This window comes from Canis lupus, chromosome 5 (assembly GCF_048164855.1).
Source record: "Canis lupus baileyi chromosome 5, mCanLup2.hap1, whole genome shotgun sequence".
NCBI lineage: Eukaryota > Metazoa > Chordata > Mammalia > Carnivora > Canidae > Canis > Canis lupus.
Genome location: NC_132842.1, coordinates 76,470,757 through 76,593,842, shown reverse-complemented (window position 1 = coordinate 76,593,842; position 123,086 = coordinate 76,470,757). Strand labels below are relative to the sequence as shown.

Below are 123,086 nucleotides of genomic sequence, written 5' to 3'. Positions count from 1 at the left end.
TCCTTGCTTTGGTGGATGACACCACCACTGCAGAGACTTGAAGAGGCCCCAGAACAGCAAACCTGCAGGGGGCTCAAAGTAGGAAATAAAACCCCCACATTTGGGAATCAGCCCTGATTAAATCATGATTCTGTCCCTGACTTCTATCTCACTTGAGTGACTTATTTTGCCTGTCCAAGTCCCAGTTTACTCATCTGGAAAGTGGGGTCAGACCTGCTTTATAAAATTACTGGGAGAGGGGCACTTGGGTGGCTCAGTGGTTGAGTGGCTGCCTTTGGCTCAGGGCGTGATCCCAGAACCCTGGGATCTAGTCCTTCGTCGGGCTCCCCTCAGAGCACCTGCTTCTCCTGTGTCTCTGCCTCTCTCTGTGTGTTTCTCATTAATAAATAAAATATTTTTTTAAATAAATAAAATAAAATTACCAGGAGAAAGTACCTAGCACAGAGCCTGGTATCAAAAAGGTACTCAGAGGGGGTACCTGGCTGGCTCAGTCAGTACGGCATGTGACTCTTTTATTTTTTAAAGATTTATTTATTTGAGAGAGCGAGAGCAAGAGAGAGAGAATCCCAAGCAGACTCCCTCCTGAGTGCAGAGCCCAACAGACACAGGATGTAACTTTTGATCTCAGGGTCGTGAGTTCAAACCCCATGTTGGGTATAGAGTTTATTTTTCTTTAATAAAAATAAATAATATCTTTAAAGAAAAAAGAAGAAAGTATTCAGAGAGCACCTGAGCTCACACAGGCTCCTGGCATGTCTTGGGTCCTAAGACTGGCTCTGTGGTCTTAACCAAAGCCCTTCCTCTCTCTTGGACTTAGCTGTCTCATCTGTGACCTGGGGACTTTGGAAGGCTTATAAAGGATGAAGTGAGATGATGAAGAAAATGCTTAAGGAAATAGAAATCAAACCCCTAACACACAACTCTGCCTTCTAGGACTTAAATCTACTTGGAACATGCAACACGTGCTCATAGGGGGCATGTGGTATTTGGTTGAGTTGAATCTTCAGCACTATGGCAGATAAGGGAGATTTTCTCAGAATCAGGAAATTATTCCCGAAAGGTCTGCCACCCTGTGCCAAAAAGAAACAAAAGCCCAGAGGGGTGAAGGGACTCAGCTACCTGCTGCTGGGTTTCCTCATCTTGCCCTGTTACCATCTTCCCCAAGGGAAGGGTACATGTAGGTGGGGAGGAGAGAAGAGGGAGAGAAAGCTGTCATTTGTGGGACACTTGTATATGAGGCAAGTTGCTTATAAACCCATCTCATAGATAAGGGAACTAAAGATTACTATTCTTGTTATTTAACTGGATTGGCCAATCCATGTATAAGACCCAGGACTGAGATTAATTTATCTGCAGTATGGAAGACAGCAGTTGCCCATGTGAAAGTAAAACAATTCCTTCATCTTTAAATAATCAGCAGAGGGGGGCCCCTGGGTGGCTCAGTAGGTTAAGGACCTACTAAGGACCCTTGATGGCCGCTCAGGTCATGATCTCAAGGTGGTGAGATGGAGCCCCACGTTGGGCTAGACGCCGGCATGGAGCCTGCTTAAGATTCTCTCCCTCTCCCTCTGCTTCTCCCCTCCTCTCTAAAATAAATAAACTAGCAGAGGGAAGCAAAAACCTCTAAATGTCTATCTCTCTTCCCTCCCTTACAATGTACTTAGTCCAGAGCCCTGCACATAGTGGGTGTTCAAGAAATCAAAGTTCTTATCACCATCACTGTTATTATTAAATGTATTACTACACATTCAATGCTGGGGATGCAAAGGTAAACAAAACTCACTCCTGTCTTTGAGGAATTCATCCTAGTGAGAGGGAAGGACGAGTGCAAAAAAGTACTCTCTTCCACTTGTTTGACTTTGCAAAGCACTTTTACATACAGCATCTCATTGAATTCTCAAAACAAGCTCATGAGGAAGGCATTTTTCCCTTTTTAGAGATAAGGAAATGGAGCCTCAGTGGGCTTCAGTGATTTGTCCAGACTTTGTAAAATATGAATAAAATAGGAAATAAAATGTTTGCAGGAAAATACCTTTATTGGATTAACACATGTGTTTAAAAGGAATAAAATATATTATGTGAGGCATACAAACAGTGGCCCCATTTTATTAAAGAATATGTAAAAGGTAGCTTTTTCTGAATTAAAAAAAGGGGGGGCAGCCCTGGTGGCTCAGCGGTTTAGCGCTGCCTTCAGCCCAGGGCCTGATCCTGGAGACCCCCTGCTTCTCCCTCTGCCTGTGTCTCTGCCTCTGTGTGTGTGTGTGTGTCTCTCATGAATAAATAAAAAAAATCTTAAAAAAAAAAAAACAAAACAGCCAAGCTCTCATTTATGGAACCACTCACCATTATGTGCCAGGCACTTTCTATGCATTTCTTTAATCCCACAATAATCCTGAAAAGGAGAAGTGGTCAGCCCCCTTCACAGAGGAGAAGCCAAGTCTCAGAGAGGTGAAGCTATGTGCACAGCAATAAGGGGATTCCAGCCAGGACTGGAACCAAGGCTCTAACCCTCTGGTTAAGAGCTGGAGACCAAAAAAGAAAAAAAAAAAAAAAGAGCTGGAGACCAGACTGGCTCCCAAGTCAGTTTTGCCAAAGAATATGCTCCCGCTGAGAGGTGATCACTCTTTCTTGTCTCACTCCACAGAGCATGATGAGTGGGAGGGAGAGTGTAGGCAGTTCTCCAAGGTAAGAGCGCTGGTTGCAGCCCATTTGGGAAGCAGCACAGCGTAGAGCGGCTTTCTCAAAGTGTGTGTGTCTATGTACCTCGGTGTGCGCACATGTGTGACCGTGTATGAAGCTGGCTGGGTGCCGGGTCTCACGAAGCCATGTGATCCAAATCTGTACATCTTCCCGAGATGTCGATTTTACTTGAAAAATTGAGACATGATGAAGTTTATATTAAAGCACAGATGGCTATAGAATGTATGAGAACATAAACTTCACGTGATATTTTAAGATAACAAAAGACAGCTAGTATTGGGAGGCTCTTTTTAGGTACCAAGCATTAGTCTGAGAGTTTTGTATGTGAACTAGATTAATTCTTGCAGCTGTCTGTGGAGGGGCTGTTATCACCCCCCCACACACACACATTTTATAGATGCAGAAACAGAGGATGAAAAGAAGTAACTTGTCCAAGTTCATACAGCCAGGAAGTGGAGGAGGGTGGGCACACATAAGCATTTCAATAGCCAAATATTAGAAAATCTGTATTATCCATTGTTAGTTCAATTGAACGTTTACAAGACGTGCAGATGAGGATGAGGATGATAAAGAAGCAGTTGGCTCCTGCTTGATTTCCCTGATAAAATTATGAGGACTGCCAACCGCAGGCAGCTCACCTGTGCCAGGTACTCTACCTCTGTTGTCTTAATTCCTATGATCCTTTGAAAGAGGTGTCACTGGGAATTTTTACAGATGAAAAACTGAGGCTCAGAGAGGTAGTGTCCTTTGGCTGGTCACACGGCTAAGAAGTGGCAGAGACAGGATTTGAACGGTGGGGCGCGGGGTGGGGGGTTCCCTGTATGACCACAAAGCTGCTGCTCGCACCCGTGACTATGTCACCTCTGACTTCCAGGTCCTCTGGCCTCTAGGTCATGTTCTTCCTACTCCCACCCCTAACTCCCGTACTCTTCTAGAGAGAGGTACTTCTATGAGTGAGCTGGTTCTGGATCAGGCTGAAAATGGACAGGCTCACAGACTCTAAATCTCCATCTCTCCACCAGCTAAAAACACACACCCATCATGAAATAATTACAAATCCCAATAATGAGAAAGTAGTAGCTGGGCACTAACTGGGAGTGTAAAGATCTGGCCTTTAAGCCTTAGCTCTGTGAGGAGACCTTTCCCCATGACATTGGATGAGTCACTTCCCTGCTCTGGGACTCAGTTTCCCTTCCAGTGAACTAGGAACAGTAAAGCTAGCTGTGACTTATCGAGTATCTGCCATGTGCCGGTGAATTTCCAGATACTTTACCAAATCGTCCCCACAAATCTGTGGACAGGGTGCAGGATCCTGGCAGGATTACAGGGAGGAAACTGAGGCTCGGAGAGGTGAGGGAGCTTGTCCAACGTGCCACAGCCTGCAAGTGGAGGCACCGAGCTGGAGTCCTACTTTTAGTCCCTGCTCTACTCCTGAGGCATCTGGCCGTCCTGCTGATCAGATGCTCTGGGTGTGTGTGAAAGGGCTCTGAAGGGCACATGCGGAGGGCAGGCAGGCAGTGCTGAGATGCTGTGCTTGGTTTATGTCAACAACACTGCCACGCTGGAAAGATGAGCAAGGAAATTATGTTAGGAATGTGACAACCATGCCTAGCAAGCTCTTTGGTTGGGGTTACCCAGTGCCAGGCACTTCACATATGGCATCTAATTTAATCATCAAAGCAATCATCTGAGGTTCTGAAAGGATAAATAACTTACCTGTAAAGGGACAGCTGATACACAGCAAAGTCAGGATTCAGCCAGCATCTATCTGATTCCCGGACTCACAGGGAGAAAGTGCGGGAGGGCCAGGGTGGCCGTCTGAGGCCAATTCTGTATGACCCATTGGTTTGTACCGGGTTCTAAAAGAGCTGCTGACATCAACAGCACTGGATGTGGAGGCTGTTTTAGAGACCTGGGCTCTGATGTGTACTCCAGGGTGACCTCCGGCAGGTCCCCTAATATCTGTGAGTCTCATAGAAGGGAAATGGAGGGAGCCCCCCCCCCAAGCCTCTTGCTACCTTGTAGACTAACATGCCAAGTGCTAGCGAGTGGCGTCTTTTGAAGACACCTTCTTGCTGCTCTCTTTGAATACGGAGTCAAGTCTACAGCGAACAATGTGATTGACAAGATGTGAGACCGACATTTAGGCTCCTGGGGACCCACCTGAATCTTCGATGGAAGCTGGAATCAACCCTTTGTACATCTGGACCCACTGCAAGACCTATCAGGGGGCCTGATGGGGGAGAGATGAGTGTGAGCCAGGGTGTGTGTGTGATGGGGGTGTCATCTGTCTTGATGGTCTCTGCGTCATCTCCTTGCATGACTGGTAGTGGCCTAATACCCTGGTGTATCTTGAAACCCTTATTTTTAAACGTGTGTGTGTGTGTGTGTGTGTGTACACGCACACGCTAGAAAATGGCATAAGGTGGAAACCAAACCAAGTTCTGGAAGAACCTGGATCAGTGAGCGGGAGGGGTATGCTAGAGAATGTGTCATGCCTTGGGTACCCTTATTGCCATACGACGCACACTTTTAGCCCCAAACCAACCAACTGCCAGCTGGCCGGCGACCACCTCGACTTAGGGTAATGAGTTCCATATGTTTCCATAAGAACCAGGCTAAGCTTTTCCCCAGCAGTTCTTAAAAGTGTTCTCTCCCCTCCCCAGCTTCCAGCTCATGCTTGGCCACCCTTGTTTCATTTGCTCCTAATGAGGGCAGAAGGGAGGCGGCTGGGTGGCAATGACAAGGAGGCAATGCTTTAGGGAATCACCATCCCTGACTTCATATTTACAGATCTTCAGGGTGCATGGAAGGTGGGAAGGTAGGGGGGAGAGGGGGCTGGCAGTCCCTCTACTGGAGCTGTGTGAGGCCCTAAGCCTCTCAGAGTCTCAGCTGCCCCATCCCTAAAGTGGGAATAATAATCCCTGCTCAGGGCAAGCGGGTATCACAGAAAGAACCCTAGGTAGGAAGGTAGAGGCTTGGGTTCGTGTCCTGTCTTGACTATGAACTTTCTGTATACCCCCCTGAGCAGGCTCCTTACCCTCTCTGGGCCGCATTTGTGACCTATAAGGGCCCTTCCGTCCCTGGCAAGCTTTAGATTTTTTTTTTTAAGATTTTATTTATTTATTCATGAGAGAGAGAGAGAGAGGCAGAGACAGACAGAGGGAGAAGCAGGCTCCATGCAGGGAGCCCATTGCGGAACTCGATCCCGGGTCTCCAGGATCACGCCCTGGGCCGAAGGTGGCACTAAACCGCTGAGCCTCCCAGGCTGCCCAAGCTTTAGATTTATGAACAAACAGCAAAAGGTACAGAGAAGCACATCAACTTAGCTGTCAAACATGGGTGGCCTCAGGGTGGGGCTCGAAGGAAGCCCAAGACCTCCCAGCTGTGGTCCCCGAGTTACTGTCCACCTGGGCTCCCTGTGACCGTGGTCTGGCCCAATCAGAGTTCTGCCTTCCACATCTGGCACAAAGTGGGAATAGGGTGGTGGTGTTGAGGAAGAGAGGGAGTGTCCCCGGATGGAAGGTCAGTCCAACAGCTTGGGTGGTGAAGAGGGGAGGCCACAGTCAGCCCCCCAGCCATGCAGTCAAAGGAGTCTGAGTTCAGAGGGCTACAGCCAGCCCCCGCCCTTTATCTGGCTTGTCAAAGATAAGGCCAAATCCTTGTCATGGAGAACCTACTAGCCCGATCTGGTCTGCCCACTGATCCGACCAAGGACTGACTCACTAACCTCCAGCACTGACGCTCCTCAGACTGACCCTGGCACCGTGTCTGTTAACCCAGGCCACAGGCTGACTGACTGCTGCCCACTCCTATCCAGACTTGCCCCAAACCCTGCCACAGTCTGGCTGAACCCCAGCTCTGGCCACACTCTGCCCCCTCACCCTCCTTTCAGACTGACCTCTGATTTGGGTCACAAGGAGACCCCTTGACCTTGCCACCGACTGACCCTTAACAGGAGGAGAAATAACCAGAGAACCATGAAACGCTAAATTGTGAGTGAAATAGGACGCGGGAGAGGAGAGCGGGGCGGGGTGGGGAGGGAGACTGGGGCGGAGGGCGAGGCTTCCCGGAGCACCCCAGCGGGCCCGGGGCCACCCTCGGAAGGTCGGATGGGCCTTGTGCGGGGCACGTCGCAGGCGCTCGAGGAATGCGAGTTGCCTGAAAGAATGAAGGAAGGAAGGAACGGGGGTGCGATCCAGGGCGGCCGCCGGGCCAGGGCAAAGCCTGCCCAGGCAGGAAGCGGGGTGGGGGCGCGCTGAGGCTGCAGCGGCCCGAGCGCAGCTGGGGGCAGCGGGAGAGCCGTGGGGTCAGCGACTCCGCTGGGTGGGGGGGCCCGGCCGGGAGGCTGGGAACTGGGAGGCCGCGCTGCTGGCAGAGCGGCGGGGGCGCCGCGAGGCTCCGGATGGGCTGGGAGCCCCGCCCGCAGGCTGCGGAGGGAGCCGGAGCCAGAGCGGAGCCAGAGCTCAGACATCCGGGCGCCAGCGAACACCTGCGAGCGGCCCCCAGGGCCCGCGGGGGGGCAGCGCGGGTCGCCGGGCGGGGGGCGGGGCGGGCGCGCCTCCGCCCCGCCGGGCTCGGGCCACGTGGGGGCCCAGGCTCCGCCCCCGCCCGGGCTGCGAGCGGCGGCCGCAGGAGCTGCGGCGAGAGGCGCCGGCGGAGGGCGCGGGGCGGCCGCGGGGCGGGCAGGAGCGAGCGCCCGCAGGCCCGAGCGCGGAGCCCGGGGCGACGCAGGCGAGCGCTGGCCGGGAGCGGAGACGAGGCCGGGAACGCGCACAATGGAAGGTTGTTGGGCGCATCCCCAGCTGGGGACGCCTGTAACCGGCCTCCTCTCAAGGGCACCGTCCCCGGTGTCACGGGCATGGATCTGAATCCCTGCTTTGTTGCTTAGGAGCCGTGTGGCCACGGGCAAGTTCCTTCCTCCGTTCTGAGCCTGCCTGTCCTGTTTTATTTACAAAGTAAAAAATCTCTTCCAAAGGTGCCTATTTCAGAGTCGACGCGATCACGAAGCAAGACAGTTAATAGTGAATCTTGTGTTTCGGGGAACCTGGTAGATGCTTCCTTTGCGCGCGTTACCTCTAATCCGCGTCACAAACCTGCAACAGAAGTACCATCAATCACCCCAATCACAAATGAGGGAGAGGGACCCCGCGATGGCCCTGGGTCTTTCATTCAGCAAGCACCCACTGGGGACTGCACAGGTACCAGGTGCAGGGAATGGCCAGGGAGGAGACCTGTCCTGGAGTAGACACGAGAATAGGTTTTGAAGCTACGTGGAGTTGGGTTTACTCATTCCTGCTGTGCCACTTCTTTGCGGTGTGACCTGCATCGAGTTATTCAGCCTCTCTGAATCAGTTTCTTACGTAAAATGGGAATAAAGATACCAGCTTTGCTGAGTTGTGGTGAGGATTAGAAAAAAATTAAGATAAAACAGAGCCTGACACCTGGCAGGCACCCGGTAGGTGATTATGACAGACGACACTATCCTCATTCTGAGAGTTTTCCGACCCGCGGCCAAATTGCTTTCACTCTCTAATGACTAATGAATTGGCATCCTGGTTTCAGCTTTTGTCCCAGCCACCTGAAGAGCTCAGTCTCTGCAGACCTGACAGGCAATTTCCTTGGAATTAGCTTAATAATACCTTGTAGGTGTGTGATGCATTTCAAAGACCTTTCCCACCATTATCTTCTGTCCAGGGAGAAGGCTGTAAGAGAACTGCCAGCTGTCGGGCAAAGGAAGGAGAGAGGCTTGGAGAGGTAAAGTGGCTTGCTCAAGGTCACATGGCAGATGAGCCATTTGGCTCTTTTCTAGCCGTCCCCAGTCCCACAGCTTCTGAGTGAGCAGGAAGCAGCATGCTGTGGCAGTAAGGGTGGATGAAGAGTTCAGTGCCTGGCTCTCCTGCAATTAATGGTCTCGTGTAGGGCCAGGTGCCTCAGAGTAGATGGCTCAGGATCAGCAATCTTACATAGATGTGGAAACCAAGGGTCAAGGGAGGCAGTCTCTAGCCTGCATTGTACAGCTAGGATGTGATAAAGCAAGAATTTGCACCCTTGCATGGCTGCCACCAGAGCCAGCACAGCACACCTAACAAAACAAACCAAGGTAGACCCAGGTTGGGAGGCAGGTTGGTTTTGAGGCAGGAGTTATTCACATGGGGGCTGAGGACTTCCTAGGGGATTAGAGGTCTGCTAACACTCTGCAAAGGTATGTGTATATATTTTCTGGAGTGCGCATACCTTCCACTAGAACATCAGAGGAAGCCAGGAAAACAGGTTAGGGATCGCTGGTCAGCTGATTGGCAAAGACAGATTGCCTCCCCACCACATGCCCCTGTTCACCCCTGAAAGCTCACCAGGGTTAAAGCATGAAGGGTGATGACATGACCTGTTTGTTATGAAATATTGAAGTAACTCATGCCAGGGGCCAACACAGATGAGCTCATATCATAAACAGGAATCTGGTGAGGCCAGGAGCCTGGTGGAGCCCACCTGGGGAGCTGCCTGGTGGGGGGCAAGGAGGGATGGTGTGGTTTGGAGGTCTTGCCCTCTGCCCCACTCTTGGACCTGGCACCGTGGGATGACCAGTCTTAGGCTCTCCACTACATTTGTAGTCACTGTCATTGGGTTAAAATCCCATCTTTCTCTCAAGGGGTTGTAAGAAGCTGGCCCAGACCCATTATCCACTGAGCCTCAGTTTCTCCATTTCTGAAATAAAGATGTACACAGAGTAGACTCCCAATGGAGGTGCTATAGGAAGGAAATATCAGAAGGAATGAGGGGTGTGGGGCTGCTGCTTCAAATTCCCACTTTAGGCTCAGTCTTCCAATTACCTGGTGGTAGAAGAGGGATTGGTACACTAGTGCTCCCCAAACAGCATCCAAGTCATTCTGATCAGAGTGGCTGGGGATTTGAGGGATGAGAAAAACCCATCTCCCGTTTTTTCTTTTTCCAAATTTGGAAGCCCAAGAGGAAGCCAAACCAGAGAGCATGAGGAGGGAAATGAAACCAGGCCCTGATCTGCTTATTCATCTCTGAAATGGGTCTATCAACCACCACCCCTGTCTGGGCACCAGGTGAGACGCCACTCTTCCACATCCCCTGCTAGAAAGACATGAATAATTAACGACATTGAAGAGGACAGCCATCGGGTAATGTAGCAAAACGGCTAAGGGACCTAAGAAACTGGGACTCAGGAGACCCAATTTCTATCCCGAGCCCCCAAATTGCCGGGTGAGATTGTGCTAGTCACTTCCCCTCATCCACAAAATGAGGGGACAGGGCCAGGATCTTCTCTGCACCCACCCTTAATGGATATGAGGCTCCCAAGCAGGAGCTCTTTCCACTGCCCCCGCCCCCAGTCTTAGTTGACATTTTTCCATCTCCCTTTAATAAGCAAGTTTGCTTTTCCCAAGGTCCAAGAAGGACATCTATATTTCCCCTACATTCAGCCTTATGAGAGCATTAGCATTTAAGGAAACAAATTACATACTCATATACTCAAGTGTTTAAAAACCGTTTATTATGCAAAATGTTAACTTTTATAAAAAGTTTAATAATATACATTGCATGGTTACAGAAAGTCACCTTCCTGCAAAAAAGGTACAAAAGCTATATACTCTATTATAGAGTTCATAATCAGGGCAACAGAGCCTTTCTCCAAGGAGACCAGAAGACCAGCTCTACTGCTGCCTTGGCAGACTTTGGAGAGCAGCCACTCCCCCCCCCAACTCCACACTGTGAAAGACAGTCTTTAAAACTTGGGGGTGGGGTGGGGGCTGGGAGATGTTGCCCAGCTGGTGCCCAGAGCTAGCTCTGGCTCTTTAGGCCACCCAAGTTCACAGTCCTCCGCTCCCGGGCGCCAGGTCCAGCCTCGAGGCGGGGGTTTGGGGAAGTCAAGTGGGCAGGGCGAGGTTGGGGCCCATCCATGCCCTCGGGCTTCCGGCCGTAGAGGGTCCCGGGGTCCCAGGCGGAACGGGCGCCAGCACCTGCGTTCTGGGCGGGGGAGGAAAGAAGACCAGGGAGCCATCAGTTTCCGCCGAGCGCGCCGAGGCGGGGGCCGTCCGCAGACTGCCCGGCGCCAGGGAGGAAACTTGGTCTCTACCTCCAGCTGATAACTCCGAGCCCTAAGCTGCCCCCACCCAGTTGGCGCCAAAGGACCACAGGCGGAGCTTGCAACCACCCCGCCCTCTTGGAATTGACACTAGTTGGGAGAAGCCTACACTCCCAACTACGGACAGAACGGCTCTTTTATTTACCTGCGCCTACTTTTCCCCCTGTCTTTGGCCACTGGGGGAGGGCAGGGGCAAAGCGCGCGGAAGGTGGAAACGCACATTGGATGGGAATTGGTTCTGTCATTCATTTGATGAAACCGAGGTTAAGCCACTCTCGCCCCACCCTCGCCCCGTTTTCCCCAAACTGAGATGGCAATAATCGCTTAAAAGGCCAACCAGTTCCAAGATCTGTCGCTTTAAGCACCGCCCCACCCCCACCCCCTGGGCGACGGCGGGGAGACTCACCTGGAGGCGCCAGGGCTGCCAGGTCAGTGGCAGAAGCTCCTCTTGTCGTTGGAGATCACGAGTTCCGGAGCGAGCTCGGCTGTCTGAGACGAGGAGAAAGAGGATAAAGTGATGCCCGGCGTTTGGGAGTTTCAGGAGTCCAAGCAGCATCCCGGCTCCGGAGCTCGAGCCCGCCCCACCTCCCGCGCACGCCCCCACGCACCTGGATGGGAAGATGCGGGCCGTCGGGGGGTCCAGGGGCGGGCTCGGCCAGGACCACCTGCAGGTCGAGGATGTAGTCGATGACGCGCTGCAGGATTTCCACCTGGCTAAGCTGAGTGCCTCGCGGGACTCCGGGTACGAGTTCCCGCAAGCGCGAGTAGCAGTGGTTCATGTCGTCCAACAGGCTCAGCGGCTCCTCGGCCGCCGGGCCCTTGCCGCGCCCGCGCGCGATGGCCAGGCTGCGTTCGGACAGGCAGCACACCGCCTCGTAGCAGCCGCGCACCGGGCTCAGCGCCTTCATATTGCAGAGTGAGGCCAGGCCGGAGGTGCCGAGAGGAGCAGGAGAGCCAGGGAGCCCCGACAGCAGCTGGCAACGCGCGCACGCCGGCCGCGGCCCCACTTATAGAGCCCGGTCGGGGCCACGCCCCTTTATGCAAAACGCGCGCCTCGGCCCCGCCCCCGCCAGCCCTGGGCGTTCACAACCCGGTTAAATTGCAAACAGGCTTCCTCCGGCTGGTCTGACGCCGAATACCGCGGAGCCGCGGATTCAAAGAATGAGGAAGCGCTGATACTGGGGAGAGGCAGGCCTCTTTGCCAGCGAGGATTTTAAAAAATCACTTAAAACCATTAACTTTAAGAATTTGCCTTTTCCTGGCAGCGCCCCAGATCTTTGAGCTCCCCTGCCCCCTGCCAGTCCACCCACAGCCCAACACTAGTTCGAACCCACAGCTCCTCTGAGGTCATAAATCCCTGAACAGCAAAGAAGCTTTTTTTTTTTTTTTTAAAGCAAAGGATTTTTCAAGGGAAACTTGTAAGGAATTAGTGCCGCCTTGTTCCCCAATTTGCTGTTCGTCTGACCTCCAGACTCACTGGCGTCAGGAATTATCTTGTGACCAGAGGGGAAAAAAAATTAATTGCGGTGAAGCTGAGTTTACAATGAAGAAAACAGATTTGGGCTAGGGCTGAGATTGCAGAAGGAGGAGGGGAAGGGGGTTTGAGCAAAGAACACTATTTGAGCAACAGGGGAAAAGGAAAAAAAAAAAAAAAAGAAGAAGAAGAAAGCAGGCCGAATCCGTGATTTTTGCATGGGGAGAGAAAGGAGCTCCCACCCTCTGGCCCCATGCGCTCCATAAGGAGCCAAATATTTGCCAGTTGTGTTTTGGAAGTGAGTTCGATTAAAATCTTGGACCGAGTTTTAAATATGGGGCGACAGACAAGATGATTTCTGTATCAATCTTTCAAGGGGTCCCCCGTGGGGGGGGGTCAATCTCTTAACTCTTGCTTTGCCATCCCCCCACCCCCCACACTTTCCACACACCTCTATGCAGAAAACAATAGTTTGGTAATTTCATCACTCTATTGTCTGTCCCTTTCTGCTATGGAAGGGTAGGGCCACCTGGACTTGATTATTCTTAGCCTCACTGAAATAGCTCCAGCTCTATCTGAGAGCCCAGGAAAGGGATCAGAGAACAGGGAAGCTAAGCCCTGTATTGCAACAGGACATTGCACTCAGTATTCTTGTCTTCTTGTCACTTCCCAGAACTTTTGGGAATTTGCAGCCTCAAAATGCTGGTTTTCATCTTGGAACTGACCAGGTGGGATTCCCCCAATGGTTGCTTCCTAAATCAATCAGTTGGTAAATATTTATGGAGTCATCTTACACAGAACAGTGGCTCCTGCTCTCAAGAATCTCACAATTTGGGGAGACAAGATTAACACAGGAAACAATTAAGATTTCTATAGTATGTGGCACTAATTAAAAGGACAATGGGAGCTCAGAGCTAGGAGAATCTCAAAATAATAATCGTAGAGAGGACGCTGGACTGGAAATCCACATAGCCATGCGATCTTGAACAAGCCCATTTACCCTGGCCTTTGTTGCCTTGTGACTAATATGGGGAGATGGTGCTAAGTGATTATTTTAAATCCTTCCCAATACTAGAAATCTAAGGCTTTATGAAATTTGGACAGGCAGGTGTGGGGTAGTAAAGGGCTCAGAGAGGGGCTATAAAAACATGTCCAGTGTCACACCACAGCTAATGGTAGACTCAGCCCTGAAGTCCTATTGTTTGCCATCATACCACACAAGGTTCTGTGTCCCAAGAAAGGGGTCTTCTAAAGATTTCTCCCTAGAATGTTAATGTTTCCAAGTTTCTTATACTTTTTAGCATGAGGAAGAAGAAAATAACCTGTAAGTGCACAAGTCAGTCTATAAATGCTACAGACGTCAGAAGAAGAGAATGCCAGCTATTTGGTCATGGGAAAGGAAAATGGTGGCTCCGCAGACTCCTGAGTGACCAAATAGAAAACCCTTTCCTTTTCTATCACGCAGACTTCCGTGGTTTGTGCAAAATGGTCAAGCCTGGGTTGGGGGGGAGGGTGTTCTGGAAAAATCATGGCCTTTGGAGCCAGGCAGATTTATGTTCAAATCCCGGTTCTTCTCTTTTACTAATGATGTTGAACTAAGTCAACTCTCCATGCCTCAAGTTCCCAATTTATAAAAACGAAGGCTAATTAGATCTAGCTCATTTATTCAACAAATAATTACTGCATGCCTCTGCTCTGCAAGGCACTTGACATATGCTCTTTCCACCAGATCTGGTAGTCTCCTTAGTGCCTGGGGACACAGCATGGGGCCAGGTGTGTGTTAGGTGTTCAGTCCACAGGTCCCTACAGGTTCTCTTCTTGCCTTTTCCCCTCCTCTGTTGCTACCACTGATGCCTCAGGCTCGCGTACCTGTTTGCAAAGCATCTTCACATTTACTATTTCCCAAGATGCTTTCAGGCTGAAATGCCCATGGGCTGTGTGACACAAGGCAGTAGAAGGATGCAGTGGGATTAGCAAGCAGATTCTCTCTTGGCCATGCCAATAACTTGCAATGTGGCCTTGGACGAGTTTCCTTCCTTCCTGGGCAGAATTTTCTGCAAAACTGGGGGACCGGGCGGGGAGGGGGAGGGAGAGGGGTGCAAAAGACCTCTAGGGGTCCTCTCCAACCTAAGAGTCTAATTCTGAAAGAAGCAGGGGACGGTTGGGGACACTGAATAAAGTTTGAACCCTAGAGACTTCTTTTTCCAACAGCAGACTGGAGGGGCTAGCTCGGGCCTTCTGCAACTAGTTTAGTGGTGGCGGGGCCTCAGCCTCTTATTCCAAATGCCTCTGAACTTTCTGTTCCCAGTTCTGCTCCTTTTACCAGCTTTTTCCCCCCTCTTGCATTTTTTATTTTTATGAAAGGATGTCATTAAGGCTTTTGTCTGCGCTGTTTTTGTTTCAGAACTTTTCTCACAATCCTATTTTTTGTTGAGGAATCCGCTCCTTTGCCCAGCTGTGGGTCCCGGTCCCACAGCTGTGTTGATCTAAGACTCAGCCCCAGACAGCCTGGCGCCAGGGTGGGACGTCATGCGTTCACACAGGGATGCGTGTCCCAGGCAACCTTTCCTCGGGCAGTCACCGGTCGGCGACTGCCGCCCCCACCAATGGGCGCCCGACACCCGAGAAAGGGGCGGGGTCTGCGCCTCCCCGACCCGAGAGCGGCTGGTGAATTGCAGATGCTGGGAACTTGATAACGTTCCTTGAATTGGGGCCCTTCAAAGTCTTTTTTCCCTCCCTCTTTTGGTTCTTTCTTTTCTTCCTTTTGTTTTTTTTTTTTTTCTTTCCTTCCACCTTCTTCCTTGATCTCTATATGTATGTAGTTTTTCTTTGCCATCTCCTTCTTCCTTTTTAAACTATCTCCTCCCAGTGTCAGGAATCATTTTGTAAGCATTTCCAGGAACTGAATCTTCCTTTGCCAAAATTGAAAGAAAAAAAAAAGAAGAAGAAGAAGAAGACGAAGAGAAAAAAAAATTCAGTGTTGTGTTCTCTGATTTTTTTGAAGTGTTGGCAGAACCATTAAGTGATACTGTTTTGTCTTTAAAATTTTAAAAAGTGGTGGGGGGGTCTCTGAGCTGTCGTTTTCAAAGCCAAAGTAATGATGATGAGAACTGCAGATGTCTTTTTGCCTAAACTGAGTTTCTATCTATTTATCTACCTATCTATTTTTTCCCCACTTATGTTGTAAAGTTGGAATCAAGGAAACCTCAGAAACTTGCCCAAGGTTACTTGGGATGTCAGCTGTGGGGGGGGGGGCAGAACCCTGACCTCCCCTAACTTGGCTCCCTGTCCACGCTGTTCCCTAGCCCTCATTAGCATTACAGTGGCCTGCTGTGGTCTCAGAAGACCCCCAGATGCTGCATTTCCTAATAGGTAACTGTTTGCTCTCAAAGTACCCGTAACTGTGTGCTGAGCACTTTCTAGCCATTCACATAAGAACGGACTTCTAAAAAAAAAAATAAAGGAAAAAAAAAAAAGAACGGCTCCTTCTCCCCTCAGCGAGGCTAGACCTCAAAGTGCTGCTTGAGACTCATGTGATACAAGGAAACCCCAGGGAATTCAGAGTCAAGACCAGCCTCCAAATTCCTGTATGGACTACTTCCCCTCACTCGGCCTCAGTTGTGTCTTCTGTAGAATGGGGAGGAAAATGATAGCCACTTACCTCAGCTGGGAGGACCGAAGGGGAGGAGGATTGGAAAGTGCTGTGGGAACCAATTAGTTATTTTTCTGTGCTACGGTGTGATGCACCCCTGGTGAGTAGAATAGGTGATGCCAGGTGAGTTTAATGGTTCCTGCTGAGACTGTTCTCAGGAATGTGGGTAATACCCTGAAGGGGACTGTAGGAAGCATGGAGATGCAAGGCTTGAGTCCTTATGGGGGTGGGTATTTCAGCAGTCTCCAAGATAGGCTACTCTATAGTTAAGAAGTACTTGGTGCTATCATCATCATCATCCTCACCCTCATCCTCATCCTCATCTTTCATTGAATCATAACTGTTCATCTTCGCATACATTATCCCATTATGGATTTTGCAGACAAGGAAACTGAGGCTTAGAAAGGTTAATATGCTTGTCCAAGATCACATAGCCAGTAAGCGGCAGATCCAAGATTTGTACCCATGTCTGCCTGTCTCAAAGCTTGTGTCCTTCTTCCGTGCCTATGCTTTTCCATCTGTGCCTTCAAGGGACTTCTTGGGAAGGTAGCTCAGTCCTGAAAGTGTTTTATTCTACTGGATAGAGAAAAGCTTGTGTGTGTGTGCGCGCGCATTTGATAGGAAGACAGACACTGGTATTGGGGACATTACGGGAAAAACCTTTGTTTTCTAAGCAGAGAGATTCAGAGAGCATTGGAAATTTCAAGTTTTTCCCCTCAAAAGCCCTCTCCTGTCCATGCTTTAAAGGACATTTATTCCTAAAGTGCAGAATGACTACTTCTGTTCTTAAGGGTCAGTTTGGAATTGAGTTTCCTCCCTCTCTCCTTCTTCTAACCCAAATCCAGCCTAGTTTGGTCCAGCCAGACCACCCTGAAATTCACTAGCCTCTTGCTCCAACAGGTAGGCAGTGGCCATGGGATGTCCAGGAGCTCACTTGGCATCTGGGGTGAGGGGTAGACACCCACAGAGAAGCAGGTAAGGAGTTTATCTTCTGAGAACCTATCCTAAGTTGGGTCTTTTATAAACTCTATCTTACATAATCTGCTCTAGAGGCTTTTGGGGTAAGTATTATTAGGACAAAGATCCTGAAGTTCAAAGAGATTTGTCACACAGCTGGCTGAAAATAAAACCCCACCAATCAAGATTTGAATCCAGGTCTATTGGCTCAAATTCTCCAAGGATGGAGACACATATTCAAACCACACACAGTGTGCAGACATGAAGGACTGGTTCTCTCACCCTAGCATTTCTTGGCCCATGAGTATGGCCAGCAACAACTTGTCAAGCAGGGACAATTTGGAACTTCTAGCATTTGGAGAGCATCAGCAGGTAATGTGGGAGTTTAACTGTAACTTTAAAAAACAACAAAAAGGAAATGAATATATTGCAGAGGTTTTCTATTTCCATAGCACTTTCATTCAGGATTTCTCTGAACACTCCCAACCACCATACAGGGCATATATCTCACCTGCTTTGCAGCCAGGTGGTATTTATCTCTCTGATTTCAGTATACCTCCTAGTGCCTGGCACTTAGTAAAGTGCTGAATTAAGTTCCACCTCAGTCATCACTTTTAGGAGACCACTTGGGGATGGAGGGATTTAAAAGTCAAATTCACGTTATACTGGATGACTCTGATTCTGTGACTCTCAGGCATAATGTCTTTGGTGCAGATGCCAACAATTGGATTTGGGCTCCTACTAACAGGGGTCAGAAAAGGCTTTAGAGGGCAGCCCTGGTGGCGCAGCGGTTTGGCGCCGCCTGCAGCCTGGGGTGTGATCCTGGAGACCTGGGATCGAGTCCCACGTCGGGCTTCCTGCATGGAGCCTGCTTCTTCCTCTGCCTGTGTCTCTGCCTCTCTTTCTCTCTCTCTCTCTCTCTCTGAATAAATAAATAAATCTTTAAAAATAAAAAAAGAAAAGAAAAGAAAAGGCTTTAGAAAGATGAAGTCCAGGGATGCCTGGGTGGCTCAGCAGTTGAGTGTCTGCCTTTGGCTCAGGGTGTGATCCTGGAGTCCCACATGGGGCTCCCTGCATGGAGCTTGTTTCTCCCTCTGCCTATGTCTCGCCTCTCTCTCTCTCTCTATTCATGTGTCTCTCATGAATAAATAAATAAAATCTTAAAAAAAAAAAAAAGATGAAGTCCAAAGGAAGAAAAAAAAAAAAAGCGACCTCCCCCCCACCCCCACCAGCCCGCCAAGGCCTTGCCCAGATATTGTCTTATGTTGGCCTAGGTCCCAGCTGCAGTTCAAAGGCTTCAAGGGTAGGTACTGAGGCCAAGAGGGGGAATCTGACCTGGGACACAGGTGTCCGTGCCAGAGAGGAAAGGGCTCCCTTACCCCCAACCGGCCCAGCCCTGCAGCAAGCTGGAAACGCAGGGGTGTCTGAAAGCACAAGCAGAGACTGCAACTCAGAGAGAGCCTCCTGCCAGCTAAAGGGGCTCCTGAGTGTAATCATTACAGTGGCTCAAGCATCAGCAGGTTAATAAAGGGCAACTTTTGCTGGGTGCCAACAGTGAGCCAGGCATCTTACATGTATTTTCTCTCTCTCCATCCTCATATCAGTGGAAGCTCGCAGGGATGAGGTGACTTGCCCAAGGTCACACAGCTGTTGGGAGGCAGAGCAGGGCTGCCTGAGTCCAAAGCTTGTGCGTGAACCAGGTTACCAACTAGAGGGAAGCAAATGCTGGAGAATGGGGGGTGGGGGGTTGTATTAAGGAGGAATTGAGGATGGAAGGAGAAGGAAATCCAACATTTGAAATCCATTTTGCTCAACAGACCCTCACGGCATCAGGCAGTGGATGCGTGTATGTCTCTGAGAAGTGGGTTCTTCTCTGAATGCCTGTGTTCCTTCCTGAGCGTGTGCCCTTCACCCGCCTCTGGGTTTGGGGATCCTCCTGTTGAGGGTGGCTGCCTGGGCCCTGGTGAGAGTGTGGGTCTCCGCAGCGATGCGGCCTATCTGGATGCGTGGTGAGTCTCCCGGGGCGCCCCGCTCCGTGGGCCCCGCCCGGTACGCGCCTGCCTGGGTGTGCAGCCTTCTCCCTCACGGCCCGCCTCGTATGTGTCCATCGGGCCAGGTGCAAACGGGGCCAAGGGGACAATGCGCTTGCACGCCCGGGTGGCCTTTCCGCCACGCCTCCCTCCGCGCGACCCCCTCCGCCTTCACCCCGCGCCCTGGCTGCCGCCCCATCCTGGCCCGCTCCGACCTTGGCCCTCCCGGCCTGCGCCAGGGCGCCCCGCGTCGCCCCGCCTGACCCTCCGCGCCGCCCCCCGCGCCCCCGGCCCCCCCCCCCGCCCTCCCGCCCGCGCCCCGCGCCCCCACCCCCGGCGGCCCCAGGCGCGCAGCTGCGAGACACACAATCGCCCGCGCCCCCTCCCGCCCCCCGCGCAGCCCCTCGCCCAACAAAAGCCGCTTTCTTTCCCCACAACAGATTAAAGACCAGGAGGGGGTGAAAAATAGGCTTCTCCAGCCCTGGCGGGGGAGGGGCGCGGGCAAAGCTGGGCTTTGGGGACTCTTTGATGGCGAGCGTGTGGGAAACCCGGAGGAATGCGGCTGCGGGGACCCGCGCAGCGGGGCGAGGCTCCCGGAGAAGGGCCCGAACCCCCCCACCCCACCACGACCTCCGCGCCCCCCCTCGGGGCCCCGCGCCCCTCGCGCCCCGACCCCCCTCCCCGGGACCCCAGCGCCGCCCCCCGGGGACCCTCGCTGCGCCCTCGCGCCCTCGCGCCCGGCCTTTCTGCGCCCTTCGCGCTCCTGCCCCGTCCGTCTGTCCCTCAGCCACTTTTCGCAAATTCTCATTTCTCGGTCTTCTGTTTTGCGTTTTTCCAGTTTTCCTCTTCGCGAATCTCCTTTGCTCCTCCACCCTTTTCTTCTCATTTCTAGTCTCTTGGTCTCTTACTCCGTGTCTTTCTTTATCTGGATCTAAACACCCATCCTCTATCTCCTCTCTTTGTCTCGGACACACTCTGTGCCTCTTTGTTGCTGTGGCTCTATCTCTTGGTGGCTCCTTGTCTGTGCATCTGGCTGGGACTCTCCTGGGTTGGCTCCTGGGGACGGTGCTGGATTGAGCACAGTCTCCTGCCTGTTTGGAGCGGGCTGGCAAGAGGGAACCTGAGATGTGGGCAGTTTGTTTAAACATTCCTCTCCCTCCACACACGTATGAGTGCAGATGAGAGCTGGCAAGGGGAAGACTGGGGGAACCCAGAGAGCCCATAGGGAGGAGACTTGGGGAGGCCTGGCCTGCTAGACCAGGGTCCACTAGGAACAGGGGCTCTCTGAGGCCTCCAAGGGTTCAGTATTATTTTCAGCCCAGTTTGGTTCAGACTCTGAAAGGTATTCCTGGCCCAGGACCGGATGGTGGCCTTGGGACCCTGATGGAAATGGGTTGGGTCTCCTGGCCCCCTCCCTGTCTAGTCCTTGGGACAGGGCTTGGGGAGGGAGGAGGCTGATTCAAGACAAAGGCCTTTGAAGTGGCTTGGGGCAGAGATCATCCTTGCAAAGACCTGGAGGTACCCACAGGGAACCTCGGCCTAGAATCCTGGAAACCCAGCTTTTGCACTTGGCCCTGCCACTAGCTGACAATCCTGGGCAAATGCTGTCATCTTTGGGCATCAGTTTACCCACCTGCAAAATGAGATATTTGTTTAGATTAGTGATCCTCAGCGTTTTATTCTACCCACAGATCCAATTTATTCCAAATTCATTGACTCTATTAATTAATCTGCTTTCTCATTTTGTATTTATGAAAGACAAGCATTCAGAGTTTCTGATTAGCATGGTTCATTACCATGCAGAGCTGTCCTAATTCCAGCCAAAGACACCCCATGGAGACCCCCAAAGCTTTAGTGGTCTATGCAGCAAAATCCCAATGGAAGACTATCTGCTTTGGAGTCAGACAACTTGAATTTGAATACTGAATCTGCTAGTGTCCAGCTGTGTGACCTTGGGGCGAGCACACCCTCCCTCTCCTTCCTTATCTGCCAAAAAGGGAGATATTCATAATATCTACCCCACAGGGTTGTGGTGAGCATTACATCAGATAATAGAAAAATGTAAGAAATAGGTGCTCAATAAACAGCAACTGTGGGGATGTTGATGCTCTACACCAATGCTGTCTGATAGAATTATGATGCAGCCACAAGTGGGAGCCACATATGGGATTTAAAATTTCACAGCAGCCACATTTTTGAAAAGTAAGAACAGGTGAAATTAATTTTAATAATGGATTTTACCTAACCCCAAACACCCCAAAATATTATCATTCAAACATATAATTAACACAAAAAACTACTTGTTTTATGTTAATTTTCACACTGGTGAAAATTCGCACACATCAAAATTCATACACGTGATTTCATGCACATCAAAATCTGGTATGCATTTTATCATGCAGCACATCTAGTTCAGACTAGCCACATTTCTAGTGCTCGGTAACTAGTTTCCACTAGATATGGCTAGTGGAAACCTATTGGACCGTGCTGATCAAATTAGTTAGAGAACCAAGATAGACCTTAGAGAGGAAAGAATACCGGAGCTGAGTCTTGAAGGCCAGGAAGGATTTTAATACATGAAGAGCGGGCAGGAGGAAGACAGGAAGGAAGAAGGCAGAGAATGGTGTGAGCAAAAGTGCTAACCAGCTTGCTTGGGCAGAAGCTAGAAGGGGGGTGGATGTTGGCCAAGACTGGATAAGTAGATGGAGGTGGGGTGTGTGGGATACCTGCCTTATATGCCAGGCTAAGAACATAAAGAATATGGACATTAATACTTTAGAATGACTGTCTCTTTGAGATCCACCTTCTTTTCAGGGAAGAAGGCAGCAGTACCGTGGGTAGTGTTGATTCTATTAAGATCTCGGTTAGTACCAGCTACCATTTATTGAAGATTCATTATGACCAGGCACTATGGTAAGCACATTATGTTAATTACCTCATTTAATTCTCTCAACAAACCCTCATACATTGCTGATGGGAATGGAAAATTTTGGAAAACAGTTTGGCAGTTTCTTAAAAAGTTAAGCATAAATTGACCAGATGACCCAGCAATTCTTGTAGGCATCCACCCAAGAGAAATGAAAACATGTGTCTACTCAAAGACTTGTACATGGACACTCATAGCCACATTGTTCATTGTAGCCAAAAAGTGGAATCAACCCAAATGTCCATCAACTGATAAATGAATAAATAGATATAGCTCCATACAATGGAATATTATCCAGCAATAAAAAAGGGAGGGGGACCCCTGGAGGGCTCAGCGGTTCGGTGCCTGCCTTCGGCCCAGGGCATGGTCCTTGAGTCATAGGATCGAGTCCCATGTCAGGCTTCCTGCGTGGAGCCTGCTTCTCTCTCTCTGCCTATGTCTCTGCCCCTCTCTCTCTGTGTGTCTATCATGAATAAATAAATAAAAATTTTTTAAAAAGGGAATTAAGTACTGACATATGCAACACATAGAGTCCAAAATATTATGCTACGTGAAGGGCACCTGAGTGGCTCAGTTGGTTAAACATCTGACTCTTGATTTCAGATCAAGTCTAACCAAAAAAAAAAAAAAAAAAAAAGTCTAACCTCAGCGTCGTGAGACTGAGCCCCACGTTGGTCTTTGGGCTCAGTGGAGAATCTGCTTGAGATTCTCTCTCTCCCTCTGTCCCTCCCAGCCCCCCTCAAATGAATAAATTAATCTTTTTTTTATTTTTTAATTTTTGAAAAATTTTATGTATTCATGAGAGACACAGAGAGAGAGAGAGGCAGAGACACAGGCAGAGGGAGAAGCAGGCTCCATGCAGGGACCCTGACATGGGACTCAATCCTGGGTCTCCAGGATCACGCCCTGGGCTGAAGGCAGGCACTAAACCACTGAGCCACCCAGGGATCCCCAAAAAGAGTGAATTCTAATGGAACAGTTTTTTGGGGGAGGAGGAGTTGATAAAAATATTCTAAAATTGTCGTGGTGATGTTTTGCAACTCTGTAAATATGCTGAAAATCATTGAATTGTATACTTAAAGTGGGTGAGTTTTATGGTATGTTAATTATACCTCATTAAAGCTCCTTCATTTTTAAAAATTTATTAGAGTGAGAGAGAGAGCACGCACATGAGCAAGGGGAGGGGCAGAGGGAGAGAAAGAATCTCAAGCAGACTCCTCAAGACTCATCACCCCAAGATCATGACCCCAGCCAAAACCAAGAGTCAGGCTCTTAACTGACTGAGCCACCCAGGTGCCTCTAAAGTGCCTTTAAAAAAAAGTTTACTTGGGGCACCTGCATGGCTCAGTTAGTTAAGTGCCCAACTCTTAATTTTGGCTCAGGTAGTGACCTCCAGGTTGTGAGATCCAGCCCCTCCTCGAGCTCCTTGACTAGCAGTCTGCCTCTCCCTCTCCCTCTGCTCCTCCCTCCACTTGTGCTCTCTCTCTCTTTCAAATGAATAAATATATAAATTCTTGAGAGAAAAAAAGGAAAGTATCCCAACATTTGTGATAGATACTACTGTTATCTCATTCCACAGATGTGGATATCTCAGAAAGGTGAAGCCAAGGCTGCTGAGCCAGGAAGTGAAGGAGCCGGATCTGAAGCCTGCAGAGCTGCACTGCTGACCTCTGGGCTCTCCCACGTGATGAGGGTTGCTTGCGCTGTGCTCACCATCTTTCCGGGGGCATTTGACGCACCAGTTTGGTGCCAGACATGTTTTCAAGCTGCAGCAACTGCTTAGATGACAAAGGTCAGGGGGAGGCTGCAGATTTGGGACGCTGACAGAGCCTTCTCCGTGAGAAAGCTCAGCAGCAGCTGGGCCGGGGTCATGTGTGGTAGCCCCCATGCTCTGACACCCCCTCCCCAACACTGCCTCCCTCCCAGGGGACAAAGGAACTTGGCTCTGAAGCTGAGGCCAGAATATGAGCCAGAGACCTGACCTGACCCCCACCTTGGAGTCGAGTGGATCTGGGGCCCTGGTGGGGGAGGGGTTGTCCCCAAACCCAACAAACAAACCCTGTTATTTTATAATCACACCATAGAACAGACTTGAATGGAAAGCCAGTGGATCTGGAAGCTTGGAAACCCAGTTCGAGCCTCTACCTCCTCAATCTGCACAGTGTCCTTGAGTAAACTTGCTTACTAACTCCAAACCTCAGTTCTCTTATCTGTGAAATAGAGACAATGATACTCCCTTGGGTGGTTGTAAGGATTTGGGGCACCAGGGGTTAAATTCACTTTATTTTAGACTGCCTATGTTATGTGTCTTAAGTTGTGGTTCTAATAATTTCCCCACTCAAAAGAAACGAGCTTAAAAGAGAATAGAAAAAAATAGTTAATAATTCAAGTCAATGTGTATGGGTGCTGATTTCTTTGTTTCAGGAACTTTACATTTACATTTAACTTTACATTAACTCATTAATCTTCATCACAACCCATGATGTTGGTATTATTATTCCCATTTTACAGATGCAGAAACTAAGGTTCAAAGAAATTAGGTATGTTGCTCAAGGTCACTCAGTGTGGGAAGGACAAGCCAAATGATGTCAGAGCCTTAGCTTCTTGCCATTTATTTATTTCTTTAAGTAAACTCTAGGCCAGGGCAGCCCAGGTGGCTCAGCGGTTTAGTGCCGCCTTCTGCCCAGGGCGTGATCCTGGAGACCCGGAATCTAGTCTCACGTTGGGCTCCCTGCCTGGGGTCTGCTTCTCCCTCTGCCTGTGTCTCTGCCTCTCTCATTCTCTCTCTGTGTGTGTCTCTTATGAATAAATAAATAAAATCTTAAAAAAAAAAAAGTAGACTCTAGGCCAATGTGGGGCTTGAACTCATAACCCCAAGACCAAGAGTTGCTCTACTGCCTGAGCCAGCCAGGCACCCTGCTTTTTGCCATTGAGAATGGAATAGAATAGAACTCAAGAAGACCCCAGTCTCAGGGTTGTGAGTTCGAGCCCCACATTGGGTGTAGACACTTCTTAAAAAAGAAAACTCCAGTCTGGTTTCCTGAAGTCCTGGTGTGTGAGGATAAGGAAAAGCAGCAGTAAGATGATAAGTTCAAAGGAATTTTTCAACATTTCACCATTTTTTTAAAGATTTTATTTATTCATGAGATACATGAGAGAGAGGCAGAGACACAGGCAGAGGGACAAGCAGACTCCCCATGAGGAGCCTGATGTGGAACTTGATCCTGGGGTCCCTGAACCACTGAGCCACCTAGGCGTCCCCATTTCACCATTTCTAAACCTGTTTGCAATGAGGTCACACATATCATCTTCATGGGAGTGCAGTAGAGTCACCATGACAACTATATTTATGTTTATACCTTTCACATGAACTATCGTATATGGAAATATTTTTAAATTTATAAGAGGATCTCAATGTAATGTTTTAAATAGGGAACACACCTGACTCAAAATTCAGAAAGCATGAAAAGGCACACGGTGAAAAGCCTCCTTCTCACCCCCCATTCCTGCCATCCCCCAACCTGCCAGTCTTGCTAGTTTTTTCAAGGGGAAGGGAAGAACTGATACCTTTTGAAATTAGAAAGTGTGTGCTTAATTTGTTCTGAAGTCATGAGGCATAAAGCCTACCTTACTCTGGTTGATTTCTTCAGGTCAGCCTCTGCCTGATTTCCTGTACCCTTTGATGCATCACTGCTTCCTGCAGGTGATGGTTGGTCCCTTAGGGAAATGGTTGGTCCCCTCTCCCTCCAAACTTCCCCCCAGGAATCCCCACCGGTACCCCGCGATGCTCCTGACCACATTCCCTCCCACCGCAGCTTGTTCCTCATACCCCAGAGCCTGCAGAGCCTGTAAATCCAGAGAACATCTCATTGTCTCACTACAGCTGATAGGGTGAAGGTGGATCTGGAGGTCACACCTGAGTGGCCTCAGGCCAAACCTAGCCCATAAAAAAAAAATTGAGGGGGCCTTAACAAATTATTTCAAAATTGGAAAATTTCACCTGAAACACTAAATTTCCAGATTCATTTGAAATGCTGGTAGACCCAGGGACACCTGGGTGGCTTAGTTGGTTAAGCATCCAATTCTTGATCTCAGCTCAGATCTGGATCTCAGGGTCATGAGCTCAAACCCCATGTTGGGCTCCATGCTGGGCATGGAGCCTACTCTAAAAGAAAGAGAAAGGAAAGGAAAGAAAGGAAAGGAAAAGGAAAAGGAAAAGGAAAAGGAAAAGGAAAAGGAAAAGGAAAAAGAAAGAAAAAGAAGGCAGCCCCAGGGGCCCAGCCGGTTTAGCACCGCCTTCGGCCCGGGGTGTGATCCTGGAGACCCGGGATTGAGTCCCACGTCGGCCTCCCTGCATGGAGCCTGCTTCTCCCTCTGCCTGTGTCTCTGCCTTCCTCTCTCTCTCTGTGTGTGTGTCTGATATGAATAAATAAATAAAATCTTTAAAAAAGAAAAGAAGAAAATAAATAAATAAATAAATAAATAAATAAATAAATAAATAAATAAATAAATAAGTAAGTAAGTAAGTAAGTAAGTAAGTAAATAAATATCGGTAGATCCAGCCATAGTGAACCTGTATTCATGTGTGATGAAATCAGCTGGGGCAGCTCCCTGGATTAGGAGGAGGATGTGTTGTCTGGATTGTCATGGTTCCCACCACTCTCTGCTGGTTAATGTGGCCAGCAGTTTAATGACCTCTCCAAAGATGTCTGCATCCTCATCCCTGGAACCTGTGCATGTGCTCTGTTACATGGCACGTGGAAACTGAGGTTGCAGAAGGTCGCTAATCAGCTGATCTTAAAATAGGAAAGGTATCCCAGATTATTTTTGGGGTGCAATGTATCACAAGCGTCCTTAAAAGTGGAAGAGGGAGACAGAAGGGGAGAGTCAGAGAAAGAGATGACATGGAAACAGGGTCAGAGAGGTGCCATGCTGCTGGCTTTGAAAATGGAAGAATGGACCATGAACCAAGGAATGTCAGTGGCTTCTAGACAGTGGAAAAGGCAAGGAAATGGATCCTTTTCTAGAGCCTCCAGAAGGGAACACTGAACCTGCGAACACCTTGATTTTAGCCCAGTGAGATCTGGGATTGAGAGAGTGGGGCACAGCTGGTGAGAACTATTGTAAGCACAGGAGATACTTAGCTTAAAATTCTCGGTCAGTGTCACCTGTTGTAGTAAAGGACGGGCTTGTGAGGTGGATCCCAGGCAGAGGGGAGACATCCGTGCCTGGTTTCCATCCCAGAGTCCAGATCTGTGCCTGGTTTCCATCCCAGTGCCCTGAGAGACTTGGGCTGAGCAGGCAGGCCATGGTCACCACTCAGAGAGCTGGCAGGTGTCAGCCGCCAGGGGAGGAATAGGATCCTTGATTGAGGCCAGGATTAGAGGGCCAAAGTAAATGAGCAGGGACTGGGCCCCGGGCTGGGTGAAAGGGCTGTCAGAGCCGAAGGTGGGAAGGTCGGGAGGAGGTCTTCATATGGGGTGCAAGTGGGGGCAGGATGTGGGGTTGGTGCTGGTGGGTGTGGGCATGACTGGTGGTTCAGGGGTGCTGGCGGGGAATGGCAAGCCGCCTTGCTGGGAAGGAACTCGTCAACCAATCTATCACGAGCAGTTACTGATGGCTCGTAGTGGCTCGCTGTGTCAGGCTTGCCCAAGGTATTCATGTTTAACAGTGCATATCATTTTAACATAAAAAGATGAAGTTGCATTTAAGGTAGCAGTTTTGGGAAGGAAAACTTCATGGCCACGAGGATGGAAATGTCACCTGGGCAGCCACGTGCCTCACCTGTTCACAAAACCCTGCACAGCACCAGAAGCTCTGCACACCCCAGAAGCTCTTCCATCTTCTAGCTCCCATGCCCTTAAGTGACCCCTAGACTTTCATTATAATTCTTCCACTTATTTTTTGTGTGTGCTGGCCCATTTTCATTATTATTACCTTTTTAGCAACAAGTCATATAATAATATATGCCAGGCACTGTTCTAAGTGATTGACAGATGTTAACTTGCTTAAACATCGTAACAAGTGGTGTTAGCTCCATCTTATAGATGTGAGAAAATGAAGCACAGAGAAGTGAGGGAATTTGCCTAAGACCCCATGAGTGGCTATACTTTCTGAGCCTCTGCTTTCTCAACTGTTAAATTGAGATAGCGGATTTCAGTGTCCTCATCAGAGCAGGGCTTCCCAGCCCCGGAACTACTGACATCTGACATTTGCTGTGGGGGCTGTCCTGTGCGTTATAGGATTTTAGTGGCGTCCCTGGCCCCTACCTGAGAGATGCAGTAGCAAACCCGCTTCAGAAGTTGTGACAAACAAAAGCATCTTCAGACCTTGCCAAACGTCCTCTGGGAGCAAAATCAACCCTGGTTGAGAACCACTGCTCTAATAGGATCTGGGGAGGATTAAACTGGGTAATGCATACAGAATGCCTTCACACATTCATTCCCTTCTCTGCCCCTTCTAAACCTACACTCTTTGAATTGCAACACTTCAGAACCCTCTTTCTCTTTCTGTTCCTTTATTGATCTTGAAGATGTGCCCACCTAAATGTAGACTGTGTGCATGAGAGCTTCTCGCAAACTCGAAGCTGGTTCCAGGGAGTCAGACCTACATTCTAGTCTCCTATCTTCCATTGACATGCTGTGTGGCCTTGGCCCCTCACCTCCCCGAGCCTCAGTTTCCCATGTGTGAACTGGGGGGGGGGGGGGTTGACCTAAAAGCTTTCCAAAAGATCTTCTCACTGCAGAAATCAGTGACCGGGTGATTCATACCAAATACCAACAAATTCCCCTCACAAAGTCCAAATTCTTCCAGAGACTTAGTCATTCCAGGGTTTGAACTTTCCCGCAAAAACCATTTGAAAAATTCTTCCAGCTTTAAAAAAAGAAAGAAAGAAAGAAAGAAAGAAAGAAAGAAAGAAAGAAAGAAAGAAAGAAAGAAAGAAGCTATTAAAAGAAAGTAAAAGTTTCAAAACCAAATCCTAAGCAAACAACCCCGAAAACAATACACACACGCGCGCACACACGCTCACAGCACCCAAGGTAATGCCGAGAACAGGATATGAAACCTTGCAGGCCGGCACTAAGAAATGATTCACAGGCTTTTCGAGATGCTTCTATTTCAAGGCATGATCCGCCCACTGGATCTGGTGGCTCCAAAAACAAAATAAACCTTAAAGAAGCTGGCATTTCTTATCTCAACACAGAGCCTAGCCAGCATCCCCAGATCTCAGGGTCTCCAGCCAGGAGACAAGGCTGAGTCCTATGAATTCCCTTTCTGTTCTGTTTCAAGTCTCAAGGTGCTGGCTTGTTTTAAGAAAGTCTTTTGCATCTACCTTTGGTTGGCTGAGTTTAAAGCAACACCACCTCAACCGATGTGAGCTCGTAAGGTTTAGTTTAGCAAGGCCTCTGTATGGCTCTGTCCTGCTAAATTCCAGGCTGGTCATTCCAGCTGTCTAGTAGCTGTCTCCAACTAAACAATCCTGCCTGGCTTGGCGATGGTGCAGATCAAGATGACTTGCCCCCAGGTTAGGAAATGTTAATTTTAGCATGCCCTCCAAAGTTTCACGCTCCTGCGTAAAACAGAAATATCGCAGTATTTATTCACTCAACGAAATGCTTATTGAGTGCTTGCTGAGCCGGACACCAGGGTTGCACTGGGCTAAGAGGCAGCCTCTGCCTTCAAGGAGCCTTGCTGAATAGGAAAGACACGCAAGCTAAATTACTAGAAATGTATGGAACTAGTCCCTGCAGGAAATGCCCTGCAGAAAAAGTGATACTAACATTGGAGCAAAATTTAAAGAAATGCAAACACTTGTGATATGGTTAAGTACAGTCTCCTCTGTGCTTACCCTTGATCGCTCCTTTTGGGTTTAGAAATTTCTTTCACTGGTGCTCTAGCTGCCCCCCACCCAAAAGCCCAGAATGCTGCAGGAAGGGTCTAGCCCAAACCTGCTTTTCTTACCAACCGATTTCCTCACACCCGGATCTTACTTTCATGCCACTGTTGCCCCAGAGAGTCTTCCCTCCTCCCCTTCTTATCTATCTTTCAGGGTCTGATTCCAAGCCCGTTTCCCCCAGGAAGCATTTGCAGACCTCCTGGCTGTGTCCCCACTATTCCTAAATGCACAGATCTCGTGCTCTCTTCTTGGCTTTTAGCCTGTCCTGCCTTGTGACCTCTCACGTATTTCTGTCCCAAACTTTAACCTAACTTGTGAATTAGGACAAAGAGCATAAGGACTGACATTAAGTGGTTATGGTGTCAGGCATCTTGTTAACTCCTTACTATACATTACATGCCTGGCCCATAGAAGATGTACAATAAATATTCGCTGACTGAATGCTTGAATGATTTCACTTCAATACAGTAATAACTGTGAGGCAAGTGCTGTTAGTATCCCCATTTTACAAGTGAGAAAACAGAGGCACAGATAGGTTAAAGCCTGCCTTTGTGGTCTTTCTGCCTCCAAAGCTAAGGTTCAGGCTCATTCTTCAGTTCTGTGTTGCTTGTCTTCAGACATATATTTTTTCCCTAGGAATCTTGTACATGGTGTTTAATAAATATATCCTGCTAAAAAAAATTTTTTTTTAAGATTTCATCTATTTATTTGGCAAAGAGAGACAGTACAAGCAGAGGGAGCTGCAGGCAGGGGGAGGAGGAGAAACAGGCTCCCCGCAGAGCAGGGAGCCCGATGCGGGGCTCCATCCCGACACTCTGGGATCACGTCCTGAGCCAAAAAGACAGACACCCAACTGACTGAGCCACCCAGGCGCCCCTAAATATCTATTGATTGATAGGACACATACCATGTTCCCTTCTTCTTCATTCCATTCCAGACATTATTACTTGCTTTCTTTTGTGGTTCATAGTCTTTATTTGTATGCTTAATTTAAAAACCATCCCACCATGGGATGCGTGGGTGGCTCAGGGGTTTAGGCCTGCCTTTGGCCCAGGGCGTGATCCTGGAGTCCCGGGATCAAGTCCCACATCGGCTCCCTGCATGGAGCCGCTTCTCCCTCTGCCTGTGTCTCTGCCTCTGTGTGTGTGTGTCTCTCATGAATAAATAAGTGAAATCTTAAAAAAAAAAAAAATCCCACCATTATGTGTGTCTGTCTGCCTCTCCCCCTAGACCATGAATGTAACATGCCTGGTGGGTTGAAGGCTGGCACATTGTTGGTGCTCAGTGATTTGCTGAACTAGAGGAGTAGTGGTGATGTAGTGTGTTGAACTATGTCCCCCCCAGAAGATATGTCCAAATTCTAACCCTGGTACCTGCGAATGTGACTCTAGTTGGAAATAGGCTATTTAGAGATGTAATTAAGGCTCTCAAAACAGAATCATCCTGGCAGCCCGGGTGGCTCAGTGGTTTAGCACTGCTTTTGGCCCAGGGCGTGATCCTGGAGACCCCGGATCGAGTCCCATGTCAGGCTCCCTGCATGGAGCCTGCTTCTCCCTCTGCCTGTGTCTCTGCCTCTCTCTCTGTATGTGTCTCTCATGAATAAATAAAATCTTAAAAAAACAAAAACAAAAAAACCAGGATCATCCTATACTTAGGGTGAACCCTAAATCCAAGGACCGGTGTCCTTATACAGGAAATGAGAGATCTGAGACCCAGAAACATAGAGAGAAGAAGGGCTAGTGAAGACCGAGGCAAAGATTGGAATCGTGGGGCCCAAAGACAAGGAACGGTACCAATGCTGGCAGCCACCACAAGCTGGAAGTGAGGATTCTTTCTCAGAGTCTTCAGAGGAAACCAACCCTGCTGAGACCTTGCTTTTCAACTGCTGGCCTCCAGAACTGTGAGAGAATCCATTTCTATTGTTTTAAACCACCAACTTTGTGGTCCTTTGGTACAGCAGTCCAAGGAGACTAATACGGGGTGTGAGTGGGGGATAATCTTAGCTAAGAAATTCAGGGCTTATTTGTTTTCTTAAAGATTTTATTTATTTATTCATGAGAGACACAGAGAGAGAGAGAGGCAGAGACACAGGCGGAGGGAGAAGCAGGCCCCCCGTGAGGAGCCCCACGAGTACCGGGCCCCGGGATCACACCCTGAGCCAAAGGCAGATGCTGAATCACTGAGCCACCCAGGCGTCCCGAAATTCAGGGCTTAATGGAAGCAGCCTCAACTCTGGGGTCCCACCCTCCGGCTTTGGCACCTACCTGTTCTGTGGTCTTGATGGATGACTCTGCTCTTCTGAGCCTCGGGTTCTTTCTGTGCAAAATGGAGAGAGTCATAGTTACAACTAACCTCTTTTTTCCCCATTTTATTTTATTTTTTCATCATGATTAAGTGTAGTCTTTCACGTATAGCTAACATGTGTAGAGAATGCCAAGCAGTGTGGTAAGCCCTTTCCAGGCATCCTAAGACAGCCTGGGTAATAGGCCAGGAACACTCATTAAGAAAAGAAACCAATGGGGTGGGGGGCGCCTGGGGGGCGCCTAGGGGGCTCAGTCTGTTATGCATCTTCCTTCTGCTCAAGTCATGATCCCAGGGTCTGGGATGGAGCCCCGCATGAGGCTCTCTGCTCCAAGAGGTGGCTGCTTCTCCCTCTCCCTCTGCCTCTCCCCCTGTGCTCCCCGCCTCCTCTCTTTCTCTCAAATAAGTAAATACAAATCTTTAAAAAAAAAAAGAAAAGAAAAGATGGGCAGCCCGGGTAGCTCAGCGGTTTAGCGCCGCCTTCAGCCCAGGGCGTGATCCTGGAGACCGGGGATCGAGCCCCACATCGGGCTCCCTGCATGGAGCCTGCTTCTCCCTCTGCCTGTGTTTCTGCCCCTCTCTCTGTGTGTCTCTCGTGAATAAATAAATAAAATCTTAAAAAAAAAAAAAAAGCTGGGTTTGGAATTTACGATCTCACCTTGCACCCTGCATTTTTCTGCTTTGAACCTGACAATGAGAGCATAGGGTGAGTCAGCCAGAACCAGATTCAAATCCTGACTCTGGAGTTTGCCTTCTGCCATCTGTCTTGCCCTCTGAGCCTTGAGTTTGGCATCTGTAAAATGGGGATGGTGCGGGTCCCTACTTCATAACATGGATGTGAGGACCCGGATCGCGCGTGCTATAAGGGCGGTGCCGCTCGGTGCACAGTAGGTCCTTCACGAGAGGAAGTGGCCGCCGCCGCCACCGCTGGAGATGAAGGTTCAGGAGGGGACAGTCCAGAGCAGCAAGCGAGTGAGAAAGGACTGCAACAGCTGGTGGCTGATTTTCCCAGAGGGGGCCTGAGGGACAGCGAGGGCCTCTCGGGCAGCTGCTTCCTGGGGTTGTGATGTCACCAGCCCATCCAGGAGGCCACGGTACCAGTGCCTGTCCCTGCCTCCCAGCTGGCCGGCTACGCTTCCTGCGCCCTGGGCCTGCCCTTGCCTTCTTTCTCATGACCCTTGGGAGGCAGCTGGACCGCAGCTCAAGGAACAACTCACATCTGCAAATTGGGAGAGCAGGGCCCCTCGCCGCTCCCTAGGGCTTCTGCACCTTGGAGGGACCCTAAAGAGCGACTCCTGTCCAGTGGTTGTCAAACCGGGTTCCTCCGAGCCCTGGGATCCTACTGAAATGGCTCCGAGGCCACTGAGGGTGGGGAGGGGGCGGCATGGTGGGAGCAAGGGGTATGCTAAGCAGGCCAGGTTCTGAAGCACCCTCATTTCCATCTTGTTTACGTATTGGATCTACTTATAAAGCTTAATTTCTGAAGAAAAGATTTTGTGGCAAAAGAAAGTTAAAAAAAAAAAAACCCTTTGATCCTTCATGGTATGTGAATCATATCTCAGTTTGAAAGAAACCAAAAAGCAAGCCCTCCGGTTCTATTCTACCCTTTTTGTTTTCTAGATAAAAAACAGGCCAAGTGAGAAGCAGCAGCCCCTCCATGCTCTCCTCGTGAATCAGGGCTAGAACTGGGAGCCAGGGTGCCAGCAGAGGGTGCGGGCAGATGGCCCTGATCCCCGCACCTGACAATCACCACCGCATCCCTCCACTCTCCCGGGCACAGCTCAGGTGCAAGGTGAGGCCAAGTCAGTGACCGTTTCCCCCCCTCACCCCCGGCATGCTTGAGGCTACACATGCAACCAGCCTGCTGGAGAGCTTCATCACCTTCCCCTGGGAAAGCAGGGATTAGGAAAACAACTCCTGGGAAGGTGGAATGTATAAGTTGTTCTTTTTTTTTCTTTCTTTCTTTCTTTTTTTCACTTATTCATGAGAGACACACACACAGAAAGAGAGGCAGGCAGAGACACAGGCAGAGGGAGAAGCAGGCTCCATGCAGGGAGCCTGACGTGGGACTCGATCTGGGGTCTCCAGGATCAGGCCCTGGGTTGAAGATGGAGCTAAACCGCTGAGCCACCCGGGCTGCCCATATAAGTTGTTGTTGTGTTTTTGTTTGTTTTGTTTTGTTTTGTTTTATAAGTTGTTCTTTGAACTAACATTCAAAGCACCTACTATATGCCGGGCATCATACTTTGCTTTGGGAATTGAGGCAGGACCAGGATGTCAGACTCCCTTTCTTCTGGAAACTTAACATTTGTGTGGCAGGGGCCGATCCTAAACACGGAACAGGTAAGTCAATGGGAATATATCAGAGTAAGTTCTATGGTAGGAAGAGAAGGGGCAATGGCGTAGAAACGTTTCTAGTTAGATTGGGCGATTGGACAGGATCCTCTAAAGGGGCAATATTTGAACGGAGACCGCAGAGAGGTGAGGACCGAGAGGATTAACGCTGGTGATTCTCTGTGATTGCCAAGTGTGCTGCGTAAATGCCAGAGCGCAGCAGGAAGGCAGAAGAGTGATTACCCCAGTGTCCACCTGCAGTACAGTTCAGTTATTACTATAAATACACACATGTGACGTGCACACGTTCACGTGTTTGTTCCCGACTTGTGTTTGCTGATGGTACTCATGCTTCACGTGGCACGCACACCTGCAACACGCCACATCCTCTTCCAAACATTTAGATGTGCTGCTCTGTTTAATCCTCATAGCAACCTTGTCAGGTAGGCACTATCGTTTCCCCTATTCTACAAGTAAGGAAACTGAGGCTTAGGGGGGTGAACTGCCCTGCCTGAAGGTGCTTGATCTGGAACTTGAATCCAGTCGATCTGAAGCCTGTGGTTTTTTTTTTTTAATTTTTATTTATTTATGATAGTCACAGAGAGAGAGAGAGAGAGGCAGAGACAGAAGCAGGCTCCACGCACTGGGAGCCCGACGTGGGATTCGATCCCGGGTGTCCAGGATCGCGCCCTGGGCCAAAGGCAGGCGCTAAACCGCTGCGCCACCCAGGGATCCCTGAAGCCTGTGGTTTTAACCATCGCCCACCTTTGCCTCATCCATGGTCTGCCCACAGTCGGTGCTCGACTAAATGGATGTCTGCTTGTGTTTGGGGAGAGGAAGCTCTGGCCAGATGTTTAGCCATTCCGGACCCATGGCGCAACCGGCCCTGGAGGGGCACACGAAGTTTTGCACTTACCTTTTCTTGCCTTGCTCCCACCAACCTTCCAAAATCAATCCCTGAGGTCCCAAACGAAGAAAAATGAATGTGCTGGCAGGAGTCATGACAGTGTCTGCAATCCTCTATGCGGATTGTGAAACTAGACAAGTTCTGAGACCATGACTCACAAATGTTACGTCAAGAAGGAAATTACAAACAAGTAATAGCTAGGAGCACCATTTCACAGAGCGTCCTTCCCTGGTTGTGTCATCCCGGGGCCCCGACCCTATGTTTTAGTCACGGCAGGCGTCTGGAATACAGATGGGAGCCCCATGTCCCCCCTGACCCCCCACCACCCGAGCCCAGAGCACCCTCCTCCCAGGTCCTCTCTCTCTGAGAGTTGGGGTTTTGCACGTCCCAACAGGAGGTCCTGATCCTCCTGTATTTTTTGGAGATGATGGCTCCTGGCGGGTGGTTCTGGGTTCAGATTCTGGCTCAGCCACTTACCAGCTGAGTGCCTTTGGCAAGTTTCTGGACCTCAACATCCTTCGTCAGGGAATAACTAGGACAACAGAAGCCCGTGTCCTAAGGGCTCCAAGAGGGCAGCATCCTTGTGTGTGTGTTCATTGCTATATCCCCAGGGCTTTGAATGGTACCTGGCATCAGTGACTAAATATTTGCTGAATGAATGAAAGTTCTAGTTACAGGACCTGTTCATATAATAGGCACTTAGTACCCGGTGACTGCTATTATTACTACTAATGCCTGAAGGAGAGCCTGCAGAGCCACTGACCTCCTAGCTCTCAGGATCAGCGAAGATACTGGTATATCCGCTGGTCCCAGATGGGTTTACTGGTGTGAGTCAGGGTCCCAGAGCCTGGACACCTGGGCTGGTAGGAAGAGGGCTGGGCAGACAAAACTCCGATCTTATAAAACTCAGGAAGAGGTTTAGGGCACCAAAGCATTTAGGGATACAGGGACTTTCTTTCTGCAGCAGGGTGGGGAGGGACAGATGGAGAGAACACCTTGATAATAACAGGGAAACTTGCTCCTTGCATCAGTCACCGTTCCAGCAGGAAACAGATGGCCTGCCAGAAGGGGCACCTGGAGAGAGAGTTTAATGAAGGGCTTTAATCTCTAAAGGGGTTGGTAGGGTCAAGGGATGGAGGTGCACCCAGGGCCAGCAACAGCAGGAAGCCCTGGCCTCTGTTAGCCTGGAGGGGCGAATGGTAGGTGTAAGAAACCAACTGTGGCCTTAGGTAGAGCTCTGCACAGTCAGCCCAGCTAGTGGGGAGGAGGGAGCCAGGGCAATAAGTACCCAACCCCTCTCTTCCTTTCAACACCGGTCTTCTGCTGGTGCTTCCACTGGCCAAACCCAAGTGGAAACCAGACAGCAGAGAAGCCCAGGCACTTCCCTGGGCACAGAAGGGAGGGCTGGTCTGGAGGGGCATGTAGAGAACACAGGGCATGCCTTGTTTTTGTTTTGCTTTTGTTTTTAACATACCTAGGGGTGAGGGACTTTATACACATTATTTTATTATTATGTGAATTATATATATTCTGGAGGTGAGGAAACCAAAACTCAGAAAGGCAAAGTGACTTGTTTGGGTCTTCTGACCCCAAAACCATGACCGACCTTCCTTCCTTCCTTCCTTCCTTCCTTCCTTCCTTCCTTCCTTCCTTCCGTCCTTCCTTCTTGATGTTTTAATGAAGACTTTAGAGTGGGTTGGGAGATAGGGAGATATTTAAATATCTTAAGCCAAAGAGATGTAATGCACAGGCTCACTTGGATGGGCCAGTGTCACCAGAGCTCAGTGGCAGGGCATGTCTGAATGGTGCAGCTCTGTGTAGGCTGAAGAGGAGAGGCCCCGCAGCTGGCCTCACCCACAGGAGTCCCAGCAGTGAAGCTTCGGGAAGCCCATTGCCTTCCAGTAAGCAGGGTCAACATTATCAATGAATCACTGGTTTATTATAAAAGGATATAATTCTGGAACCAGGATGGAAGAGATGTGTGGCGAGGTATGTGAGAAGGGGCATGGAGCTTCTGCATCCTCCGCAGGCATGTCATGCTCCCCAAATCCCCAGGCATTGACCAGCCCGGAAGCTCCTCATGTTCTGTCCATGTGACATGATTCTGAGAGAGCTCACACTGACTTTCTGGCTGATATGTTCTACTTTCCAGGGGAAATCTCTCTTGACCAGGTGATGCTAAGTTTCAAATGGAAGGAAGTTCAGGAGACAGGGAGGACTGGTAGCAGGGGAGATGTTGTATACTGTGGAGGGTCTTTGGCACTCACCAAGCCTTTCCAGGAGCCACCCCTATTATTTTGAGTCTCATTCATTCTGGGATGCAATAGCTGTGGAATGGACAGGCCAGGGGAGCAGGGGCCGGGTTTGGAGGGGCATTGCTCATGGAGATCAAGGAGTAATTAGCTAATTATTACCTGGCAGCTCCACCTCCTGCAGAAATATTCACTCATCTGTACAAAGAGGCATTTATAAAGATGATCATGGCAGCTTTTCCTGTAACCATGAGAAACTGAAACCTCTAAATGTCTATCATTCAGTGTTTTGATTGTACCTGGGGCTTAATTTCTAGAGATGAGTGGGTGCCAACACAGTGAAGCCAGTGCCATTGAAAGAAGTTTTACTACTTATAATTCCAAAGAGGAGGGGCAATCCACACCACACAAGGCCACACAGGGAAGCACTAGGGTCGGTCAGGAGGTGGAAGGAGTGAGGGGAGAATAGGGCACAGAACCTTGGTTGTAGTTTCCTTGGAAAGGAATGGGCAAGCTAGGGTAGGTAAATTTGAACTTAGCCAATGTTGGCAAGCTTTGGGCTAGCAGGTGGTGTCTAGTGGTCCAGTGCCTAGCCCTGGGGTGATTTAGGGCAGGGGGAATATTGACTTAGTGTGCGAGAGTTAGGTAGGGTGGTTGGGAGTGTGGTTCTGGATTGGTTGATTTGTACACGAAAGATGGGTTCTCAGGCAACTTGTCTACTATCTCTAGTAATTAGTGAGCCCTAGGAAAGGTGGTTTCTCTAGGATTAGAAAGATCTCAGGGCGTCAAAGCATCATTACATGCAGAAAGCAAGAAATATGATTAATGCATTTGAAGAATGATGAAAAATGACAATACATCATCCTTTGGAATACCGTATGGGAGTTAAATAGTCAGGTAGGTCTCCGAGTTCTGACATACATGGCCTCCAAGACATTGGTAAGTCAAGAAAACAAATTTTGAAACAATACTCACCCAAATTATTCCATTGACACGTGGGGGAAAAATACACAAAATGAATCTTAAGCTTCTGTAGGTCTGTGTGTATATGTGCAGTGCCCAGAAAAATGTAGAAAAGAATAGATCCCAAACTGCATCACAAAGGTCTTTTACTAAAAAAAAAAAAAAAATTTAAAAAAAGGTCTTTTACTGTATCTGTATGTTCAAAAAAATTTTAAATAAGAATATGTTCACATATTATCTATGTCATTAAATAGAAAAGAATTCATTTAGGGCAGCCTGGGTGGCTCAGCAGTTTAGCGCCGCCTTCAGCTCAGGGCGTGATCCTGGAGACCCGGGATCGAGTCCCACATCGGGCTCCCTGCATGGAGCCTGCTTCTCCCTCTACCTGTGTCTCCGCCTCTCTCTCTCTGTATGCATCTCTCATGAATAAATAAATAAACTCTTTAAAACATAAAAAGAAAAAAAGAAAATAATTCATTTAAAAAAATAACTTGGGGAGGTTCCCCGGGTCATTCAGTTGGTTAAGCACCTGCCTTCAGCTTAGGTCTGCAATTGAGCCCTGCATCGGGCTCCCTACTCAGCAGAGAGCCTGCTTCTCCTTCTCCCTTTGCTGCTCCACCTGCTTGTGCTATCGGTCAAATAAATAAATAAAATCTTAAAAAAATAAAAAGGGAAAAACAACCTGGCGGTGGAGCAAATTGAGTGAAGGTGGTCAAAAGGTACAAACTTCCAGTTATAAGTAAGTTCTGGGGAGATCATGTACAGCACGGTGACTATAGTTTATAAAACTGTATTGTGTTTTTGAAAGTTGCCAAGAGGGATCCCTGGGTGGCTCAGCAGTTTAGCGCCTGCCTTTGGCCCAGGGCATGATCCTGGAGACCCGGGATCAAGTCCCACATCGGGCTCCCTGCATGGAGCCTGCTTCTCCCTCTGCCTGTGTCTCTGCCTTTCTCTCTCTGTATCTCTCATGAATAAATAAATAAAATATTAAAAAAAAAAGAAAGTTGCCAAGAGAGTAGATCTTAAGCCTTCTCATTAAGGAAAAACATTTGTCACTACGTGAGGTAATGGGTGTTAACTAAATGTATCGTGGTGATTACTTCACAATATATACATATATCAAATCATACTGTACACCCGAAACTAATACAATGTTATGTGTATGTCAGTTATACTTCAATAAATCTGGAAATTAAAAAACAAAACAAATCTTCTACCTGCAGATAATATCAAATCTTCGTGATGAACACAATGACGGGGAAGCGTGGAGGCTGGCTGGTGAGGAAGCTGAGAGGAGTCCCTCACCCTGATTAGGCAATCGGGGAGGCCTTCCTGAAAGAGATGAGTCCTGAGTTATGTTTTGAAGGCTGGGAGAAAATTATAGCTAAATGAAGTAGATGACGACTATTCTATTGAGTATATTGACCAAGGGAACAGTAGGGAGAAGTAGAACAACAGCTTTATTTGGGAGCGTAAGATTTGAGAGGGAGAAGGGTGAAGGATGAGGCTGGAAGTAGATATTGGGGGGCCTCTCTCACAAGCCAGGCTGAAAGGTGTGATTTCCCCCAGAGTGCAGTGAGGGGCCTTGGAAGAGCTTTCAGCTTTGCCTAGAGTGGGCCATGAGGTGAGGCAAGGGAACGGGAAAAGCAAGAATGAGGCCGAGGGGTGGCTTGCCCTCTCCCCAGCACCACACTCCAGCCACACACAGCTGTCTTCCTGACCTCTACCCCGGTGACCCTCAAACTTGAAGGTGCATCAAAATCACCTGGAGGACTTGTTAAAAACCCAGCTTACTGGGTTCCACCCCCAGAAGCGTCTGGTAGATCTGGGATGGGTCCCAAGGATTTACATTTTATTTGTTTATCTATTTAGTTATTTATTTATTTTTACGTAATCTCTACACCCCACGTGGGGCTCAAACTCACAACCCCGAGATCAAGAGTCACATACTCTTCTTTGGAGCCAGCCAAGAGCTCCAGAATTTACATTTTTGACTAATTCCCAGGTGACACTGTTGGTTGGGGAACCCCACCTGGAAAATTGCTAACATTCCTATCCATTCTCACCTTAAGGCCTTTGCAATTGCTTTTCCCTCTCCTTGGGATTTTCTCCCTTACATCTTTGTCACCTCCTCCGAGAAGCCTTCCTTAACCACTCTTGGTAGCCACTCAACCACTATCTTCTGGCCTGTTTTGCTTTCTCTACTGCACCAGTCATATTTAGAAATTATCTTGTTGCTATATTTGTTGACTTCTTTATTTGTTGTCTGTTTGCCTCTATGAGAACATAAGCTCCGGGAAGGCAGGGATCTACCCCTGGGGGCCTAGGACAGTGCTTGGCATGCAGCAGATCCGCAGGAAATTGTCTACTAAAAGAAAAGCGGGTGGTGTGGGCTTCTGCAGCCTGGGGACTCTGCAGGGCCTGGGGTTCTCTGCCAGTGGAGGCCTTGGTGATGGGCACCAGCCCAGAAAGCTGTTTGGATATTGAACTGAACGGTTGACATAGGTTAGAAAAAGTCATCCTTTTTTGGGGGGAAGGGACAGGGTGGGGTGAGACAGAGTTTAAAATAGGTGACCTTTCAAGCAGATGTGGGAGGAAGGAAGGGCCCACTGACATCACAGCTGAGAGGCCCAGAGCTCCGTTGTGGTCCAGGGCCCATGGCCACCAGAGCAGGTCCCCAGCCTGAGTCACTCCCACCTGTAAGGCAGAAGACCAGGCCGAGCCTGGGGGTGGGGGTGGGGGTGTGGCCCTGGGGGAGTGGAGGGGGCAGGGAGGGGTGGCGACTGAGGGCAACCTGGGTCCTCCTTCCTTCTTTCCTCAGCCTCCCTGCATCGTGGAGGCCTGGGTAAGACACAGGTCCTCGATTTTCTCATCTGGGGAGTCGGGGGCGGGGAGGAAGGAGCCAGGCCAGGCTTCTCCTCATGCCACAGTTGACCTCACCCCAGCTACTCACCTCCACTCGGGCACTCATGTACCTGCAGTTTGAACCATTCTGCCTTAGGCCTCCATCCAAGCTCTTTGTGTGCACTTGGGCACACACACTCACACACACACACACACACACACACACACACATGCACACGAGGCCCTCTTCTCCTAAGCCGATGCTCTCTATTCTCCAGAATAGAGAGCTGCTGGGTGCAGGCAGAACAACAATATGGGCTTTGGAGCCTGACAGACCTGGTCCCAGATCTGGCTGTCCCTGATTCCCTGGTGACTCTTCCCTCTTCTGACCTCAGCTTTCCTTCCTGTAGAGTGGATACAGCTATCGCTTCTCGGCCTTTTGGCGAAGATCAAGTGTAGAGTGGGTATATGCATCTACCTTGTAGATTGTGGTGAGGATAAAAAAAAAAAAAGCCAATTATGCAAGTTGGTTTCTTTTGCCCCTTTTTTTCCATTTTTGTTTTATTGTGGCGAAGTACAATAAATGTACCATCTTAACCATTTTTAGGTGTACAGTTCAGTGATATTCAAGATACTCATAAGTGTGCAGCTCTCACCACCATCCATCTCCAAACCTTTTCATCTCATGAAACTGAAACTCTGTCCCCACTCCCCTCCCCCACAGCCCCTGGCACCCTCCATTTGAATCTTTTTTTTTTTTTAAGATTTATTTTTAAATAATCTCTACACCCAACGTTGGGCTCACACTCACATCCTTGAGATCAAGAGTTGCTTGCTCCTCCAACGGAGCTGGCCAGGTCCCCCTCCATTCGACTTTTTGGCTCTCTGAATCTGACTACCCTGAGTACCCCTCGTAAGTGAGATCACACTGGGGCGCCTGGCCAGCTCCATCAGAGGAGCATGTGACTCTGGATCTCAAGGATATGAGTGCGAGCCCCACACTGGGTGTAGAGATTACTTAAAAAATAAAATCCTTAAAAAAAATAATAAATGGGATCACATGGTATTTGCCTTTCTGTGACTGACTTGTTTCACTCCATGCTATATCCTCAAGGTTCATCCATGTTGTAGCATGTCAGAATTTCTCCCCTTTTTAAGGCTGAATAATATTTCATCGTATGCATGGATCACATTTTGTTTATGCATTCATCTGTTGACAGACATTTGGGTTGCTTCCATGTTTTAGCTATTGTGAATAATGCTGCTGCTGTAAACACTGGTATAAAAATATCTCTTTGGGACCCTGCTTTCAATTCTTTTAGGCATACACCCAGAAGTGGAATTGCTCGATCATGTGGTAATTGAATTTTTAATTTGTTGAAGAATTGCCAGCCCAGTAGTTGTACCACTTTACATTTCTACCAATAGTTCCTTTGCCTTTTTTGCCCTCCTCTAGTTCCAACTACCGCTGCCCTGAAGCCTTTCAGGATTTCTCAACATGATGAATTCCACGAGCCCTGACAGTCCTTGGGCTGGACTACCCTAAAGCCCTTGACCCCAGCCTTGGTGAAAGCAGAGACCCCCTCACACACCACCAACTCCGCCCCAGCCTCCAGCTCAGAGTTGGTAGCAGAGCAGGAAGGGCTACCAAACACCACCTATGCACCAAGGGCCCCGCTAGGTACTTCACACGCATCAGCCCCTTCACCCTCATCACCGTGCAGCAGTGTTACCCTGCCCACCGGGAGAGCGAGCCTTGGGAAGTGTCCTGACCTGCCCACGCAGACATTGGTGAGCAACGAGGCTGGGGAAGTGGAAAGAGCCAGCCCGGTGACGAAGGTCCTTGAATACATTTTATCTTGAGGGCAATAGGGAGCCAACGCAGGTTTTAGACAGGGAGGCAACATGATCAGACGTGGGCTGAAGCTGAGCAGTGGTAAGACGCCTAATGCAAGGGCCGTGTTGTCTTAGGCAACATACTGTGGTTCTCTGCACCTCAAGTTCCTCATCAGCAGAACAGGCTTAATCACAGTACAAGCTCCCGGGGAGCCGTGGGAGTTCAGTGAGATCACCAATACATGCAAAGCATTTACTGAGGCCAGCCGGGCACACAGCAAGTGCTCGAGAACCACCGAGAGTTGTGGGAAGTGAGGCATCGCCACTATTTTTATTGCAACTCTCACTGTTTCGGGGCAGCCTCCCAGGTAGGAAGGGGTCTTCAGCCCTCAGGAGCCTTCCCAGCCCGGCTCAGTTCCGGTGGCTTCTGTTGGATGACGTTTCTCTGCTTCCTGGTGGGGAGGGTGGGAATGGCAGCCACGCTTGCAGGTGCCACCTCCCTGCCCACCCCCGCCCTGCCCTCCCCTGCTCCTGCTCTCTCCGCCCCAGGTCTATTTCCAGCAGCGTGGCTGCCTGAGGCCAGCGCCAGGTGTGGGTGGTGAGTCAGAGCCAGGCCTGGTGGCCCCGGGGGCCTAAAGCTGTCACAGCCTCCCTCCCTGGGCCTTTCCCGGCAGCCCTCTGGGCACTTTAATGAGGGGAAGCCTAGACTAGTGCCCAAAGGTCCCTCATGGGTGTTCCAGAGCCCCAGCTAGAAGTGGGGGCAGGGGCCATGCCCGGTTCAGCTCCCCTCCTGCTATACCTAGGTCCAGACTTGGCATGCAGCAGGGGTGCAATAAGTGCTCACTGACTGAGTGAGCCAGCCTTTGCACAAGACTTTGGAGAAACAAGATTTGCTTTTGTGAAGACAGAGCATAGGTTCTAGAGACAGACAGACATAGTCTCTATGACCCTTGGCAGGTGGATTTGCCTCTCTGAGCCTCAGTTTGCTCATCCGTGAAATCGGGATACCATGTGTACCTTGTAAAGGACCTTTGCGAGGTGCAAATGAGGCCGCCTCGGAGAACGGTCTACCGTGCCTAGACTAGATCTGTAATAACATGGGCCGCGTTTTGTTACCCCTGTAACAAGTATATTTGTTGCTCTATCTGCTTCTCCCTGGATGTGAACAACGCCTGGGTGGGGGCTGAGTCTTACTTATTTTTGTTCCCCCCCCCGCCCCCGCCAGGCACCGGGCCGAGCACAGAACCAGTGCCCCACCTGTGTTTGTTGCATGACTGCCTGACTCCAGCCAAGACAAGAGCCAGTGGGACTGGATGGTGGTGACTGTAGGCCGCAGCAGGCCACAGGCCACTGGGGTGCTCACCGTTTCTTCGGCACCCGAAGGCCAAGAGCGTTCGCGGCTTACTTCATCAAAATCTCACAGTGCCGCCTAAGCAGGTACTGTTACGATCCCCATCGTACAGATGGGGAAACTGAAGTTGGGGGGTGTTAAGTCGCTTGCTTATGGTCACATGTTGACCTAGAGGTGTCACTGAGACTGCGTACGGGTCTGCCTGGCCTGATGATGTTCTTAACGGTCCCAGAAGAGGAGGTTGGGAGGCACTGCCAGAGGATTTCCTTGCTGGTCTGAGCTGCCTTGAGGTGGCCTGATCTCGGGTCTCTGAAGGTCTGTCTGCATGTCTGCGTGTCCTCACCAGTACTGAGGACTCTTAGAGATGGGACTGCGACTCCCTCACCCTGGTGACTCCAGGGCTCAGCGGGGGCTGTGGCATACAGCAGGCGCTCCATGGGAGTTTCCTGGGTGAATGCATGGTCTTTGGCCTTCTCTGTTGACTGGGTCCCACACTGTTGAGATGGCACAAACCACTCCACTTGAAGGCACCGAATGTCCGGGCACCAGTCCAACCCAACAGCAGGTGAGGTGACTGCCTCCAGCAAAGCTGGCTTCTTAGCGTCAACACTGTCCTCCACTTCAGTCTCCTTGTCCAGCCCCAGATCCTCTCTCCCTCCCTCTGCCTCCCAGGACTTTGGAGCTCCTCTCCCTGACTCATGCCCCCGCTCTCACGCCTGGCTAAGCAGGGACTGGCTTTCGAAGTCATTGAAGCGGCTCTGTGTCGGGTAGGCTGGGCCTTTTACATAATTTCTTGGATCTCTAAGCCTTTAGTTGCCGTGCCCCAGCTTCCACCACAGTGCCAGACACGTAAGAGGTGCTCAATAGATATTTGAGTGACTGTCTTCAGGCTCAATGAATCTGCAGGTCTACTGAGCTCTCTGCTGGTAAAACTTTGGACTGGTGTGTTTGACCTTGGCATTTCTGGGCCTTGGTCTTCCCATCTTTGAAATGGATATGTTTAAAGGAACCAGCCCTGGCCACCCCAGTGTCTACTGCAGCGTGCTGGACGAACAGTGGACATTCCCACGTACAGCCTCCCCCGACTGTGCACACCTAGATTTTGATGAAACCAAAAAGGATTGCAGGGAAAGCCAAGTCCTAACGTGATCTGTGATCATCATGATTGTTGAACTAGCCGCTCACCATGGGCTAAGAGGAGCTCTACAATCCTCAAATCCTCATGCAGGAGCAAGACTGCTTCTGTTCTCTTTGAGGAAGCAGAATGCAGAGCACAGGGTGTGAATGACATCATTACAGGACTCAGTTGTTCATCTCTTGACCTATTTAACAACTATTTATAGGGCAGCTTCTAAATACCTGTCCCTTAGGGACAGGACAAGGAACGAGAGGTTCTTTTGGAGCTTATGCTCTGGTGAGAGACACAGGGAACACAAAAATAAGGATACATAAGAAATGTGAAGATGTTTTATTGTGATGAGTGCTATCAAGGAAGTCAACAGGGTGCTGGGTTAGAGGGGCAAGGGAATGGTGTTACCTTAAAGGGGAGGAGGCCGAAGCAAGCCTCCCCAAAAGCTTTGGGAGCTGCCAACTAGAGGATGAGAAGGTGCTGACCTTGCAAAAAAGCAGAGGGAATAGCATGGCAGGTCGAAAAAACAGTATGTGCAAAAATTGTGAAGAGGAAAGGGATAATTGTGGATGTTTTCTGTATTTTTTTTTTTAAAAATCAGGGGCTCCTGGTGGGCTCCATCGGAAGGCCATACAACTCTTGATCTTGGAGTTGTAAGTGTGAGCCCGACGACGGATGTAGAGATGACTTTAAAAAAAAAACACAAAACACTGCAATTCCTTAGTTATTAGTAGTGCCAGATTAATTTCTTCATTCAACAGAAGAGCCCCTACTGTGTAGCCAGCCCTGTGCTAGGCCCTAGGGACAAACAGAGCTGCTTGAAAGGGACATTCTTGTCACACACATCCTGGACCTGGCACCCCATGGAGATGGGCTGGTCTGATGTTTGCGAAGGGCTCCCAGCTTGGATCCTTGGGGAATCCAAATAAACCCCGCAGGTTCTGGCATCCCAGGCCTCCCGGCAGCCAGCAGCTCCAGGCCTGCATAGGAGAGAGGCTTCTGTTTCCTGCCTCTCCCTCCCCCACCCACCTGGGCACAGAGGGTCTTTCATCCATTGTTACTGCTTCCTGCCCATCCATCTCCAGCTGCTGGTCTGAACCCTGCAGATTTACACTGACAAGCGGATGCTTTTACCAAGACCCTCGAGGGGGACAAGGAGGGGAGTGGCCTAGGGCGACGGGGAGGCTGGGGGAGGGGGGGCAGAGCTTTGTGACAAGGAAGAGTTTCCTGCCCCAAAGAGGTGTTAGACCTGAGGGCTGAGACGGAGGGAAGCAAGCCTCTGTCCCCAAAAGCTCCCCCTTGCTGGGAGAGGGAGTGATTAATGACCCCTGACTCAGCAGGGCCCCCCATGCCCCTTGGACTGGGTTTGGGTTCAGCAACATCTTCCCTGGCCTCATTTCTGATGCGCAGAATGAGCACGGGCCTTGGAGTCAGGAGACCTGGGTTTATGGTCCATCTCTGCCAACCCTTCACTGAGACTTAGACAAATTTCTAAGTCTCCTTGGGTCTCAGTTCCCTCATTTGACAGGTGGGTCTAATAATCTACGCCCAGCAGTAATGTGACAACGAATGTGATCTCGTAGGACAGATAGTTGTAAAATGCCATAATATGAAAAACATTTTCTCCCCTGGGTTCTCTTATCCAAAGTAGGAGGTTACAAACTGGATCCTGGTAAGGGAGGCTTGATGGAGCACCTACTGTGTGCCAGCTGCTGTGGCAGTGTTGAAGATAAGGAGCAACAAGACTCAGTTCTTGTTCTCTCGATGGGGACAGACAAGCAAACAGACGTGCATCTCGTGTCTGGTTGAAGCCTTTGAGTGCACCAGCTGACTGTGGCTCTGGAGCCAGCCTGCTTGGTCTGTATCCCAGGTCTGTCATTTCCCTGCTGTGTGGCTGTCGGCAAGTCACTTAACCTCTCTATGCCTCAATTTCCTAAATATGTAAGATGAGGACCAATAATTACGCACCTCCTAACACTGTTGTCAGGATTAAATTATTTGATACTTGTAAAGCACTCAGTATAGCATGTGTTACGTACTATGCCTCAATAAATAAAAGCTACTATTAGTATAGAGTCTGCATTTTGCCCGGAATAACAGGAGTCTGGTGTCTGAGCTGGAACTGCAGTAGCCAAGCCCGCAGGCAGCTGATGCCCAGCAGACACCTGCTTGGGCACCAGGTCTCCATGGCTGGCTATGTCTGTCTGTCCTGGGACAGCGTGGGGTCATGCACCTGCAGTCCAGCCAACTGCCATTTGCATGAAGCTGGAGCCAGTCCCGAACCCTGAGATGCCAGAGCTTCGAGAGGAGAGTGGTAGCCACACGGTCTTACCGGGCTGCGAGATGTGGAACCGTGGCCGTGGGAGCTCGGGGCGCTGAGCCCGCCGCCAGGGCACCAGCTGATCCACCCCGCGCTGTCCCACGGGCTGTCCCCGGGCTGGCCCTGCAGGTGCAGGCCCCTGCCTAGTGGAAGGAGAACCCTCAGCTGGACACCAGTGCCCTCACCCCTGGCTGGGTGGGAGCAAGAAGAGAGGGAGCCTTGAGCCCCAAGAGAGAGGGAGGACCGGGAACAGAATGCACTGGGTGAGAATAAACCACTGGGACCTTCTTCCCCTCGGTATTGTGCAGGATTGGCAAGGGATGAAGACCCTTCGGCCCCATTCTACTCACATACACGTGGTCTCTGGACCGTGTGACTCATTTCAGATCAAAGCTAACTCAGGAAAGAGCAGAACCGCTGACCACCGCTCTCACCCTGGACTGTCAGGAAATGCTGCCCGGGGTTTCTTGTTCAGTCGTGACTAAGGAACCACCAGACCTGATGAGTTGGAAATAATCCTACACCTTAATTAATTAATTAATTAATTAATTTTATTTTTTAATTTATTTTTTATTTTTTTAATCTTTTTTTTTTTAAGATTTCATTTATTTATTCATGAGAGACACAGAGAGAGAGGCTGAGACACAGGCAGAGGGAGAAGCAGGCTCCATGCAGGGAGCCCGATGTGGGACTCGATCCCGGGACTCCAGGATCACGCCCTGGGCCGAAGGCAGGCACTAAACCGCTGAGCCACCCAGGGATCTCCCCACGTTTTTTTTTAAAGACCCATACCTTAATTAAAAAACAAACTATCACTTAAAAAAAAAAAGGTCGTTATTACTGCAGGTGCTGCTGAGTCAACACAGAGTGGGGAGTAGGTGGCCTAAGGGACCTCCAACCTAGCCGGGAGGGAAGTCCAAGAAGATGGGAAGAAGAGCGGAGCCTTAGGTGGTGAATGTGAGCAAACCAGCAACAGGAAGGACCCTCCTGGCAGAGGGCAGGGGAGTGAGCAAAGGTATGCAGGTGAGAGACGGTGCTGGGTGCTCCAGGGGATGCAAGTGAAGATCCAGACGAGGCACAAGAGGCACAAGAGGCAGACTCGGAACTCGGGTCCCACCAGCCACCCCGTTAAGCTGTTGGGTCACGATCCTGCAGATCACGAGAGGGTTGTAAGCTGTGAAGGGACAGGTTTGGAGTTTTGCCAACCACCTTGGCTGAAGCGTGGAGGATGGATTTGGAGGGCGGGGGACGGTGGGCCTGAGGACAGGGAGATCACGCAGGAGGCTGATGTCGTAGCGCTGTGAGTAGTAAAAGGGAGGAGAGGTTTCCTGCCCCTTGGTGTCATTTTATTTTATTTTATTTTATTTTATTTTATTTTATTTTATTTTTAAGATTTTCTTTATTCATGAGAGAGAGAGAGGCAGAGACACAGGCAGAGAGAAGCAGGCCTCTTGCAGGGAACCTGATGTGGGACTTGATCCCTGCACCCGGGATCACACCCTGAGCCAAAGGCAGACATTCAATCGCTAAGCCACCCAGGTGTTCCTCTCAATGTCGTTTTATTTTTTTATTTTTTAAAAGATTTTATCTATTTATTCATGAGAGACACAGAGAGAGAGAGGCAGAGACACAGGCAAAGAGAGAAGCAGGCTCCCTGCAGGGAACCTGATGCGGGACTGGACCCTGGGAGTCTAGGATCATGCTCTGAGCTGGAGGCAGGCACTCAACTGCTGAGCCACCCAGGTGTCCCTTGGTGTAGTTTTAAAGGCTAAGTGACAGTCATCCTCCTAGAGAGCCCGGTACAGTGCCTGGGACACAGTACGTGCTCACAGCCAGCAGGAAACAGCTAAATGCTGAGGGGTCTGGACTAGGGCTGTGGTGGTAGGGATAGGGTAGGGGGCTGGCTTGAGAAAGATAAATCTGCAGGAACCATTAACTGACCGGATATGGGAGTGAGAGAAGAGGAGTCCGAGACTTCCTTCGATATTTATGAAGTAGCCACCATGTCTGTGAGCCTTCTTTCAGCTGGTGATCTAGCTTCATGCATCCACCAATTTTTGCTGAGCACCTACTACGAGCCAGGCACCTTCCTAGCTGCTGAGGCTATAAAACAAAGCAGAGCTGGTCTCTGGTGCCCTGGAGCTCACTGATCAGACTTCATGAACAATGGAAGGACCAACAGATGGCCTGAGACTGTGGGGGCCTCGGGAGCTGCCTTCCAGCAGCATCCCTGGCAACCTGCAAACTTCTCAAACCTCCCATGCCCCCAACTGGATTGCCACACCTGCCCCTACCGCCCCGCACGTTTCCCCACCTCAGGAAATGACACTGCCACTCACCAGGTGCTCAGGCCAGAAACCTGGGTGTCCCTTCTAGTACCTTCTTCCTCTCCACCCTCTTCCCACCCTCGTTCCAGTCCATCTGCAGCTCCTATGAAGTTTCTTTCCAAAATATACTTTGAGTTCTCTCCCCATCTGAGCCCAGCCCCCCTGGCACTCCTGCTCAATGCCATTTCCACTGCCTGGCTGGTCTCCGTGCTGCTTGACCCTCCCCTTGTTATCCACACAACAGGCAAGAGCAAGCTGCTGCTGCATCTTCTTTTTCTTTTCTTTTCTTTCTTTTCTTTTCTTTTCTTTTCTTTTCTTTTCTTTTCTTTTTTTTTCTTTTCTCTTTTCTTCTTCTTCTTCTTCTTCTTCTTCTTCTTCTTCTTCTTCTTCTTCTTCTTCACTTTTTAAAGTAATCTCTATGCTCAATGTGGGACTCAAACTTACAACCCCGAGATCCAGAGTCACATGCTCTACCTATTGAGCGAGCCAGGAGCCCCAAGTACAAGCTTCTGAAGAGGCAAATCACATCTCCTGATGCCACTGCTGAAAACTTTGCTTCAGTAGCTTCCCGCTGACCTGGAATCAAATCCATAAGCCTGCAGCCCCCAAAGCCAGCAGAGGCCTGCCACCTCCTGCAAGTCCACACCCCGTCCTCCCTGCCCAGCACTTCCAGAACCACCAAGCTGCTTCCTACCTCCAGGGTTCGTACCTGCTGGTATCTCTCCTGGAGATGCCCTCCCGCCATCCTTCTCACTGTCCAGTCCTGGCCGCAGTGCCCCCTCCTTCCGGAGGCCTCCCTGACTATCCCCCAGCCTCCTCATCTCAGCACCGCTTATTTCCCTTGGATCCCTTCTCCCAGTCGGCAGTTACTTTGCGACTTATGTCATGGTCTCTGGACTTCTTGGACTGGGACCCTTGAAGGCAGCACCCACTGTCTCTTGCTCCTAGGGTTCCTGCAGGCCTGAGGAGCACCTGCCCACCGCCCTACTAACACTGAGTCAGGTCCAGCAATCCCCGCAGCGCCCCCCAACTCCCCTTTGTTCAACAGACAGCACTCTCTTCTCTCCCCAGCCCCAGAGGAATAACTGTGGGTTATCTTGTCATCTATCAATCTCTAATAAACCTGGTTATTTTTAGAACAGGTGAAAGCAACGATCTCACATCTCGGAGAGGATTTTCCACTCACATCTGACTTTCTACTACAATTTGGTTTCCTGTGGTGGTTACGGAGGCTGTCAAGCCAGCAGGCTTTGTTATTCTGGGGCGTAGAGAAGGGCCTACAGAGAAAATCAAGCCTCCCCACACCTCTGCATGGAGTGGAGGGAGAACCAAGGTGCGCAGTGCAATCCCCCAGCGGACAGTGGGAAGCCCAGAGGAAGCCTGGTGCTCTTCACTTGCTGTGTGACACTGGCCTCCTCATGTTCCCTTTCTGAGCCTCAGTTAGTCCTCTTTAAAGGGAGGGATGGGGGGAGGGGGGATCCCTGGGTGGCTCAGTGGTTTGGCGCCTGCCTTTGGCCCAGAGCGCAATCCTGGAGTCCCGGGATCGAGTCCCGCGTCAGGCTGCCAGCATGGAGCCTGCTTGTCCCTCCTCCTGTGTCTCTGCCTCTCTCTCTCTCTCTAAGTCTATTATAAATAAATAAATCTTTAAAAGAAAGAAAGAAAGAAAGAAAGAAAGAAAGAAAGAAAGAAAGAAAGAAAGAGAGAGAGAAAGAAAGAGAGAAAGAAAGAAAGAAAGAAAGAAAGAAAGAAAGAAAGAAAGAAAGAAAGAAAGAAAGAGAGGGACAGGAGGATTAATTACTAAAGACCTCTGACTGCTAAGAGTTGGAGGGAACCATGAGCCAGTGGGTTTTTTCCGTCCCTGGACATCAGTTAGATGACATCAGTTCTTTCTATGAATGAAATGTACTCAGTGCCTCTAATAGCACAGATGCAAATATATGTAAATTAATACAAATAAAGGACCCCCACCCCCACCCCAAAGCTCCTGTTCATAGAACCGAGGTCAGACCAGACCTGGGGTGGAGGGAGAAACTTAGCTCATGCTTTCACCCTGCTTGGATCTCTCCCCCCACACCCCATTCTGCAGAGAAGAATCTGAGGCCCATGGAAGAAAAGTGATTTGTCCACGGTCATGCTGCAAGACTGACAAAGTGAATTAGCAGCCAGGTCTCTCTATTCTGGCACTTTTCTCACCTGGCCTTCCTGCCATTCAGCCACAAGCCTGGGGCTGGAACCCAGCTCTAAGGGAAGGGAGCTGTATCTTTTGGTCAGCACAAGGTGGACTAGGATAAACTTCCTGAGGAAGTTCAACCAAAATGCTCTGTCTGTGGACCAGGAGAGGTCCTTTTGCTTATGTGATCAGGGTGAGGATGTCCTTTGAGTCTCATGTTGAAAATTGGGATTTAAGGAGATTATTCCATAGAGGGGACAGTGTATGCCAAGGAGAGATGCAGACAACAGGAAAGCACTGCCATGCTCAGGTGTCCCTGCTTATGAAGACAACTTGGAGACAAGCCCTCACAGAAAAATTCTGGAACCTCCCCTGCCTGTAGGATAGTGCACATCTAGGGAAAGAGTGAAGAATAAGCCTCAATAGCTACCTGGGGACCAACATGCCCAAGGCCAGAAATGGTAAGCTAAGGAATCCAGACTTTTTTCTGAGAGCGATAGGGAGCCATTGAAGGTTTTAGAGCAATGAGAGACGTCATTGAATTCATGTTTAGGATGAGAGAAATTAGTTTGAAGACTGGAGCAATAGTCTCAGTGGTAAAAGGAAAGACCTGAACCAGGTCAGGGAAACAAGGGTAATGCATGGACATTTGTCTGAATGGAATAGTCTGAGCTTGTTTGGGTAGGGAAGCAAGCGAGAGGACTGGGAACAGTGGGTTTGCTTCACCCGGAGAGGAAGGGAGCTGAGGCCTCTCCTCTCCATCCTTCTCATGACTGGCTATTTCCCCAAGCTGGTGCCCAGGAAGGCGGAGAAGGGGGTGCCCAGGTCAGTGGAACAGCTGCCTGCCAGGAATCTGGGACAGGGGGCAGCTTGACTGTTCTCTGGGGACTTTTAGTCTATTTCTCTAAATCATTAAGGACAGACCTGAGAGCCCTAGAGGACCACAAGCCAAGTATTTCTCAAACATTTATTTAGGACTCACTAGGGCAAAGTATTAGTGTGGGGGACAGATATGCTGAAACCAGATCTTCTGAATCTCAAACTGTGACATGAGTGGTACATAGGGTTTTTTTCGGGTGTGAGATTTATCTATATGACAAGCACTTTAATGACATCTGTTATGGGTGGAATTATGTCCCCCCAAAAGATAGGTTGAGGTCCTGACTCCCAGGACCTCAGGATGGGACCTTATTTGGGAATAAGGTTGTTGCAGATATAATTAGTTAGGATGAGGTCATATTGGAGCAGAGTTGTCCTTTTGTCCAATAGGACCGCTGTCCTTCTAAGAAGAGAGCTGCAGCAAGGGGAATACCATTGTTGACAGAGGCAGAGACGGGAGTGACGCTGCTGAAGACCAAGAGGTGCCAAGGATCGATGCCTACCGCGAGAAGCTAGGTAGAGGCAAGAAAGGACTCTACCCAGAGTCTTAGACAACATGACCCCGATGACAGCTTGTTTTCAATCCTCTAACCTCCAGAAGAGAGAGAGAGAAAGTATCTGTTACCTTCACCCTGGCTTTGTGGTGCCTTGTTACAGTAGCCCTAGGAAACCAATAACACATTGAAGAAAAATCACATTTAACTTTTGTCCATTGCCCACACTGATCACTTTAAAGGGGGTACCTTTTCTAGGACAGACAAAACTTGTTCAAAACTTGTCCACAGCTCCCCAGTGCCTGGGTGATGCTTGGGGGGAACTCCTTGCCTGGGGCCTGAATGCTCCCCAGCACTTTGCCCTCTGCTATCGGAGCCAATACACCATCTCCTTGGGGGGACCCTCCCTCTTACTACCCCCAACACCTGTTCCCTCATCCTTTTCTTTGGGGTGAAGAACAGCTGCCTGGTTTTGAATCCTGGCTCCCCCATTTCCTAGAGTCTAGCAGTGACACCTTGGTTAAATTTTTATCCCAATGCCTCAATCTTCTCACCTGTAAAATAGGAATGACAGCTGCCCCTATCTCACAGAGTTGAGGATGGAAAGGAAGAGCAGTTACTCTTGCCTCCCTTACGCATGGTGTACCGTCTTCCAGGAGGCCTCTCTGCCCGCTGCCCCCACCCCGGTCACTGGATTGTGTCTCCCAGGTATTGTACCTGTCTCATCATATCTCTGTCTCCATCAGATATGCACTGCTCCGGGAAGGGACCACCCTGCATCCCTGCCTCTGAGCACACAGCAGGTGCTCAATAAATGCTTGTTGAATGAACTATTGAGCAGAGAATTGACAAAGGACATCTGGGAGGTAGAGCGTGGGGACAGCTTTCATAATACAGTCTGCCCGTCTGCCTAGAAGTGAAAGTTGCACTACTAGTTCTGAGAGCATGAGAAAGAAAGTGAGAACTAGAGAGGAAAAAAAAGGCAGAGGGCAGGGGGCTGAACCTGCACCCTGCTCCAGCACCCCGATCTTGCCCCCCAGCCCCAGCACATCCTGCCCCCCCCCCCCGTGGTGCCCCTCCAAATGCTGTCACCCACGCACACCTACCCCATCCCCAACCAGCAGCTTCCTCTGACACACATTTTCCATTGCTGGGCGGGGTAGAGCAGGTTCCAGGTGAAAACAATCTCGGGGGGGTTCCTTCTCAGGGTCCTTCCCCCCGTCCCTGTCCCTGCTGAACTGTTCACAGCCCCTGATGTCCACGGCAAGTGTCAGTCTGGGGCCAGAACATTCAAGGCTATGTGAGGTGTCACCTGGTGGCTCGGATCAGGTACAGGGCAGGGGGGGTCAGGATGCTGGCTCCGCTGCGTTTGAGCTGTGTGACTCTGGGCAAACCCCTTCCCCTCTCTGAGCCACCTCTTCTGTAAAAGGGAATAGTAATGCCAGTCATCTGGGACTGTTGTGGGAATTACATGGGACGATGGATAGAGCATGAGTAAGCTCTACCAATCTGATTGTTTGTGGGAACAGGGCTGGAGTGCAGTGGCAACAGGGAAGGTCCCCTGCTTCAGGCCCGGCACCATGCCAGGCACTGAGAGGTTGCAAGTGTTTGGTTGCTGAGTATGGGGGAGTGGGGCCTAGAGCCTAGTGGCAAGAACACAGCATGGGAGTTAGAGACCTGAGCTTGCAGCCTCACCCTTGGCTCTGTGATTTGGCATGTCTTTTTTCCTCTTGAAGCCTCAGTTTCTCTGACTCAAAACAGCAGGACTAACCCCAATGCTCTCCAGGTCGAAATCTCAGACCTTGTGCTGTGCTAAGTGAAGGAAGGCCAAGGAAGGCTGGTGTGGTCTTCTGAGTGTCACCATTTCTTTTTTCTCTTTCCCTCCCTTCCATCCTTCCTTCCCTCCCTTCTTTCTTTTTAGTATTTTATTTATTTATTTATTCATGAGAGACACAAAGAGAGAGGGAGGCAGAGACACAGGCAGAGGGAGAAGCAGGCTCCATGCAGGGAGCCTGATGTGGGACTCGATCCCTAGTCTCCAGGATCAGGCCCTGGGCTAAAGGCGGCGCTAAACAGCTGAGCCACCCAGGCTGCCCTCTTTCTTTCTTCTTTCTTTCCTTCTTTCTTTCTTTCTTTCTTTCTTTCTTTCTTTCTTTCTTTCTTTCTTTCTTTTTTCTTTCTTCTTTCTTTCCTTCTTTCTTTCTTTCTTTCTTTCTTTCTTTTTTCTTTCTTTCTTTCTTTCTTTCTTTCTTTCTTTCTTTCTTTCTTTCTTTCTTCCTTTCTTTCTTTCTTTCTTCTTTCTTAATTTAAGTAAACTCTACACTCAACCTGGGCCTCAAACTTACAACCTGAGACCAAGAGTCAAATGCTCCACTGATTGAGCCAGCTAGGTACTCCTGAGTTGTCACCATTTTTTTTTTAAGATTTTATTTATTTATTAATGAGAGACACACAGAGAGAGAGGCAGAGACATAGAGGGAGAAGCAGGCTCCTTGCAGGGAACCTGATGTGGGACTCGATCCCTGGACCCTGGATCACACCCTGAGCAGAAGGCAGATGCTCAACCACTGAGCCACCCAGGCGTCCCGAGTTGTCACCATTTTTAAGCCACTCTGGAAACCCTGGGCTAAGATCCTGGTAGGGGGCTAGTCTTCCTTCATTTCCTCCCACCAGCTTCTTTTGCAGGTTCTATTGTGTCACTGGCCAGCCCACATCACTGGCCAACTCATCAGCCAGGCTGCCTTCTTCTGGCTTCACAGCCCCTGTTCTTCTTTCAAGACCAGCTCGGGTGTTCTTTCCTCGGGAAGCCTTCCCTGACACTCTGGGACACCTGGGCAGCTTCTGCTTGGAGCTCCCACTGTACCTCCTAGAACCCTCCATCACCACACTGACCTCCCTCGCTTAGACAAAGTATCTGTCTATCTCACTGGATTTGAAGGAAGATCTGAGACTTTCTTACCCATTGGTGCGCACTGAGTGTCCAGCATAGGACCGGGTAGATGACAGGATGGGGGGGAAATGAGTGAGTGGAGGAAAGAATGAGGGAATCAAGAGATGGATGCTGGAGGAGTGGACAGGTGGACAGGGTATGGATGGCTGGTAGGATGGACGGATGATTCTATAGGCAGGTGGACAATTGATGAAAGAGGTAAGTGAATACTTAGCTACTGATCATGATTTTCAGTATCACGCACATCCTTGCAGGCACCAGACACATACTTGGACTTGCCAGGGCCCAGGGCACTCCCCTACCTTCCAGCCATTATACCAGGGCTCTGGTTCCTCCTCCAAAGCATGGACATGGGTCTAAGTATCCTCCTGGGACTCTCAGCACATGAGAGCCAGGGTAAGCTGCCCATTAGCACCTCCCAACCAGTGCGGCCTGTTCACAGCTCCCCACAAAGGAGAATTTTACAATTTACCATCAGTCACTGGTTCTCTTTGGCCACCCTATCCTCAGGCCATCTCAGGGACCCTAGACGAACAGGAGTCAGAATCCATTTTGAGGGCTCGTTGCCTTCCCCTAATCTGCCCCATAGAATCAACTAATGTAGAAACATTACAGGATTGGAGGTCAGAGGACCTCAGTTGAAGATTTAACTTCTCAGCCCTCATCAGCTGCTTCACTCTAGGGAGTAGGGATTGGCTAAGAGGCAGAGCAGGGCAGCAGGCAGAGACAGGCTTTGGAGCTACAGAGATGTGGGTTCAAAACATGCCCCATCAGGGAGTGTGACCTCGGGCAAGTGATCTAACTCTTGAGTCTCTGTCTCCTCATCTGTAAAGTGGGAGAAACAGCACCATTTGGCTCGCAGATCTGTTGTGATCTGTTGTGAAAATCAACAGACCTTGATCAATGCTGCTCAGTGAGATGCTGCTCAAAGCCAGCCACCTGCAGCTCCTGAGCCCTTGAAATGGGGCCCGGCTGAATGGAGATGTGCCCTAAGGTGTCAAATACACACCGGATTTTGAAGACTTGGGGAAAAAAATGTAAAAATCCTTAAGAATTTTTAGCTCACTTTTAATTGATGATATTACACATTGATAATATTTTGAAATATTGGGTTAAACAAAATATATTACTAACAATCTTTTATTGCGTTACTCAAAAGTCCCTCTGCTACACAGGCTTCCCAAGCCTCCCCCAGAGTGTGACGGTTTCTCCTCTGCTGTGCCTCAGGGTTTGTACATGCTCCTGTAATGGCTTTTAGCAAATATTGTGGTTGTCTGTTTAGGTGTCTGTCTCCCCAACTAGTCCATGAGCTCCTTGGGGTCAGGAGCTCTATCTTGGTCATTTCTGTCCCCAGCTCCCTGTACAGAGCCTGGCAAGCAACAGATACTCTGCAAATGTTAACCAAGTGGGTAAATATGTGTATGTGAAAGCAGTGTGAACTTTCATCATTCTACCCTACCTGGAGTCCTTGATGAATTCAACAGGCTACATGTCACGCCAAAACCATGATCGGAGCCTTGGCAGGAAACAGATGGTGCGCTCAAGTTGAGTAGTTTGAAGAGACTGTAATCAAGAGACTATTAACAAATCATGGTCAGGATTCAGGGAAACCAGGCGGGATGGTGCGGTATCCTAGGGCTGGCAACACTGGGAAGCTGTTACCACCTATCGCCTGAAGGATGGAGAGAGAGAAGTTACCCAGACCTGGGGTCAGAGATTTGCATGGGGCCGCCTGACAGGAGCCAGAGCCCTTGGGAGAGGGACATGGCCAAGCCATGGCAACCCTGCGAGAAGGGACTGGGGAAATTACTATACACCCTCTGCCCTCCTGCCCCACCCGACCAGAAGCCAAAGGGCAAAGGAGGCCATTGACGTCACCCACAGAATTCACCTATCAGGGCACAGAACAGGATGGAGAAGGGCAGAGAGGGGTCCTAGGGGGGAAATAGAGAAACCCAGTGCTGTAGAGAACGTTACACCCCCAGGATCTTTCAGGGCCTCTGGACATCCTTATAAAGTGCAAAAAAATGGTCACAGCCAACCACAATCTTTAGGTAAACAACTACAGTATGTCAGGTGCTGTGCTAATCCGAGTTCAGGCTCAGAAAGTCCAAGTAATTTGCCCAAGGGCACACAACAGGAAGTGGCACAGCCAGGAATGGGACACAGATTGGCCTGGGGCCTCAGGTTCTTATCACCTCTTCTCAGCTACGTGGCAGGCACGTAGCTACATTTGAGCCCTTTGTCTACATTACCTCTAATCCATCAAAACTCTGCAAGGTCGTGTCCTTTATCTCAGAGAGGTTGAGCAATCTCTCCAGGGCCACACAGCTCCTGGGGGATGGGATGGACTCAGAGAAGTAGGGTTGGTGACATTGCCATTAATTAAGGCAGGTGACTCGCTGATTGCATGGTGGCAGCCTCAGGGATTTATTTAGCCCCAACGGGTGGAGCCACCTCTCACCAGGTGCCTCCTGGAGTCACTCCCCAGCTGCAACCACAGGATTTAGATTTTCAGAGCTGGGCAGGGCCCTCCGCATCCTCTAGGCTGGCTCTCGCCTGTGACTCTGAAACTAATAATTGCGGGAGTGACAGCCATGGACTTCCAGAGCCCCTGGTATGTTCTCCCCCCCAACCCCGTGTGTTCATTCGATGTTTTTCTCTGCATGGTCACTAACTCTGACCATGACTCTCCCTTAGGACCATATAGGGTCTTGTAGGCAGGCATCACAGGCTGCTCAGCTTGCAGATCAAGAACTGAGTCCGAGAAGGAGATGGCTTGTCCATGGTGACACAGCAAAGCTGACCCTGTGCAGCCCGAGGGCCGTGCATGCAGCTAAGAGCACTGGTTTTGCTGGGATCAATCTGGCTCAGCACTGGATGTAGTGACCCGGGGCTGGTCACTTTTCTGTGTCTTCTGTTCCTCATTTGTAAAATAGGGACGGCCGTATCTCCTTCATGTGGTGTGAGAAGGATAGAATGAGTGATTGTACAAAAAGCTCTTACAACAGAGACTAGAACATACCCGGCGTTATCATTCTACCTCCCATTCCACTGAACTCTCTCACCACATCCGGGGAGGCTCTTAAAATTGTGCTCCTGGGTGACCCTGGCTTTAGTGACCGATTGAGTAGCTGCCACCCGGCCGTGCACTGAGTGTTACACGCTCATGCTTTCCTCCTCCAGCCCTCACTGTACCCCCAGCCCCACTTTGCAGGCAAGGAAACTGAGGCTCAGAGACATATAATGACCTGCCTAGGCCTTCACACCTCAGAAATCACAGCCAGGACGACCACACCCAAGTCGAAGCCGATAACCACCCTCTGCCAAGTGCAGGAAACCCAGATTGTTATGATTATTGGTATTGTTGTCCAAAACAATCCTCTAGACAGTGACAATGCAGCAATCATAGAGGGTGCTTATTTCCATTGGCTCCACGATCATTCCCCCCCTCCACCCCTGCGGAGGGGGCCTGGAGCTTTAAGAAGAAGCTCCTCGAGGCAGGATGAACAAACAAGCAGTGAAAAGCTCGCAGCTGGGCCCCAGGTGCTGGGAGAGAGAGTGGGGCAGGAAGCGGGCAGGCCATTTCTTTCTTTCCTCTTCTTTCTTATTTGTTTGAGAAGCAACTTGACTTTCTAAATCGGTCATTGTCACCCGTTGGCCCCCGCCCCACCTGGGCCAGGGCCTCTGGTGCAGGGGCTCAAGAGGAAGCTCTAGAAGGCAGGAGGGACACGGGTCCTAGGTAGAGCAGAGCCCAGGCCCTAGGTGGACCTGGGGGGCCTCTTCCTTGCAGGGACTCCCTGCAAGTGGCCAGTGCCTGCCTGCCTGTGTGACCTAAGTCTTCCAGGTCCAGCTGCCAGGGGCCCCTCCTAAAAAGGGACGTATCAAGGCATGGCTCTGGCATCAGATCTGCTATGGCTTCCAAGCTCTGTGATCTCCCCTCTCTGAACCTCCGTTTTCTCACCTGTAAAATGGGTAGGGTTGCTGTGACAATGAAACAGAATTAAATAACGTGGCCAATGTAACCCTTGTAGCACATTTACTATCATTTGCATATTGACTGGAGGTTCACTTGAGAAGCCAGTAGCTATTGGGCATTGACTATGTGCCCGTCGCTTTTAAAGCATCCTACACCTATTACTGCATCTAATCAGCATGATAACTCTCTTTCCACTTAACCGATGAGAAAACTGAGGCACAAGAGAGGCCAAGTGTGTTGCACACGCAGGAGTGGGTCTACATCCTGCAGGATGTTAGTATAGTCTATACCATACTGGGGAACCCCTTGAAGAAAAATAATATGAAATTATGAATACAAAATGACGGGCAAGGCCATGCAAGTGAGCCACCTGAGGCTTAAACTTCTTGAGCCTGACCTTTATTTTTTTTTTAATTAAAAAAAAAAAGATTTTACTTATTTATTCATGAGAGACATAGAGAGGCAGACACAGGCAGAGGGAGAAACAGGCTCCCTGCAGGGAGCCTGATGTGGGACTCAATCCCAGGACCCCGGGATCACACCCTGGGCCAAAGGCAGCAGCTCAACCACTGAGCCCCGCAGGTGTCCCTGAGCCTGACCTTTAATCTCCCCCTAAGCTTTAGATTGCACAGCGAGCCTGTGGCACAGCCCAGGTGGCCAGCTCCAGGACACGCATGTGCCATAAAAGCACCATTAATGATAGGCGAGACAAAACGTGGCTACCAAATGCCACCCAGGGTGCCAGCAAATAAGAGGCGAGGCTTCCACTGCACTTGCTGTGTGCCTCATCTAATTTAACCCTCCACCAACCCGATGAGGCGGGCAACATTATCAACAGGCCCATTTTACAGACCAGGAAATTGAGGCTCAGAGAAGACCCAGGGCTTGCCCGAGGGTACAGCATTAAGAAGCAGCAGAACAAGACTCGCACCAGGCAGCCTGACTTCAAGGACTCTTCGTTGAGCCACTATAAGAACTGTTACCGCCCTGGTCACTGGGGATCGGCGCCTCCAGCTGCAGGTCCTCTTATCCCTTATCTGACAGCAACTCGGGGTGTGGACGAGACACCCCGGTTTTGGAGTTGTTGTTTCCCAGACTTGTGACATCTCTAGCCTCAGTTCTCTCTTCTGTAAGATAGGATTGGATCCTTTATAGGGTGTTAGAGTCTGGACGGATTATTACTTTACATGTCTTGTAATGCACTATCAGTGAACCATGTATTATCGCTGGATGTTTCTAGACATTATGGCTGCCCTGGATCATACCTCCCAGGGTCGTTCAGAGGACCAGAGGTGAAGACAGATGAAATGCCTGGTCCATACTAAATGATCAGCACCGGCAGAGATCGCCGGCATGGAGGCAGAGGAGAGGAGATTTTGGAATAAAGAGCACAGGACCAGGTGTCAGGCAACGTGCATTCTTGATGGATCTCTACCACCAGCTGGTTGTGTGGCCTTGGACAAGTCACTTCCCTCTTTCTGGGCTCAGTTTCTCTGTTTGCAAGTTATATGCAGTGTCCCCCAGTGCATGAATGACATTGTCTCTAAGGGCTTTAACAGATTGGATTTCTGTGTAAGAGCACAGGACTCCCTTCAAGGGCCCCCTGAGGGCTGCTCCTGTGGAGGCTCCCCACTTCCCTGGGGGTGGGGGGGGTTCTTCATGGCTATCCTTGAGACAGAGAGGACAGCTGGCAATGAACTCTCACATCTCATCTGCTCCAACAGAACTACGGTGTTGTGGCTCAGCGTGGGGGCCCTGCAGCCAGACGGCCTTGATCTAATAATCTGCTTCCTCATCTGTGAAACGAGGATGAAGATAACAGCCTTTCTTATCCCCATTTTACAGATAAGGAGAGTTAGGTTCCAGGAGGCACCAGACTTGCTGGAGGTCACAGGTCCCATCTTTGGAATCCTGGAGTCCTCACCCCATCCCAAATGGCCGGATCACACTTTCCCTCTGCCTGCCATCCTCTCTTCTCTCCTTCACCTGCTAAACTCCGCCAGGGGGAGATCAGGCCCCTGGGCCAGCCCCGGTGCCCCCACTGACAAGCATGGTGACTCTGAGCAAGCCGCCTACCCTCTCTGGGCCCCCATTCCCTCATCCATGTAAGGGGGACAACAGTCCCTACCTCATATGCGTGGCACACCCAGTACCTGACCCACTGTGGGCACACATGAAAGGTCAGCTGTTTTTGTCTTCACCCAGCTCAAATTCTGACTTCTTAGGGGGCTGCCTGGGTACCCCCAGAGGACCGAGTTTCTCTGGGCTCCATAGCCCAGTCAGTCCCTATGGCACTTATCACTTTAGGTCATCACTATCAGCCATCGCATCTCTATCCTGCACTACCTCAGGCTCTTGTGTTCTAGCCTTCTTGACATTTGCCATGTCTGGCACAGGGACTGTTATACAGCAGGTGCTCAATTAAGGACTGTTGAAGGAATGAGTGAATGAATGATACCCCAGTGGTGCTGAATTTATTGGCTGTATTTTCCGTCCTATCAGGACAGCAGGAATCCATGTGCTATTACTTCTACTATTTCTTCCACCAGCACTACACATAGCTCGCATTTATTGAGCACTTACTACGTGCCAGATCCTGAGATAAGCATTTTCCAGAGCCATCTGACTCACACCTCGCAGTCACCCTCTGGGGTGGGTGTTCTGTTGGAATCATCATTTCACAGCTAAGGAAACAGGTTCTGCTGGAGGAGGAGGGAGCACCTATATTGGCTGAACTAGGGCCCATGGCCCTTCCACCCCGGTGAGGGTGGGTGGGTGGAGCCCAGAACAGTAGGAGCCTGTCACCCCTTCCAGAATTTGCCTCTGTTCCCTCCTTGCAGAACTTCTCTCCTCCCTGGAGCTCTCTCATACTCCTTGGTCCCCTTCTCAAGTTCTGTCCAACTCTTAGATGTTGGTGTCCTCAGTTCTGCCCTCAAGCCTTGGACTGAACCTTGGTACAGCAAGTAGGGCCTTTCCTTCTGAAGTGTGAACTGACAAAATGTGAACATGTGGGCATCTTTCCTGGGACTGGAGGAGTCCTGTCTGCCATGGGAGAGAAGGAGGCCCATTCATTTTTTTTTAAAGATTTTATTTATTTATTCATGAGAGACACAGAGAAAGAGAGAGACAGAGACACAGGCAGAGGGAGAAGCAGGCTCGATGTAGGAAGTCTGATGTGGGACTTGATCCCGGGTCTCCAGGATCACACCCCAGGCTGACCGCGGCGCTAAACCGCTAAGCTACTGGGGCTGCCCAGGAGGCCTTTTCTTTCTTTAAGAAAAGACAGGCAGAAACCAGCAGAATTGACTGAGGGGCTGGTGGGGAGACAACACAGACATTATTAGGAACCCTGGATCCAGCAGTGCCTGAAGCTGACACACTCAGAAAACTCCAAGGTAAAGGAGCCATTACATTCTCAATGTGTCCGTTAGCTTTTAAATCCTCCCCCCTCCCCCTCACCTGGTTTGAATTGTTTGGATCACTTAAAACCAAAGATTCCTAATCCGATATTCTCTTCTCTCTCTGTCTGTCGGTCTGTCTGTCTCTCTCTCTAGGTTCCCGTGGATGATGCTGGATCTCATCTACTCCCACATCTGGGGGGGCTGGCACAGAAGGCTCTTGAACAAATGGATGTCTGACAGGTACCCAGAAGGTGACCTTCCCCGACTCCTTTCCTGGGTTCCAGAGACAGCAAATCCGGTTGTCCTTACCTTCTCTCCCTCAAACTGTTCTGCCATAAACACTGCTGTTCTGTTGTAGAAAGTTCCCTCCTGTCTGTCCCCTTCTCCTGCCCCTTGCCATTATCTTGGTTCACGCCACCTTCAACTCACTGCAACAACTTCAATCTGTCTTCTCTTTCCTCTTCCTTTCATCCACTCTCCATACCTATTACCACAGCAATCTCTCTGGAACCCACACCTGACCGCATGGCTCTCCTGCTCCGAACACTGCAAGGCTCCCAATTAACTTCAGGACAAAGTCAAGCTCCCTATGGTGGCACTGGAAGCCCAGCCCAATTATCTTCATCCTGCACCCCTCTCTTCTGCCCACCCTGCATTTCAGACATATTTCATGCCCTTCCCCTGAACCCACTACATTCTTTCTTTTCCCAGACTTTTCTCCCTGAATGGTCTCTGCTTGGAATGTGCCTCCCCTTCTCCCCACATGAACCACAACCATTCCTCAGAGTCTTCTCAAGACTGACTCCTCTGAGAAGTCCTCCTCCCTGTGTCCCCTACCCCACTCCCCCCACCCTCAGAGCTCCCAGGACACCTTTGCCTCTTGGCTAACTGGACCATGGACTGCCTGAGGGTAGGATCTCCCTCTGCACCCTTGTGCGCATGAGGCAGGATGGGGTGTGCTCTGCCAGAGAAGGTGAATTTCCAAGTGGCCCTTCTCATGGGGATCCTTGGAAACTTACTGGTTAAATCTAGTTTGCTTCTTGATTAATCCTCCACCCTTCAGGACAAAGAGGCACCTGGGGAAAAAAATATCATAATTTCAGTTCTTTGCATGTGCACAGTACTTTAGAGCTTACAAAGTGTTTCTGGGTTTCTCATTCGATCTTTCCATCTCTACGGATTGTCAGGGAAGGTGTTCTCAACCCCATTTCACAAGTGGAACTTGCTTCAGTTAAAGATGGAACCAATCTCCAGTCTTGGGGGAGCCCCTGACTCTCAGACTATCAGACTTTTTTTTTTCTTAAGATTTTATTTATCTATTCTTGAGAGAGAGAGAGAGAGACAGAGACAGAGAGAGGCAGAGACACAGGCAGAGGGAGAAGCAGGCTCCATGCGGGGAGCCCGACGTGGGACTGGATCCCGGGACTCCAGGATCACGCCCTGAGCTGAAGGCGGCGCTAAAGCGCTGAGCCACCCGGGCTGCCCCCATCAGACTTCCCTGATCCAAGCCCTCCCCAACCTCCCCATTTCCCAGATGGGGCCCGGGAAGCACAGAAGGCCAGCAGCATCCCTGGATAAGAGGAGAGAACGCGGCTTCGGGATGGGATGGGGCCAAGAGCAACGTTAATGACCCCAAGGACAGCTACCGCCCTGATGGTGCACGAGCATTCTAGGGCACTTCGCTACCATTACTGGCTCACCAGGAAGGGTCAGTCATTCTCACTTTTCAAATGAGGAAACTGAGGCACAGAGAATGCGAGAGACTCTCGCCTCTCTTAGGGTCTTCCCGATGCCTGGGTATTGATTGGTCCCGCACCTACTTTCCCATCTCTTTCCAGGTCTCCGCGGTCCAGCGCCGGGAGGGCACCCGGCCTCCCCCCTCCCCCGACTCCCCCAGCGAGGGGAGCCGGGGGCGCAGCGCGGGAGGGGCGCGGGGCGGCGGGGCCGCAGTGCGCGTGCGCGCCACCTCCCCGCCACCTCCCGGCTCCCCGGTCCCCGGTCCCCCGCGGAGCGCGACAGGTGCGCGTCGGGGCCGCGGCGGCTGTGCCCGCGTGGGCGCGGGCGAGGGACCCGGGCGGGCGGCGCCCCACGCCCCTCCTCCCTCCCTCCCGCCCTTTCTCCCGTGGCTGGTGGCAGGTGAGTGGGTGTCGAGGAACCGCCAGGCAGCGGAGAAAACAGGACGCCGCAGAAATCAGATTACTCACCTGCAGCTGCGACTACCCAGCGCTAATAAAAGCTGAGCTTCCTGTTGTTTCTTTATTACCACCCTCTGCCTCCCCCAGCCCGGCCCAGCTCCCAGCTGCAGCCAGGGCCCTAACTGATGGCCAGAAACCAGCGCCGTCAGGGGCCGGGACCACTCTGCTGCCCGAAATTCCACCACGTGTGCAGCGTGCCCCCAAAGTGGCCCTCCATCACCTGCAGGAGAATCACCTGGGGTGCTGGTTAACCAAGCAGGTCCCCAGACACTGCTTTGCACCTGCTGAATCAGAATCTCTACAATTAGGGCCCAGGAGCCTGCGAGTTCATAGCGATCTCCGGTGATTTGTATGCAGGCTAAAGTCTGAGAACCACGAAGTCCAAATGCTGTGGGTTCACCTGTTTTGTTTTGTTTTCTGGACTGACACCTACAAGTTAGGGATGGATCCATCTCCGAGATTTATCCGAGTAAGTCCCTGATCTCAGGGCCTCTGTTTGCTCATCTGTTAAGTAGGTATGAAAATACAGACTTCTTGGACTGAAACAGTCTCAAACGAGATCATATGCTTAGCAGGAGTTCAGGTGGTTGTTCTGGAAGTTTACAGTCCCACCAGGAATAAAAACTGAGCTAGTATGCTGAGGACCTAGGGGGTGGGCAGGGTGAACGGGAGCTATAGAGGAGACTTTGGAAGGGCCATAATTCACTAGAGAGTGCATTGGGAAAGGAAAGCCCTTCACCGTGGAGATTCTCCAAAGTTCAGTCCTACCATGCTGGGAAAATGTTCCTGCCCAGGGCACTGACCAACCCCGATGGCTAGATTTGGTGGCTTCTTTGGTGCCTCTCTGTGACCTCTGACTTTGGGGTGGGCCACACCCTTCTCCTTCAAGCTCTCACCTCCCTCAGCTTCAGGAAGATCCCACGTTCCTATTGTCCTCCCACCTCACCATCAGCTCTTTTGCAGTCTCCCCAGCTCCTCTTCCTGCCCCTGGGATCATGGGCACCTTGCACTACCAGAAGGGTTCTCCCTCCGTACCTTTCCTGGACAACTTCACCCACTCCCAGTTCCCTTCTCCAAGCTGAGCTCTGCCTGAACCCCTAAGATGTAAATGCAGCACCTCCTAGCATCTCTGCTTAGTGACCCCCACGCACCCCAAAGCAACTCAACCAACTCTGAATTCATGATCTTTCTCTCCCCTCTAACCAGCTTCTCCTTCTGGGTTCCCTCAGGGTATCACACCTGGATATTATCCCAGATGATTTCTCTCCTTTGCCCCCACATGTGGTCTTCCAGTCCAATCAGTTTTACCTTCCCAATTGTTCTAGAATCTGTCCTATCCACTCCTCCTGACCCTGTGTCCAGACCTGCTAGTCCAGGACTCTGTCATCTCTCATCTAAATTATTTTAACAGCCTCTTAAACAGGCTTCCTGGCTCTGGTCTTGCCCCTCACTTTATCCAGATGGAACTTTCTGGGACACAAATCCTGCCTCTGCCTGGTTTTAAACCTTCAGTGACCCCTCAGAGCCACTAGTATTCAATCTAAATTTCTCCTCCCATTCAATGCTCACCTAGGCAGAGCCACACGCTCCTCTCCACCGGATCTCCTCAGCACTTCGTACAAACAGCGACATTTAGTGAGCTCTTTGCTAAGTGTTCAGTAGCATGGTGAACCAGTTATCTCTATTTTTTTATATTTTATTTATTTATTCATGAGAGATATAGAGAGGGAGAGAGGCAGAGACACAGTCAGAGAGGCAGGCTCCATGCAAGGAGCCCGATGTGGGACTCGATCCCGGGACTCCAGGATCACGCCCTGAGCTAAAGGCAAGCGCTCAACCACTGAGCCACCCAGGCATCCCAAACCAGTTATCTTTAAAGCTTTGTCTCAGCCTCATAGCATTGCCAGGAGTGTTATTCCCAATTTACAGATGCGAAAACTGAGGAAGAGAGAGGTTGGCTATCTTGGCCCAGTCACACAACTAGTCAGTAGCAGGGCTGGGATTCATACCCAGGTCGCTCTGGCTCCAAAGAGCTGCCGCTCTTCACTGCTCTGTTTTGAGCCACCTCCTCCCAGTTGGATCATGTTCTTTCCTTTTCTATCTTCCCTTGTGTCTAAGAGGGAGCCTGGCATATGGCGGATGATTGTTGAATGAATGAACAACTATCCACACTCCCATTTGGTCCTTATAACAACCCTGGGAACTACAGATGTTCTCAATTTTTTTTTTTTTACGTTCTCAATTTTTGTTTATACAATTTTTGATGAATACCTGATTTATGAATACCAGCATCTGGGGACCCACTGCTCCAACTTATGAACTAGAACTTCACCAGCACCATTGAGACCCCCTGTGTGCCTCCTGTTCTGTTCCCTGCCTCCCTCCAGAGCACAACACAGTACAGAATTTTGTGGTCACCGTCCACTTGCTTTGAAAAAAAGGGGGGGGGTGTTGCCATATAGGGATGGATTGTATACAACATATTGTTCAGTTTTCTTTTTTACCTTTATATAAACGGTACAATGGGAGATCCCTGGGTGGCTCAGCGGTTTAGCGCCTACCTTCGGCCCAGGGCATGATCCTGGGGTCCCGGGATCGAGTCCCACATCGGGCTCCCTGCATGGAGCCTGCTTCTTCCTCTGCCTGTGTCTCTGCCTCTCTCTGACCCTCATGAATAAATAAATAAAATCTTTAGAAAAAAATGGTACAATGCATAGACATTTCTCTTTGGCTTGATTTTTTCACGTGTTGCTATGTTTCTAAATATGTGACTGCATTTTGGCTGGTATTCATTCATTTTCTCTGCTGTCTAGTACCCTACTGTCTACATAGGCCTCAGCTGCTTCATCCACTCTCTAGTCAATGGGCATGTCGGATGTTTCTTGTTTTTTGCTGCCATGATGTTTCTTATACGTGTCTCTTGGTGCAAAACCAAGTGAGTTTCTCTAAGCTACATGTCTAAGATTTAACTTGTGGGTCATCAAGTATGCACATGGTTAGCTCTCCACCTGCTGCCCTGCTTTCCTAAGTGCTGGAACCAACAAACAATTTTCGCTTTGCTTACTGCAGCAAAGGAGAGTTCCAGTTGCTCTATGTCCTCACCAATATTTAGTATTATCAGACTCCTTCATTGTTCCTGATAGGTCAGTCTTCATTTCCATTTCCCTAATCAGATGAAGCATTTTTTTTTAATTTGTTTATTTTGCATTCTGGCTTCTTTTTCAGTAAATTGCTTGTTCAAGCCTTTTGCCCACTTTTCTACTAGGTTGTTAGGTTTTTCTTATTACTTTGAGGTGTTCTCAGGGAGGTTTTGTATTTGTTTCTTTAAAAATAAAAGATTATATTTATTCATTTGAGTATGGGGAAGGGCAGTGGGAGAGGGAGAAGCAGGCACCCAGCTGAGCAGGGAGCCCCACACGGGGCTTGATCTTAAGACTCAAGACCCATGATCTTAAGATCATGGACTGAGCCCAAGGCAAATGCTTAACCGACTGAGCCACCCAGGTGCCCATCTTTTCTTTTTTTTTTTAGAGTAGCCTCTATGCCCAATGGAGAGCTCAAACTTACAACCCTGAGATCAAGAATTGCATGCTATACCAACTAAGCCAGCCAGGCACCCATGTTTTTGTTTCTTAATAGAGTTAGGATCTGTGACTGAAGTTCACAAGGGACAGAGCTGGGTCCCAAACCCACATCTCCCTGATTCCAGGGGACTTTGTACCAATCCCTTTGCCTCTCATTCATTCATTCATTCATTCATTCCTGAAATGTCTACTGATGAACTTCTCAATTAATATTGGAGAGGGATCGGGCTCCCTGCATGTAGCCTGCTTCTCCCTCTGCCTGTATCTCTGCCCTTCTCTCTCTCTCTGTGTGTGTCTCATGAATAAATAAATAAAATCTTTAAAAAAAATAAAATAAAAAAAGAAAGGGGATGCCTGGGTGGCCCAGCGGTTGAGCATCTGCCTTTGGCTCAGGGTGTGATCCCGGAATCCCGGGATCGAGTCCCACATCAGGTTCCTTGCATGGAGCCTTTCTCCCTCTGCCTATGTCTCTGCCTCTCTCTGTGTGTCTCTCATGAATAAATAAAATCTTAAGATAATAATAATAATATTAGAGAGGGAAGGACGCTTGGGTGGCTCAGCGGTTGAGTGTCTGCCTTTGGCTCATGGTATGACTCTGGAGTCCCAGGATCGAGTCCCACATCAGGCTTCCTGCATGGAGCCTGCTTCTCCCTCTGCCTATGTCTCTGCCTCTCTGTGTGTGTCTCTCATGAATAAATAAATAACATCTTTTAAAAATAATAATAATATTGGAGAGGGAGCAGAGACTTGTGGTTAAGAGCATAGACTCTGGAGCCTTCCTGCCTGGATTTTAATCTTTTCCTTGCCACTCACTAGCTGTGACCTTGGTTAAATTTCTTTTTTTATTTTTTTTATTTTTTTTATTTTTAAAGATTTTATTTATTTATTCATGAGAGACAGAGAGAGAGAAGCAGAGGCACAGGCAGAGGGAGAAGCAGGCTCCATGCAGGGAGCCCGATGTGGGACTCAATCCCGGGACTCCAGGACCACACCCTGGGCCGAAGGCAGGCACCAAGCCGCTGAGCCATCCAGGGATCCCACTGCTGAGCCATCGAGGGATCCCTTGGTTAAATTTCTAGCCAGTCTGTTCCTTAGGACAGATCCAGCACAGCCCGAATAAATAACTAGCACATGCCAAGCACTATGCCAGCAGGGTACTTATTCTGGGGACATGGAGATGAAAAGACAGGCAAGGATACCGCCCTCGTGGAACTCACTGCTTTGCAAAAGGAAAGTGACACAAAATAAATAATGTGATGTGTCTTGTGATAAGGGCAAAAAAGAAAACCACAAGGTGACAAGAGTGACCGGGCACTGACTCAGCTGGGGGGGCATTCAGGTAAAGCCCCCTGTAGGAGATGACACTTAGGAGGAGGCAGAGAAGATGAGAAAGAGGTCATGCAGGGAAAGCCCCCTGTAGGAGGCGACACTTAGGAGGAGGCATGGAGGGTAAGAAAGAGTCACTCAGGCAAGGAGCAGAGAGGAGAGTAGTCCAGCAAGCGGAAGGGCACATGCAAATGCCCTGAGGCAGGAAACACTTGGCATCCTCAAGAGACTGCAAGGAGAGCAGCATGGCCAGACCCAAGTAAGCAGGGAGCTGAGGGGCAGGAGGGAAAGGTGGGGAGGCCATCTGGGGCAGGGAAGAGTCTGGATTTTACTCTAAATTTAGTAGGAGGTTTTAAACAGTAAAGTGTTGTGATACAGATTTATATTTTTAAAAAATCACTCCAATTGCTGCATGAAGATCAACTATCTATGAATTCATCTAAAGACTTCTTATAGCCACTAGTATTTTTAGCCAGTACCCTCTCTGTGCAAAACAAAACTTCCCCTTATTGGTCTTAAATTTACTGCTCTCAGGTTTCAAGGGGAGCCCCCTTGTGCCTTGTATTATAGGGTTACCAGCTCCTAGCAGGTCTCTGCCCAAGATTTTTTACAGAGGAGGGGTGAGAGGATGGTCCCCTGGGTTGCACTTTACCTGTGCTGTGATGTTTGCCCACCTGTACAACAAGAGCGGCCGCCTCAGAAAGGCTGTAAGGAGGAAGTGAGAGGCAGCCCAGCAGCAGCTGCGAAGATGAAGATGATGATGGGGGCAAGGAGGATTCTGCTGCGTGATCTTGGGCGAGTCACTGAACCTCTCTACCTTGAGCTGGGAAATAAAACAACAACGTTGTAAAATGAACTTGAAAATAAGAGTGTTGCAACAGATGATCTGTGGAGACCTGCCCAGGTTTGAGGTCCGAGAATTCTGTGATTTAGATTCTCTCTTTCTCCACTCAGCCTTGGTTACTGTCTTCCCTGCAATTTTGTTGTTCCCTACTGACGTGTGATGAGAGATGGAGTAGTATGGGAGGCAGAAAAGGGCCTGGAGCCACGGAAGGTCCAGATATGACGTTTACGGTGGAGTCTCATCACCACGTGTTTAACTTACATTTCAACACACACATAGAAGGAAAGAAGAGAGAGCACCATGTGCACAAATCACTGCTAGGGAGTTACACTCTCCTCTCTCTTGCCCTGTAAGCACTCACACCTTGATGGGACATGACCTCAAAGGGATCCTGCCCCCTATGAGTCCCAGGTCCCCCACACCCAGCAAAATGTGTGCTCTCACCATGCCCAGTGTGATCCTAGAGTTCAAAGGTGTTTTGTATTTAGGTGTGGCCCTAAATACAAGCCAACCTTATCATCTGGTGGTCAGCAGAAGCCACAGCTATCTTTTGACAGCACCGGAGAAAGAACCTACACCATCCACTGTGCGCTGATGGATGACCCTGCTTCCTGTTTCACTGGGAAAACAGAAGCAATTAGAAGGAAACTTCCCCAGGCTCCCACCTCACCCCTCTGTTCACCTGCTAGTGTCTATGCTGGTTCTCTGCTTCTCCCTGTTGCGAGGTGCCCTTGTGTGTACTTCTAAGACCACACCCTCCATGTGGGTACTGTACTGCATCCTCTCCTGCCTCCGGGGCACATCCAGCAATTCCTCCTGGGTCTCCTGCAGCAACAGGTTTCCTCCTCTTCTACTGGCTCTTTCCCATCAGCACACAATCATGCTGTCATTCTCCCAGTCTTAACATGCTTGCTCGCGTGCACACAGGCTCTTTTGCCTCCCTCTACAGTAAAAGTTCTCCAAGAGTTTTCTGATTGACAGTCTTTTTCTTTTTTTAAGATTTTATTTATTTGAGAGAGAGAGAGAGAGAGAGAGAGCCTGAGTTGAGGGGGAGGGCAAAGTGAGAACGAGAACCATACTCCTTGTTGAGCAGGAAGCCCCATGCAGGGCTCCATCCCAGGACCCTGAGATCATGACCTGAGCTGAAAGCAGACGCTTGACTGAGCCACCCAGGTGACCCCCTGATTAACAGTCTCAATTGCTTTTTTTCTCTTTCTTCCTCCAGTGTATTCTAGTCCGGCTTTCGTCCCCTCTGATCCACCGAAAGCACTATCGTCAAGGTCATTGATGACCTCACACTGCCTAATGCAATGGTCATTGCCTGGTCCTCATCATCAGCATCTGACCAGGTGACTGAGCCCTCCTACTTGAACACATCTTCCCCAAATCTTCCTGGATCTTATTCTTTTGGTTCCCCCCACACCTCATGAGGCCCCTTCACAGTCTCCTCCTCCCTCATCTTCCCAACGCCCACATGCTGGAGTTCTCTGGACGTGGGCCCTTGGACCTCTCCACTTCCCCAACTCACTCCCGCATGCTCCCTTCTGGTCCCGAGACTTGGTATACATCCTACGTGCTGATGACTGTAGGTGTGTTGCTCCAGCCCAGACCTTTCTACTCAACTCTAGAATCATATATACCTGCTCAGCTCTTCAACAAGAAACCCAAACTCAATATAGCCATATTATGGAAATGACAATGGTTTTCCCATCTCAGCAAATGGCAACTCCATCCTTCCCATTCCTTGTGGAGGATCATCTCTGACTCCTCTCCTTGTGGAGGATCATCTCTGACTGCTCTCTCTTTTTTTTTTAAATTTTTTTTAATTAACCATTCCTTTTTTTTTTTTAAGATTTCATTTATTTATTCATGAGACACACACACACACAGAGAGAGAGAGAGAGAGGCAGAGCCACAGGCAGAGGGAGAAGCAGGCTCCATGCAGGGAGCCCAATGCAGGACTCCAGGACTCGATCCTAGGTCTCCAGGATCACACCCCAGGCTGCAGGTGGCGCTAAACCGCTGCGCCACTGGAGCTGCCCCTGACTCCTCTCTCTTATGCTCACACCTGACCCAGCACAAATACCTCCAGCCCCATCTTCAAAAGATGTCCAGAATCTGACCCTCACCACCTCCATGCCACTCCTCGCATTGAAGCACCATCTTTTCTTGCCTGGATCTGTGTAAAAGCCTCCTGATGGGGCTCCCTTCCTCTGTCCTTTTGCTCCTCCCTCCACGTTCTAGTTAGTCTTCATATAGTAGCCAGCAGGATATTTTAAAAGCATGAGTCAAATCACTACCACCCTCTTTTCAAATGGCTCCCTTGTCAATTGAAGAGCATCTTAGCACCTTTCCGTGACCTAGAAGGTCCTAACTGAACTTGTGTATGCCCCCCCTTATCTTGTCTCCATTTGCTTTCCCCTCTCTCACTTCAGCTACTCTGGCATCCCTGCTGATCTTGGAGCAGCCAAACACAATCACACCTCAGGGCATTTGCACTTGCTGTCTGCCTGCTTAAAGGAGACTCTTCTATATCCATCTGTAGGTGCACTTCTGTTCATCACTAAGGAGGCTTTCCCTGGCCACCCCACATAAAAAAGCATCCCACCTGCCCTCCCTCAGCGCTGCCACTCTCTAGCCCCTCTCCTGCTTTACTTTCCTTCATGGCACTCATCAAACAGACATTCTGAGCATTTTGTTTATTTGTTTAGTGTGTGTCTCCCTATTAGAATGTCAGCTCCACAAAAGCAGGGACTTTGTTTCATCCAGAACAGTTCCTGGTTCCTACTAGGTGCTGAGTAAATATACACTAAATGCATGTAAGTGTTGGGACACCTGGATGGCTCAGTGTTGAGTGTCTGCCTTTGGCTCAGATTGTGGTCTGGGGGTCCTGGAATCGAGTCTTGCATCAGGCTCCCCATGGGTAGGCTACTTCTCTCTCTGCCTCTGTAGGTGTGTGTGTCTCTCATGAATAAATAAACAAAATCTTAAAAAAAAATGCATGTAAATGTTTGAAAACTGAGAAGTTATTTATTGGTATCCATGGTGGCATCTTCCCCAAAGGATTTTCAAGCATTTGCTTATTCAACAAACATTTTATGGGGTGTTTTATTTATGTGGCGGCTTTAAAACCTCCCTGCCCTGGTAAGATGAATTTCCACTGTTTTCTCTGTGCCATGGCCCTGCCCAGGCCCAGTTGTGAGATGGAGCAATCACACATTCAACATTTATTTGTTGAGCAGCTATTTCAGGCCAACTATTGGGGTGGGGTCTAAAATTCAAAAAGGAGCAATCAAAATAAGATCGTCTCTGGAGAGAGACAGAGATGAAAATAAATGACTTAAATACAAAATTGCCCTAAGAGTAAAAGTATTGGTGAGGATGTGGTAACTGGGAGAGTCTCGTGCATTATCACCGGAAGGGGTAAATTGGCACAACTTTTGTGAACTGCTTGTCCTTTTGCTCCTGAATCTCCAGTCTAGGAATTTACCCTCAGGGGATTACCACCCAAAGGCACAAAGACACAGGGATCTTCATTGACCTTTTTTTTTTTCTTATTGTAGTGAAAAATTAGAAACACCAATCAATCCCCAGCCATACGAGGTTGGTTATGAAAAGTATGATAAATCCATACAGCTGATACTACGGGGCCATTAAACATGATTCTGCAAGGATATTTAGTGAAACTTGAAAAGATATTTGTGGAAAAAAAAGATATTTGTAATATATCACTATTATATGTAAAAAAACTTTTAAGAACCAGATTGCAGAGCAGCATGTAAAGTGTGATGTCATTCTTATATAGACATAGACATATTTGTATCTGTTTAGATCCAGAAAGATGTTCAGAAATAGGGCTCCCACATGTTTAAAATGCTGAATTGAGGTGATGGGTGTTTGGATGTTTACTATGCTACTCTTTCAACCTTTCTGTATGTTTCAAAAAAAAATCTTACAACATCAAGTTGAAAGAAAATGTGGTTATTTTTGAGTAGAGTAATTTGGGGAGGGTTTTTTTTTTTCTTCTTTGTACTTTTTGTATTTAATTTAATTTTCTGTAATGAGCCTCTACCACTTTTTTTTTCCCCTACCACTTTTAAAAAAAAAAGATTGTATTTATTTATTCATAAGAGACAAAGAGAGAAAGGCAGAGACACAGACAGAGGGAGAAGCAAGGTCCTAACATGGAGCCGGATGCGGGACTCTATCCCCAGACCTGGGATCAGGCCCTGAGCCGAAGGCAGTGGCTCAACAGCTGAGCCACCCAGGAGTCCCCCCACTTTTTAAAAAAAGTAGGCTCCATGACTATCATGGAGCTCAGTGTGGGGCTTGAACTCATGACCCTGAGATCAAGACCTGAGCCGAGATCAAGAGTCAGATGCCTAACTGACTGAGCCACCCAGGTGCCCCAACTACCACTTTTACAAAAATAATGAAGTGGTTTCAAAAAAAAATGGAGCTCTTGCCACACAAAATATTTAAATCAGTTTTGTTTTGTCTTGTTTTGTTTTAGTAATCTCTACCCGCAGCATGGGGCTTGAACTTACAACCCTGATGTCAGGAGTTGCACACTCTTCAAACTGAGCTAAACAGGCACCCCTCAATAATTTTTTTTTCTTTGAAGAATTGTTGGGCAGCCCTGGTGGCCCAGAGATTTAGCGCCACCTTTGGCCCAGGGCGTGATCCTGGAGACCCTGGATTGAGTCCCACATCGGGCTCCTTGCATGGAGCCTGCTTCTCTCTTTGTCTGTGTCTCTGCTTCTCTCTCTTCTCTGTGTCTCTCATGAATAGGTAAATAAAATCTTAAAAAAAAAAAAAAGAATTGTTGCCCTGATTTTTAAAAAAGGCAGGGGGAGACAATGCAGATATCTGCAGAAAATTGGGTAAATTAATTGTAGTAGTCATACATATACTGTGCTACTGTTTATTTTTTATTATTATTTTGTAAGATGTTATTTATTTATTCATGAGAGATACACAGAAACAGAGAGAGAGAGAGGCAGAGACACAGGCAGAGGGAGAAGCAGGCTCCATGCAGGGAGCCCGACGTGGGACTCGATCCTGGGACTCCAGCATCAGGCCCTGGGCCGAAGGCAGGCGTTAAACCGCTGAGCCACCCAGGGATCCCTGTGCTGTTTAAAAAGTTATTTGTAGTATGTTGATAATTTTTTTTTTAAAAAAAAGGCCATAAAACAGTTGGAGCTGTGTTAACCCATTTTTGGAAAAAAAACAAAACAAAACAAAAAAACAATATATAATGGCCGCCCTGGAAAAAACTGGAAACATCCACGCCAAAATGTCAGCAGCAGTGGTTTTCTCTGGGAAATGGCATTGCAGGTGTTTTCCCTTTTCCTTTTGCTTATTTGTATGTCATAAATCAGTTTTGTCCAATAGAATGCTCTGCAGTGACGGAAATGTTCTGTATCTGTACTGTCCAGCACGGCAGCCCCTAACCACGTGTGGCTACTGAGCACTTTCAAAATGGCCAGTGAGACTGAGGAATGGAATTTTACATTTTACTTCATTTTATTTAATATAAACTTGAGTGGCCGCGTGTACAAAGTGGCTACTCACTGCATTGGGCAGCACGGTCCTGAATTGTTTACAGAGAACACACACTGGCTTTGCAAAGAAGGAGGGGGAAGAGCTTTTCTTTCTTTTTTTTTCTTGTTTGTTTATTTGTTCTGCTACTTGCAAAAGCTCCTTGGAGATCTCAGTGAGAGGCAGTGAGTGTCAGGGCTTTGCAAACTGTGAAGTGCGGTGCTCAGGAGGTGCTGCCGCCTGTGACTCCTCTTCCTCTTATTCAGGCCCTTTTTCTGCCATTCCCTCTTTGGGCTCTGAGATCGAGCCCTGACTAGCGACAGCATCTCTGCTGGGGGCCTCTGGAAGCAGGGAGGGTGTCCTGGGGCCTGGCCCCTGCTGCTAAGGAAACATTCATTCTCTCATTCATTCATTCAGCAGTCATCACGAGCCCTCCCCCCTCCTGGCTATGTACTACATGAGGGCAGGGGCACTGGGTCACCACCGTGTGTGTCTGCCCACGTGGAGACGGGCAGGGACAGGCTGGGGAGTTACAGAGTGGAAAGTCACAGGGGTAGGACCTGGAGGCTGAGTTTGAGCCCCAGCTCGGCCTCCTCTGGGCGCACCACTTAATTTCCCTAAACCTCCACTTTCTCATCTGTAAATACCAGAAAAGAGTGACACTGCCCCGGGGAAGCACAGGGTTGACCAGGGCTGGGAAAGCCCATGACAAAGGCCTGCAGAGATATTCAAGGTCAGAGAACGTGCTCCCCTAGGGGAATAATTGGGTAGTGACAGCTGACAGCCAGGCCGATGCCGACCGTAGATACTATTAGTCATATTTCATCACAATGCATCATGGATTCTTTAAGCATAATTAAGATCTTAATTGTAGGAAGAGCAGCAGAAGATGTAATCATCCACCTATGGGGTGTTTGCTGGTGCCCTGTGATGTCCCAGGCCAAGAGTGAATAGGGGTCCTGTCTGGAAATACAGACCTGGATTAGGGTCCTCCCCTTGGGATCCTGACAAGGGAGCAGAGGGGACACATAAGGAAACAGGCAAACTCCATGCAGCAGTCCCATTGGTATACGCCGGGCCCCTAGGGCCAGATGGAATAAGCCTCTGCTCTCAGGAAGCTTCCAAAGGAAGCGGGGAGGCAGATGTTCATCAAATAGCTGCTCAAGTATATAATTACAAACTGTGATAAGGGTTAAGAGGAGGAAGTAGAGGGCTGTGAAGACATGTCATGGGATTTAATGGTAGTGAGAGGGTCAGAGACGATGTCTCTGAGGACAGCAGGATCTGAAGGGGCTTAATAAGGGGTGATGGAGGAGGGGGGGAAGAGTGCTCCTGGGGCCAGTGTGGCTGGAACCCAGGCGGCAGAAGGGATGAGGTCTGCTAGGTGGCTGGGGCAGGGGCACAGCCCACTGGGTCGGCCAGACCCTGCTGGGGAGCCAATGAAACGGTCGCAGGGAAGGGGCGGGGAGGAGAGTTGTTCATTCTGGGATGAGGGCTGCAGGGGCAGGGTGGAAGCAGGGTGGGCACAAGGTGGCTGATGTAAGGGGTGGCAGCGGGGTGCAGAGGTGGGGAGAGACTTGGGAGCTGTTTGAAGACTTGGCATTGGCTCCGCCCTGGGGGGTGGTGGCAAGAGGGGTCCTAGAGTGAGAAGTTCTGTGAAGGAGGAAGGTCTGATTAAAGCTGACTTGAGGGGCTTTGGGGCAAGCGTCCCAGGTGGAGCCCATCTCCCCGGGGCTGTGGAGAGGGTTGCAGCGCCCCCGGTGGAGGCAAAGGGGAAAGACAGTCTCCGAGGTCAGGTCCACTAAGTCCCCTGGGCTTTGAGGAGCTCGCAGAGAAAGGAAACGGAGGTTTGTCGAGTCCTGGCCGTGTGCCAGGCCCTATTCCAAGTCCTACCTTCATGGCCTGGTTTAGTCCCCACAACAATCCTAGGACATCGATGCTGTTACAACTCCCATTTTACAGAGGAGGAAACTGAGACTCAAAGAGGCATTGATTCTGGGATGTGAAGTCCAGCCAGGCTGACCCCAGTCTTGCCTTTTCACCAGGGTGTCATACTGCTCTCGTGGTTTGTGGTGACTAGAGCCTGGAAGAGTTGGAGAGATGGGGGAGGGATGAGACTGAGGCTGAGACGAGCTCCCCAAACACGGAAGGGCTGCACGTGTCCGGTTAGGGGGTCTGGACTTGGCTGTGACAGATGGGTAGCATGTCCTTAGGGTGGGAGGCGATTAGGTCAGACTTCTGGAGAAGTCACTCTGAGACCTGATAATGGGAGCGGATGGAGGGGGGATGGAATTCCAGGGGGAGAGAGACTGAGGCAGGGCCCACGGGCACCCAGGGAAGAGGCCACTGCCCCAGTGGGGAGCGGTCTGTGCTGGAGCAACAGGGCTCCAGGCAGCAGGGGTGGATTCCAGACAGTTCCAAGATAGGAACTGGCCCGCAGGATGTCAGGGGTGAGCCATCAAACTTGGGTAACAGGAGGCTGCTGTTTATTTTATTCATGCATAGACCAAACTCTTACTGGGCACCTACTAAGTGCCAGGTTCCATGCAAAGTGCTGAGAACACAGAGAGAAAAGATGAAATTCTTCCCAAGAAGGGAGGTGGGAAGAGAAGGGGAGACAGGGAGACAATGATGAGTTTGGTTGGGGACCTATTGAATCAGAGGAGGGGTGGACAGCTATGTGGCAATGTCCAAGGGACACTGGATCAAGGGTCTGGGACTCAGGAGGGAGGCACCTTTGAGATTTAGGGTTTAGAAAATCAAGCCTTGAGCACAGCTTGGTAACTTTATTGAACATCCCTGAATTGTACACTTAAGATGAGTAAATTTTTATGATATGAAATATATCTCAATGAGGTTCTAACATGCAATTAGGGAAAAAAAAAAAAAACAACCAGTTTCAAAAAGTCATGAAAAGGGGGAGAGGGTGAACATTCCAGAGGGAAGGCAGAGGGCAGGAGTGAAGACCTGGTGACAGGATGGGAGGAGGTGGGGGGTGGGGGGTTGTGAGGGCCGGCTGATAGCCAGGCTATTGAGCGCTGGCCCCCTGCAGGTGCTTTGGAAGCCTTTGCTTCCTAGATTGAATCGACCCTCCTGACAAGCCCAGAAACGAGATGCCGTCCTCATTTTACAGTTGGGGAAACTGAGGCTCAGAGAGGTTAAGCAAATTATTCTCAGTCACATTGCCTTTATTAAAAGAGTAGAATCAGTTCAGCCCAGGTCTGTTAGTTTCGAAGTCTGGGCTTTTAATTAACACTCTGGACCAAGTTTTGCCATATGTAGTAAATGTTCAAAAGTCCCCATCCAGGAAGAGGCGGGCAGTGGGGCTGGAACCAGGGAGCCCCCTGCAGGGGAACCTGGGGCCAAGACACCGGCGCTACCATGGCGCCATCTGCTGGCCCAGATGTGGAGCTTTGCCGGCGACGAGCAGGTGCTTGGTCCCCGATCCGCACAATTCTCTTGATCTTCCCCTCCTAACATTGCTTTCTCCCACCAGCCCTGAGAGGCTAAAGGCAGGGATTATAGTCTGGCCTCAATTTACCAATGAGGAGACCAAGGCTTAGAGAGGAGAAGATGACTAGAGGACTAGAGGAGGACCCAGGATTCAAGTCCACGTCCATGAGATGCTCTCGACATCCTGTCTGCCCCCAGTGTGGACTTGAGCCCCACAGTGTCCCCCGAGTGTATCCAGGGGCATCTAGGTCAAGCCTCTCCCTCTCTGCTTCACTGGTGGGAAAAACAGATTCAGGGAGTGACCTACCAAGGGGTGTCTTTGTGCGGGCTTGGGGGAGAGGTTGACTTGCAGGGGTTACTTTAGGATCTGCAGGGGGGTAAGCTGGTTCTCAGGCTGGGCGGAAGCCCCATCCCCTCTCCATGGGGGAACCTAAGTCAGGCAGCGTCACTCTTTGGAGAAATGACTGCCCTTTCTCCTTCTCTAACCCCTCTGGTTTTCTGAGTCTCAGGTTCAGGGAGGAGGGAAGGCAGAGAGAGAGAGAGAGAGAGAGAGAGAGAAGGAGGCCCAGATTCAAGGGAAGACAATGAGCTGGGAGAGGCAGCAGCAGGACCCTTGCTGAAGGGAGAGGGTGGGGCCAGAGTGAGGCCCAGATGGATGATGAGGACAGCCAGGATCCGCTGCCCGCTGAGCTGCCACTACTGAGGAACAGGCACTGAGGCTGGTACTTTAGGGGGATATGCCCCGTGACCCTCTCAATGACCCACAGACAAGAAGGATTATTACCCTCATTTACAGTTGAGGAGCAACATGAGGGAGTTTGAATAATGTGCTCAAGGTCACACACAAGTGGACATGAAGCTGGCATCTAAACCCAGGAAGCAAGCCTCCCAGGAGAAAGGGAATGATGAAAAGCAGAGAGAAAGGGGCAATAGGTTGTTGGAACAGAGGTCAGGCTGGGTGTGGGGATGGAGCAAAGGGGTCCTACTGCTGGGGGGGGTCTTGTCATCGAGTGAGTGAATACATATGTGTCACAGGGAGGGAGCATGTCTGAAGGTCTCTTGTCATGTCTTGGTAACAGCCACGCTGTGAGTTGTTGGACTGTGGCTGAGCAAGCCGGGGTTGGTGAGGGGCCTGACAGTTTCTTGTTCCCCACATTTCTGGGCTGACTCCTAGTCATCCTTCCCAACACAGCTGAGAAGTGCCCTCCCTCGGGAAGCTGATCCTGGAGAGGCTGGGTAAGGCCTCTCCGTCCTCCAGCTGCTCTGGCTCAGCCAGGAATCAGGTGAGTCTGGTTCTCTGACCCCTTCTCTGGGTTCTCCTGGGAGGTGGGCACTGAGGCCAGGCCCAGGGGACAGGAAGTAAGGAAGGAGGGCAAGGCTGGCAAAGACAGGCAGTGTGTCCCCCACCTTCTCTAACCACCATCTCGGGTGGCTGGACTCCTTTTTTCCCATGCCCTCCTTCTCTAGGAACCAAGGGGACTAAGTGAACCATCCCAGGACAGCCAGGCCAGGCCACCCCACGGGGCACCTGGACAGGTACTGCCGCTGGACCCCCCCCCCAACACTGTCACCCTCAGCATCCCTGGGAACAGGGCAACAGAAATAGGAAACTCCCCTGCAGCCCCTCCACCCCCACTTTAAGGCCTCATCCAGAAGCCGGGCTTGGAAATAGTGACGTGGGGGAAGAGGGTGTGGGAGGGCGTTAGATGGACCCTGCATGTGAGCCTCGGCCTCCTCACAGGGAAAGGGGGCTGAATAGTACCAATAGTACCAATTCCAGAGTTTGCCGTGAAGATTACATAAAGTTCTGGAGCATAGTTAGGTGTCCAGTACTTGCCAGATGCCACCACTACTGATATCAAATAGTGAAGAGTCATCCTTCCTATTTCATCCCTCACTAATGTTAATACCTCACCTTTACTGAGCACTTACTACCTGCCGATTCCATTCTTAGCGCTTTACCTGTACCAAGTCATTTCATCCTGACTATGTTGTTGTGCTTGTTTTATAACAAAGATAGGGGGTCCCAGGCACGGCAGGGTGCGGAGCTGGGATTTGAGCCAGGCAGTCTGGCTCCAGAGTGGGTGTCCCTAGCCCCTTTGCCATATACTTGTATGTTGGGCTGTTAGCAGTTTTCATGTGACTCCGTCATTGTGAATGATCATCGTTTTTTACCTCGTTGCTGTTTGTTTGGTTCAGCATTTTCTGATCACTCATTGGTGCCGGGCCCTGTCCTGGGATAGAAAAGGAGGTAACGGAGAGCTCCCTGTCTGGTTGGGGATAGACACTTTAAGAAAACCCACACTAGCAAGGGATAGGTTCCACAGCAGTGCTCCTACAAGGCATAGAGGAGGGAAAGACAAACCTTAGAACAGAGGACCAAAAGCAGAATGATTGGCTGAGAGAGAATGAATGTTTGTACGCTGAGCAGGGTCTTGAAGGATGAATAGGAGTTTCATAGGCAAAGAGGTAGAAAGAACATTCCAGAGAGAAGGAACAGCAGGGGCAAAGGCAAGGGGGCATGAAACACTACAGTAGGTTCAGGGAAACAATCATTTGATAAAACTGGAGAATAAAGAGGAGGAGGTGGTATGGGTGTTTCTAGGAATCAGAATTTTTTCACTGTATAGCAGTGTTTTTTGTTTTTGTTTTTGTTTCTCTGGTGACTTTTCTTTTTTTGCACATTTCAGTATTTCTCAAAGTCTTGTCTTATTTCTTTAATCATAAAAATGTATATAAATATGATTTTTTACTTTAAAAATTATGTTTTTATTTTATTGAAGTATAGTTGATGCACAACGTGACATTGGTTTCAAGTGTACAACACAGTGGTTCCACAAGTCTATACCTTAGGCTGTGCTCACCACCAATGTAGCTGCCATCTGTCACCATACAACATTATTACGATACCTCCTTTACATCCCCTGTGTTGTACCTTTCATCCCCGTGACTTATTCATTCTACAGGCCAATGTTCTAAAAGCTGGCTGTGTGGACTTACGTAAGTTCCTTAACTTCTCTGAGCCTCTACTTTCTTTTCTGTAAATTGGAGTATAATATAAACTACTTCAAAGGACTCTAGTGAGGGTTGGGCAGCCCCGGTGGCGTAGCGGTTTGGCACCGCCTGCAGCCTGGGGTGTGATCCTGGAGACCCGGGATCGAGTCCCACGTCGGGCTCCCTGCATGGAGCCTGCTTCTCCCTCTGCCTGTATCTCTGCCTTTCTCTCTCTCTGTGTGTGTCTATGAATAAATAAATAAAATCTTAAAAAAAAAAAGGACTCTAGTGAGGGTTAAATGAAATAATATCTGTTAAGTGCCTGAAACCGAGTATTTACTAAATGCTAGCTGTGGTTACTGTTATTGTGAACAATTATTATGAATATAGTTACTTAAAAAATATGCAGTTACTTAGAAAAAAAAAAGAAAAGGAACAAGCAAATTCCCTCTTTTCAGATGGGCTCCCAGAAGTGGACAAGGAATTTAATAGACCAGACAGCACGTGCTGAATTAATGAGGTGAATTATTTTTTAAAGACTTTATTCATAGAGACACACAGAGAGAGAGAGAGAGAGAGAGAGGCAGAGCCACAGGCAGAGAGAGAAGCAGGCACCATGCAAAGAGCCTGACACGGGACTCAATCCCAGGTCTCCAGGATCACGCCCCGGGCTGCAGGCAGCGCTAAACCGCTGCGCCACCGGGGCTGCCCGAGGTTGAATTATTTACGCAGAATCTCCCTCCCTCAAACTTACAGGCAAAGTTCACAGTTTTATATTAACCCCCTGGAGCGTCCAGAGGCAGGAAACATGGGAAGAAATCCAGTGTCTCCAATAATCCTGGGGTTTTGTTTCAAAGTACTTACTATAATCTACGGTTATGTATCTGTGAGACTTATCTTTTTAACTTTTTCTTAAAATATAACACACACTTAATCCTAAGTGTCCAGCTCAGTTCATTGTGACAAAGTGAACATGCATGCATATCCTGATCAAGAAGTGAATGTGACCAGTCCCCAGAAGCCCCCTTTTATGCCCCCCCCACTGACCTCCAGAGGTAGCTGCAATTTGAGAATTCTTTAATTATCAACATAGATAGTATCTGTATCCCCCTCTGTATTATTTTCCTTGGGCTGCTGTAACAAATTGCTACAAGTGTGGTGCTTTAACAGAAATGGGACACCTGGGTGGCTCCCTGGTTGAGTGTCCACCTTCGGCTCAGGGTGTGATCCCGGGGTTCTGGGATCGAGTCCGCATCAGGCTTCCTGCAGGGAGCCTGCTTCTCCCTCTGCCCGTGTCTCTGCATCTCTCATGAATAAATAAATAAAATATTTTTTTAAAAACCCAGAAATTTATATTCTCACAGTTCTGGAAGCCAGAAGTCTGAAATAAAAATGCTGGCCAGGTTGGTTCCTTCTGAGGGCTCAGGGGGAGAATCCACTCATGACTTTCTCCTAGCTTCTGGTGGCTACTGGCAAACTCGTTGGTGTTCTTGGAGTGTGACAGCCCTCCAGTCTCTGCTTCTGTCTCCACAAGACTTTTGCCTCAGTGTCCCTCTGTATCCTGTCTCTCATCAGGACGTTGTCATTGGATTTAGGGTCCACCGTCATCCAGTATGATTTCATCTCCATCCTTAATTACACCTGCAAAGACTCAAATAAGGTCATGTTCTGAGTGGATATGAATTTGGGGGGATACTATTCAACCCATCACATCCTATAAGCCTGCAAGCCCTAGAGGGGCAAGTGGTGTCACTCATCTTTGGATCATGAGAACTGAGCCCTGGGCCCCAGCATACATGAGCTGCTCACAGAACTTTGACTGAATAGATAAATAGTTGTCTGGCTGGCTCGCAGTCGGAGTCAATGAATGACTGATGAGTGAATGAAATTCAGGCATGGGTTGAGGGTGAATGCAGAGGATAGAATGATAACAGGTGCTGTCCCTTGAGCACCTGCCTTCTGTGTGTGATTCCATTTAATCCCACGTTATGGATAAGTGGGGGGACTGAGTGCCCCAATTTACTTGGGGCGATTCAGTTTGTGCCCATCATCCCAGAATAATGAGTATGTATTTTGTGCCCATTCTCCCCTTTTGTTCTCAGAAGTGTCAATAATGTGTGTGGCCACTCCACAGATAAGGCAGCGGAGGCCTTAAGAAGTCCTGAAGGGAATATATTCACCACCTGATTTGCACCCACCTGAGGTTCTAAAGCCCCTGTCCTCAATGGCTAGTGTGATGGTTGTAAATTAGGAGGCAGGGATAAATAAGCAGGTACCATCCAACTGTCTCAAGAGAGAGGGTAGAGGGTGGGCATCCTCCTGGGTCTGCCAGAGACCAGCTCCCTCCCCGCTCTGGTCCAGCAATCTGTGGAGGATGAGAGGTGGCTCATAGGAAAGGAGAGTCTGGAGGATCCCATTTGGAGGATAACAGACGTGGAGGATGAAAAGAGGGGCCCCCTCCTGGCCAGGCAACCCCTTAGGAGAAAGGTCTCAAGGGAGAAAGCTCCCCCCCACCCCAGGGGACATAGTCCCCTTTCCCTGCTGCCCAAGAAAAAGACACCTGTAGGAAAGACTGGAAAGTTTTTGAACATGGGTGTGACAAGGAGCTCACTCTGAACTCTGCATCTTCCTCCTCAAACCTCTTCCTTCTCCAGAGTCCCCATCTTGGTCCATGAACTCCCAACCACACAGACTAGCTACACAATTCACAGGGCCCAGTGGAAAATGAAAATGCAGGGCTGCCTTCTTAAAAAGTTATCAAAAGCTTCAGGACAGTGATAGCAGGGCATTAAATAGGCGCTGGCCCCTTCTGCATGTGGGATGGTGCAGGTCACACACCCCTGAAGCTGGCTCTGAAACCACCCATTTACCGACACTGGAAACCTGACTGCCATCTTTTGCCTCTCTCTCCCCCCACCCCATATACTGAATCCTGTGGGTTCAAATTCATTAAATGGTGGCCCCTTCTCCACCCCAAATGCCATGCCTCTAATCAGGCAGCATTTCTCACCCCTAGACAACTGCAGCCATTCAAACAGTTTCCAGGCTTGCCTGTTTTGGCCCATCCTTCCCTAAGCAGCCAGAGAGAGAGCGCTCCCTACAGGCCAGTCGACCCTATCCCCTCCCAGCCACCTTCCAGTGGCACCTGCAGTGGAGGGAATCCTGTTCCCCCCACATTCAGGTGGTAAAGCCCTAAGACCCAATGTGACTGCATTTGGAAATAGGTTCTTTAAGAGGTAATTGAGATTAAATGAGGTCACAGGGTGGAGCCTTGTTCTGATTGGACTGGCATCCTTATAAGAAGAGACCACAGGGCAGCCCAGGTGGCTCAGCGGTTTAGCACCGCCTTCAGCTCAGGACCTGATCCTGGAGGCCCGGGATCGAGTCCCACATCAGGCTCCCTACATGGAGCCTGCTTCTCTCTCTGCCTGTGTCTCTGCCTCTCTCTCTCTGTCTCTCCTCTCATGAATGAATAAATAAATAAAATCTTTTTAAAAAAAGAAGAGACCACAATGAGCTTGCCCCTACGCTCTGCCCAGCGCAAGCACAGAGGAAACAATGTCATGTGAGGACCCAGGAAAACAGGTGGCTGTCTCAAGCCAGGAAGAGACCATCGCCAGAAACTGAATCTGTTGCCACCTTGATCTTGGACTCCTGGGCTCCAGAACTATAAGGAAATTAATTTCTGTTCTTTAAGCTATGGAGCCTGTGGTATTTTGTTATAGCAGCCCAAGATAACTAATACAGTTCCCCACTGCCTAAGCTCTGTTCATGGTCTTTGTGGCCCTGTGTGGTTGGGACTTACCTCTCCAGCTATTGCCAGAACATCTTTCCACAAGCTCTCTCTCTCATGTCTCTTCCACATGCTCTTCTTCTGCATGGGACTGTCCTCTCCACCTCCTCAGCTGGCCAATTCCTGTTGGACTTTTAGTCTCCAGGTTGGAAATGAAGCATCCTTGACACCCTGAACCCACACACAGTCAAGGTAGGGCCCCTGTTCCCTGTCCCCTCAGCCCCTCTCTTGTCAGTCCCACTTGTTACTCATATCACTGAATATTTTGGGCTACTCTTGCCTGTTATCCAGGAGCTCCTTGAAGACAGGGACCTTCTTCCCCAGCATCTGCTGCTCGCATGGCTTCTTATCCCTGGCAGCCCTTCCAAGAAGCTTGAAGCCAAAGAACATGGCCAAAGGAATAGGGCTAAGTGTAAGGAGAGAGTTTGGTTAACTTTGCATTCATCCTCTTCCTAGGGAGAATTTCAACTGAGTCCTTTTGGAAAGAGTCATTCATTTACTCAGCCAGCAAATACCCATTGCTCTCCCAGTTAGGGTGGGGTCCTAGGCCAGGTGCTGGATGCTTCAGAGAAGGTGCCTGCATCCCCACCAAGAGACACACAGACACCAAGCATCACACTGTACTGAAGAGGGTTTCCTTGGCAAGTCGTGGGAAAGAGAGGACTCAGATAGACAAGCCTAGATTTGTATCCAGGCTTTGCTCATTATTTGGTGACCCTGGGCAATCCACATGCCCTACTTTTCTAGTCTTGAAAATGACCCTGACGTCCGTCTGTTTGAATTATCAGTTCTCAAACTTTTTGAAAACCCTGTACATTTGTAAGTATTATGGAAGACCCTACAGATCTTTTGTTTATGTGGGTTCTTTCTTTTTTTGGGGGGGGGGAGTATTTCTTTCAGTATTTACCATATTGGAAATTAAAACTAAGAAATGCTTAAACCCTGAGAACACACATACATTCCATTTCCCATCAGAGTAATGATATAATCTTGCCCCAGGACCTGTGCTCAACCAGAAGACTGAGAAATAAAACTCCAGCCCCAGCTCCAACTCCATGAGGAAGCAGAAACAACCTTTAAAAAAAAAAAAAAGGTTTGGGGGGCATTTGGGTCCCTTAGTCGTTTGAGCATCCAACTCTTAATTTCAGCTCAGGTTATCATCTCAGGGTCCTGAGATGGAGCCCTGAGTCAGGCTCTGAGCTCAGCATGGAGTCTTCTTGTCCCTCTCTCTCTGTTATTCCTCCTACTTGTGCTCACTCTGTCTCATAAATAAATAAATAAATAAATAAATAAATAAATAAATAAAAAAGATATTGTTTTAGGGGCACCTGGCTGACTCATTTGGTAGAGCCTGCAGTGCTTTTTATTTTTATTTTTTTTTTAAATTTTATTTTATTTATGATAGTCATACAGAGAGAGAGAGAGAGGCAGAGACATAGGCAGAGGGAGAAGCAGGCTCCATGCACCGGGAGCCTGACGTGGGATTCGATCCTGGGTCTCCAGGATCGCGCCCTGCAGTGCTTTTTAAAAGAATTTTATTTTCCTTAAATTCAATTAATTAGCGTATAGTGTATTATTAGTTCCAGAGGTAGAGTTCAATGATTCATCAGTTGTACATAACAATACAACACAGGGCTTCCTCAATGCCCGTCACCCAGTTACCCCATTCCACCACCCTACCTCCTCCAGCAACCCTTGAGCCTGCAACTCTTAACCTCGGGGTCATGATTCAAGCCCCACAGTGGCCATAGAGATTACTTTAAAATTTTTTTTTTATTTTTTATTTTTTAGTTTTTTAGTTTTTAAAACCAGAATTACAGATACACGATATGGTGGTACAAATGGTAAACTGTGGTAATATTTCTCCTTCAGTTGATAAATAACAGCTGTCCTAAACCCTGTGAGTGTCCCCAGCATCCTGGCAGCCTCAGCCCATCCCAGAGACACTCCCACTGTTATAAACAATTCTAGAAAGAATACCCCCATAATTGTACCTCCTTTTTTTTTTAAGATTTTATTTATTTATTCATGAAAGACACAGAGAGAGAGGCAGAGACACAGGCCAGGGGGGAAAGTAGGCTCCCCGCAAGGAGCCCACTGCAGAACTCAATCCCAGATCCCGGGATCACAGCCCACTGCAGAACTCAATCCCAGATCCCCCCTTCCCCACCAAAGGCAGATGCTCAACCGCTGAGCCACCCAGATGTCCCTGTACCTCCTTTTGATAAATATCTACAATTGAATTGAGTAAAAAGGATGCATATTTTAAGGCTCTAGATTCAGATTTCCAAAATGCCCTATAGGAAGTATATATTGACTGACACTCCCATCAACAAAGTATGAAAGTGCCCATTTTCCCACATCTTCTCCAACAATATTGTTTAGGTTTTCTTTTTTCTTGAAAACCTGAAAGGTAAACAATGGTATGTTGTTTCAATTTGCTTTTCTTTCATTCCTCCAAATGTTGAATATTCTTTCTTGGTTTATTGGCTATTTGCCTATTTGTGTGTTTGTAGGGCCTCTTTTTACTGATTTGTAACAGATCCTTGTATATGTAGGTGATGGAATTGCAAAGTAAACTCTGGATTCCAGAACGGATATGGGGACTGCTTTTCCCTCTCCTACCCCCTCTAACATTTTCCATGGAATTAAGAGAGGAATAATTTTTACTCAGTCTGGGAACCTTTGTAGTAAGAGAAATCTTAAGAAGATGGAAAACAAGAGATACTGAGATTACAAGTGCTTTTTATTTTAGAGGACTTTCCTCACCAATCTACCCTTCCCCACTTTGAACTGTAGAAAGGTTGCTGTGTTCTTTGTAGCCAGAAAAACTGAGTCATACGTCATGTGATCTTTCTGACTTGCTTTACTTTCTGAGCCAAGTGGGTCCCCACCCAGGAAACCTACTCACTCACACCCTGTGCTTATGCAGATAAGCCCTTATTGTCATCTCACTGAGCCCTGATGCAGTGTCTCTGCCATTCACCAGCTGTGTGTCCTTGCATGAGCCCCCTAACCTCTCTGGCCCTCCATTCCCTCTGAAATGAGGAAAGCATTACCTCTCAAGGGTTTTTGTGAAGATTAGATAATGTATATAAGGCGCTGGACACAATATAGGTGCTCAAGAAACATCTGTCAAACTAACACCTGAAGATTGTTTTCCTTTCAGTTTGTTCTTGGTGTGTGTGTGGGAGGGTGTTCTTGTTTAGCTTTCTCTTTCTTTCAGCTGAAAACTCACTCAACTTTTCAGAACGATAATGAGCCAAACCCCTTTGCCTTAACCGACATGGGTTAGGAATCTTTGGTGACAAGCAATAGAAATTAACTGGAGCTTGGGGTGCCAGGGTGGCTCAGTTTTAAGTGTCTGCCTTCGGCTTAGATCATATTCCCAGGGTCCTGGGATCAAGCCCCGAGTCGTGGGCTTGCTGCTCAGTGGAGAGTCTGCTTATCCCTCTCCCTCTGCTTGCTGTTCCTCCTGCTTGTGTGTGCGCTCTGTCTCTCAAATAAATAAATAAAAATCCTTAAGAAAAAAAATTAACTGGAGGCTAATAGAAAAGAAGGTATTGGGAAGAATTTATTACACTTAGTGGTGTCTCAAAGATTCCAAGAGCTTGACATGGGGATTCTACTGTTTTTCCCTGAAGGTCTGCTGTTTCCCTCTCCCTATCTTCCTCTAAACTAGTTTCTCCACCACAGTAGCTACCACTAACTGCTTCTCTCAATTATAGTCTCTACCATGTGGAGAGATTAAATGACCCTAAATCCCCAAACCAGGATCTAGTTAGAGAGATTTTGATTGGCTCAGATTTGGCCACATCCAATCAGATGCTGTCCCTTAAGAAATACACAGTAAGTAACTGCCAGGGGGCCCACGAGCTCACCAAAGCTCCTCCTTTATAATAGAGCCAGTTGAAACCTTTGAATTCTTAGAGGGATTAAAGGAAAGGTGATCAGAAATTGAATCCAGAGCTCCCAGAACTGACCCCAGAAGATCAAATCTTAAAAGACTTTCATGTATTACCTCTTTTAACCTCTGCCAATATTTTATAGAAAAAGAATAAGGTCTAGAGGTATGTGTTTGTCTGAGGCAGTCCAGCCAATCCATGACAGATCTAGAAGCAGAGTTCCTGGCACCATGGCTCAATCTCAAGGTTTCAGAAGACAAGACTTGATTTCTCCAATAGCAGTGCTGTCTGATAGAATTTTCTGTGATGATAGAAATGTTTCATGTCCATGCTGTTCAAAATGGTGGCTCTTGAGCACTTCACATGTGGCCATTGTAGTTAAGGAACTGAATTTTAAATTTTACTTAATTTTAATTAATCTAAATTTAAGTCACCACATGTGGGTAGTGACTACCATGTTGGACAGGACAGTCCTACAGCTTGAAGACTGATCTCTTGGGAAAGGAGTTGATGTCAAATCCCCACTAGCTGAAGAATCAAAAGATAAAAAGAAAATTCATTCAAGAAGATATGTAGAGAAAACTAATACTTTGTGAAAGTATTTACTAATTATGGAAATATAAAACAATATTGCTTTAAGCTCTCTCCTTTTTGCCTATCTAATAGGTGAAAATAATTAACAAATGTAAATTATACCATTTAATTTCCCAGCAACCTTGTGAAATAATAATTTTGAGTGTTCTCAGAATGCCTGGGCCATTTGTGTCTCCACCAGTTATGACCTATGTGTTCTTAGATTAAACAACTTTGCTTTCATTTCCGTATAAACTATTAGTATTACTACCTACCTCAGAGGGTGTTTTCTTGGGGCAAATGGAAAATTACCTATAAAGGGCTCAGCACAGTACCTGGCACCTGATGGGGGCTCAGTATATGTGAGCTGGGATTATTATCTCCATTTTACATGAGGCCCAGAGAGGGCAACCAACTTGCTCCAAATTGCCCACCTGTTAAGGGTTGAGGCCAGGATTCACACTCAGGTGTCTCTGGCTCCAAAGCCTTCTTCTAAGCTGTCTCTTTCCATGGCTCAGGATCCCCTGGTACCCTCCCCTCCCTCCAGTCCCTACTCACTCCCTCCATAGACCCCCACCTCTAGAACCCTGAGGACTCTGTGGGGTCTCTAGACTCTGGATTGTCCCTCAGACCCTGGCTCCTGAGTGCACCTCCGTGCATTGGGAACCTCCTAGACTATACACTGATGGGGATCTGCTAATGGACCTGCTGGTGTCCTTGCAGTCCTGCTGCTGCCTGTGGGGAGGAAGCTCCCCTCTGTCTTGCAAGAAGAGAGGAAGAGCTAGGCTGGTGAAAATGAAGAGAAGGTAGAGGAGGAAGGGGGAGGAAGCCACGAAGTGGCAAAGCTGAGACTTGCCTGGTCTTTGGAATCCAAAACCAGTTTCCTTTCCAATGATCCACAGATACTCAGAAGCAGGAACTGAAAGTCCAGGGAGGAATGATAAACACAAGGATCCCAAGGGCCTCACTTTACCCCTTATGAACTTGTGGGACTTATAGCTAAGAAACTGTTAACACACCAAGATGCCAAATAATTAGTGAAAAACAAAACTTAGATGAAGGGGAAATTAGCTACATGATTCAACTACTCACAAATCATTTCTCTACCACCACCTGTATCCGAAGAGGAGGGGCCAGAGTTGGTCAGTGTGACCAGCACAGTGCTGTAATGATACCCCTCCAGCTCCCAACTAACTGCCCAGGTTCTAGCAACAGGTTAACCTGTGGTTTGTAGTTAGAGCGCCTCCATGTGTTCCCACTTTGTCATAAGTTCTTTAAAAGACCAATTATCAGCATCATCAAGATTTATGAGCGAGGAGGCTTATCTCCTTGAATCACCTCAACATCAAGAAATAGCTGGACTCCCAGGACTACTGAGTGAGAATAGCATAGCCAGGGCTGTAATCCGATTAGGTAAGCCTTCTCAGAAGCCTGTTCTCTCTGCCACCTTTCCCTGCATCTAACTGGTCTCCAGGCAGAGAACCTGGTCCCTACGAACTGATGTGTAGATGGTTTCGGAACTCTTGGAGGCTGCCAGAACTGTACTAGCCTCAGACTACAGTCCAGTAGCTTGGTCCTCAATTCTTGGGCCAGCCCTTCTGTGTGGGAGACTGTCCCTCCTCGCCCCTCACCCCCCTCATATTCTTCCCAGGTCCTACCCTAAACATTCCTTCAGCAAGCCAGTGCTGGAGGCTGGGACCCCAGAAACATGCAGGGTTGGACTCCTATCCCTGCCTGCCTTCCTTCGGGCATGAATTTGCAGCGCTGGAATCTGGCTGAGACTCTGGGGCCACACTTGAGTTCTGCTACTTTCTTCCCAGTGGCCCAGCCCCTGAGCACAGCTCCCTCATCTCTCAGATAGAGTTAGTGGCTGCATAAAGGTGACAGTGCATATGGGGGTCAGGGCCTGAAGGCGTAGGAGTCATTCTGCACTCACTTCCCAAACTCAGGGTTTGCCACAGGCCGTATGCAAGCAGCTGGAAACAGGGATAAATCCATGCAGTTTGTGAGGCTGAGAAAGGACCAGGAAGCACTTGTGTAAAAAGCCCAGAGGAGCCTCCTTTTGGTGGGCAGCAGCCTCATCCTCCTCCCAACGTGGAGAGGGAGAGTCCACCCCCTGTCAGAAGGGTGCTGTGTTTTTCCCATGTATCCCAGGGCCAGGGCCAGTAGGAACAAGGGATTTGAAGGACGGGCTAGAGATGTTTGTAAAAGGGGGTGGGTGGGGCCCACTGCCTGGTTGGTCTGTTCTAGGCGTGAGGGGCTTCTCCTGGCTTTGGAGGTAGGCACTTCCTCCTTGCGGCTGGGGAAAAGACCAGAGCATCCTCAGGTGTGAGGTGTTGGAGAGGCCCCCTCTCTGCCCTCCTGGCCAACTGTTTTCCTCTTGCCTCACCCTCTGGTGGTTGAGCTGGCCCAGTCCCAAGGAAGATGAATTAGGGACAGGAGGTGGTCAATTCATGCTCTGAGCATCCTGTCTTTTCTCTGAGCAGCTCCTAGCATGGGCAAAGAGAAGACCCACATCAACATTGTGGTTATTGGCCATGTGGATTCCGGCAAGTCCACAACAACAGGGCATCTCATCTACAAATGTGGAGGCATTGACAAGAGGACCATCGACCGGTTTGAGAAGGAGGCCTCAGAGGTGAGACTGCTCTATCTGAGCCCCACGCCCAGCCCTCCTTCCTAGCCTTGGTTTCCCTGGGAGGGATGCCTCATTTTGGGGGAGGAGACTGCTCACCTCTGCTGAGCACCTGCTGGGCTGGTAGGTGCTTTCCCTCTCACTCATGTCAGGCAGGTGGTGTGGCTGCCATTTTCCAGGTGAGACAGATGAGGTTAGAGGTGTTTAACAGCTTGCCTGAGGATGGTGCCAAGGTTTAAATCCCAGGGTGATGCAGATGCCACACTATCTCAGGAGCTAAAGCTGGCATTTAAAAGAGGGGAAAGGATTTTTCATGCATCTACCATGGATCTTAGGGTAGCCCCCATGGATACATGGTAGGTGCAAGCAACTCCTGGTCACACACTCTCCTATCACACCATAAGTTCGGTAATAGCATGGGTGCTGTAGGAGCCTAGGTTATGGACAATGAACATGTCCCGAGAGGCCTTGAAGGATTCCAAGAATGGACTTCCTTTGAGCCTTAAGGAAGTGGGACAGGTGCCCGTGAGCCACAAGGAAACTGGAGCAGCACCTGAGATGCAGAGTTGTTGCCTGGTAGGACAGGGGACAGTGGCCTCGAGTGCCCTGCTAAACAGCCCGGCCACTTTCTCTGCAGCAGCTAAAGGATTTCAGGCATGGGAGTGATGGGAATCAGGCAAGATTTTTTTTTTTTTAAGATTTATTCATTCATGAGAGACACAGAGAGAGGCAGAGATATGGTCAGAGGGAAAAGCAGGCTCCATGCAGGGAGCCTGATGTGGGACTCGATCCCAGGATCTCGGGATCACGCCCTGAGCCGAAGGCAAACACCCAACCGCTGAGTCCCCCAGGGGTCCCAGGCAAGATCTTTTTAGGAAGAGCACATTGATTGCAGCATGGAGAGAACAGGCCAAGGGCCCAACTCTAGGAGCTAGGAAACCAGCTGGGAGGTTGTTGCTGTTGACCATGGGAGCAAGGATGGTGGCCTGGGCTCAGGCAGCAGCAGTGGGCATGGAGAGTAATGAATGGAATCCAGGGACGTAGATGTGGGGAACCCTTTGCATTCTTTTTTTTTTCCCTTTGCATTCTTAAAGGCACCCCAAAGAGTTAGTTTATGTAAATTAAATCTATATATTTATGATATTTGAAATGAAAACTGAGGTTTAAAAATGCCTAAATCACTTAAAAATAATAGTAATACACTCCATGTATTAACATAAGTATCACTTTGTGTATGAAAAATAATTATTTTCTAAAACCTTGGGAGGATGATGATGTTTTATATTTTTGTTGATAGGTTTAATGTCTGATTTAATAGAAGACAGTTGGATTCTCATCTGCTTCTGTACACAACCTGTTGTGATTTCACTTGTCATGTAGCCTTGGGAAAACACCACTGCACAATGATGAGACAATGAGAGAGGGAAAAGGCAAATAATGTCTTTGCATTATAAAAATAGTTTTGATAAAAAAAATAGTTTGATCACGCAAACTCTAAAATGTATCAGGGTCCCTGGACCATTCTTTGATAGCTGCTTATCTAGTGAATATTCTAAACTATAATGGACTTCATAAAATAGAAGTTCCTACAGTAGCAAAAGTTAGGACACCTAGTTTATATCTTAATAAACTAATTAGTGTTCTTGAGGAAGCCGCCTGGTCTCCAGTCTTTCCTTTTCTCTACTCTGCCCTCTAATTAGAGCTGAAATGAATAGATGTTCAGGACCCCTGAGCTGGCAAGTGGTAGAGTATACCCCAGACCAGCATGTTAACTTGAATATGCTACCGATTTTTGTAGCCTCGTTTTTTTTTTTTAATTTTTTTTTAAATTTTTTATTTATGATAGGCACACAGTGAGAGAGAGAGAGAGGCAGAGACACAGGCAGGGGGAGAAGCAGGCTCCATGCACCGGGAGCCTGATGTGGGATTCGATCCCGGGTCTCCAGGATCGTGCCCTGGGCCAAAGGCAGGCACCAAACCGCTGCGCCACCCAGGGATCCCCAGCCTCGTTTTTACCAGTGCTGAAAGCAGCCCATCCTCCCCAGGCTAGCAATCAGTCATAGATACCATTTAACAGAGGGTAGTGGTTAAGAGCTTGAACTTGAGTCTGATGCTTTGGGGTTCAAATCTTGACTCTGCTCTTTATTCATCAGATGATCTTGGGTTGGTCAGTTAATTCTCTGTTACTTTGTCTGCAAGATGAGGATAATAAAATTTTGCTAAGTTGTTGTGAGATTGAATGAGATAACCCATGGTAAGTACTTAAAACAGCACCAGGTATGTGGTCAGCATTATTTATGCATTTGCTATTACTGATTTGAGGGCTTGCTGACCCTGTACCAGGTCCATATGTCTGCCTAGACACTTTATCACTTGGCCCTGGGTCACTCTGACTCTAAAACCAGCTCTGAAAGAAAAACTTAATTATGTAAGTAATAAATACTATTGTTTGAAAAATTCAAAGGCCTTACCATACACTGCCCTGTTACCATTCCTCTGACTCTCCATTCATTTGGGAACTTCCTTCCTGGTTGATGGGCAGCTTTGGATATTAGAGGTGACACTGGGGTTTTCCTCCTACTCCTGGCCCAGGTGGGCAAAGGCTCCTTCAAATATGCCTGGGTTCTGGACAAGCTGAAAGCAGAGCGGGAACGTGGCATCACCATTGACATCTCCCTGTGGAAGTTTGAGACCAAGAAATACTATATCACCATCATTGATGCCCCAGGTCACCGTGACTTCATCAAGAACATGATCACAGGCACCTCACAGGTACACCCAGAGTTGTCTTGGCTCTGCTTTGGGGGTTGGCAGTGGGTGTCCCAGGCCAAATCTGAGTTGGGCCTTCTTCCCTCTGTCACCTGGGCCAGGCAGACTGCGCTGTGCTGATTGTGGCAAGTGGTGTAGGTGAGTTTGAGTCTGGCATCTCCAAGAATGGGCAGACCCGTGAGCACGTACTGCTGGCATATACACTAGGCGTGAAGCAGCTCATCGTGGCAGTCAATAAGATGGACATCACAGAGCCTCCTTACAGTAGTGCACGCTTTGAGGAGATCAGCAAGGAGGTGAAGGCCTATATCAAGAAGATCGGTTACAACTCTGAGGCTGTCGCCTTTGTGCCCATCTCAGGCTGGCATGGGGACAACATGATAGAACCAAGCACCAAGGTGAGAGCTGACCGGGACAGGGCTAATTAAATGCAACATTCCCACTCAAATCTTTGAGCTTCTTCAAGAATATAATACCCAGGATTTACAGCTTGCTTATGGGCCAATCACTTTGAAGGGTCTTCATCCCTATGGGTACATGATTTGATCCCCATTTTTCAGATGAACAGACGTTACTCAAGACTACACAACTAGTAAGCATAGGGCTGCATTGTGCAATGTCATAGCTAGTTACATGTAGCTATTAACTTTAATAATTTAAATCAAATAATTTCAGTTCCTTAGTTGTGGTTGCTGGGCACTTGAAATGTAGCTAATACATGTGCCTGTCACATTGGACAGTGAACTTACTGAATATTCCCATCATTGCAGAAAGTTCTACTGAGCAGTGCAGCAGAGTCTGGAATTCTAGTCCATGCTCACAGTATCTAAGCTACCTCTCTAGGCAGGTTAGGAAGTGTGGGGGCAATATAAATGTGTCTAAGATATACTCACTGTGCTCATGGATCCCAGAATCTAACAGGGTTTAAAATTCTTAAGTGAGTGTCTCCCTACAAAGAAATTCTAACTCTGGCATCAGACCTGGTGAAGCCCCAGTTTTTTCCCTTGCCCACAGTAAAGGGGTAAGAGAGGAAATAATACTCTGGGTGTTAGGACTCACTTTAAGGGACTGTAAGAATTAAATGAGAGACTCCACGTGGGAATCTGTTCATGTATACAGTTGGTGCTCAAATGTTAATTGCTATCCCTTACTACTTTACTGCCTAAAGCCCACCTTTTTCCATAACTGACTTGAAGATTCTTAGCCCTTTCTTCCATGTATATAGCATAATCTTTTCCTGATTATAAAAGTAATGTCTAACATTTTTGCAATAAGCCTTTCATACAGATATGAAGCATAGACTTCATAGCTTATAGATAACCTAGTTTCTACGCAGTTCTTTCCAGATGTTCACAGCTGGACTCACACTGTATGTAATTTTCTATGAAACTTTTTGAAATTTTCTTTGCCATTTAAATATGTTGAATACTTAGTGTTTTATATTGTAGATCAGAGTTACAATAGATTGTGTAGCCATATCCACTATTAAGTGAAATGGCATTGAGAAATTGCTATGTGCCAGACACCAGACTGAACGCTTTACATGCCCAGAACCCCATGAAGAAGGCATTTTATTCCCATATAAAATAAGAAAACTGGGCAGCCCTGGTGGCTTAGCAGTTTAGCGCCGCCTTTGGTCCAGGGCCTGATCCTAGAGACCTGGGATCGAGTCCCACATCGGGTTCCCTACATGGAGCCTGCTTCTGCTTCTGCCTGTCTCTCTCTCTCTCTCTCTCTCTGTCTCTCTGTCTCTGTCTCTGTCTCTCTCAAATAAATAAACAAATTTTAAAATAAATAAAATAAGAAAACTTATGGTGTAGTTAATAACCCAAGGTCACCAGCTTCTAAGAATAGTGTTTCTAGTTTTATTAAAAACTGCTGTAAGCATCTTGATAAACAAATCCTTGCATGCGTCCTCCATCATTTAATTAGAGTAAGTTCCTAGTGAAACAAAGGGTAGGCATTATTCTGGAGTCTTCTGATACAAATTGCGCAACTGTCCCTGGGAAAGGTAGAACTACTACTGGCAGTGTGTTCATTTGTATGGTACTTCAATATTTCCATGCGGGGCCCTGTCCTTGGTGCTGAGGGCGTGGTAGAGAATGAGATGCAACTCTGCTCATGGCACTGGGGTCTTCTGGGAGCAATAGTAATACAGTGGATGATGACAAGTGCTAAGAAAAACATAAGGCTAAGGGGGCACAGTATGAGAGAGTTACTCTATATTGGGTGGTGAAGGAGGGGGCCTTCTAAAATGACAGTAGAATAAAAACCTGAAGTTTGATGCCCATTTCCCAAGAATTTCCCAGAGTTCAGCTAGTGAAATAAGGAGATTTCATTCTTCTGTCCCTGTGGGTATTCATTAGGCATCTAGTATGTTCTAGATGCAAAAGAACAAAGCATGCAGTCAGTGGACTAGATAGTAGACTTAGGGTTTAGCCTCTGCTTTCAAGAAATACCTGTAATATCAGAGACCTCCGTTTCCCCACTTTTAAGATAGGGAAGATGCTGACCTTGTATGCTTATTCAGGCCTCTGAGTTGGCATAGAGCCAAGTTAGTTGCTAAGTTCATCAAACTAATAGAATAACTTATCCTCATAGATGAAGCTGGTGTTTGGGAAGTTGGTCCAAAGAAAGGAGCCAACTGGATTTCCAGTTAACTGATATATCTCTGAAGGCAAATATGATGTCTCTGATGAGCTTTGGCCAAGGTTTTCAGGGAAGTATCTACTTAAAAGACATGTATATAATGAACTATTATCCTTAAGATTGTCCTTCTAGAAGGACTTATGCTCAATAATGCTGCCCTTGCCTAAGATGTTGGGGAACATCTAGTCTTTACAAGGTATAAATGTTAGGGTATTTGAATATTGTTTTCATTCTCATTCCTGATGCTTACTTAACTGTGCTGCATGTTTTCTCTGCTTCTCCTGTGTAATCAACAGATAGAATGAGGCCTAAGGGCTAATCAGATTCAAGAAATCTCTGCTTCCTAAGAATATTGGCTCAAATGAGGGGCAACACCTTGCCATCATTTAGTGGGTGTGTAGCACATGTCAAACATTGTGCTTGGTGGGTTGTGTGTGGTCTTTTGTGTCTTTACTTGAGCCTGCAAAGTAGGTGGTGATATTTGTTTCATAGATGAGGAAGCTGAGGCTCAGAATACATTAAAAAATTGCTTGAAGTCCCATGTTAAATACACGTTGGCATCTGGGACAGGCTCCCTTGAGCCTAAGCAAGCTGCATGTTGGGTGGCTTTTCCAGATGTCCTGGTTTAAAGGCTGGAAGATCACCAGGAAGGAAGGAAACATAGTAGGTATGACACTGCTAGAAGCACTGGACTCCATCATGCCCCCTGCCCGTCCTATGGACAAGCCCCTGCGGCTGCCTCTGCAGGATGTGTATAAGATTGGGGGTGAGTACATGCTGTGTGGGGGTCCTTGGTGTTGGGGGCTCACTGAAGTCTGGCTGCTGACAGGTCTGGTTGCTCTGTCCCCCCAGGCATTGGCACCGTGCCCGTGGGCCGGGTGGAAACAGGCTACCTCAAGCCAGGCATGGTGGTGAACTTTGCCCCCTGCAACATCACCACAGAGGTCAAGTCTGTAGAGATGCACCACGAGGCCCTGGCTGAGGCCTTGCCTGGAGACAATGTGGGCTTTAATGTGAAGAATGTGTCAGTGAAGGACATCAGGCGGGGCTACGTGGCAGGAGACAGCAAGAATGATCCACCCTTAGAAGTGGCGAGTTTCATCTCCCAGGTGAGGAGGCCCATTTAAGGGGTGTTTCCTGAGACAGTCATCCTGTCCTACAAGCAGAGTGGCTCAGTGGATCATTCAGGAAGTGAGTACTGAGCATATGATCCATGGTGGGCCCTTGAGCAGCAGTGTGGGTAGAGTCAGACTGCCCTAGAATCCTGAATGCAGCTTATTTGCTATTTTGCCCTTTAACAAAACAATGCAGTTCAATGATCTTGTTAGTTTCCACAGTATGGTCTTGATGCCTTAAAGCAGTAGTTTTCAAGCCAGGTGGATTAGATCACCTGCGAAGTGTTTCAAAAATGCAGATTCCTAAACAAGAACAACAAAAACAAAAATGCATATCCCTAACATTCTTCCTAATGGTTCTGGGGAGTGATTCAGTAGACTTGGGTGGGACCTGGGAATCCTTGTGTTAAAGCTCTTAGGTGTTTCCTCAGCCCAGAGTTAGAATGTGAAAGCTGTTCTGAAGGTAACATCTGGCACATTCTTACTTCTGCGTGTGGAGGCTGGCACTACCTCACAGTGAGCCTTGGAGAGTTACATGAGGTGATGATATGTAAAACATCTGATCCGGGACCAACAGGTCACCTAACAAGTTAGTTAGCTATTACAATGCATTTTTCTAAATGGTGGGGGGAAAGCAGAACATAAATTACACGTATGTGTGTAGGTTTTATATCACTCATCCCTAGCTCTACCGCTTCCCTGCTATTTCATCATGGGTAAATTACTCAGGCTCTCTGCTATGAAAATTAAATTGGAATGTATGAGATATACTTAGGACAGAATTTGGTATACTATATAACTGTTCAAATGCTCACTATAATTTGAAGTGTGTCCAAGATGCCTGACTCCTCAGCTGGTTAGGGCTACTTCCTTTGAAGGATGCTTGGCTAAAGCTCTCCCCCTGCTCCCATCCCACGCTGGGTTCCAGGTGATCATTCTCAACCACCCTGGCAGCATTGCAGTTGGCTACTCACCAGTTCTGGACTGCCACACGGCCCACATTGCCTGCAAGTTTGCAGAACTCAGGGAGAAGATTGACCGGCGCTCAGGCAAGAAGCTGGAAGACCATCCCAAAGCCCTCAAGTCTGGGGACTCCGCCATTGTTCAGATGATTCCACGAAAGCCCATGTGTGTGGAAAGCTTCTCAGAGTATCCGCCCCTTGGTAAGTCCTGATAGCACCTGGCTACTGGAGCTGCCCCTTCCTCCTCCTGGCTCCAGGGAGTAAGTTAGCCAATGTGTCACACCCAAGCCAGGTTGTAGAGCCTGTAAGAAGGGGCAGCCCTGGTGGTGCAGTGGTTTAGCGCTGCCCGCAGCCCGGGGTGTGATCCTGGAGACCCAGGATCGAGTCCTGCGTCAGGCTCCCTGCATGGAGCCTGCTTCTCTCTCTGCCTGTGTCTCTGCCTCTCTCAATATATATGAATAAATTAAAAAAAAAAAACCTGTCAGAAGGACCAGAGTTCCAGATTAGAAGAGCCCAAAAAAGGGAAAGTGGCTTGTGTAGTGTCACAAGCAAGGCAGGGGCCACTTCAGAGACTTGTACTCCAAGTATGGTCTGTGGACCAGGAGCACAGGCATCCTCTGGGAGGTGATTAGAAATGAAGAACCTCAGACTCCATTTTCAGACCTGCTGAAGTCAAATGTGCAGTTTAACAAGACCCTCAAGTAATTGGGATGCACATCAACTTGAGAAACCCTGATCTAGAAGAGGTGAACAGAGCAGAGATTAGTAGGGATTTTCTTTTTCCTTCTTATTCTCCAGTGCAGTGGTTTTCAAACCTGGTAGATAATCAGAACCACTGATGGACCCTATTAAATCCAGAGGCTCAGACCCTGATAGATTCACCAGGTCAAGGCTGCAGCCTAGGAGTCTTAGATCCTCCAAGTAGATTATACATGGTTAGGTCTGAACAATTTATCTAGAATGTTCAAAATTCATATATAGGGAGTAGGCAATATATAAAAGTGCTAGATGATAGATATTTATAAACCAAGAAGTCCCTGCCATCAGGGTCTCCCAGTTAATGGGGGAGGGGGTGAATTTCAAAATTTTAGAGGTGGGCCACAGAGGCTGCCACAGGAATCTTGCAAAGTGGGTTTGGTTCTTTCTACCTCTGACAAAAATACTATGAGGTTGAAACCGGATGCCAAAGCCTTGCCCTCCACAACTTGAAGTTAGAGAAGCACTCAAGTACCCCCCAGGAGAAGCAATTGCCAGATTCACAGTTGAGTGTAAATGAGATACATCCTACGAGTTGTTGTGATGGGCACAGAGAAGATGCTAGTTGCTTGGAGGCTGGAAGCATTAGTATGGTAGGGTGGTGGGTGCACCCAAAGCAAAGTTTTCTCTGTGACCTTTACTTATGGAAGTAGGACAGTCCAGTGGCTAAGAACATAAGTGCTGGGGTGAGACTTTCTGGGTTTTCAACCATCACAGCAAAGTGACCTTCTGATTCTTTGCCCCAGTTTTCCCAACTGCAAAACAGCTATCATGAGCTCTACTTTGAGTTGTTGAGATAATTGCATGCACTTATATGTATAATTCAGAGTATCACTTACTTGACCTCCCATGCCAGTGTCCTATAATAGCTCCTGCCCTGCTAGTGTTCTCCACCTGTTTCTTCATGTCCTGTGTCCTAGGCCGCTTTGCTGTTCGTGACATGAGGCAGACAGTGGCTGTTGGGGTCATCAAGGCTGTGGAGAAAAAAGCAGCGACTGGTGGCAAAATCACCAAGTCTGCCACGAAGGCAGCCAAGAAATGAGTGGTGACGACTACTTTAGACCTTTCCAGGAGAGGGCAGCCCAGAAGAAGCCACGGCTGGAAAAGAAGAGCTCAAGGAGACTTAGACTTACTCTTCTCTTGACTAAAATGTCTTAAACCTACCCCTGCTAATGCACTTTTCTTTTTGCTGATGAGTTTGAGGCATGGGAATAAAGCACACCAAGTCTTTGCCTCTGCCTCTACTGACCTCGATGCTGTAAGCAAGGAGGAAGCAGGTGGGTTGCTCAGTCTAATTCCACACCTCAGCTTCCTTCTGGTGCTTGACTGGTGCAAGAACCAGAGAGCTAGAGTCACGAGGAGGAAAAAGTATAAAGGAGGAAGTCTAGAGCAGCTTTTAGCCCTGGCCAAGCTCTTCAGTTCCTACAACAGAACTCTGGTGCTAAACTGCCTGACTTGAATAGCATCTATAAAAGTTACCGAACTTCTCTGTGTGCTCATTTGTAAAATGGAAAAACAAGATAGTATCTGCCTCCAAAGGGATGCTGAACTTTGAGTGAGCTGGTACTTGCTGGGCATGGTAATTAGCCACTCTCATTAACATGGTGTGCGAGCTGGAGGCAAGGAGGTACTATTTCTGGGAAGTTCTGTTTGAAAAAAGTTGAGGGGAAGGGAATGAGCCTGTTTTTATATTTTCTAGATACATAGTTCCCTCAGGTTATTTTTTTTTTTTTAACTTCAGTTTGACAATTTGAGTTACAAAGTTGCAAGAGGCAACTTTCACCCAGATTCCCCAAATCTTACCACATTTTTTCCCCCTTATTTGAGAGTAAGTTACAGACATGATGGCCCTTTACAGTGAATACTACAGGTGTATTTCTCAAACACAAAAATATTCTCTGGGATCCCTGGGTGGCGCAGCAGTTTGGCGCCTGCCTTTGGCCCAGGGTGCGATCCTGGAGACCTGGGATTGAATCCCACGTCGGGCTCCCGGTGCATGGAGCCTGCTTCTCCCTCTGCCTGTGTCTCTGCCTCTCTCTCTCTCTCTGTGACTATCATAAATAAATAAAAATAAAAAAAAATATTCTCTGATACAACCAAGGTCAAGTCATCAGAAAGAGGACATTAAACTAACATGGATACACTTCTGAAATCTGCAGACCCGATTCAGATTTTTGTCAATTATTCCAAAAACATGCTTTATAGCAAAAGAAAATCCAAGGTCATCTGTTGCATTCAGCAGTCTGAGCTCTTTATTCCAAGCTTTGGAGCAGCCCCTCCCTTGGCTCTGTTCCTCCCAGAGCTTTGGTTGAGGCCTCTGCTCTGGGCTAGTTGGTGGGTGCCTGATGGAGGAAAATCAAAAGTGTGGTTGGGGGGTGTTGGGTGCGTGTGTGTCTCTTTTCTCTATCAGCCCAGCTTCCCAGAAGTCCCATGTGTGCCTATTGGATGAAACAAGGAGAACCTGGGGGTTTAATGGTAGAAGTGAGAGGCTTGTCTCCTTTTCCACCAAAGTCCTTTGGCTATTTATTCCTGTTAAAGAAACTGGTGGATTCAATGCCAGGTTCTCCCTGCGGTGCTGCTGCTGAGAATTAGTGTAAACCGGGAAGCCAGCAGAGCTGGCTTATTGTTTGCCAGCAGAGCCTTTGTCTGTCAGACTAATCTGCAACCCATCTTTGGGCGTGCAGGATGACTGTTGATTATACACCATGTCTAACATTTTTTGGGGGGCGGGGGAAGGGGGTTGCTTGGATATAGTGGGTTTATATTAAGAGAAATCCCTTCTTGGGCAGCTGGGTGGCTCAGAGGCTCAGCGTCTGCCTTCAGCTCAGGTTGTGATCCAGGGGATCCTGGGATGGAGCCTGCTTCTCCCTCTGCCTGTCTCTTGCTTCTCTCTTGTCTCTCATGAATAGATAAATAATCTAAAAAAATAAAAGCGTAACCCCTTATGCGTGCTCTACACAATTACTTCATTTAACTTTCACAACAATCTCCTATGATCTAGGTACCCATTTTAAAGCTGAGGAAAACTGAGGCTCAAAGAGGGTCTAATTAGTAACCTGGCCAGGGTCGCGTATTGGGTTAACTAGAGCACGACTGCGTCTCCACAGCTCAGGGCTCTTCAGCCACCTCTGTTCTAACTATAAATTCCACATGTTCACATTGTCCCCGAATAAGTTTAAGATTTTCTTTTTTTTTTTTTTTAGTTTTTTTTTTTTTTTTTTTAAGATTTTATTTTATTCATGATAGAGAGGCAGCAGAGGGAGAAGCAGGCTCCGTGCAGGGAGCCGGTTGCGGGACTCGACCCCGGGTCTCCAGGGTCACGCCCCGGGCCGAAGGCGGCGCTGAGCCCCCCAGGGATCCCCTACTTGGCGATTTGCACGACTGATTTCACGTGGCCCTGGAAGTCGGTTCACGCCAGGAACCACGAGGTCCGGAGACCGTGGGAGGGAAGGGCGCCCGTGGAGACCGGAAGCTCAAGGAAAAGCTTTAAAAAACTATTTTTGGAAAACCCGCGTCCCGGTGACCAGGCGGCGCCCACCCCCCCGCCCGCCCGCCGCGGCCCGCGGGGCAGCCTGGGGAGAGAGCCCGCCTCCTGACCCATAAGGCCCTGGGCCGGAAGCTTCGCCCTCTCTTCCTGTTCTCCACCATGGCGGTGAGTAGCGGAGGCCCTGCTTTGCTTCTCTTCATCCGCCTCCATCCGCCTCCATCCGAGGCGGGAGCTGCCTCGTCCGCGGCCGGAGAAGGGAGCCCGTAAGGCTCGCCGTGGCGGAACTGGCAGAGCCATGCGGGCCGAGGCCGCGGAGCCGAGCCCTGCCCCCTCCACTCCCGCTCCCCTCCCGCTCCTCAGCCGGCTGGGGGCGGCCGCCGGGAGGGCGAGCGGAGCGCGGCGCGTCAGCTGCGGGGAGGGCGACGGAGCGAACGGAGGGGCTGGACCTGTTCCCCGTCCCGGGGACTTGAGGCTTGCCGGGTGCTTAGGGAGCCGCAGCCCGCCCCTCCGCTCGAGGAGGGCGCCTGCCCTCTGCCCCCCGGGCTGCTTCCGAAAGGAATGGGGGACGTCGCCCAACCACGCGCTTCCTGTTTCCTCAGCGGCGTTTAAATCCTATTTTCTTGCCCGTCGGCTTTGTAGCGGGGACGCGCGCTCCGACACCTTACGGGGGTGAGCCCCTTGGGGTTCGAACTCCCGCTACCTGCCCCAAGTTTCTGTTCGTCCATTCCTGGCGTGGAGGGGGAGCCCAGCTCCCGAGCTGGTGCACAGACACCGCGATGCTTTGCAAGCCCGTAAGGCTGTCGTTAGGAACCGGGATGAGCAGAACTAGGTAGGCGGTGTCTACAGATGTGGGACTCGGAGCTGTGGCGGGGTGGCGTGTTGACTGCTGCGCTTCCCTCGTTGCAGCAGGATCAAGGTGAAAAGGAGAACCCCATGCGGGAGCTTCGCATCCGCAAACTCTGCCTCAACATCTGTGTGGGGGAGAGTGGAGACAGACTGACCCGCGCGGCCAAGGTGCTGGAGCAGCTCACGGGCCAGACCCCAGTGTTCTCCAAAGGTCAGTGGTGGCCGTCAGGGGAGAGAACATCCCTGCATGTTCTTTTCTAATTTACCTGGTATACAGCCTCTTCAGTGCCCGTTTTGAAAGTGACAGTTGATGCCCCTTAAAAAGCATCACCATCCTGAGCTACCCAAGAAGTATTTTCCTTTGTTTTATTTAATTTTATTTATTCATGAGAGACACAGAGAGGCAGAGGGAGAAGCTGGCTCCATGCAGGGACCTGATGTGGGACTCGATCCTGGGTCTCCAGGATCACTGCCTGGGCCGAAGGCAGACGCCAAACCGCTGAGCTACTCAGGGATCCCAAAGTATTTTCCTTTCAAGACGGGTTTGGTTTTGGAATACCAGGTCTTTAAGTTAGCAGAGCTTCAGCCAGGGCCAGTCTAAGTAGAGATTTTTCCGGGTAAAGTTAGAAACATTAGGAATGCACTAGGTGATATTTGGCTTGAATGACTCACTGAGAATTTATAGGCTACATGGAGAAGGGCTCTGTGCCTAGGCCAACTGGGTTCAAATCCTGGCCCCATCATTTGCGGGTCTGGCCTCAGCCTTTCTGGGTCTCAGCTTCCTTATTTGCCTAAATGAGATGATAATAAGATTGTGAAAAATAAAATAGATTTTATGAAGTGCCTGCTACATACCAAGCCCAGCGTGGACATTAGCATCGTTAAGTTTCTTTGCTTTAGGATAATGCAGTATGGCACATTGTTGGGTTTAGATCCTGCCTTTTGTTACCAACTGTGATTTGGGGCAAGTTAACCTCCCAGAACCTCATCTATAACAGGATAACATTAGAGAATTATCAATAATGTTTTGTTTTCTTTAGAATACAGTGACCATATTCCTTTCTAGTGGCCTCTTCTGGCTGTGAACTTGGCCCGTCCTGAGACTTAGATGTGACTTTGAGCTCTTAATTGCTTAAGTATGATTGAATGACTTGGAAGTTGAAAAATCTGTTTTCTGTGCTATGGATGAAACCAGATGTAGGTGACACTGGTAGGAATGCCAGCACTTAGGATGTGGGTGGATATTTAATGTGTCTTAGAATTGTGGAGATGATGTTCTAGGGAAGAGGTGAGTGCAGTGGGAGTGTGATACCTGACTCCTTGTTTTCCCCTCCTGCAGCTAGGTACACGGTTAGATCCTTTGGTATCAGGAGAAATGAAAAGATTGCTGTCCACTGCACAGTCCGTGGGGCCAAAGCAGAAGAAATCCTGGAGAAAGGTCTAAAGGTGAGGCTGATCCCCTCATGGGATAATAAAGAGCACCAGCTTATGTGTTAACAACTAGATAATTACAGTGGCAGTGGTTATACTTTGTACACTGTCTTTGGTCCCTTGATATATTTTTTTAATTTGAAATTTTTTTGAACCTCTAAAGGGTGTTTCCTGCACCCAACAAGGTTTTAAACTTTATTCTTGAATGATTTCTCTGGGTTTTTCAATGCCTTTTAAATATTGGGAAAGCTCTATGAACTGCTTCTTCTTTTCTTTTTTTTTTTTTTAGCTCTAGAAACTCCTATCGTGGGTTGTGATTTGGTGTCGTGGGGAAATGAGATTTTTGTTCATGATCAAATTATATCGAATTGTATCTCAGGGTGCTGAGTGATGAGGACTAAACTAATAATTTGGGGGGATTTGAATTGACGAGGGATATGATTGCTGCATTTGTCTCCTTAGGTGCGAGAGTATGAGTTAAGAAAAAATAACTTCTCCGATACTGGAAACTTTGGTTTTGGGATCCAGGAGCACATCGATCTGGGGATCAAATATGACCCAAGCATTGGTATCTACGGCCTGGACTTCTATGTGGTATGAATATTTAGTCTTTTCTACTCCTGGTCTGTGAGAAGAGTGGAATCTGCTACTCCTTTATTTTGTGTGTGCTATCTTGATGTTCAAATGTTGGACTGAAACTTTGAGTGTTGTCTGCCTTTGTGTTCTCCCCCTTGGGAAGATGTACCTCATGTGTGGCAGGTGTTGGGATACAGCACTGGACTAGATAGACGAGATCTTGCTATTGCAAAGGTTAAGAATTTAGGATTCAGCAAGCACTAGTATGGCTTTGAGGTGGATGAAGGGACTGTTCATCCACTGAATTGAAAATTTGAGAGCTTTGGTGCAGTATTTGTTGTGTGGGTTGACTGTACTGAGGCCACTTTTTTCTAGCTCCTTCCCTTAGACCCTGGGGATGGGGTGGCTTCCATCCAGAGGACATAGATGCGAGTTTGGTGATGTGGCTGTTTGCTCAGTCAGGATAGGGATTTCAGTGTAAAAATGACCATTGTTGTGTTACTGCAACGTATTTGTCAACCATAAAACTACATAGCAAACCCCAGAAATCCTGACTAGTATGGAACCTGAGTCATGGCAGCACCCTCATTAGATTTGAGTATCCGAACACTGAGGAGAGGTAGGTGCTCACAGGGAGTTTGGGAACAGCAAGCGTTTAAGGAGCACTTTGAACTGCAGCAAAAGAGAAGAACAACTTTTTGTTCTTCTCAGAATAAGTTTTAAAATGCACGTATTATAGTTAAGGGTTTTTTTTTTTTGTTTTTAATGTCATCTTTAAAATGCGCTTTGAAGATTGGGGAGCAGTGATGGAGAATCCTTAGCTACCTTTGGAAGTTGGGCAGGAAAGGGGGGAGGTACTGCAAGTTCCAGCCTCCAAAGCAGACCTGCGTTGTCCAGGATGCTGCTAACTGGTTTATCAGACCCTGAGATCATGGGTGTCTTGCTCAAGAATTCATTGGGCCACCAAGGTGACTCTTGAAGATCAGCCTCCAGTGTGTGAGTCTTGTCCGTCTACTCTTGACTGTGAGCTGGCTAGGTGACTGTTGGTTATTCCTGGGACAGGTGCTGGGTAGGCCAGGTTTCAGCATCGCAGACAAGAAGCGCAGGACAGGCTGCATTGGGGCCAAACACAGAATCAGCAAAGAGGAAGCCATGCGCTGGTTCCAGCAGAAGGTAAAGCTGATTTATCTCAGGTGAACTGGTGGAATGTGGTGTCGGTGAATGGAGTTGGGATTTGGGGGTGCAAAATCCAGCACCATTTGGTGGGTAGTTTCTTTAAAGATGGAGTATTTGGTTGGGCACCTTGGCAAAATGGGCCTCCAGGGTTGGTGGCTTGAACAGCCAGTATCAGGCTTTCTCCCCACCCCCATACATGCAGGTAACTGGAAGGGGAGGAATAAGGCTTTAACAGCTCCCTTTTCTCAAGGTATAGTGTAGTTCAGCACGGTGTAGCAGTTGTTAAAACTGGCCAGTTTCCTGTTTAGTCCAGAAGGGATGTGGGGTTCAGAGCTGAATTCACGTATCAGATGTGAATTCTCAAATGTTAGCAATTGCTGCCATCTTTGCTGTTGCCTCCTGTTGTGAAAAAATAAAATCTCTTCTCTTTCAGTATGATGGGATCATCCTTCCTGGCAAATAAATTCCCGTTTCTATCCAAAAGGCCAATAAAAACTTTTCAGTGAAATGTATGTTACTGTTGTGTATTCTGTGAAAGGAGCCTGGCCATATTCAAGTCTCTGGACCTCAAGCCACTTAAAGCTTCGATGGGAATAGCTGGTAACAACCCTGTCGTCCCTTGGATGCCAGTGTTTCCTGGCAGATTGAAGCCCGAGCTTTGCAGCATTGCCTGTGCTCCCCACACCCTTATTAGGCTGTGGTGGTGGAGTAGTCGCTTGGAAACTGATTTTTAGAGGGGAGGGTATGATTGGGGCTGGGGTTTGAATATAGAGCCTTGATTAAAGGTGAGCAGCAGTACTTCCATGTTTTCAGTAATTCTTTTCACTAGAGATTATACTAGCACTTGTGTCTGAAGGGAATCACAGGCTTCAATGTGTGATGCTTGAGATTAAATTTGGTTTAACTGTTCAGACTCTTTTAAAGTGAGAACGTAGAGTTGTTTAGGCAATATAAGCCTAGAAGAGAAGGGTCCTTGAGGCAGATTGCCTGGATTTGATTCCCTGTCTTGCTTTTTATCCGCTGTTACTTGAAGCAAGTTAATCTTTGCCTCAGTTTTCTGATCTGTATCATGGATGCAAGAGATAGCCCTCAGAAAGTTAAACAGTTTAATACTTGTAGAATACTTAGACTTCTATCAGGCACATAGTGCTCAAAAATGGTTAATTTTGTGTTTTGGTATCTGCTCTTCCTTGGGTGTGAAAGTAGAACTTTCTTGCCTCTTGTCACTGAACCAATGACATTCAGAAGCCACCGTTTCTCTGGCCATTAGACACATAACTTGGCCAGTGGTTCATAGTTTTCAATTTAGGGTTTACATTTTGAGCATATGTTAATTCAGCTTAATAATTCACTCACCTGTGACTAATGAGTTCAGTTCTCAGGCCATCTTTCTACTGCTATTAATGGTTCTCTAATTTGTTAGCTGCCTTTGTAGTTATTTTATTTTTTATTTTTTTGTAGTTATTTTAAAACCCAGGAATCTCTTTGGTGTGCCTTCATTGTTATGGAAATACGACATTTTTATCTTTGTGATAATAAAATCTTACCCAATGAGATCAGATACAGTGTTAAAGGGGAGAATCATGAGATGCATTGACATATTACTTTTTGTTTCACTTAAAATATCAGTGTGCATTCACTTTCCAGTCTGATTGTGGGGCCAGGGCTATCCCCTTACAGGCAGTGAAATTTGTGTAGGAGTGATTGTTGCGGTTCAGCTTCATGGGGGCAGAGAATTAGACTTGTCTTATAACTTCTGTAATTATAGTAACAACTACAACTGGAATACACGCCAGAACAAACTGGTGGTCAATGTATGTAACTAGTGCTGGTGGGTCCTAGCTGCTGTGGGGAGTCAGGGTATTGTACAGAGGAGATAGCATAATGCTTATTTCGTGTAAAGCATTTCAGAAAGGCTCTCTAATACTACCACTATGCTTGTGCACTTTACTGTTAGCCATTTGCTGTTATCTGTATGTTTTTATGTTTGTGTTCCTATTTCATTTTAACAATATGAACCTGCCTACCCTTCATTTGGTCCTGCCATGTCATGTATTCAGTTGGGTTGACTCGCCATTTTAAAATTAAACTGCCTGGGCTCTTGGCCCTGGTAGAAGAAGGACCCTTGGGAGTTTGGTGATCTGCTGGATTTTACTTCTACCTCAGTGATATTCTGGGTGAGTCCTGAAACACGCTGGGTTCTGGAGCAACTGGGGAGACTTTCCTAACCAGTTTAGAGTGGTCAGGGCCAGGAAAGTTTGCTCCTGTCCTGGTTAGAAGGACAGGAGGTGTCTACTATGTTTTTGAGTTGACATCCATTCACTTGCTACCAAGTGGATACAGTGACCTGGGGTGGGGGTGGGGAGTGTGAAAACTCTTAGGCCTCACCTCAGATCTATTGAATTAGAATCTGGCTTTTAATGAGATCCGTAGGTGATTTGTATGCACACGTTATAACCTAGAAACTACCCACATACTAATACCACAACAGGGAGGGAAGACCTAATACTCAGGAGATTTCTTTAATAAATTTGTTTTTATGAAGTTCTTGTTGTGTGGTTGTTTTTCTCATTACTTCACGTGCTATCCATGAAAACTTAGATCATTGTTAGGTCACTCTCTGCCCGCATGTCCCATTGTGTGGTTGTCTTCAGAATTAGGTAGTGTTCCACTGGGCACTGGGCATTGATCTGTATTCCAGTACCGGGCCCAGAAATACTGGATGCTGCTTCACCGAGTGAATGTTCTAGTTCCACAAATATCCATTACGACAGAATTCTCAGTCAGGGGCAGTAATCTATCTCTGTTCTGGGGTATTGGAAAATTTGTGAGAGGCCCTTCAATTACATTGTAACTAGGCCTGCTATTTGTATTAGTATCTGTAGGTCAGAGATGTCAAACATTCTATCATTCTGGGTAATGACACAAGTATGCAAGTTGCCATGTGGATAGGTACGGGGTGGTCACTGAGACTTGAGCAGATAACATGATGGGACCAGCCAGCTGTGCAAAGGCTTGGAGGTGCCAGCCTCTGGTTAACAAGCAGCAAGGAGGGACAGACACCTGGGTGGCTCAGCAGTTGAGCGTTTACCTTTGGCTCAGGGCTTGATCCCAGAGTTTCCGGGATCGAGTCCCACATCCGGCTCCTTGCATGAAGACTGCTTCTCCCTCTGCCTATGTCTCTGCCTCTCTCTGTGTCTCTTATGAATAAATAAATATTTTTTAAAAAGGGGGGGAGACTAATTAGAGAAGGGTGGAAGTGTGGAGTAGATCAGATCAGGCTAGTGAGAGGCTATATCCCAACCTATCATTGAAAGTTATAGCTGCTGCAGTAAGACATTTTTAAAGGAAATTGGGACAAAAATGGGAAGACCGCTTAGGTTATACCAGAGTGCTTAGCATTTTCATCCAGCTAGGATAGGCAACGGGGAGATTAAAATCCAGGTAAGGGTAGTCTAGGGTTCTTTTTAAAGATGGAACCAAATTTTTTCAGAACAGGTGTGTGTACATGGATATGTTAGAGTCGAGCTGGTTGGTAGAAAATACCAATCCACAGGCCTATGTCAGATAACAAATACATGACCAGGACTAAGGACAGAAGGTGCTCTTTTTTTGGAAACTGGTTAGTAAACAGCTGACGTTCCTTTCTAGGCCTTTTTTTTTTTTTTTTTTTAAACATAATTGAGAAGGTATTTTGTGCCTTTTTCCTCTTAAGTGTATTCTTGTCATTGTGGCTTTGTAATATGCCATCTTTTAGTTTTATAGGATATATTGCCTTATGCAGCCAGTTCTGTAGGACTGCCTCATGCCCCAGTACAGACTGTGTTAGTATCTGTGAGGTCCTTGCATACTATCTTCAAGTTCTCTGATAGAATGGTGTAGTTGAAAGAACACTCAGCTGGAGAAATGTCATCTGTGTTTTGTTTTCTGCTCTTCTTCCCCTGCTAGCTTTTTGACCAAAGATAAGTAACCAGGCAAATTGCACGCCCTTTGTCCCTCTAGAACAGACTGACCTGCTAGATTTTGTATTTGACTTTATCTTGTGATTTTGTGCCTTATTTATGCACGGTTTAACCACCTGCTAGTGCCAGTCTGTTAAACTCCCTTGTGTAGGTTGAGGTGCTCCGGCCAGCTGGTGGGTAAAGACCACAAGTAGGCTGCCAGTGGCTGAGTCCTAAAGGGTTAAGGTCCAGGCCTTCTAAGTGATTGTGGAGGTCAGGGCCCAGGAACCACCCACAAATAGTTTATGCTGCCTGTCACTAGGGACCTAACTGGTGCCCGAGGGTACAGAACCACTTGCAGAGCAGCTTGTTATGGAAACCACAGTGTGTGGTTGTCAGGGGGGAGTCCAGCTTAAGGCACCTGGGGGTACCACGAGGAGGACAGTTCACTCTGCTCAAGGTGCAGGAAGGCTTAGGAAACCAGTGCAGTGGTTTGTGTTTTCACAAATCTGAACAAATAGTTGTGATTTTATCAGTTGAGGACCTTATATAACTTGATTTTAAGATGTTATGTAATTATACTTATCACTGTTAATTTAGTTTGCTTTTGGATGAATATGTTTGTAGTTACCCGGGGTCTGAAAGTAGCTTGGAAGGCAGAGGCATTCAACAACTTAAGCAGAAATGCTGTTTAAACTCCCCTCTGTTACCCTGCTGAATGTATTACTTTGATAGCAAGACTTAACTCTTTTGATACCATGGTGACTGCCTCTGAAAGTGTTTTCCTATAGTGTATTTTTTTTTTAATTTTTTTTTTAAGATTTATTTTTATTTATTTATGATAGACACAGAGAGAGAGAGAGAGAGGCAGAGACACAGGCAGAGGGAGAAGCAGGCTCCATGCCGGGAGCCCGACGTGGGACTCGATTCCGGGACTCCAGGATCGCGCCCTGGGCCAAAGGCAGGCGCCAAACCACTGAGCCACCCAGGGATCCCCCCCTATAGCGTATTTCTATTTTTGCTTTTAAAGATTGGTTTTCCGGGGATCCCTGGGTGGCTCAGCGGTTTAGCGACTGCCTTTGGCCTGGGACGCAATCCTGGGGTCCCGGGATCGAGTCCCACGTTGGGCTCCTGGCATGGAGCCTGCTTCTCCCTCCTGTGTCTGCCTCTCTCTCTCTATCATAAATAAAATAATAAATAAATAAATAAATCTTTTAAAAATAAAGATTGGTTTTCCTTAAATATTACACGATATATGATCGCGGGTATGAGCACAGAATTTGTAATTTAAGCATCTCAAATTTATCTTACAGGTTCCTGATGAATAGCATAGGCTGCTTTCCCATGAAGAGTCCCACTAGCTTCCAACCGGCCCCTCTTCCAACTCTACTGATAGCAAATAGTTTTATACAATGGTGGTTGCACGCAGAGTGGTCATCCAGGCAAACTCCAGGGGAGGGGTGCTTTCTTGGATGTTGGTCAGGATTCTTTTCTGACAAGTGCCAATTAACTCATTTAGTTTTCATGACACTGTGGGGTTGCTACAATGATGAGGACACAGAATGGCACAGAGGAGAAAATGAATTGTCCAAAGACACATAGTAGTGATGGAGCCAGTCTTCAAAGGCAGTCAGATTCTACCACATCCAGACCTATCTTTTTGTACAGGTTTATAGCTCTTAAGTAGTAAGGCTAAACCACGTATCTGCCCTTTCTTTTTCTTTTTTTTTTTTTTTTTAAGGTTTTATTTATTCATGAGACGGAGGCAGAGACACAGGTGGAGGGAGAAGCAGGTTCCATGCAGGGAGCCCAATGTGGGACTCAATCCCTCAACTCCAGGACCACACCCTGGGCCGAAGGCAGGAGCCATACCTCTGAGCCACCCAGGTATTCCCCATCTGCCCCTTACATCAGGTTTTCCCTGAAATTCAGTTGACCAACCTACATTTACCGTTGTAGCTTATGTTCCTCAAGTCCCCAAGGATGGTCAGCAGTCACAGGATTAGAGTTAGTCTTTGCTTGTTGCAGTTGACCCCATAAGGGACAAACAATGCAAGTAGCCCCTGAATTATAATTAAAGGAAGACAGTTCCTCAAAATGGGAAGTGTTTTGTAGCTGATGTATTGTAATCTCTCTGAAGACTGTCTCACTGTTCTGAGTGTCTGACTTCTGAGACTAGCTGGTTGCTCAGATTGGGCACAGATAGTAGCATTGCTGCTTATTACTTGAGTGAGACCTTAGGCAGGTCAGCCGTACTTTCTGGGCATCAGGTCTTGTGTGAAATAGCTCAATATCTGCTTTGCGAGGTTATTTTCAAGAGTTAAAGGTAGTATATGTATGTCAGTTGGCACATAGTAGGAGCTCTTGTCATATGTAAATATTATGCATTTATTGATAATACATTGTGTGTGTTCTCTGGTAGGCTTAACTGTAAGAAGTTTTTTGTTTGTTTGTTTTTTAACTGTAAGAAGTTTTATTCTGTGGCTTGGGTGTTACTCTTTCCTAGGACTCTTTCCTGAGGATGGGAGTTCTTCCCTCTAAAGTTATTGAGTAAGCTCAGATTCAGGGGATTGTTTGTTTGACTCCCCTTTTTTCAAGTCCCTCAAATCTATGAAGAACCAGGCTTTGACCGGGTCAGTTGGTAGAGCTTGTGACTCTTGATCTCAGGGTTGTGGGTTCAAGCTCTACATTGGGTATAGAAATTATTTTAAAAAGTAAAATTAAAAAAAAAAGCTTTGGGAATGACAATAACTTGGAGAGGACAAAAACTCCATGTCCTTCCTCCTTCCCCCACTTTCCAGGTAGAAAAAAAAAATCCAGGGACGCCTGGATGGTTCAATGGTTGAGCATTTACCTTCAGCTCAGGGCGTGGTCCTGGGGTCCTGGGATCAAGTCCCACATCGGGCTCCCCTTGAGCCTGCTTCTCCCTCTGCCTATGTCTCTGCCTCTCTCTCTCTGTCTCTATGAATAAATAAATAAAATCTTTAAAAAAAATAAAAAAATGTAACTTTCCTATTGCTGGTTCTAACCTGTTAAATCTGCAGTTTGAAAAATGTTGCTCTGCAGTGTAGTCAACCATATCTCAATAACAAAGGCAGAATTTCTTAGAAGAGCCCTCAGAGATCATCTAATCCAGCAGACCCTGAGACCAAATACTTGCCTGATACTGGACTATTCTAGGAAAATCACCTGAGACATTTATTTAAATTATAGATTCCGGGGATGCCTGGGTGGCTCAGTCAGTTGAGCATTTGCCTTCAGCTCAGGTCATGGACTTGGGGCCCTGGAATGGAACCCCACATGGGGCTCCCTGCTCAGCAGAGAGTCTGCTTCTTTCCCCCTCCCCCCACTGGTGCTCATGAGTGTGTGTGCTCTCTCAAATAAGTAAAATCTTAAAAAAAAAAAAAAAAAAAAAAAATAGATTCCAGACCCTGGCCCCAGAAAGCTTAGAGAAGAACATAGGAATTAAGTCTTAAAGAGGGGGAATCCCTGGGTGTTTCCACAGTTTGGCACCTGCCTTCAGCCCGGGGCGTGATCCTGGGATCAAGTCCCGCGTCGGGCTCCCTGTGTGGAACCTGCTTCTCCCTCTGCCTGTGTCTCTGCCTCTCTCTCTCTCTCTCTGTCTCTCATGAATAAATAAATATTTTAAAAAATAAAAAGTCCTAAAGGAACCTGTTGCTACTAAACGTACAGGCTTGACATGTTATATTTCTATGTGCTAAAATAAATCTGTAACTGTCAAAAAAAATGTTTCTTGAAGTTATTTATTCAGTAGCTTTTTTGAGTGACTGCTCTATGCTCAGCATTGTTAAAGATTCTTAGGATATATCCGTGAACAAAGATCTCTGCCTTCAAGGAGCTTGCATTCTAATGGAGAGAGATGTGCACTAAATAATACATGAATAAATTGTGAAGTACATCATAAGAGGATATGTGCTGTGGAGAAAAGAAGGAGTAGGGTAAGGGGTAGGGAGGGCTAGTCATGGTAGGCCTCACTGAGAAAGTGAGATTTGAGAAGATGAGGGAGGTAAGAGTTGGCCACATGGATCCATGAGGAAGAGCTTTCCAGAGAGGGATGAGCTAGTACAAAAGCCCACAGCCAGCTGGAGGAGCATGCCACAAGGAGACCAATATGGCTAGGTGGAGTGAGAGGGAATGAGGTCAGAGAGTGGTGGGGAGGGGACAGGAGCTGTTTGTGTAAGGCTTTGTAGGCCATCATAAAGACCCTGGCCTTTACCATGATATGAATCACCCTTGACAGAATTTTGAGCAGAGGCATCACATGATCTGGCTTCCATTTATTTTTTTATTTTTTATTTTTTAAATTTTTTTAAATTTTTATTTATTTATGATAGAGAGAGGCAGAGACATAGGCAGAGGGAGAAGCAGGCTCCATGCACCAGGAGCCCAACGTGGGATTCGATCCCGGGTCTCCAGGATTGCGCCCTGGGCCAAAGGCAGGCGCTAAACCGCTGCGCCACCCAGGGTTCCCTCCAATCTTTATTTTTATTTTTTTTTAAGATTTTATTTATTCATGAGAGGCACAGAGAGAGAGGCAGAGACAGGTGGAGAGAGAAGCATGCTTCCAGCAGGGAGCCTGATAGGGGTCTCAATCCCAGGACCCCAGGATCACCACCTGAACCGAAGGCAGTCACCCAACCACTGAGCCACCCAGGTGCCTTGATCTGGCTTCTATTTAAAACCAACCGTGCTGTGTTGTAACTGGCATTTGGGGTGGGCATGGATAGAAGCAGGAAACCTCTTAGTATTATAGCAGTCATGTTGGCTCTGACAGGGTGGCAGCATTGGAGGTGGTGAGAAATTGTCAGGTACTGGATATGTTTTAAAGGTAAACCATTAGGATTTCTTTGAATGGTTGAGGAATATGAGAGTAAAGTCAAGAATGACGAAAATTTCTGGCCTAAGCATTAGGAAATAACGGAGCTGCTGTTTATTCAGATATGGCAGTATGTAAAGTGGACCTGACAGAAAGCTAGAAGTTCCATTTTGAACATGTTTAAGATGCCTATTAATATCTACAGGGAGATGCTGAGTAGGCAGCCTGGAGTCTGGAGTTTGGGCTACATATATGTGTTTGGGAGTCTTTGGTGAAGAGCTACCCATATTTAAATTCTTGAGACTGGGTGAAATCGTAAGAATGAATGTGATAAAGAGACCTGGGACTAAACCTCTGGGTATTTCAGCATGAGGACAGCTGGGAAGAGAAAAAGAATTGGCAAAGGAGACCAAGGAGGAGGGACGGGGACAGTAGGAGGAAAGACAAGCATTTGGTCTCCTGGGAGGCAAGTGAGCCTATGTGGTGGAGGAGGGCACAAGTGCTGCTGATGCATCAGGTAAAACAAGGCCTGAGAATTGGCCATTAGGTTTCCCTAGTAACCTGGACTGGAGCGGTGCTGGAGGATGACAGGCATGAAGGCCCAAGTAGAGTGGGCTGAGGGCAACAAGGAGGACGACTGGAGACAGCTCATAGAAACAGCTTTTAAGAAGTTCTACCAAAGGGGACAAAGATGGAAGAAACCGCTGTTTCTGGTGATTGCAAAAATCCACTATAGAGAAAAATTAATGTAGCAGATGGGAGGCATGTAGCAACATCCTTGAGCAAATGGGAGGGGTTAGATTTGGATGGTGGTGTGGCTGGGATGTGGAAGTAAGCCAAGAGGCTGAATCTCGGTGCAGATGTGGGTGGGTGTGGGATGGAGACCTGTGGAAGTTCTCTTCTGAGTTTTGCAGTGAAGTGGGAGAGAAAGGATGGGGAAGAGGGGTATTAAAGAGGAGGGAAAGACCATGGGGGAGACTCCACCAAGTATGGGAGACATTATTGCATTGCAGGAGCCTCACAATGGAGCACCCACAGGTGAAGAAACAGGTTTGAGAGGTAAAGGGCTGTGTTCAAGGTTACACAGCTGGTTGATAGATCCACATGGAACTAATCTTTTCTAAGATAGGATTTTCTTGGTTCTTCCTAGTAGTATCTCAACCTTCAGGACTGTTCCAGTAAAACAGAGAGAGCTGCCCTGTGAGCAGCTTTTTCTCATCTCTGCTCTTGGCTTCTAGATTCTTCCTTGGTTGTCTTCTAGCCCTGCTCTGTATCTTTGTCCTCTGGATCAGTGATGATCAAACTTAAAGAGTGCATCAGGGTCTCCTATAAGATTTGTAAAATTAGACTTCTGGACCTCACCCTAAGAGTCTCTGATTCAATAGATCTGGGGTGATGTCTGAGAATTTGCATTTCTAACAAATTCCCAGGTGATCCTGAAGCTACTGATTGAAGGACCATGCTCTGAGAACCAGAGAGCTAGGTGATACACTTCTCCATGGAGTTTAAGTGGAAGGCATCTGTCCTCTACTGTGTCTTCGGAATATGTCTCGTTGACTGTGTTCTAAGAATATTGAGCGCATTCATGTAGCAAATTTATATTGAAAACCCCTTGTCTATGTGTTGGGATCTGGAGGATACAGCAATGGAAAACTGTCACTGTCCCCAAGGAACTGGCATTTTCTGAGGGAGATAAATGAATAAATCAAGAATATGCTTCAACTTTTCCTCCAGCTTTACTGAGGTATAATTGACAAATCAAATTGTATTTAAAATACGCAATGTGATGATCTATGTATGTATTCTGAAATAATTCGTACCATCAGGTAAACAGCCATGACGTTAATCAAATTCATTAACAACCGGGATCCCTGGGTGGCACAGCGGTTTGGCGCCTGCCTTTGGCCCAGGGCGCGATCCTGGAGACCCAGGATCGAATCCCACGTCAGGCTCCCGGTGCATGGAGCCTGCTTCTCCCTCTGCCTGTGTCTCTGCCTCTCTCTCTCTCTCTGTGTGACTATCATAAAATAAAAAAAATAAAAAAATAAATAAAAAAAATTCATTAACAACCATCACCTCACATAGTTCCTTTTTCTTTTCTTTTCTTTCTTTCTTTCTTTCTTTCTTTCTTTCTTTCTTTCTTTCTTTCTTTCTTCCTTCCTTCCTTCCTTCCTTCCTTCCTTCCTTCCTTTTCTATTTTTTTTTTTTTGTGATAACACTTGAGTGTACTTTTCCACTTTTATTCATTCCAATACCACTTTTAGTGTTTTTATGTTTGCCATATCCAGGTATGACCTGTATTGTTACCTAGTGTTTACTTTAGATGGACTCTTGCTATTTTTTTTTTTTTAGTTGTTGGTTTTCTTATTTTAGAGAGAGTGTAGGGAGGAGGGGCAGAGGGAGAGAGAGTCTTAAGCAGACTCCATGCTGAGTGCAGAGCCCGACCTGGGACTCGATCTCATAACCCTGAGACCATCACATGAGCCGAAACCAAGAGTCGGACACTTAACCAACTGAGCCACCCAGGTGCCCCTAGATGGACTCTTGTTTTATATCTCTTTTTATATTTTACTATAAATGGAACATTGGTGTCACTAACTGGTTAGGTTCTGCAGCTTTCTTTTTTTTTTAATATTTCTTTAGTTATTTATTTATGATAGACATAGAGAGAGAGAGAGGCAGAGACACAGGAAGAGGGAGAAGCAGGCTTCACGCCGGGAGCCGGACGTGGGACTCGATCCCGGGACTCCTGGATCGTGCCCTGGGCCAAAGGCAGGCGCCAAACCGCTGAGCCACCCAGGGATCCCCTCTGCAGCTTTCTAAAGGCTTGGGCCTGAGGCTCAGGAGTAAGTAGCAGTAGCTAGAGAAGTGCTAGAGAGCTGTGATGGCTATCTGCTCCTGAGCATTTACACATGCAGGCCAGCTACCAGCAACCCTTTTGATCTTTCACGTGACCCCGTTTATGCTATTATTCTATAGTACAGATGAAGAAGCTGAGGCATGGAGAAGCCAGTCAGCGGCTATGTGGCACAGCAGGGGTTGAACCTAGGCAGTCTGGCTCTAGAGCCCATGCTCTTTTTTTTTTTTTTTTTTTTTTAAGATTTTATTTATTTATTCCGAAGAGACACCAAGAGAGAGAGAGAGAGATAGGCAGAGACCCAGGCAGAGGGAGAAGCAGGCTCCATGCAAGGAGCCTGATGTGGGACTTGATCCCGGATCTCCAAGATCACACCCTGGACCAAAGGCAGGTGCTAAACCGCTGAGCCACCCAGGGATTCCCAGAGGCTAAGTATCACCACCACCACACTGCAACTTCCTCCTTGTAGTCAGATATTGAAAGAGAATTGGAATGACGTCCTCACCTTGTGATTCAATATTAATTAGTATTATGTCTGTGTACCCTTTTTTTTAAAAGATTTTATTTATTTATTCATGAAAGACACACAGAGAAACAGAGAGAGGCAGAGACATAGGCAGAGGGAGAAGCAGGTTCCATGCAGGAAGCCCAATGTGGG

The 123,086-nt window shown here is 48.3% G+C and overlaps 3 protein-coding genes and 5 long non-coding RNA genes across 11 annotated transcripts; 4 read left to right on the top strand and 4 right to left on the bottom strand.

Annotated features, from left to right (window-relative positions):
* Positions 1–6,358: 6,358 nt before the first annotated feature.
* LOC140634214 (uncharacterized) lies at positions 6,359–24,238 on the top strand. 2 transcript variants are annotated; one of them, XR_012031735.1, is made up of 6 exons: positions 6,359–6,695; positions 8,398–8,457; positions 9,662–9,773; positions 16,837–16,911; positions 21,738–21,836; positions 23,429–24,238. It is a non-coding gene; the product is annotated as an uncharacterized lncRNA (long non-coding RNA). The 2 variants fall into 2 exon arrangements; XR_012031736.1 differs by lacking the exon at positions 21,738–21,836.
* On the bottom strand, positions 10,198–11,806 carry ID3 (inhibitor of DNA binding 3). Its single transcript, XM_072827848.1, has 3 exons — positions 11,419–11,806; positions 11,217–11,299; positions 10,198–10,692 (listed from the first exon to the last, which is right to left on the bottom strand). The coding sequence occupies exons 1-2, from the start codon at positions 11,716–11,718 to the stop codon at positions 11,240–11,242; spliced, it is 360 nt and encodes a 119-aa protein (XP_072683949.1). The 5' UTR covers positions 11,719–11,806; the 3' UTR covers positions 10,198–10,692; positions 11,217–11,239.
* A 4,157-nt stretch (positions 24,239–28,395) lies between the features above and the next one.
* Positions 28,396–35,404, bottom strand: LOC140633058 (uncharacterized). The gene is made up of 3 exons (XR_012030698.1): positions 35,298–35,404; positions 32,011–32,062; positions 28,396–28,722 (listed from the first exon to the last, which is right to left on the bottom strand). It is a non-coding gene; the product is annotated as an uncharacterized lncRNA (long non-coding RNA).
* Positions 35,405–43,416: 8,012 nt separating this feature from the next.
* Positions 43,417–66,056, top strand: LOC140634216 (uncharacterized). 2 transcript variants are annotated; one of them, XR_012031738.1, is made up of 5 exons: positions 43,417–43,551; positions 44,409–44,620; positions 53,750–53,875; positions 54,419–54,561; positions 64,337–66,056. It is a non-coding gene; the product is annotated as an uncharacterized lncRNA (long non-coding RNA). The 2 variants fall into 2 exon arrangements; XR_012031737.1 differs by lacking the exons at positions 54,419–54,561; positions 64,337–66,056 and having other exon boundaries at positions 53,750–54,404.
* Positions 66,057–84,665: 18,609 nt separating this feature from the next.
* On the bottom strand, positions 84,666–88,914 carry LOC140633057 (uncharacterized). The gene is made up of 3 exons (XR_012030697.1): positions 87,926–88,914; positions 86,319–86,485; positions 84,666–85,761 (listed from the first exon to the last, which is right to left on the bottom strand). It is a non-coding gene; the product is annotated as an uncharacterized lncRNA (long non-coding RNA).
* Positions 88,915–92,957: 4,043 nt separating this feature from the next.
* Positions 92,958–107,162, bottom strand: LOC140634212 (uncharacterized). 2 transcript variants are annotated; one of them, XR_012031733.1, is made up of 6 exons: positions 106,875–107,162; positions 104,117–104,251; positions 97,498–97,702; positions 97,094–97,218; positions 95,126–95,308; positions 92,958–94,880 (listed from the first exon to the last, which is right to left on the bottom strand). It is a non-coding gene; the product is annotated as an uncharacterized lncRNA (long non-coding RNA). The 2 variants fall into 2 exon arrangements; XR_012031734.1 differs by lacking the exons at positions 104,117–104,251; positions 106,875–107,162 and adding an exon at positions 97,888–98,124.
* LOC140634210 (elongation factor 1-alpha 1-like) lies at positions 94,882–104,902 on the top strand. Its single transcript, XM_072827846.1, has 7 exons — positions 94,882–95,029; positions 97,619–97,798; positions 97,897–98,193; positions 101,060–101,210; positions 101,297–101,553; positions 102,488–102,722; positions 104,198–104,902. The coding sequence occupies exons 1-7, from the start codon at positions 94,886–94,888 to the stop codon at positions 104,317–104,319; spliced, it is 1,386 nt and encodes a 461-aa protein (XP_072683947.1). The 5' UTR covers positions 94,882–94,885; the 3' UTR covers positions 104,320–104,902.
* RPL11 (ribosomal protein L11) lies at positions 106,786–111,305 on the top strand. Its single transcript, XM_072827847.1, has 6 exons — positions 106,786–106,929; positions 107,671–107,821; positions 108,950–109,056; positions 109,504–109,635; positions 110,680–110,790; positions 111,227–111,305. Exons 1-6 carry the CDS (start codon positions 106,924–106,926, stop codon positions 111,254–111,256), a joined length of 537 nt encoding a protein of 178 aa, XP_072683948.1. The 5' UTR covers positions 106,786–106,923; the 3' UTR covers positions 111,257–111,305.
* The last annotated feature ends 11,781 nt before the right edge of the window (positions 111,306–123,086 follow it).

Excerpts from the sequence above, each read along its gene's own strand:
- LOC140634210 (XM_072827846.1), top strand. The coding sequence starts at position 94,886 with ATGGGCAAAGAGAAGACCCACATCAACATTGTGGTTATTGGCCATGTG. Across the intron at positions 98,194-101,059 it reads TGATAGAACCAAGCACCAAG|ATGTCCTGGTTTAAAGGCTG; the intron begins GTGAGAGCTGAC and ends TGGCTTTTCCAG. Across the intron at positions 101,211-101,296 it reads GGATGTGTATAAGATTGGGG|GCATTGGCACCGTGCCCGTG; the intron begins GTGAGTACATGC and ends CTGTCCCCCCAG.
- RPL11 (XM_072827847.1), top strand. Across the intron at positions 107,822-108,949 it reads GACCCCAGTGTTCTCCAAAG|CTAGGTACACGGTTAGATCC; the intron begins GTCAGTGGTGGC and ends CCCCTCCTGCAG. Across the intron at positions 110,791-111,226 it reads TGCGCTGGTTCCAGCAGAAG|TATGATGGGATCATCCTTCC; the intron begins GTAAAGCTGATT and ends CTTCTCTTTCAG.
- ID3 (XM_072827848.1), bottom strand. The coding sequence starts at position 11,718 with ATGAAGGCGCTGAGCCCGGTGCGCGGCTGCTACGAGGCGGTGTGCTGC. Across the intron at positions 11,300-11,418 it reads GCCCGCATCTTCCCATCCAG|ACAGCCGAGCTCGCTCCGGA; the intron begins GTGCGTGGGGGC and ends TCCTCGTCTCAG.